The 126540-nt window shown below is 37.2% G+C and overlaps 3 protein-coding genes across 3 annotated transcripts in view; 1 reads left to right on the forward strand and 2 right to left on the reverse strand.

Annotated features, from left to right (window-relative positions):
- EPHX4 (epoxide hydrolase 4) overlaps positions 1-27484 on the reverse strand; it is a 42746-nt gene extending 15262 nt beyond the window's left edge. Inside the window, exons 1-6 of the mRNA XM_035020140.1 lie at positions 27175-27484; positions 24902-24987; positions 14700-14857; positions 12607-12735; positions 8502-8605; positions 4409-4557 (exon numbers count right to left, since the gene is read on the reverse strand). Coding sequence (XP_034876031.1) covers positions 4409-4557; positions 8502-8605; positions 12607-12735; positions 14700-14857; positions 24902-24987; positions 27175-27405 — 857 coding nt within the window. The 5' untranslated portion in view covers positions 27406-27484. The remainder of the gene's footprint in view (positions 1-4408; positions 4558-8501; positions 8606-12606; positions 12736-14699; positions 14858-24901; positions 24988-27174) is intronic.
- A 25289-nt stretch (positions 27485-52773) lies between these two features.
- Positions 52774-121330, reverse strand: BRDT (bromodomain testis associated). The gene is made up of 19 exons (XM_035020141.1): positions 121142-121330; positions 120079-120216; positions 118345-118459; positions 102531-102703; positions 101629-101982; positions 97430-97558; positions 96329-96517; positions 95337-95506; positions 94966-95258; positions 94771-94884; positions 94512-94661; positions 86658-86720; positions 85786-85815; positions 84245-84258; positions 83954-84125; positions 77334-77434; positions 60078-60283; positions 59112-59286; positions 52774-52842 (listed from the first exon to the last, which is right to left on the reverse strand). The coding sequence occupies exons 1-19, from the start codon at positions 121328-121330 to the stop codon at positions 52774-52776; spliced, it is 2844 nt and encodes a 947-aa protein (XP_034876032.1).
- LOC118020275 (protein S100-A11-like) lies at positions 78987-79290 on the forward strand. Its single transcript, XM_035020199.1, is given in 2 exon segments — positions 78987-79078; positions 79080-79290. Coding segments are annotated over 2 exon segments (303 nt in total).
- Positions 121331-126540: the final 5210 nt, after the last annotated feature.

Here is a 126540-nt window from a genome sequence, read left to right on the forward strand (position 1 = left end):
TGTTACAGGTTTAGACTTGTTTATCTTTTTTGCAGGTTAGATCCTATAGTTAATCCAATTCCGAGCTCATTCTAGTTCCTTGGCTCCAAATTTTTGAGAGTCCTTAAATGAGGCTATGGTCCTGAGGAATCTTAGGGTGATAAATGAGAGTGATTTTCCTGCCTAAGTATAATGTACCATACTTCATTTGTAGTCATTATATATTGCATAACCATTTTTAATTATGTACTTGGCCTTAATTACCCTAATGTAAAGAATCATCAGAAGAGGTCAGTTGAGCTTCTAGAAGGTTTGATGTGGCCTTGACCCAGCCAGATTTAACCTATAGCAATCTAGTTTAAAACTGTCTTTCACCTTTATATAAAATTGTAAGTTTTGACCTTCACAGGCCTGCTTTTTTTCACTCTTTCTCTCTCCATGCCAATTAGTAGGAATCTAGAGCTTACTCTTGGGAATGCAGGTCCTCCTAATGAACAATTGTTAGTAAAAGAACCTCAGAAAGATCAGAATATTTTCCCTCTTTCCTTATAGCTACTTGCTTTGTATCACAAAGCTAACTTTGATAAAGGGATAAATCAAGAACATTTAAAAACTATTATTTTTATCTCTTGTTAAAAATTTAGACTTGTATGAAAATGTCATTCTATTTTCTCTTAGAACTCTCCTTACAAATATTATTTGTAAAAACAAACAAATGACAAAACATGGACTTGAGACAATGTTGCTACTATATCCTACGAGATAAACCTGTAGCCTCTGCAATGTCAGTCTGCCTTTCTAATCATTGCCTTGCTTAATAAATGGGTACCTACAAATACTTTTTAAATTAACATCTCTGTTTTGCCAAAAATTTTTACATTTATCTTTGTAAATTTTGTTGTTGTTAGTCAAAAAAGAAGGTATGGGTTTGCTTCTTCTCCCCTCAATTCATATAATCTCATAACTCCCCTTGGATTCCCTATTCAAAGAGTTTGAGAGATTTTGTTTTATTTAAAATAACACCCACTATAGGGGCGCCTGGCTGGCTCAGTTGGTGAAGCATGCAACTCTTGATCTCAGGGTTTAAGTTCAAGCCCCTTGTTGGGTGTAGAGATTACCTAAAAATAAAATCTTTAAATAAAATAAAATACACCCACTATAACTTTTTTCCATCCTCCTACTTTCAACCCTTTTGTGTCCTTATGCTTTGTGACTTAATCCAATCTGATATTTAGTTTTTTTGTTTTTTGTTTTTTTAAACTATTTATTTATTTGACAGAGAGAGAGAGGGAGAGCGCACACAAGCAGGGAGAGTAGCAGAGGGAGAAGCAGGCTCCCCGCTGAGTAAGGAGCCCAATGTGGGGCTCAATCCCAGGACCCTGGGATCATGACCTGAGCTGAAGGCAGACGCTTAACAACTGAGCCACCCAGGCACCCCTGATATTTAGTTTTTTAACAGGCAAGTATAATACATTCATATTTATTGTGCTTACTGACATATTTAAATTGCTTTTGACATCTTATTTTGTGCATTCCATTTACTTTGCTTCCTTTTTCTCCTTTCCTGCCTTCTTTTGAGTTGCTAGTTTTCTTGTCATGCTCTACTGGTTTGAAAATAATACATTCTATTTCTAATTTATTTTACCAGAAAAAAATTCTTGGCATGTATATGTGTGTGTGTGTCTCTATCTAATTCTATCATCTATCTATATAATTTCTAATTTCATCCTCTAAGTCAAATATAACCTGTCTTTTATATTTTCAATTCTTTAAGCAAGATTCTAGGTAATTTTTTCAGAGCTGTCTTCCAATACATAATTCTCTTTAGCTTGTCTGATCTGCTATTTAACTCATTTATGGAATTTTAAATTTCAATAACAATATTTTTCTTTTCAAGAAGTTCTTTTGTTCTTTTTCAGCTCTTTCCAGCCTGTCTTGATATTTTCTTATTCTTTCTCATAGTTTTTTCTTTCATATATTTAATGATTTAAACACACTTTATAATCTGTTAGTTCTAGTATTTGAAATGTGTTAAGAGTTCTGCTGCAGTTGTTTTCTCACTCATTAATGGTAGCTTCATATTTTTCATAATTTGGATTATGAACTCATCTTCAGAGGACTTTATCTGTGGGAATATTGTAAGTCTGAGTTGAAATGTATCCTCCAGAGAAATTCTGTCTTTGTTTCTGCCAGGAAAGTGTACCAGCCTAGGATGATATTGAAATATAATGTTTTCACTGATAGTTCTAGTGCTATGGAGGTAGCATAAATTCAAGTCTCTAAACCCTTTTCAAGGCAGGCTGTGGGTTGCTAATTATTAAGAGAAATCTTTTTCTCCTATCTAGAGTCCAAACCCAAACAGACAAATCTCCATATCTTGTCTTTCATTCTATACTTTCTCCCTAGACAATATCTTCTGAACAAAAGCCTCATTTGTCTCTGTCAGTGACACCAAGATTTTACATATCTTCATCACGGATTCTCTCCTTTGAATTCTAAACCCTTGTATCTATCTACCTATTTGAATATTTAAGGTACCACCTCAAACTCAACTAGTTTAAGATCAATAAAGTTTATGACTTTCCCCTCAAAACCAGTTCTCTTCTAGTGTTTTCTCTCAGTGAATGGCATGACTATCCATATAGCTGTTCAAGCCAGGAATTCAGGAGCCATCCTTGACATCCCTCTTCCCGCCCCCCCCCACCCCCAACACATCACTAACCCCTGTCACTTTTCCTCTTAAATATCTCTTAAATCTATCCATTCTCCCCATTTCCATTGCCTTCAGACTATTTCAGGCTACCATGATCTTTAGCCTGGACCACTGTAATTTCCTTACATTGAATGAATTTATCCAAATACAGATTGGATTTTTTCTCTTTTCTGCTTGAAACACTCATTTACTAGCTTCACATTCATAGCTCTTAAGTACTTAATATGGTCTATGTGGCTCTGCATGACCAGCCACTGCTTACTCTTGGACCCATTCTCATTTCATTGTCTTTTTCTGTGTGCTAGCCATACTAGCCTTCAGTGTATTACTTAAAACCACAATTCTCTATCTTCCCACACAGCTTTGGTACATGCTGTTTCCTTTTTCTGGAATGCCAATCCCTCTATCCCCAGCTTTATCTAGTCAATATGTAACTCATTATTTATTTCTCTATTCAAACATTATTTGTTCAGTTCTCATCCCTTTCTCTCAATGTCTTTATTTATAACCATATATTCATTGCTGTGGTTATATGCTTGATGTCCGTTTTCCCCACTTGGTTAGTGAGATCAGGGACCTTTGTCTAGTTTTGCTTATTACTATATCTTGAGTGTTGACATAGACTAGAACATAGAAAGTGCTTAATAAATACTTCTTGAGTGAATAATTATCATTTAAAATATGATTACAAATATACATCTATTCACTATAATACAAAGGTAAAGAAGTGGATAGAGTTATGGATAAAATAAGTGACAACTACATGGGAGATCCATTATACTATTCTCTCTACTCTTCCATATTTAAAGTTTCCTTAAGAAAAGATTAGGCAACTTACAAAATCAGAACACTTTATTTGAGTCTTTGGATAAACAGTGAACTTAATCTTAAAAATAAAATATTAGCTATTGTTGAGAATGCTGCTATAAACATTAGGGTGCATGTATGTCTTTGAATTCGTACTTTTGTATCCTTTGGGGTAAATACCTAGTGGTGTAATTGCTGGATCATAGGGTAGCTCTATTTTTAGCTTTCTGAGGAATCTCCATACTGTTTTCCAAAGTGGCTGCACCAGTTTGCATTCCCACCAACAGTATAAGAGGGTTCCCCTTTCTCTGCATCCTTACAACACCTGTTGTTTCCTGTTGTCAATTTCCAAATTATGGAAAGAGCCCAAATGTCCACTGGCTCATGAATGGATAAAGAATATATGGTATACATATACATACATATGTATACACACACACACACACTGGAATATTACTCAGCCATAAAAAATAATGAAATCTTGCCATTTGCAATTACATGGATGGAGCTAGAGAGTATTATGCTAAGTGAAATAAGTCAGTCAGAGAAAGACAAAAAACCGTATGATTTCACTCATATGTGGGATTTAAGAAACAAAACAAATGAACGTGGTGGGGGCAGAAAGAAAGGTAAACCAAGAAACAGACTCTTAAGTATAGAGAACAAACTGAGGATTACTGGAGGGGAGGTGGTGGGGGAATGGGTTAAACAGGTGATGGGTATTAAGGAGGGCACTTGTGATGAGCACTGGGTGTTGCATGTAAGTGATGAATCACTAAATTCTATACCTGAAACTAATATTGCACTGTATGTTAATTAGCTAGAATTTAAATAAAACTTGGAAAAAAATAAAATATTGGCTCTTCAGGGAATGAATATTTTATTTAACTAAAAAGAAATTATACTGACCTGAAAATATTTCGGTAATGGTTAATTGGGCCACTTAATGCTCCAGGCTGAGAGAAGACATAAATATAAGCTTCAAGATCTTCTGTTGTTAATCGACATCCTTTTCTTCCAATGCCAGTGCTTTGACTGGTAAACAGATGTTTCAAAGCCTAATTTAAGTGAAAAGAAAATAATTAAAACTTTTTAGTTACCTAACCATAAACTAAACTTTTGGCTTTTGAAGGGGAATAATGGTCAGTGTCAGTAACAACTCCCCCTTTCTGCTCTAGCCAGGTAGAAGACCTCATTGTTTACAGACACATTAGACACATTTTTGCTTTCCTGGATTGATGTTTGATATTCTTCCCTTCAAATCCCCCATGTACACTTCACCCTTAGGAAAAGCCACCTGTCTTTCTTGGTGCCTATTCACATTCTACAAGGCTAAGCTCAGATACTATCACCACCCTAAAGTCTTCCCTAATATCCTAACAGTAGTTGATCTGTTTACTAACAACCAATCTACTCTCCTCCCCCCACAATTGTTTGAACTTTTTTTGACCACAATCCAGAGTAACACATTTTTTATCATGATCCAGTTCATACTCCTACAACGTTTCTGAAACAAATGTTTAAAGAAATATCCCTTACTCTTATTATAGTATGTAGTGATATTTTCATTTCACTTCTGTTCTACTTTATTTTTAAAAATTCAAATTGCAAGCCACGAAACTGATCTCATGACTCACTAATGGGCCCCCTCCCACAATTTGAAAAACACTGCTCTATACCAGCATTTCTCAAAGTGTAGACCTAAATCACCTGCATTAGAATGATTGGGATTCTTGTTTAAAATGCAAATCCCTCGGGGCACCTGGGTGGCTCAGTCGGTAAAGCGTCAGTCTCTTGATTTCAGCTCAGGTCATGATCTCAGGGTCCTGGGATGAGCCCCATGTCTGGCTCCATGCTCAGTGGGGAGTCTGCTTAAGGATTTTTCTCCCTCCCCCTCTACCCCTCCCCCTGCTCACCCTCTCTCTCTCTCCAAAATAAATAAATCGATCTTTAAAAAATAAAATAAAATGAAGATCCCTCAACCCCAAAACACACCTGCAAAACTATGAAATGATTTATACAGGAGGTGATTAATTGAAACATTATTTGTAATAGCAAAAGACTGGAAACAAAAAATGTCCATCAGTTGGGGGTTGGTTGAATAAACTATGGTGTAGCCACATGATGGTGTATTATGTGTTCTGAATACTCCAAGAGAAGATGGAGATGAGGGACACCTGGGTGGCTCAGTCATTAAGCATCTGCCTTTGGCTCAGGTCATGATCCCAGGGTCCTGGGATCAAGCCCCGCATCTGGGCTCCCTGCTCCAGGGAAGCCTGCTTCTCCCTCTCCCACTCCCCCTGCTTGTGTTCCCTCTCTCACTGTGTCTCTCTCTGTCAAATAAATAAATAAAATCTTAAAAAAAAAAAAGAAGATGGAGATGATTACATACTATGGAGTAGCTGATCCCCAGGACATATTTTTAAGTGGGGGAAAAAAAGAAAGGGTGGAAAATAGTGTTTATAGTATGTTATCTTTTGTGTAAGGAGGAGTAGACAAATACATTCACATATGCTTATATTTTTAAAAAGAAACAATAAAAAAATGAAACAAAAACTAACCAAAATGGTTTCCCTATGGAGAGGGGGATAGAGACACAGAAACAGGAAACAGAGACCTAAGTGAGACCTCTCTGTACCTTGTATTAGAATTTTGACTAGAACCACATAAATGTTTTTTATAAAATATAAAAGTTAAGCAAAACTTTGTAGTCTTAATTTTGCTTTGGAAATATGAATAAGAACTCATGATTTTTTTTACTCTAAAAATATGTATGGACAATATCTATCCAATGGAAAGATCTAGAAGCAATAAAAACCCAGTAACAATGATCACCTTGACACCCAGACTGTGGTTTCTAAGTACAATTTCCTACTAATAGGAGCCTGAGTTCCTTCAATAAATGACTGACTCCAGATCTACAGCAGGAAATAAAAAGTGAACCTAGGACATTAAGGAAGCAAGCTATTACTGACTGAAGATTTATGTCAAAAGGACACAGGAGCCAACCTGAAGAAGTTTCCACTTGCCTAATGTGAGACAATCTGAGCATCAAAAAGAACGACTATAATTGATTGATACATGTCAAATATATTTTTAAAATTCATGAGCTCATAATAATATGGAAAAAAAACTTCATTGGTTATCATTGGAGATTTCTAGGGCACCAAGTCATTACTTTGGAAATTGTTTATAAAGGTAAAGAACGAAGCATTTATCCTGCCATTCTTGTGTGAACTGTATTTCAGAATAGCCAAACAGTAGAAGTGGACAATTCTAGTTAATAAAAGGAAGAATTCCAGTTAATAAAAGCAGAAAAAAATGATAGAATTAGGAAATCACCATTTTGCAAATCCTAATGAAATAATGGACCTAGGCAGTGATGATCAAGGTATGCTAAAATTATCTGGTGAAAGGTTGTTAGGAAATTTAGATAGGCTGACAACTCGTGAGCCCACTGGTCAGTGTTAGTGTTAGTAAAACTGTGAGAACTAGACCTTAGGTGCTTCCCTGATGTGATGCATTAGGAAATACACAGCCCCACCTGCCTGTATTCTTGTCAAATTAAAAATCAACCGAACCAAGCCTCTAGATTAATAGCAACCATGAAGTAGGAGAAATAAGGGTTAGCAGAACAAGTTAAATAACACCATGATGAAGTAGTTAGCCAAATCCAAGATGTGGATCATTCCTCAGGACAAATGAACAAATTTGAAATTTCTTCAATAAAAAAATGGTGTTAAAAAAAAAGAAGAAGGAACTGTTATAGCCTGAAAAAACTGTAACAATCAAATACAATGTATGGACCTTGTTTGGTTCCTGATTCAAACAAATAAAGTGTTAAGGAAATTTGAATGGAAATTCAATGGAATGGAAATTTGAATATTAAATGATAGTAGGAAGTATTCATTCTGTTAGGTTTGATAATGGTATTGGAGATATTTGTTAAGAAAATGTCCTTATCTGTCAGAGATATATACAGAAGTATTTCCAAGTAAAATAATATTCTCTTTTAAAGCTTCCCTAAATATCTAACACGACGTTAGATATACAAGAAGCATTCGAAAAACTTCCAAGAAACAGAGACAACACATGATTCCTGGTTGTCCGTGTATATGGTACACCAATTCCCGCACACTTACTTTGTTTCAGGGTTTTGTTTACACCCAAAGGCCTCCACTTCTGTTATGTCAAACTCTCTCACCTGGCATTCATATTCCCTTGTCTCTCCATGGAATGTTCTCTGAAAAGAGGTATGCCTACAGGGGCACAGACTCTCACAAAAAAATTGAACAATAACCAGGCACTTAAATCATACAGAGAGTGTAAAAATAAGTAAGCCTATAGATGAGGTCTTAGAAGTTATTAAATTTTAGCATTTGCCTATTTTTCTTTCTGAAGGATGCACTTTAATGTTTTCCATTAATATTAATACATTATTTGCTTGATTTAACCTTTTTTTTCTTACTTAGGAGGAAATGCCTAGCAGTGGGCATCACATCACAATAATCAATAAATGATTATTTTAAACAAATCAGATAACATAAGCAGGACCAGTTCTTTCTTTTTTAATTTTCTTTCTTTCTTTTTTTAGTGCATCTGTCTACCTTTTATTTATTTATTTGTTTTGAGATTTTATTTATTTGACAGAGAGAGACACAGCGAGAGAGGGAACACAAGCAGGGGGAGTGGGAGAGGGAGAAGCAAGCTTCCCGCTGAGCAGGGAGCCCGATGCAGAGCTCGATCCCAGGACCCTGGGATCATGACCTGAGCCGAAGGCAGACGCTTAATGACTGAGCCACCCAGGTGCCCCTATCTTTTATTTTTAACTTCCTAATTTTGTCTTCTTGGGCTCCCGTTTTTCAATTTTATTCTTGGGGTATAATTGACATATAACATTATATTAGTTTCAGGTATACAACATAATGATACAATATTTGTATACATTGCAAAATGATCACCAAATAAATCTAGTTAACACCCATCACCATATTTGACTTACCTTGAAATCATTTATTGAGAACATGAATTCTGGGAACCATGGAATTTGGAAGAAGTAATAATGGCTGGATTTGAACAGCTGGGCAGGGTGTCGTAAAATATATTCTGAAATTAAAATGCCATGTTAGACCTTATCCAAGGGGTATAAATTACTTACTATTGAAAGAACTTCATTTTAAGGCAATTTCACCCTTGAGATGAAAAAAGAATCCACAAGTAAGTCTTCTGTATATTTCTCTTTGGAACAATTTCTATGTTCTTATATTTTATTATGGATATTTCAAATATTTAGAAAATTTATAGCACTTTAAATAAAAAAGTTTCATTTTATGAAGTCTTGACTGAGAAAGGAACAGGGAACACAAACAACACAGCCTTTTCTCCAAGGTTATTATCAGTGACCTCACACTTTTCCTAGGGATTTATGGGGAGGTAATTTTCTGTTGTTTAAAAGACTTTCTTTTCAGGCAGATTTGAATACCTTATTCACTTGACCTCAACAGAAACTAAAGTGTTTCCTATAAGTTCATTCATGTATCTAAGAAATTCATTCATTCAAGGAATATTTGAATATCTACTGTGTGTGAGGGGAGTTAGCAGTCAACAAGACAGAAGAGGTTCCCATTAATAAGGAACTTAGACAATAATAATTGATACTTTAAAAGATCATTTTAGATAGCAACAATACCATAAAGAAAATTAAAACAGGGTAATCTGATTGAGAGTGATGATTGGGTGATATGGAGGGACTATTATTTAGCAGAGGTGATCAAAATAGGCTTCTCTGGGGATGTGATATGTGGACTGAGTCCTGAATGGTAAGAGGGAGTTGGCTATGCAAAGATCTAGGAAGAAAATCCAGGAACAGAAAGTAGGTCCTGGGCTTGGCACATTTAAGAAGCAGAAAGAACGTCAGTGTGACTGTTGTATAGTGAATGACGTGTGAGAGGTGGCATGAGATGAGTCAGAGAGCAAAGCAGAAGCCTGGTCAGGGAGGGCCAGAGGAGATGGATTTTTAAGGACTTTGGAAAGACACTGAAGCTTTAAACTAGAGAGTAGTGTAATCACACATATTAAGTGAACATACTTGTTGTTTCTTGTGCACTATATTTTTATTTTCTTTGCTATAGAAGTCACTTTTTTTCTTATTTCTAATTTTGTAACTAACATGGTTAGTGTTAACATAGTTGGAATTTTTAGAACTATAATTCTCAGGTAAGTTATGCTATACTTTTTTAAAAGTCATCATTGAACAAAATTTATTCAGCCCCACATTAAGAGATATTAATATAATTAAGGGTTAAATAAAGGCATATTACTTGAAGACCTTATATTAACCTGACTAGGGTTGAACCTAGTCTGGATAAAACAATTCTAAAAATATTTCAAGAATCTTCTTGCTGAAATGACCAACTACAATTTTTTCCTTTTAGCAACATCACAAAAATAACATTTACTCAAGGGTCCCAATCAATGGAACAAGCATGTAGCACAACTTTTCCTACTTAATGCAACTGAGAAAAATATAGTGAATTTCAGTTTGATATTTGAATCCTAAGCATTCATGCTATCACGTCAATAGAAATAGTACAATTGGATATATCTCTAAAATTCAACTCTTGGGGCACCTGGGTGGCTCAGTTGGTTAAGCATCTGCCTTCGGCGCAGGTCATGAGCCCAGGGTCCTGGGATCGAGTCTGCATCACATTGGGCTCCCTGCTCAGCGGGGAGCCTGTTTCTCCTCCCTCTGCCACTCTCCCTGCTTGTGCCCTCTCGCTCTCTCTCAAATAAATAAATAAATAAATAAATAAATAAAATCTTTTAAAAAATAAAAAATAAAATAAAATTCAACTCTTACACTTATAATGTATGATATTTATGTAGTCATGTTCCCTTTATCCCTTTTATGTAGTCGTATTCCCAACATAGAATTTTTTGTTCCCTAGAGGGCTGCTGTGAGTCATAGCAGTACCTGAAACTCAGAAAACTTGACAAGGGAAGTTAAAGAGGACACGATGATAGTTTTTGCCAAAACCAAATAAAAATGTGCCTAGTCATGGTTCACTGGTCTTTAAACACTGAGGATTTTAAGAGTTCCCTTTATTCTAGCAGGGGTTCTCAAACTATAGCCCACGTGAACCCTGGGGATCCCTAAGACCTTTTTAAACAATCCAGACAGTCAAAACTATTTCATTACAATACTAAGACATTATTAGCTTTTCTCATGTGTTGACCTTTGTGCTCATGGTACAAAAGCAATAGTAGATAAAGCCATTGCTGCCTGAGCACAAATCAAGGCAGGGACGCTAAACAATACCAGCAGTTATTATATGCTTCACCACCACACACTTGCAGCAAACAAATACATAGATACATAAGATTAAGTGCCAGTTTCACTTAGGAATGCCCTAGATAAAATAGCGAAAATTATTAATTTTATTAAATTTCAACCTTTGTGTACATGTCCTTTGAACATTGAGATGAAACAGAAAGTACACACAAAGCAGTTCTGTTGAACACCCAAGTACAATGGTTGTCTGAAGGAACAGCACTTCTGCAATTCTTTGAGTTGATTAGTTGAGTTAGTTGCATTTCTTATGGAATACCATTTTTTACTTGAAAGGATGACTAACAAATTATCACCAGTCAGACTTGAGTATTTGACAGTCTCTTGAAAATGAACAGTGAGCCTGTCACTTGGGGGAAAACAACAGTATTTGTTGCCAACAACGAAATTCAAGCTTTCAAATGAAAATTATAAATTTGGAGATGTGTATTTGCTACGGTGAGCATGACAGCTTTGCAATACTCAACAACTTTTTGATGAAATTGGGGCAGTATTAATGTGATTCTTTGATATAATATAATAAAATGTGTCAAAGTATGGAAGATCTGAATAACTCAATGGACCAATATCTTCCAATGCATGATGATGCAAAATCACGCATGGGTAAAAAATCCATTCAAGGTGCTAGAGAGACTAATGGATTTTAATGTAACAGAGTACAAAAAGTTCATTAATATGACATCAGATTCTACATTGTTACTAACCTTTAAGAAACCACCAATTTTTTAGTTTGGTGTAGTATTAAAGAAGAAAATCCACAGTTATCTGAAAAGGCTATTGAAATACTCTTCCCGGGGTGCCTGGGTGGCTCAGTTGGTTAAGCAACTGCCTTCGGCTCAGGTCATGATCCTGGAGTCCTGGGATCGAATCCCGCATTGGGCTCCCTGCTCAGCAGGGAGTCTGCTTCTCCCTCTGACCCTCTCATGCTCTCTCTATCTCATTCTCTCTCTCAAATAAATAAAATTTAAAAAAATACTCTTCCCTTTTCCAATTACAAATCTGTGTGAGGCCAGATTTCTTCATACACTTCAATTCAAACAACATTGTAACAGATTGAATGCAGAAGCAGATCTGAGAATCCAGCTGTCTTCTATTAAGCCAAAAATTAAAGAGGTTTGCAAAAATGTAAAACAATGACATTCTTCTCACTAAAATTTTGTTTGGGAAGATGTAGCTAGTTTTCATTAAGATGTTAATCGTGTTAACAGGTACTAGATTTATTTTTTAATGAATTAATATATAATTTTAAATTTTTCTCATTTTAAATTTCTAATACAGTAAATATTTTTATATATGTCCTATATTATCAAAAGCTCAATGGGTCTTTAGTAATTTTTAAGAGTATAAAGGAGTCCTGAAACTCAAAATTTGAGAACTGTGGCTTTAAAGAATGCTGTCATTCCTGATAGCCCAAGCAGTCAGGCAAGAGGAGAATTTATTTCTAGGTTGTCAAGATTCATTACTGTCAAAGTAATGTTACTGCATTTTTTCCCCTTTATCCCTCTCCAAGTTAGCAGTAAAATATTCTCTAAAAAAAAAATAGAATTATGCAAGCAAGTATGAAGCTATGGTTTCTCAGACTCTTGTGGAATATTTAAAGTCAACATATCTGACATTGTTATATGCTAATATCATATTTTAGTCATTTAATTTAAAAAATACTATGTTATTCAAATTTTGCTGTTTTTAATCCAAAGTGTCAGTGACAATGGTGAATTGTTACATTAGCAAAGATGTTTTAATTAAAATTTAAACTCACCTGTAAATACATTTGGGTGAGGGAAGTTAATAACGATAAGCTTCATCACCATTTCAGGATAACAGATGGCAATTAGCCAAGCAATCATTCCCCCCCAGTCATGGCCAATAAGAACACATTTGCTATACCCTGTAATGGAGAAAAAAAAAAAAGTTGATGTCATTGAAGGTGGATGCATCATTACCTTACATAAAATGAGTATACTTCTGAAACTAATCTTCCCATAATCTGACTCTAATTATGCACTTTATGCAGATACTGAGTTTGGTGTTTCCAAAACCTATATGTCTGAATCACCTAAATAGCTTTTTAGAAAATTTAGATGTCCAACCTCCATTCTAGACCTACAGATTCAGAATCTCTCCCAGGAATCTGTATTTTTTTTAAAACCTGAAATAGCTAGCTCAGCTCTAGTCCCACGAACCTGAGTTTGGGAAACCATGGTAAAGATTACACATAATTAGGTCATAAGCAAGATTATATTATCGATTTGCCTAGAATATTGCATGAAGACAAATTTAGGCCAAGTCTGACTGAATTACCACAGAAGAGGAATGAAATATGGCTATCGGAAATCAATGTCTTTGAGTCTATTTTATTGTAATCAGACTAAATGACAACACTGCATTGATACCCCCAGACCTCATCCATTTTTTTCTCCTCTTGGAATTTTGGCTAGATCCATGTTCTTTTTAAATTATTGTAGAAAAGGCTTTTAGTTTGATTTCATGGTTTTTAAAATAATATTAGCTCCGTTAACATACCATGGTAGCAGCTGGGTTTTAGTCAAAAAAGATGTAGTGGATTCAATTATTGTTAAAAAGTATTACTCCTCCCCTCTCCCCACTGCCATAAAAGGAGTATACGTTGCTACCCCTTTGCTATTAAACTTAGTCATGTGATTTGCTTTGGTCATATGGTGGGAGTCTGACTTGACTTTGGACTCAGCCACATGACTTGCTTTGACCAATGTGCTGCAAGCAGAAACGTGAAATATGCTTCTGCATCTGGGCTCCCCCTCTTGCCATTTCTGCCATTGCCAGGAAAGAGGAAAAGCTGCCACTAGGTAGCTACTCCCCTTTAACTTGGGTTCCAGCCCAACTCAGAGGGAGAAGCCAGTCCCAGCAGGACCTGTAACCTGAGGCAAAGACCCAGTGGTCCAGCCTACACTTGACCTGCACACCCATGAGCATTGAATAAATGCCTATGACTATATGCCACTGAGTTTGGCATGTTTGTTACACAATAATATTGTAGCACTAGCTGATCAATATAAGAAAGATAGTGCAGAGGCACCTGGGTGACCTAGGTGGTTAAGCATCTGCCTTTGGCTCAGGTCATGATCTCAGGGTTCTGGGATCGAGTCCCACACTGGGCTCCCTGCTCAGTGGGGAGTCTGCTTCTCCCTCTGCTCCTCCTCCTACTTGTGTTCTCTCTCTCAAATAAATAAATAAAAATCTTAAAAAAAAAAGAAGAAAGATAGTGTAAGTGCTTCTGCATCTAAATGATTATTTAGATGTGGCTTCTGAAGAAATAAATTTTCTAAGTACAAGAATCAAATTTCCAATAATTAGTTCTGAAAATAATAAATTGCATACATTAGAAATACTTTTAAAAACAAATTTTCGAAATCGGTGGTGGAGACGAACCATGAGAGACTATGGACTCTGAGAAACAAACTGAGGGTTCTAGAGGGGAGGAGGTGAGGGGATGGGTTAGCCTGGTGATGGGTATTAAGGAGGGCACGTTCTGCATGGGTGTTATACATAAACAATGAATCATGGAACACTACATCAAAAACTAATGATGTATGGTGATTTACATAACATAATAAAATAAACAACAACAACAACAACAACAAATTTTCAAAGTCATTCTTGGCTGGTGGACTGAATTGTCATTCCACATGTATTATTTTCAATTTCCTCTATAAATATTTTCGCCTGTACACCCAAAACCATGGGGACAGGATCCAGACAACAGCTCAGATAAATGGAAAATGCCTCCTCCCAAGAAATGAGGTTACCAATTCACAATCTTTGGAATGTTAGTCTCTTAAAAGGGACTATACTATTTTTTTTAAACTGACCTACCTAAAGAGTCTAAAATATCCTTTATATCTGTAATTAGACAGTCCAATTTATAATTCTCTCGATGAATGGGAGCATCTGTTTCTCCATAGCCTCTCAGATCAAGCGCTACAACTCGATATTCACTTTTAAATTCCCTTAGTTGGTGACGCCAAGAATACCTGCAGGAAATAAGAAACATTAAAAATACCACAGTAGCAAATCCAGAGAGTAACATTACAGCTTTTCTAAGTGGACAACTGTAAGAAACTCTATTTTGAGAAAGGTTATATAGCCATCTGTGAGCCAGAGGAAGGGATGTGTTTTGGGAGGGAACACTGAAGTTCTTCATAAAAATTTATTGTTACTTTTTTTTACCAGCTCCAGAGGGGTGTAACAGAGGGCCAGTATTTATAGAAACTACAAAATATCTGATACTAAAACCAATATACTTCCATATGTACTTAAGAAATCAATTTTCTAGGTTTTCTGAAATAATGCTTACAGCTATCAGGGAATCTGTGCTTACAAATGCTTCTAAGGAGAAGATCCTGAATGAGTACTAGCAAGTGTGATATTAAAAACATTTAAGGGGCACCTGGGGGGCACAATCAGTTAAGCAACCAACTCTTGGTTTCAGTTCAGGTCATGATCTCAGGGTTGTGCGATCTTGCCCTGCATTGGGCTTGCGTTCAGCACAAAGTCTGCTTGAGATTCTCTCTCTCTCCTTCTCCCTAGGCCCCTCTGGCTTGTGCTCAATCTCTCTCAAATAAATAAATCTTAAAAACAAAACAAAAACAAAAAACCCCCACACACTTAACAGCCAAAATGGCACTGGCATGACCAATTAGAATGGCCAGTGCTGGGGCGCCTGGGTGGCTGGTGGGTTAGGTTTCTGACTTCGGCTCATGTCATGATCTCAGGGGCCTGGGATCAAGCCTGGCGTCGGGCTCCCCACTCAGCAGAGAATCTGCTTCTCCCTCTCCCTCTGCCCACCCCCCACTCCCGCTTGTGCTCTCTCTCTCTCTCAAATAAATAAAATCTTAAAAAAAAGAATGGCCAATATGCTACAGCCAAGTCCTGGGGGCCTCTGCAGGGCCAGGTGTTCCCCTGTGCTTGATCATGGAACTGCAGAATTAAATGAAATACCAAGATCCATGAGATTTTTTTCTTTTTTTTTTTCTTTTTTAATCTCTGCACCCAATGTGGGGCTCAGATTTACAACCCCGAGATCAAAAGTCTCATGCTCTACTGACTGAGCCAGTTAGGCACCCCGATCCATGAGATTTTCTTCTTCAAACAAGCAAAATCATTTTGGATAACAAAGAAGAAAAAAAAAGATGTAGATTTTCAAAGTGACTCACTATGTTGTGGAACTCCAAATATGCATTTAAAAAATGGATCTGCATGCACATCTGTTCATGGAAACAGTGTAGAATTATCTGACACAAGCCAAATAGGAGAAAATTGTCTGAAAAGATTTTTGGAGTGCAATAGGCAAGTGTACCAAGGGATCTGCTGTTATAAGCCAACAGTGAGAGAGACTGCAACGTGAAGTGTCACAAAGCAATAAGATCAATGAAACAAAGTATGCACTTTACATCAACAGGTCATCAGGAAGAGTGTCAGACACATATTTGTATTATGCATGGATTCAGAATCTTTGATCTATTATTAGGATATCTATGATTTGTGAAAATCTGCAAAAGCATTACCAATGAAGACAGATTTAAAAATGTTAATAAAAAGTATGTTTCTTAGTGAGGTCAGAGCAATCTTACTAATCTTGTCTTCAGGTTGTAACAAATAAGCAGTTTATTTCCTCAAAGATACTCATTTGTCAACACAGAAGATATTATTTTCTCATTAGCCTCACTTAAAATTTTCAATTGATTTTTTTATGTCTTTGTAACTGGAGCCTAATTCTTCCCTCTTCAGGGATTACCTCATGCCTAATCAATAGAGTTCTGCAGATTTAACCTTTTAAATATTTATTTAATCACTTTTCCTGTCCATCCCTACTATCATTACCTTAATTCAGGCCTCCATCAATGCAGCAACCTATCGATTGGTCTGTATGCATTTCATTCCCTTCAGCGCTATCTTCTACATAACCAGACTGAGGTCCCAGAAACATAAACTCTGTCATGTAATTTCGCTGCTTAACATCTTTTCTTGAATCCCTATTACGTGCATATCTCAGACATATTGCAGGTGGGGTTCCAGACCACCACAATAAAGCAAATATCATGATAAAGTAAGTATAAAAGTTATGTTTACATTATAGTCTATTAAGTGTGTAATAGCCTTATGTCTAAAAAAACAATGTATATATCTTAATTTAAAAAGTATTGCTTGTATAGAACTGTTGAATCACTATATTGTACACGTAAAACTAATATAACACTGTATGTTAACTACACTAGTATTACAATTAAAAACATAATAAAATCCAAAAAAGAAAAAAATACTTTATTGCTAAAAAAAGTGCTAACCATCATCTGAACTTCCAGCGAATTATAATCTTTTTGCTGGAGGGTCTTGCCTCCATGTTGATGGCTGCTGACTGACCAGGGCAGTGGCTGCTGGAGGCTGGGGGGGCTATGGCAGTTTCTTAAAATAAGACAACAATGACGTATGCCACATTGGTTGACACTTCCTTTCATGAATGATTTCTCTGTAGTGTGTGAAGTTGTTTGAAGCATTTTACCCACAGCAGAACTTCTTTCACACTTGGAGTCAGTCCTCTCAAGCCCTGTGCTGCTTATCAACTAAAGTGTATGTCATATTCTAAATCCTCTGTTGTCATTTCAACCATCTTCACAACATCTTCACCAGCAGTAGATTCCAGCTCAGGACACCACTGTCTTTGCTCATCCATGAGAAGCAGCAGCCGTCCAATCACATGTTCAGGCTCCCCTGCTGCTTCTAGTCCTCTCGCTCTTTCTACCGCCTCTGCAGTTCCTGCCTCCACTGGAGTCCCGAGCCCTCCAAGTCACCCATGAGGGCTGCAATCAACTTCCAGCCTCCTGTTCATGTTGATATTGTCACCTCATCCCTTGAATCATGGATGTTCTTAATGGCATCTAGAATGGTGAATCTTCTCCAGAAGGTTTTCAATTTACTTTGCCCCCAGATCCATCAGAGACATCACCATGGCAGCTATAGCCTTATGAAATGTATTTCTTCAATAATAAGGCTTAAGGAGTAGAAATCACTCCTTGATCCATGGGCTGCAGGATGGATGCTGTGTTAGCAGGCATGAAAACCAGCTCCATCACGGCTCCTGGGTGACCAGGTGCATTGTCAATGAGTGGTCATATTTTGAAAGAAATCTTTTTTTTTTTTTTTTCTGAGCAGTAGATCTCAACAGTGGGTTTAAAATATTCAGCAAATCATGTTGTAAACAGATGTGCTGTCATCCAGGCTTTGTTTTTCCATTTATAGAAAACAGGCAGAATGGATTTAGCATCATTTTCGGGGCTCTAGAATTTTCAGAATAATCAATGAGCATTGGCTTCAACTTCAAGTCACCGGCTGTATTAACCTCTAACAAGATTGTCAGCCTGTCCTTTGAAACTTTGAGGCCAGGCATTAACTTCTACCTAGCTAAGAAAGTCCTAGAAAGCATCTTCTTCCAATAGAAGGCTGTTTCATTTACATTGAAAATTTATTGTTTATTGTAGCCACCTTCATGAATGATCTGAGCTAGATCTTTGCATAACTTGCTGCAGCTTCTCCATTAGCACTTGCTGTTTCACCTTGCACTTTTCTGTTATGGAGATGACTTCTTTTCTTAAACCTCATGAACCAACCTCTGTTAGCTTCAAACTTTTGTCCTGCAGCTTCCTCACCTCTCTGAGCCTTCACAGAATTGAAGAGAGTTAGGGCCTGGCTCTGGATTAGGCTTTGGCTTAGGGAATGTTGTGGCTGGTTTGATCTTCCATCCAGACCACTGACACTTTCTCCATATCAAAAATGAGGTTGTTTCACTTTCTTATCATTTGTGTGTTCACTGGAGTAGCACTTCCAATTTCCTTCATGAAATTTTTCGTAGCATTCACAAGTTGGCTAACTGGTGGGAGAGGCCTAGCTTTTAGCCTGTCTCAGCTTTTGACATGCTTCCTCACTAAACTTAATCATTTCTGGCTTTTGATTTAAAGTGAGAGATATGGGACTCCTCATTTCACTTGAATATTTAGAGGCCACTGTAAGATTATTAACTGGCCTAATTTCAATATTGTGTGTCTCAGGGAACAGGGAGAGCCAAGGAGAGGGAGCAAGATGGGGGAAAGGGTTATTGGTGGAGCAGGCAGAACATATACAACATGCGTCCTCAATTCACCATCTCATATAGGTGTGGTTTATGGCACCCCAAGACAATTACAGTAGGAACATCAAAGATCACTGATCACAGATCACCATAACAAATGTAATAATAATAATGAAAGAGTTTGAAATATGGCAAAAATTACCAAAAATTACCAAAATACAGAGACACAAAATGAGAAAACGCTGTTGGAAAAATGACTCCGACAGCCTTGCTCTACACAAGGTTGCCACAAACCTTCAATTTGTAAAAACAAACAAACAAACAAAAAAAAACCAACCCAAAAAACGCAGTATTTATGAAGCACAATAAAACAAGGTCTACCTATACTCATAATATGCAGCTCAAGCTCGTCATTGTGGCAGACCAAAACTCCAAGATTCGACTAAGGCCCAAACTTCCAGCGTGATTACTTTACACTTTTTGTCATTTGCCATATAATAAAAAGAGCTGGCAGTTATATCATTCTTAGTACATGCCATGCACAATTCTAAGTGTTTCACATATAGTAATGTTGATCTGCAAAACAAAACTATGAAGTAGGTATTATTATTATTATTATCTACTATTATAGTAGAGTCTACTTCAGGGGTACAAAAAGGTTAATTGCCTTGCCAAAGGTCACAGAATTAGCAAAGAGCAGACCTAGGATTCAAACCCAGGTAGTCTGTCCTGAGTCCATGGCACATTGCCCCCACAGTGGGAAGCCCCCTGTAGTGATCCAACGGCAGTATTGCTTTTTGCTTTTGACTTTGTTCTTCTGATGTCCTTTGTCTGCAACATCATCCCTCTCAGCCATTTCCCTACTCCCCATAATCCCTGCCCTTTCCCCATTCACTGAACTCCTCACGCTGAGCATCTCCACTTCCAGGAGACCTCACAGGCCCCCACCTTTATCGGTGGGTTGGGTGGGACCCTTGCACTTGTACATACACTCTTCAGGTGCCTGGGCATGTGCTTTTTAACAATCTGTTGTGTCTGGGGCTTCCACCTGAATGGGAGCTCCCTCAACTGCCTGGTAGAATATTTAGACTGTGTAGGTGCTCAGTAAAGATATGTTGCAGGGCGCCTGGGTGGCTCAGATGGTTAAGCGTCTGCCTTTGGCTCAGGTCGTGGTCCCAGGGTCCTGGGATCGAGTCCTGCATCGGGCTCTCTGCTCCTTGGGAGCCTGCTTCTCCCTCTGCCTCTCTCTCTCTGTCTCTCATGAATAAATAAATAAAATCTTTAAAAAAAAAAAAAAGATATGTTGCATAAGTGAAACAAACGAGTGGAAGGACTGAGTGTTGATAGTGCTAGAAGGACCAGCTGCTCAATAAAACTCAGTCCCAGTTCAAACCGTGAGGCAAGGACGACTGAAGTTCCCAAGTTCCTGTTGGGGAATTTACAGTCAATGTCTGTGAAAAAATGCATTGTTCTAGTATCTTAAGTATGTCTTCATTTAGAACTCATTTAGTGAGAGATTTCAAGGTAGAAATCTCACATTTCTACACGCTACTTTGAGTAGCATGTAGAATCCTGCAATATTTTACATTTAAAATTGCATTAGAGATTATGCAAACATAATACCTGCATATTTCATTCTCTTATTAATAATTTAAATTGCCTTGCAAATAAATTCAACTATTGCTGCCATCCATGACAGGAGCCAAACAATATCTTCAACATTTCTAAGAAATAGGGCAGCTGCTATCTTAATAAATTGCAAAAAGATCTTAAATGTAACCTTCCCAGAATTCACAAATAAAGCATATTTGATTCACACTTTAAGCTGAAAAAGAAATCACCCCAGAGATAGACTGATGGGCATTTCATTCATATGATAGTAAACAAAATTGAACCCCTTAACACAGAAGTTAAACATATTATAAAATCAGTAATTCAGGGGCACCTGGCTGGCTCAGTCCGTAGAGTGTGCAACGCTTGATCTCAGGGTCACGGGTTCAAACCCCATGTTGGGCATGGAGCCTACTTAAAAAAAAAAAATCAGTAACTCCTAAAAATACTACAAAGAAACAAAGCTAGCTATTTTCATCCACTTTTTTTTTTTTTCTGGTACGTTTGGTAATAGCAGAAGACACTTCTAAAAAAGCAACCCCCTTCCTAGTGATTACCCTTGACATAAGAGGGCTTCTGGTTTACCAGGATAGCCACATTCAGATGTAGAATATCCTTTTCCCCTTCACAAAAGAGAAAAGGCCATAGTCATCAGCCTCTGTGCTCAGCTGTGTGTACCAAGAGCCCTCCCTTGCCTCAGCACTTGAGTAATGACGAATGCATTCCATACAGCTGGTGATGAAGACAACTCAAAGAAACTGCCTGCATCAGCTTCAAATATTTTTAAAAGCGATGCAAATTGAGGTGGAGAGAGAGTGGGAGAAAAACCATCTCCCGACAAACAACTTTATTTTGGGATAATTTAGCTAACAGTCTCAGAGATGCAGATCTTGTTTGATGTTTCCTTTAGATTTAAGAAAGACGACCCAGAATTTTTATTGTTTCCATGTAATATCTAATATTAAATGTCACCAATTCTCAACAGCTATTCTTAGGTAATGATGGTAAGTGCAGATAATATATTGCATGTGTATAGTGCTTTTCTGTTTAAAATCATTTTTACACACATTGCCAATTTATGATTATTTTGTTTTCACAGTATCAAATATCCTGACCTACTTGATCTACAAATAAGCTTAGAATTCCATATGTACTTAGGCAAAACTTGATTAATAGAGGAATAATATTTATACTTATAATGTAAATTTAAATTGGTTTGAAATGTCAGACAAGAGTTTCTTGCTTTGTTGTTTTTGGCTTTTAAAGAAGATAGAAATGCAAGAGAAGGGGCTTTTGAAAAAAGAGGAAAGCAAGAGAGAGACTTGAAGTGGCTTAAAACAGCTTTGTCCTAAACTCTGAATTTATTTGACCTTTTCCTGAATGGAGCACCTGAATGGAATTGACTAGACTCCTAATAGTTAATAGTGGCAGTTTGAATGGAAGGAAAGACAAAGGCTCAACACTGAGGTCTTGGTTTAGGGTATGACAGTCAAACAGGTTTCTGCTTATCAGCAATCTCCACGTAGTTGCTTTTGGATTTACCCTAAACACATGGGTAGCTTTCAGATTAAGGGCCAGCAAAGCTTAGTAAATTCAATATGCTGTTTGAGTAACTGAGCTATGAGGGGTTCATTGTTTTGTTTTTTTTTTAAGTCATGGCAAGGGTGTTCCTGGAGACATCCAAGACTTGACTTTGCCAGAGCAAATGGGACTGATGTCCAAGGACCAGTGCTGGGCCTCTCCCAGGCTGTCCCATCCCCTGGAGATTACACGTACAAGAACCACCAGGCATTTCTATTTTGCCAAAGGGCTCTTATGAAGAGTAAATAAAGGGACAATGCTGTGAAAAATGTACAAAGGTATCATTCTTAAATATGACAGAGAGCATCAACTGTCCTCTATCAAAAGGGCATCATTGTTATTTGCTGTTTCTTCAAAACAATTACCAGGTGGCTGAAGAGGTTGTAGGTTTATGTTTATCTTCCTGGTAGACTGTTCCACATGTAAAGAAGTGAAGTTTCAGGAGAGAAAAGAGCATGGACAAGTACTGGGGTTGATATGAGGTGGAGTGACAGAATAACTTTTAAATCTTTTCTTTCTAAAAAGTTAAATATCAACCCCTCACACCCCCACCCCCCGCTGCAACAGATCACGAATTTTATTTAGAATGATGATCCAAAATGTTAGAGTGAGGTGTTCTTGCATGGTTAGCTAACTTTTAACACCCTCTTGAATGTTTCTATAAGGTGTGAAATTTGAAGGGTGAAAAGCACTGCTTGATATCAGATGATTATCATTCCTATATACTGAGGACAAGCAGGAGAGGGCAGCTCTGAAGCTCAAAAGTGAGGTGTGCCTTACTTTCTGACCCTGCCAATTTCAGAAGGGCAGCTGTGAGGTTTACATGAGATGTAAGTAAAACACTGAGAAGAGAGCCTGGCACACAGTAGATGGTCTGTAAATGTTAACTAGCACCAGTTGCAGCAGTCAGACAATTCGTTTTTCACCAATCTGGGACAACGGCCTGCCTCCAAACGTCTCCGTTACTCCCACTCTTCAAACTAGAATTCCACTATTGCATACTCTTCACCTCCTTTAGAGTTTTAAAGATTTTGTATTATCCAAAGTCCTGATTTAAAACGCAGCTAGCTCTCAAAGAGGTATGATCCCAGTGCACTTTAGTTAATAGTCAGGGAAAGGGACTTTATTAATAAACGCGTGGCGGAGGCTAGCGCTGGCGCAGGGCTCTCCCCACTGAGTGCATGGGAGTGAAGAAAATGAACATTTACTGCGTATTCACTGGGGCTATGTGAAAGGCCTTCTGCATATTTTGACTCTCTTTATCGTCACAACAACTCTGCAAGATTATTGCAGATGATTGTGCAGGATCCTGCAGAGTAAGTGATTAAGCCAGAATTCACCGCCTATGTTACTTTATGCAGATTTGACTAATGCTTCAGACTTAGATTTTATTGTGAGCCAATCATGTCAAGCACTCCACTAAACGAGTCTACATACATATGCTTGAATTGTACTGGGCTGTTTACCGCCTAATTAAGTTGTCTCCAGATGGAAGAACAGATAAAAGTTTAACATGAAAACGACTTATGTTTATTCATGTAGGCAAATACAGGGGGAGAAAAATCTTCATGAGGAGAAAAATCTCAGAAAAAGACATCTATAGACTTTTTGCTCTGGAAAAATGATGAGGTACATGGGGTTTTGCCACACTCCATTCTTTTCTTCAATACCTAATACTTCCCCATGCACTAGCATTCTCAATGTATTTATTAAAGAAGTCTCTTTCACTGATAACGTATTAACTAAGGTGTATTAGGGTCAGATCTCTTTGAGAGCTAGATGCATTTTAAGTCAGGACTTGGGATAACACAAAATCTTTAAAACTGTGAAGGAGGTGCAGAATACGTAATGGTGAAATTCCCAGGTGTTAAGAGTGATAATATGGGAGAAATTTGGGGACGGGGCATCATCCCAGACCTTTCAAAAGATACAACATATTCTGCCTTTCAGTCAGCTCAGAGGATATGATTATTTTTCATCTATTTCTTTGCATTTAGTTCGTGGACTGTCTCAAGATCATAGCCTTGTGTTATCAAAAGCCTGGTTGTCTTTCACCACCATATGTAGCATCTTTTAAAAAGATATTCATTTTTTAAAAGTTTAATCATATGTTGCTTTCATCTGTACTTATTTGGCTCTGTGAGGTTCAAAGGAGAACAGAACATTTTCTCCTAGGTAACTAGCAACTGTATATTTTTGGTTATAGGTTTCTTCCTAATGTGAAATATTTAGGTCCTTAATTTATCCTGCATTCATATGAGCCTGTTGCTACATGCATAGGAAATAGTTCATCCTCAGTTTCCAAGAGTCCTCTTCTTTCTCCACTTTCCCCTCACCTGAGGCTTCTCCCAGACCTTCCAGATACTAGGCACTCTATACCTTTGGTTTCTTTTCAATCTCCTTTCCCTGCCCGATGTGGCATATTGTCCACAGTAGATGCTATAAAAACTGTTTTGTAGCTAGTTCAGAAATTTGAAACACTAAACAATACTTCTTTTAATTTTTCACAAAGAAAGAAAGAGAGAAAGAGGAAGGAAGGAAAGAAGGAAGGGAGGGAGGGAGGGAGGGAAGGAAATTAGGCTGGTATCATGCACATTTCTTTAGAATAGCGGGAAAACCATCCCTGTGATTCAGGAGCATTCAGGAAGGATAACTGGGTAAGAGACCATAAAGTAAGGTCGATTAAAAGTCTTAACAAGAAAATGACACTGTGATTAGCCAAGTCCTTACTGCAAAAGAAAAAGTTGGTTGGTAAGTTTACCAGAATTCTGGAAATCCGTGAAGCAGCAGCATAAGTGGTTTGCCTCTTTCACCAGCAGCAACATAATGAAATCTTAACCCCGAATCCTGCAGTACAAAATAGAGGGCATGGAATTTTAGTGATATTTTGCCAAAAGTAGTGCATTTAGTATTTCCATTTCATTAAAGAAAAAGCTCACTTGCATTATTTTTAATATCAAGAAATAAAATATTAAATTTCAAAAAGAAAAAAGCTCCATGATTTATTAATAGAGTAAATTAGATTTACTTTTGTTGACATTCCCTTTATAGTACCTTCCCTTCTTGTTCTACCTACAAGGTCAATTTATACATTACAAGCTTCTGAAACAATGTCACAATTTGTGACTTTCATCTTACTGATGTGTCACATTTCATCTCATTCAAATTCCACAGGACATGTAAATAATTCTGATCTGAATTTATATTCTTGCCATGTTTACCTCCTAGTCATGTACTTTTCTCAGCTTGCCCGTCAAGAGCTGTGCCATCGTTATATAATTCACACCTCCTTTCCTTATTTTTAGTTCTCTCCTTCCCACATTATTATTTTAAGTCGAGAGTTGCATGTACAGCTCCCCTTGCTTCCTGCTCCTCATGTCATGTCAATGTATTTCTAACAGCAGAATTCTCTGAGTGCTCAAGACTTCTCTCTGCATGTGGGAGACAAGACTGCCCAAGGAAAATAAAAGGCATGGGAGTGAGACAGGAATACAGCAAATAAAAAGCAAACTGAAAAGAAGAAAATGGAGAAAAAAGGCAAGAAAGGAAAACAAAAATTCAGAAAGAAGTGAAGAAAGAAACCAAGAACCAAAAGATGAGCACAGAGACTGAGTTTTATATCAGGTAACCCAAGCAAGAGGGTTTCCAGATGTGAAAAAAAAAAAATCTTACAAGGTCATTTAATTCAACCCTATCATTTTTACAGATTTGGAAACTAAAGTTCAACATGGGTCATAAAGGTGGTTGGGAGCAGGGCTGTGACCAGAACCCCATTCTGTCCTACCTTACAGGACAATGTTCTTTCCACTCCTTGGTTCTGTCTCTGGGGAAACTCTTTAGGTAGCCAGATTAAGAGGAAATGCATTATGAGAAATTCCAGATGACTCTTTTTCACTGCTTCTCCTCCTCAGGTTGGACTAAGATAACAAATTTGACTTTGCCCTCAACTGCAGAATGCCTTTCTAGAAGTTCAATAACTTTTTATTGGTGATGAGTCTTGGCCACTTGACTGGACTTAGTGAACAAATAATTAATTCACTTACTATATACTAGGCACTGTTCTAAGTTTTTGTTTATTTGGGTTTGTCTGTTTGTTTTACAAATATCAATTCATTTCATTCTCATACCAACCCCAGGCTGAATAAGGGTAAGAAAAATGTGCCCTTGCTCTTTTGAACTCTAGCAGTTGGACCATCTAGCTCCTAATAGGAATCCTGCACTTCGGTGACATAAATATCCCCTCAAAAAAAGGCTAGTTTTGAAAGGCCTGTGAGTCAGACTGCAGGGTGCCTCCTGAAGGGCCATATCCCTTCACCACCTGGAGCCTCAGGAAATGGAATATCTGTGGGCTGCCAGGAGGCTTGGGATAAGCATGAACAGCTCCAGTCTGAATGCATGGTTGACATTTACTTTTTATTCCATTCCTTTGGTCTCTGACTTCATAAGTCTGCTTCCTTGCTCACAAACATACACCATTTATTTATTGTTTCATGCTGGTTAGGTCATCTCTGCGTGTTCCATTCTGCTACTCTGAATAAAGTCCTATTTCCAATGACTTATTCTATTTACTCTTCCAATCTCTAAAATTTAGGCAAGGACAGCCTCATGAGACAGTAGGGCACGACCAGGAACAATTCCCTACAGCTGATCTGAGCTCTAAAGGGCAAAAGGGTGACAGGAGACAGCCTTCCCTTAGAGAGAGCAGAATTATTCTGGGTTGTTGCGGTGGAGCAGGAGGGGACAGTAATAGATATATAGGACCCTGATGAGAGAACCTCCTCATAACCTATTCTCATTCTCTCTGTCTCTCTCTCTCACACACACACACAGACACGGTCCCGACCCCTCTCCCGCCACACCTCGCCCCCCTTGCCTTGCCTCCCCCTGGCATCTGCCCGGTCCCCGCCGCGCGCTCTTGCGAGCCCCAGGAACACTAGGGGACGCTGGGCGTCATGGAAGGAGCAGCCCAGCGCTCTCTGCCCTCATGGCCGTCACGTTCCCTCCCGATACCGCCGGGCCCGCGCCGGCCTTCACCTTGATCCGCACGTAGCAGTGGGTACCCAAAGAGGGGTCGTTCAAACACGCGGGAGGGTGTTCCCGGGCGGCCCTCCGGAAGGTCTGCGCGGGTCCCTTGCCGATGCTCCACAAAAGTTTGAGCAGGTAGACGGAGGCGCAGAGCCCGCAGTAGCAGTAGACCAGGGACCAGAAGAGCAGGGACCGGATCGTGGCCGTCAGGCGGAGCAGGCAATCCCGCAGCCTCGCCATCGGGCGGGGCCGGCGGCCGGGCCCGCTGCCCTTCGGGGACGCGGGAGCAGCGGCGCTCGCTCGGGCTCCGGAGCGAGACAGCCCGCGCGGCGGCGCGCCAGGCCCGCCAGCCGCTCCGCGGGAGCCGGCTCCGCGCGCGCCTCCCCGCGGGCCCCCGGGGCGGCTGCGCTCGGCCGGCGTCCCGTGGCCCGGCCGCGGGCTCCCGCACTCACGGTGCGCGCTCCGGGGCGCGGCGCCCTGCCCGGGAGCGCCGCTGGGCAGACCCCCTGCGCTGCGGGTTCCGCCCCGGCCTGGGCGAGGCTGGGACCGGCCTTCCTCCGCAGAGTGTGATCCCAGTTCTAAAGCGCTCACCTGTGGGGAAGATGAAGGGGAGACTTTCCCAAATCATCCTGGGAAGCGCAGAAGGAAGCGCCGCTCTTACTTTGACCAGTGTTCAAGTCCTCTCATTGCCCAGTCAACTGGTGCAATTTCATTAGGCCTTTTTCTGGATCATAGAATTATGGGGCGCGGGGAAGAGAGGCAGTGAAGGACGATTTTCATACTGTATGACGGATATTATTACTTTATTCATTCCTAACATTCTTCTGACGGTGTTGATACTCTCCAACAAGGTTCAGAGTGGTTATCAGCCCAGCCAGGCCTCTCTGGTTCTAAAGGCAAGCCTCTGGAAAGCCCTGGTCTGTTTTCTATCCCTGTAAGTCTTTCCTTTGCAAGACTCTTATATAAATGGAATCAAATAATATGTAACCTTTTATTTTTGGCTTCTTTTCATTTAGCGTAATGCATCTGAGATTCAGCTATGCTGTTACATAGTTTCTTTTTTTATTGCTTGTTAGTTTTCATTGAATGAATGTGTCATATTGTTTATCCATTTCCGAGTTAAAGGACGTTTGAGTTTTTTCCACTTTGTGATTATGAATAAAGCCACTATAAACACTCGTGTGAAGTTTTTGTGTGAACATGTTTTCCTTTCACCTGGGTAAGTACTTAGAAGTGAGATTGCTAGGTCAGGTGGTAAGTTGCATTTAATTTTATGAGAAACTGCCAAACTGGCTTCCAAAGTGGCTGTACAATTTCGAATACATACCAGCTATGTGTAAGAATTATGGTAGGGCTATATTCTTGCAAGAACTTGGTATTGTCAAAAAAATCTTTTTAATTTTGGCAATTCTAAGAGGTGTGTAGTATCTCGTTGAGATTTTAATTTACATTTCCCTAGTGACTAATAATGTGTGGGCATCTTTATGTACTTGAATGCCATCAAATATATTCTTTGACAAAGTGTCTGTTAAAATCTTTTATGCATTTTTAAAAATTGTGTTGTTTGTTTTCCTACTGTTGAATTCAAGAGTTCTCTATATATTTTGGATACAAATCCTTTATCATACATCATGAGATTTGCAAACATCTTCCCAGACTGTGTCTTTTCATTCCTATAACAGAGACTTTTGAAGAGGAGAATTTCTTAATTTTTTTTAAAAAAAATTATTTATTTTATTTATTTATTTATTTATTTATTTATTTATTTATTTATTTATTTATTCTTTTTAAGTAGGCTCCACGCCCAATGTGGGGTTTGAACTCACAACCCCTAGATCAAGAGTCACATGTTCTATGCATTGAACCAGCCAGGTCCCCCCTCACCCCCCCGAGTTTCTTAATTTTGATGCCATCTCATGTATCACTTTTTTTCTTTTATGGATGGTACTTTTGGCCTTTAATGTAAGAAATCTTTTCATAACTCAAGGTCAGCAGGATTTCTTTCCCTTATGTTTTCTTGTAGAAGTTTTATGTTTTTATTTTTTATATTTAGATCTATGAACCATTTTTCTTCAACTTTCCCCAAGTTTTATTTTATTATTTTTAAAATTTTAATTCCAGTATAGTTAACATACAGTTTTATATTAGTTTCAGGTGTACAATATAGTGATTCAACAATTCTATATATTACTCAGTGCTCATCAGGATAGGTGTACTCTTAATTCCCATCATCTATTTCACCCATCCCCCACCTACCTCCCCTCTGGTAACCATCAGTTTGTTCTCTATAGCTAAGAGTCTCTTTTTTGGTGTGTCTCTTTTTTTATTTGTTCATTTGTTTTGTTTCTTAAATTCCACATGTGAGTGGAATCATATGGTATCTGTCTTTCTCTAACTTACTTGCTTAGCATTATACCCCCTAGATCCATCCATGTTGTTGCAAATGGTAAGATTTCGTTCTTTTTTATGGCTGAGTAATATTCCTGTGTGTGTGTGTGTGTGTATCACATATTTATCCATTCATCTACAGATGGACATTTGGACTGTTTCCATAATTTGGCTATTGTAAATAATGTTGCAATAAGCATAGGGGTACATATTTGAATTAGTATTTTTGTATTCTTTGGGTAAATACCTGGTAAGTGCAATTACTGGATCATATGGTAATTCTATTTTTAATTTTTCAAGGAACCAAGTCTATGATCCATTTTGAGTTAATTTTTGTATAGGGTACAAAGTATGGATTAACATTTATGTTTTGCATGTGGATATGTAATTGTTTTGGCACCCTTTGTTGAAAAGAATGTTCTTTCTCTGTTGAATTGCTTTTGCACCTTTGCTGAAAATCACTTGACGTATGGGACTATTTCTAAGCCTCTAGTCTGTTTCATTGATCCATATGGCTATATTTTCTTCAATACCACACTTGTCATGACTTTTGAAAGTAGTATAGTAGGTCTAGAATTCAGGTAGAATGAGTCCTTAGACTTTGTTCTTCTTTATAAAAATTGTTTTGCCTATTCTGCTTACTTACCTTTTCAAAAAAAGTTTTAGTATTAGTTTGTCATTTTAGGCAAAAATTAATCATTTTGGAGAAAACTGATATTTTAACAATATTATGCTCAATCCATGAACATGATATATCACTTCATTTATTTAGATCTTCTTTGATATCTTTCACTGTTTAAAACATACAAATATTGCATATATTTTGTAATATTTAGACCTAAGTATTTCTTTTTTTATATATTATTGTCAATACTACTTTTTTCAATTTCCAGTTGCTTATTACTAGTATAAAGAAACATGATTTTTGTGTTTTTGTTTTTTTTTTTTTTTGTCTTGGATTCTGAGACCTTGTTAAACTCACTTACTAGTTCTAGTAACTTTTTTAAAGAGTCTTTGGAATTTTTTGTGGATAACCATGTCATCTGTGAATAGAGACAGTTTTATTTCTTCCTTCCTACATATTTGTCTTTTATTTCTTCTTCTCGCCATATTGCACTGGCTAGGACCTCCAATACAATAAATAATGAATAGGAGTAGTGAGAATGGATATCTTTACCTTATTCCTGATCTTCAGGGGAAAACATTCATCTTTCACTATTAAACATAATATTAGCTAAAGACACCATTTATCATGTTGAGGAAGTTCTTTTCTTTTTTTTTTTTTTAAAGATTTTATTTATTTATTTGAGAGAGAGAGAATGAGAGACAGAGAGCATGAGAGGGAGGAGGGTCAGAGGGAGAAGCAGACTCCCTGCTGAGCAGGGAGCCCGATGCGGGACTCGATCCCGGGACTCCAGGATCATGACCTGAACCGAAGGCAGTCGCCTAACCAACTGAGCCACCCAGGCGCCCGAGGAAGTTCTTTTCTATTTCTAGTTTCTGAGAGGTTTTTTTTCATAAATGGAGGTTGAATTTTGTCAAAGGGCATTTGTTTCTCTTGAGATAATCAAAGTTTTTCCTCTTTAATCTTTTAATATAGTTAATTACATATAAAATTTTTACATTTTGGGGGCACCTGGGTGGCTCAGTCGTTAAGCATATGCCTTTGGCTCAGGTTATGATCCCAGGGTCCTGGGATTGAGCACCGCATTGGGTTCCCTGCTCAGCGGGAAGCGTGCTTCTCCCTCTCCCACTCGCTCTGCTTGTGTTCCCTCTCTCACTGTCTCTCTCTCGCTGTCAAATAAACAAATAAAATCTTTAAAAAAATTTAAATTTTTAATTTAAATTCAATTTAATTAACCTATAGTGTATTATTAGTTTAGAGGTAGAATTTAGTGATTCATCAGTTGCATATAACATCCAGTGCTCATTACATCAAGTGCCCTCCTTAATGCCCATCACCCAGTTACCCCATCCCCCTACCAAACTCCCCTCCAGCAACCCTCAGTTTGTTTCCCATAGTTAAGAGTCTCTACATATAACATTTTTAAAAAAGATTTTATTTATTTACTTATTTAAGAGAGAGAATGAGATAGAGAGAGCATGAGACGCGGGAGGGCCAGAGGGAGAAGCAGTCTCCCCACCGAGCAGGGAGCCCGATGCAGGACTCAATCCCGGGACTCCAGGATCATGACCTGAGCCGAAGGCAGTCGCTTAACCAACTGAGCCACCCAGGCGCCCCTACATATAACATTTTTTGAATGTTGAACCAGACTTTCGTTCCCAGATTAAACCCTACTTGGTCATGAAGTACTATATTTTTTTATATATTGCTGAAATCAACTTGTTAATATTTGGTTGATGATTTTTGTATCTATATTTCTTATTTATCTTTTTATATATTCTGGAAGAATTTATATAAAATTGATATAATTTCTTCCTTAAATGTTTGGTAGAATTCTCCAAAAAAGCCATCTAGGTCTCAAGTTGTTTTTTTAATTTTTTTTTTTTTTTTAAGGTTTTAAAATGTAATTCAATCGGTGATAAAGCCTGGGTGGCTTAGCCAGCTAAGCGTCTGCCTTTGGCTCAGGTCATGATCCCAGGGTTGTGGAATCGAGTCCCATGTCAGGCTCCTTGCTCAGCAGGGAGCCTGCTTCTCCCTCTGCCTGCCACTCCCCCTGCTTGTGTGTGCTCTCTTTCTCTCTCTCTCTGACAAATAAAGAAATAAATAAAATCTTAAAATAAAATACAATGCAATCTATTTAAAAGTTATAGGACTATTCAGGTGATCTGCTTTTTCTTTGCCAGTTTGTGTCTCTTAAGAATTTTATGTATTTCACTTAAGTCGTTGAATTTATGGCTTAATTTCCAAATATTTTGGACAATTTTGCAGATGATCTTTTTGTTGTTAATTTCTAGTTTAAATATGGTATATTCCAAGAGTTTACCTTCAAAACTACCTGTTCTTTTAAATTTGTCAAGGTTTGCTTTATGTCTCTGAATATGGTCTATTTTGGTGAATGTTCCAACTGTATTTGAAAAGTTGTTACCTGGAGTGCAGCATAAATGTTAATTAGGTAAATTGGTTGGCAATGCTGTTCAGGACTATCAGGAACCTTACTGATTATCTGTCTATTTGTTCTATCAATTGCTGAGAGAAGAATGTTAAAATCTATCTGTAATGATGGATTTCTTTTTTCTTTCTTTCTTTCTTTCTTTCTTTCTTTCTTTCTTTCTTTCTTTCTTTCTTTCAGATCTATCAATGCTACTATTTCTACTTTAGACAGTTATATTTTGGGGCATTTATAAATAAGATAAAATGAATTTTATAATTACTTCCAGTTATGCTATTCTCAGTGTTCTTCATTCATTATATAGATATATAAGTTTCTGTCTGGTGTCATATTCCTTCTACCAGAGAACTTCCTTTAGGCTTTCTTGTAGAATAGGTCTGCTGACAATAAATTCTTTCAGCTTTTGTTTGTTTTGCTACATGCTCATCTTTAAGTCTTTATTTATGCTTAGTGATAAGTAATACAGAGATGGTCTCTCTCCATGCTTTTACCTCTCTGATAGCAGTAGACTGCTTTCATTACTGAATGCTTATTACTGTGGTGGTAGGAAGGGCAGGGGGTAGAGGGGCATTCTCTGCTGTCCTAATTTAGCCTCACAGGCAGGCACGATGGATATCAGGATATCAGGGTATCTTGGATATGAGGGTGGGATCTTCTCAATGATTCTTTCCTGTCCCCAGTGACAGGGACTCTCTAATGGTCTGGACCCATGATGTATTTCCTGCCCTTGTCCTACATTAGAGGATTTATTTCTGTTTTCCTCCCCCCTAGCTGCAATAGGTCTTCATCAGTGCCCTAGTTAGGCGACAGGGTTTGCTCTTCTTCAACCAGAAGCTTAAGGCTTATATTCCTTAAGGAAGACAGAGAAGAAGGATCTGGAGAAGTCTTTGTGCTTTTCCTATGTCTGGTGCTATTCTCTTCCAGGCCTGTATCAGGAGGATCACTTTCTCAGAACCTCATCCTGCCCCCCAAAACCTTCTTGTAAGTACTGATGAGGTCTGCAGAGAAGAAGAATCAGCGAGTTGTTGCAGATTTCTCTTGTGCTGTCAGGGGTTCTATATTCTGAACTAGCCTACACCCAGCCTTTAGGAATTTGTTACTTTTAGATTATTTTGTTTGCTTGTTTGTTTTTGTTACCAGATTATATAGCATTTGGTGACATCTGCCTCAGGTAAGTCAGTACTTATGTCCTCTCTCTCCTTTGATGCATTTGTCTTTTCTTAGATTTCAGGTTATTGTTACCCTGCAATCTCAGCCCTCAGATTAATTTAAGAAATGTTGTGAATTTGGAGGAGGAGCAAGATGGCGGAGGAGTAGGGACCTAAATTTCGTCTGGTCCCAGGAATTCAGCTAGATGGGGTTCAAACCATTCTGAACACCTACAAACTCAACAGGAGATCGAAGAAAAGAATAGCAGCAACTCTGAACAGAAAAGCGACCACTTTCTGGAAGGTAGGATGTGCGGAGAAGTGAATCTGAGGTGATATTCGGGAGGACAGACAGTGGGGGAGGGGGCCTCCGTCGGCCGCTTCTGGCAAGTGATAGAACCACGGAGCACAAAATCGGAACTTTTAAAAGTCTGCTCCGCTGAGGGACATCACTCCTGTGGCTAAGTGGGGGGTGGAACCCTCCGGGACAGTGTGGTCTCAGGACCCTTGGGGTCACAGAAAGACCGGGGGTGCCTGAGTGCGCCAGAGCTCCCAGGTAACAGAGTAGGGAAGCCGGCTGCAGAGGTGGAGCCCAGGCGCCGGCTCTCAGCTCGGGGTGGCCATAAACCGTGATCCGTGGCACAGTTGGGCCACTGCTCCTCCAGCAGGGACCCAACAAGCGGCAGATCCGGGGAGGCTCACCTTCTTCCCCTGGGAGGAGTGGCGCGGGAGCGCACCGCAAGGATCTGCTGGGTTTGGAGACTCCACATGGGTTCGGGTGCCAGAGACAGAAACATACGGTCACAAGCCGGGTGAGCATGGACTGCAGCTGGAGACCAGGGAGTCGGGAGTGACTGACTGCTTTTCTTTGGGGGTGCACTGAGGAGCGGGGCCCGAGTTCTCGACTCCTCTGGGGCGGAGATTGGGAGGCTGCCATTTCACTCTCGGCCTCCAAAGCTGTACGGAAAGCTCACAGGGAACAAAAGCCCCTGAGAGCAAACCCGAGCAGATTACTTAGCCGGGAGGGGGCAAGGGCGGGGCAATTCCGCCTCCGGCAAAGACATTTGGGAACCATGGCAACAGGCCCCTCCCCCAGAAGATCAGCTAGAACAGCCAGACAAGACCAACTTTACCGATCAATGAGAACGGCAGAACTCCCGCACCAGGGGAATACTGCACAGAGAATCCATGGCTTTTTCCCCATGATTCTTTAGTCTTCCAAAGTTAATTTTTTTAATTTCTTTTTTTCTTTTTCTACTTCTTTTGAATTTTTCTTTTTCCCTTTTTCAACCAACATCTTATCAATTCCTTTTTTAAAAATCTTTTTTATTTTTCATTTTTAGAGTCATATTCTATCCCTTTATTGTAGTTAACCTTATTTTTGGTGTATATATAAGTTGCTCTCTCTTTAAAATTTTGGGATACAGTTTCTTCACAGACCAAAATATACCCTAAATCTCTAGTGTATGGCTTTGTTCTAGTCTCCTGCCTGATCACATTCTCTCCCTTTTTTTTTTTAAATTTCTCTTCTTTCTTTTTTCAACCAACTTCTTATCTTATCAATTCCTTCTATAAAATCTTTTATAATTTTCATCTTCACAGTCATATTCCATCCCTTCATTGTATTTACCCTTATTTTTGTACATATAGAAGTTTTTCTTTCTTTAAAATTTTGGGAGGCAGTTTCTTCTAACAGACCAAAATACGCCCCAAATCTAGTGTGTGGCACTGATCTATTTACCAGCCTGATCATATTTGATCATATTCTTTTTTCTTTTTCTTTTTTCTTTCTTTCCCTTTCTTTTCCCCTGGTTTCAGGTCTCTTCCGATTTGTTTAGTGTATATTTTTCTGGGGTTGTTGTTACCCTGTTACCATTTTGTTCTCTCATTCATCTATTCTCCTCTGGACAAAATGACAAGATGGAAAAACTCACCTCAAAAAAAAAAAAAAAAAAAAAACAAGAGGCAGTACTGACTGCCAGGGACCTAATCAATACAGACATTAGTAAGATGTCGGAACTAGAGTTCAGAATGACGATTATAAAGATACTAGCTGGGCTTGAAAAAAGCATGGAAGATACTAGAGAAACCTTTTCTGGAGAAATAAAAGAACTAAAATCTAACCAAGTCGAAACCAAAAAGGCTATTAGTGAGGTGCAATAAAAAATGGAGGCTCTAATTTCTAGGACAAATGAGGCAGAAGAGAGAATTAGTGATATAGAAAACCAAATGATGGAGAATAAAGAAGCTGAGAAAAAAGAGAGATAAATAACTACTGGATCATGAGGGCAGAATTCGAGAGATAAGCGATACCATAAGACAAAACAATATTAGAATAATTGTGATCCCAGAAAAAGAAGAAAGACAGAGAGTGGCAGAAGGTATATTGGAGGAAATTATAGCAGAGAACTTCCCTCATTTGGGGAAGGAAACAGGCATCAAAATCCAGGAGGCACAGAGAACCCCCCTCAAAATCAATAAAAATAGGTCAACACCTCAACATCTAATAGTAGAACTTACAAGTCTCAGAGACAAAGAGAAAATCCTGAACGCAGCTTGGGACAAGAGATCTGTAACCTACAATAGTAGAAACATTAGACTGGCAACAGAACTATCCAACAGAGACCTGGCAGGCCAGAAAGGACTGGCAGGATATATTCAGAGCACTAAATGAGAAAAATATGCAGCCAAGAATACTATATCCAGCTCGGCTGTCACTGAAAATAGAAGGAGAGATAAAAAGCTTCCAGGACAAACAAAAACTAAAGGAATTTGCAAACACAAAACCAGACCTACAAGAAATATTGAAAGAGGTCTTCTAAGCAAAGAGAGAGCCTAAAAGTAACATAGACCAGAAAGGAACACAGACAATACACAGTAACAGTCACCTTACAGGCAATACAATGGCACTAAATTCATATCTTCAATAGTTACCCTGAATGTAAATGGGTTAAATACCTCAATCAAAAGACACAGGGTATCAGATTGGATTAAAAAAAACAAGACCCATCGATATGCTGTCTGCAAGAGACTCATTTTAGACCCAAAGACACCCCCAGATTGAAAGTGGCGGTGTGGAAAACCATTTACCATGCTAATGGACACCAAAAGAAAGCTGGGGTGGCAATCCTTATATCAGACAAATTAGATTTTAAACCAAAGACTTTAATAAGAGATGAGGAAGTTCACTATATCCTACTTAAAGGGTCCATCTAACAAGAAGATCTAACAATTGTAAATATCTATGCCCCTAATATGGGAGCAGCCAATTATATAAGCCAATTAATAACAAAAGCAAAGAACCATATTGACAACAATACAATAATAGTAAGGGACTTTAACACCCCCCTCACTGAAATGGACAGATCATCTAAGCAAAAGATCAACAAGGAAATAAAGGCTTTAAATGACACACTGGACCAAATGGTCTTCACAGATATATTCAGAACATTCCATCCCAAAGCAACAGAATACACATTCTTCTCTAGTACCCATGGAACATTCTCCAGAATAGATCACATCCTAGGAACCAAATCAGGTCTCAACTGGTACCAAAAGATTGGGATCATTCCCTGCATATTTTCGGACCACAATGCTTTGAAACTAGAACTCAATCACAAGAGGAAAGTTGGAAAGAACTCAAATACATGGAGGCTAAAGAGCAACCTACTAAAGAATGAATGGGTCAACCAGGAAATTAAAGAAGAATTCAAAAAATTCATGGAAATCAATGAAAATGAAAACACAACTGTTCAAAATCTTTGGGATGCAGCAAAGGCAGTCCTAAGAGGAAAGTATATAGCAATACAAGCCTTTCTCAAGAAACAAGAACGGTCTCAAGTACACAACCTAACCCTACACCTAAAGGAGCTGGAGAAAGAACAGCAAATAAAGCCTAAACCCAGCAGGAGAAGAGAATAAAGATCAGAGCAGAAACCAATGAAACAGAAACCAAAAGAACAGTTGAACAGATCAACGAAACTAGGAGCTGGTTCTTTGAAAGAATTAATAAGATTGATAAACCCCTGGCCAGACTTAGCAAAAAGAAAAGAGAAAGGACCCAAATAAATAAAATCATGAATGAAAGAGGAAAGATCACAACCAACACCAAAGAAATACCAACAATTATAAGAACATATTGGGAGCAATTATGTGCCAGCAAATTAGATAATCTGGAAGAAATGGATGCATTCCTAGAGATGTATAAACTACCAAAACTGAACTAGGAAGAAATAGAAAACCTGAACAGACCCATAACCACTAAGGAAATTGAAGCTATAATCAAAAATCTCCCAACAAACAAGAGCCCAGGGCCAGATGGCTTCTCAGGGGAATTCTACCAAACATTTAAAGAAGAATTAATACCTATTCTTCTAAAACTGTTCCAAAAAATAGAAATGGAAGGAAAACTTCCAAACTCATTTTATGAGGCCAGCATTACATTGATCCCAAAAGCAGACAAAGACCCCATCAAAAAGGAGAATTACAGACCAGTATCCCTGATGAACATGGATTCAAAAATTCTCACCAAAATACTAGCCAATAGAATCCAACAGTACATTAAAAGGATTATTCACCACGACCAAGTGGGATTTATCCCTGGGCTGCAAGTTTGGTTCAACATCCGCAAATCAATCAATGTGATACAATACATTAATAAAAGAAAGGACAAGAACCACACGATCCTCTCAATAGATGCAGGAAAAGCATTTGACAAAGTACAGCATCCTTTCTTGATCAAAACTCTTCATACTATAGGGATAGAGGGTACATACCTCAATATCATAAAAGCCATCTATGAAAAACCCACAGCAAATATCATTCTCAATGGGAAAAAACTGAGAGCTTTTCCCCTAAGGTCAGGAACACAGCAGGAATGTCCACTATCACCACTGCTATTCAACATAGTATTAGAAGTCCTAGCCACAGCAATCAGACAACAAAAAGAAATAAAAGGCATCCAAATCAGCAAAGAAGAAGTCAAACTCTCACTCTTTGCAGATGTTATGATACTTTATGTGGAAAACCCAAAAGACTCCACCCCAAAACTGCTAGAACTCATACAGGAATTAGTAAACTGGCAGGATATAAAATCAATGCACAGAAATCAGTGGCATTCCTATACACCAACAACAAGACAGAAGAAAGAGAAATTAAGGAGTCGATCCCATTTACAGTTGCACCCAAAACCATAAGATACCCAGGAGTAAATCTAACCAAAGAGGCAAAGAATCTGTACTCAGAAAACTATAGAATACTCATGAAAGAAATTGAGGAAGACACAAAGGAATGGAAAAACCTGCCATGCTCATGGACTGAAAGAACAGATATTGTGAAGATGTCAATGCTACCAAGACCAATCTACACATTTAATGCAATCCCTATCAAGATACTATCAACTTTTTTCAAAGAAATGGAACAAATAATCCTAAAATTTGTATGGAACCAGAAAAGTCCCCGAATAGCCAGAGGAATGTTGAAAAAGAAAAGCAAAGCTGGTGGCATCACAATTCCGGACTTCCAGCTCTATTACAAAGCTATAATCATCAAGACAGTATGGTTCTGGCACAAAAACAGACACATAGATCAATGGAACAGAATAGAGAGCCCAGAAATGGACTCTCAACTCTATGATCAACTAATCTTCAACAAAGCAGGAAAGAATGTCCAATGGAAAAAGGTCTCTTCAACAAATGGTGTTGGGAAAATTGGACAGCCACATACAGAAGAATGAAACTGGACCATTTCCTTGCACCACACACAAAAATAGACTCAAAATGGTTGAAAGACCTAAATGTGAGACAAGAGTCCATCAAAATCCTAGAGGAGAACACAGGCAGCAACCTCTTCGACCTTAGGCACAGCAGCTTCTTCCTAGAAACATCGCCAAAGGCAAGGGAAGCAAGGGCAAAAATGAACTACTGGAACTTCATCAAGATAAAAAGCTTTTGCACAGCAAAAGAAACAGTCAACAAAACCAAAAGACAACTGACAGAATGGGAGAAGATATTTGCAAATGATATATCAGATAAACGGCTAATATCCAAAATCTATAAAGAACTTATCAAACTCAACACCCAAAGAACAAATGATCCAATCAAGAAATGGGCAGAAGACATGAACAGACATTTTTCCAAAGAAGACATCCAAATGGCCAACAGACACATGAAAAAGTGCTCAACATCACTCGGCATCAGGGAAATCCAAATCAAAACCTCAATGAGATAACCACCTCACACCAGTCAGTAGGGCTAAAATTAACAAGTCAGGAAACGACAGATGTTGGCGAGGATGCGGAGAAAGGGGAACCCTCCTACACTGTTTGTGGGAATGCAAGCTGGTGTAGCCACTCTGGAAAACAGTATGGAGGTTCCTCAAAAAGTTGAAAATGGAGCTACCGTATGACCCAGCAATTGCACTACTGGGTATTTACCTCAAAGATACAAATGTAGTGATCCGAAGGGTTACGTACACCCCAATATTTATAGCAGCAATGTCCACAATAGCCAAACTATGGAAAGAGCCAAGATGTCCATCGACAGATGAATGAATAAAGAAGATGTGGTGTATATATATATATACATACACACACACACAATGGAATATTATGCAGCCATCAAAAAACCCTGAAATCTTGCCATTTGCAACATCATGGATGGAACTAGAGGGTATTATGCTGAGCGAAATAAGTGAATCAGAGAAAGACATGTATCATATGATCTCATGATATGAGGAATTCTTAATCTCAGGAGACAAACTGAGGGTTCCTGGAGTGGTGGGGGGTGGGAGGGATGGGGTGGCTGGGTGATAGACATTGGGGAGGGTATGTGCTATGGTGAGCGCTGTGAATTGTGTAGGACTGATGAATCACAGACCTGTACCTCTGAAACAAATAATACATTATATGTTAAAAAAAAGAAGATAGTAGGAAGGGAAAAATGAAGGGGGGGAAATCGGAGGAGGAGACAAACCATGAGAGACTATGGACTCTGAAAAACAAACTGAGGGTTCTAGAGGGGAGGGGGGTGGAGGGATGGGTTAGCCTGGTGATGGGTATTAAGGAGGGCATGTACTGAATGGAGCACTGGGTGTTACACGCAAACAATGAATCATGGAACGCTACATCAAAAACTAATGATGTATGGTGATTAACATAACATAATAAAATAAAATTTTAAAAAATTGAGTTATAATTGACATATATCATTGTGTTAGTTTTAGGTAGATGACATAATGATTTGATATATGTATATATATTGGGAAATGGTTACCACAATAAATTTTATACATTTTTTAAAAATTTTTGAGTATTCACCTTTTAAATTGAAATTTTAAATGAGATGATTGGAAATTTATATGCAGGCATGAGAAATAGAGAAACTGTGTACACTTTAAACAGTATACTTTACATTTTATAATTTTGTTATATATGTAGCTTTGTGTACCCACCACCAAAGTCAAATATACAGAACAGTTCTATAACCACAGGGATGTCATATGTTGTCCTTGTATAACCACACTCACACCTTGTCCCTCACCCCTGTACCACTAATGTGTTCTCCATTTCCAAAATTCTGTCATTTCAAAAATGTTATATAAATGAAACCATGAAGTAGGTAACCTTTTGGGATTAGTTTTTTTCACACAGCATAATTCCCTAAAAATTCAAGTTATTGCAAGTATCAACAGCTCATTCTTTTTTGCTGATAAGTATTTCAAATTATGTATATACTACAATTTGTTAACCATTCACCTATTGAATGACATTTAGGTTGTTTCCAGTTTTGGGCTATTACAAATAAAGCTGCTATGAACACTTGTGTACAGGTTTTTGTGTGATCATAAGTTTTCATTTATCTGGGATAAATGTCCAATAGTGCAATTACTGGGTCATATGGCTTTGTTTTTATTTTTTAATTTTAATTTTTTAAAAGATTTTATTTGAGAGAGCGAGAGCAAGAGAGAGAGAACACAATTTGAGGGGGAGTAGCAGAGGGAGAGGGACAAGCAGACTCCTTGTTGAGTAGGGAGCCCAATGTAGGGCTCTATCCCCGGACCCTGGGATCATAACCTGAGCCCAAGGCAGACGTTTAATCCACTGAGCCACCCAGGCACGCCTGGGTCATGTGGCTTTGTATGTTTTGTTTATAAGAAGTGACAACTGATTTCTGGTGTGGCTGTATAGCATTTTACATTCCCACCAGAAATGTATGAATGATCCAGTTTCTCTGCATCCTTGTCAGCATTTTGTGTGGTCACTATTTTTTATTTTAAACCTTCCTGATAAGTGTGTATTGATATCTCATTGTGGTTTAAATTTATGTGTTACGGATGGCTACTAGTAATGGTGAACATGCTTTCTATATGTGTGTTTGCCATATGTATATCCTCTTTGGTAAAATTTTGTTCATATCTTTTGCCCATTCTAATTAAATTGTTTGTAAATTAAATTTTTACTGTTGAGTTTTGAGAGTTTTTAATATATTCTTTTTTTTGAAGATTTTATTTTATTTTTTTTTAAGATTTTATTTATTTATTTGACAGAGAGAGACAGCGAGAGAGGGAACACAAGCAGGGGGAGTGGGAGAGGGAGAAGCAGACTTCCCGCTGAGCAGGGAGCCCGATGTGGGGCTCGATCCCAGGACCCCAGGATCATGACCTGAGCCGAAGGCAGACACTTAACGACTGAGCCACCCAGGTGCCCGTTGTATGCTCTTTCTTGTCAGATATGTGGTTTGCATATATTTTCCTAATCTGTAGCTTATCTTTCACAGAGCAAAAGTCTTAATTTTGATGAAAGATCCAACTTACCAGTCTTTTCATTTATGGATCATAATTTTGGTATCAAGTCTAAAACCTTTTTGCCTAATCACAGAGCCTAAAGATTTTTTATTTTTTTCTAAAAGTTTATAGTTTTATATTTTACTTCTAAACCCATGACCCATTTTGATTTAATTTTTGGATAAGATGTAAGTTTTAAGTTGCAATTTTTTCTTTTTTGCTTATGGATATTCAATTACTCCAGCATCATTTGTTGAAAAGACTGTCCTTTCCACTGAATTACACCTTTGTCAAAAATCACTTCAGCATATTTGTGAAGGTTTATTTCCGAGTTCTTTATTCTGGGGTCTACTGCTTTGTGAATACGACATTTTCTTGATTATTGTAGCTTTATATTAAGTCTTAATATCATACAGAATGATTCTTTTCACCTTTTTTTTGTCAGTATTGTTTATTCTAGTGCCTTTGCCATTCAGTCTAAGTTTTAGAATAAGCCTGTCTATGTCTACGAAAAATTTTGCTGGGATTTTGATAGGATGTGCGTTAAACCAGATCAATTTGAGGAGAACTGAATCTTTCCTATGTTGAGTCCTCCAGTCTATGCCTACAATATGTCTGACTATTTAAGTCTTTCTTCTTTGACTTCTTCCATAAGCATTTTGTAATTTTCAGCATATAGATCTTGTACATTTTGTTCAACATATACCTAAGTATTTCATATTCTTTGTAATGATTATAAATGTTAATGTTTTTAAGTCACCATATGCTCATTAGTAATAGAGATCAGATTGATTTTTGTATGTTGATGCTGTATCCTGTGACCTTGCTTAATTCATTTATTAGTTGTAAGATTTTTTTTTGTAGATTCCTTGGGATATTCTATGTAGAAAATCATGTGCAAATTTCAGCAGCTATTCCTTAAAGCTAAGTTGATTCAAAAATTGCTTAAATATTAGTTAAAAAAAAAGGTCATAGCTTATGGTGAAATCCTGTAGCCATTTACTTTATTTTTAATTTTATTTATTTATTAAATATTTTATTTATTTGGCAGAGAGAGAGAGAGAGAGAGTGCACAAGAGAGCACAAGCAGGGGGAGTGGCAGAGGGAGAGGGAGAAGCAGGTTCCCCGCTGAGCAGGGAACCCGATGCAGGACTCGATACCAGGACCCTGGGATCATGACCTGAGCCGAAGGCAGACACTTAACCAACTGAGCTACCCAGGTGCCCCCCCCGACTTTTTTTTTTAGAGAGGGAGAGAGAGAGGTGGGGGGAGGAGTGTGGAGAGAATCTTAAGCAGGCTCCATGCCCAGCACAGAGCCCAATCCAGAGCTTGATCTCATGACCTGAGCCAAAGTCAAGAGTCAAATACTTAACCGACTGAGCCACCCAAGAGCATTGGGTGGAATTTCTAGTATTATGTTGAGTAAGAAAGGTGAGAGTGGATATCCTTGCCATGTTCCCAAAGGTAGGGGGAAAGCATCAACTCTTTCACCATGAAGTGTAACATTAGCAGGTGCCTAGGTTGCTCAGTCAGTTAAGCATCTGCCTTCAGCTCAGGTCATGATCCCAGGGTCCTGGGATGAGTCCTGCATTGAGCTCTGTATTCAGCAGGGAGCCTATGTCTCCCTCTACCCCTTCCCCCTGCTTGTGTTCATGCCCCCCCACCAAATAAATAAAATCTTTAAAAAAAAAGTATAACATTGGGTGCAGACTTTTTGTGGAAATTGAAGTAATTTCCCTGAAAAACTACTGAGTTGGTTTTTTTTTGTTGTTTTTATCATGAATGTGAGTTGGATTTTGAATTACACTGTTTAATTTTCAAATGTTGAAACAACTTTGCATACCTGGAATAAATCAGTCATGGTATATAATTATTTTCATACATTGTGGGATTTAGTTTGCTACTATTTTGTTGTACATTTTTGTGTCTAAGTTCATTAGAGATGATGGCCTGCAGTTTTTTTTTTTTTTTTTTGTATTGTCTTTGGTTCTAGTTATCAGGGTAATACTGGCCTTATAAAATGAGTTGGGAAGTGTTCCTTCTTCCTATTGATAAAATTTGTCCTGTTGTGGGTGCCTGGCCAGCTCAGTCGGTAAAGCATGCGACTCTTGATCTTGAGGTTGTAAGTTCAAGCCCTATATTGGGTGTAGAGATTACTTGAAAGTAAAATCTTTAAAAAAATGTCCTGTTGACAAAAATTACATAATAGACCGATTTCTGGAAGACGCATTTTCTGGAATAGATTTTCTGGAAGAGACTGTCTTAAATTAGTGTTAATCCTTTAAATGTTTGGTATTATCCTCATGTGAAATCATAGGGGCTTGGATTTTTCAGGAGCTTCTAAATTATGATAGGGCTGTTCAGATTATTTCATATTGAGTTTTAGTAGTTTGTAGTTTTTTAATGATAATGATAGGGCTGTTCAGATTACTTCATATTGAGTTTTAGTAGTTTGTAGTTTTTGAGCAATTGGTCCACTTATTCAAATTTATGAATGTGAAGTTTATATTCCTTTTTATCTTTTTAATGGTTGTAGGATCTACAGTGATATTCACTATTTCATTCCTATTGGTGATTTGTGCCTTTTTGTTAGCCTTGCTGTTTAAGAACTTTACTTTTTGGGGGTGCCTGGCTGGCTCAGTCAGAAGAGCATGTGACTCTTGATCTCAGGGTCATGAGTTCAAGCCCCACACTGGATGTAGAGATTATTTAAATAAAACTTAAAAACAAAAAAACAAAAACAAAAAACCTTTTGGGGTTTTGGGACTACCTTTTCTCCCTCAACCACCAGCTTTTTGTTTCATTGATTTTCTCTTTTTCAATTTGATTAATCTCTGCTCTGGTCCTATTTTGGATGTGCTTTTTTAGGTTGTTGAGTTAGGAACTAAGATTATTGATTTGACTTTTCCTTGTTTCTAATGCAAGCACTTGACACTTCTAAGAATTTCTTTCAGTACTCTTTTAACAGCATTCCATACATTTCAGTATGTTGTATGGTGATAATCATTTGTTTTTTTAATTTTCTTATAAGATTTCCTCTTTGATCCATCAATTATTTGTAAGTATATTAATTTTGTTTAGTGATTTTCCTATTGTGTATTATTGATTTGTGATCCGATACTATTATGGTTAAAAAACATACTCTATATAATTTCAATTCTTTTAAGTTTCATGACCCAGGATATATGGTGTCTTGATGAATGTTCCATGGGTGCTTAAAAAAAAGTGCATTCTATTGTTGGTTATAAACTGGTAATATCTATTCACACTCCCCCATAGCAGCATATGAGTTCCCACTGATCCTCTCCAAATTGGATAATGCTAGAGACATCATTTGTGCTAATTTGTTGGGTAAAAATTGGTATTTTCTATGGCCTCAAATTTTCATTTGTCACACAAGGTTGAGCATCTTTTCATGTTTATTATATGAATTTCCTCTTAAGTGAAATGTCTGTGTATGGCAGAGAATTACCAATATTTATGTGTTGCTCTGAATTTTCTAGACCTGCAGTCAGGTGTATGGCCACGTGGGTTCTGGCCAGAGGGATATGAGTGCAAGAAGTCTAACTCTCTACCAAGTCTGGCCCTTAACAACACCCATGTGATCCTATCTTACTCTGCTGCATCAATTTTAGAGACCATATGTTCCAGGTGGCATAATTACAAGAAGGAATAGGGCCTCTCAAATGACTGTACTTTCCATGAAAATGGAATATCTCTTATACATTTCTTTTAGGGGAGAACATTTTGTGGTAAACCTTCATTTATTTCATCCTTATTTTAATAGTTTTACTGGGTACAGAATTCCAACCTGATAATTTTTTTATTTAATCAAAGACTAGTGGATAAACATAAATTCAGCACAATTACATCAGATCACTCTTCATATTGTATACACACAAACCAATGAATATAATCTGAAAGAAACCTGCAATCAGCAGTGAAATGTATAGCTTTTCCTTCCCTCACAAAAGAAAAAATCTAACCAAATTTAGAATTTCATCAACACACACTCTCCTGTGACAAACAGTTCAGACATAAGAGAATGCAAAAAACTAGATGCTTTGTTAAAGAAAATAGAAGCAGCCGTACATTGTTATTGAAAACTATGCCCGAAGGGGATGTGCTACAGAAAAAAGCTATATATACATACATATAAAAAAGCTATATATACATACACAGTAAGAAAATAAACTTCACGATTAACACATGAATGTTTAATACTGGAGAAATCATAGTTCTCCAAAATTTCTCCACACTTCAAGCTGACAGTTATTTTTCTGTCAAAATTTTGAAGATCTAATTCCACTCTTCCTGGTGGTCACTGTTGCTGGTAACTCATTTGGTGATAACTCCATTTCTCTGACTTCAAAATCTTCTTTGCTTATGGTATTGTTCAAGCCACTGAAAAATGTCTCAGGTGTGGATTTCTTTTTATCTTACTTAATAAGTTGTACTTAAGGTCAGGGATTGACATACTCTTAGTAAGAGATCAGATAGTAGATAGATAATTTTAGGCTTTGAGGGCTGCATAGACTCTGTTGTACCTACTGAACTCTGCCATCATAGCACGTAAGCAGCCATACAGTGTATAAAAGCTCACAATAAAACTTAAAAACAAGCAAGCTGGATTTGCCCTGTGGGCTGTATTCTGTCAATTCCTGCTCTAGGTCTCTTTTCCTTCTTGTCTGTGCTGTGTCCTGGTGGTTATTTGTACATATTTTCTAGCTCACTGATTTTCTCTTTATCTGTGTTTGTTTTAATCGAGTTTTTTTAGTTTAACACTTTCCTTCCTGGAAGTCTCACTTTTTCCAAATCTGCTCATTTTCCTCCAAAAGTCTTATTTCCTTAAACATTTTACAATAGGTAGTCTACTTCAGTCCTGGGAAGAGGGTGATGAAGTATTATTTTCTGTGTGTTGTTCATTGTTTATGCTAATCTCACTCATTGTGGCTTGATTTTTTTGTATCATCCATCTTTGATAGCTAATTTCCTGACCTTAATTTGTGGTGATCCTGCTTATGCCTCTAGCCAACCTGGGACCACTTCAGCCTCTTGAAGACCTTCAACACTGGCCCATGGCACAATTAGCAATAACACTGCTAGCATCTGAGCTCAAGAAAGCCCCACCATCTGTTGCTTACTGCTCTCCTCCCAACTACGTGTGTGTGTGTGTGTGCGTGCATGTGTGTGAGGTGTTCCCAAGAGAGCTTCTTCTGCCTTGGAGACTGGCAATGCCTTAAAAAATGGGTCCCATGCAGGATTTATTTGTAATACTAGAAACAAAATTGGTAGGTCTCTAAATTTAATTCTAATCTAATCCCAATCAAAATTCTAATGTTCAATTTCACTCAACTTCTAAAAATTGGATAAAGTGATTATGAATTTCGGGTGCCTGGGTGGCTCAATTGGTTGAGCGACTGCCTTCGGCTCAGGTCATGATCCTGGAGTTCCAGGATCAAGTCCCACATCGGGCTCCCTGCTCGGCAGGGAGTCTGCTTCTCCCTCTGACCCTCCCCCCTCTCATGTGCTCTCTCTCATTCTCTCTCACACAAATAAATAAATAAAATCTTTAAAAAAAAAAGTGATTATGAATTTCTTACAGAGTGACAACTACTGCAATTCAGAGGTTCAATAAGTAAATTGTGGCAGTATAACTGAGAATTCATTTAGAAAAAAAGAAATCTGGTTCCCTATCTCTTATAAAAATGTCTTTAATCCATCTGGAATCTTAGTATAAAAATTAATTATCTGGATTTTAAGTGCAAAATAAAGACTGTTTTACCATCTTAATGTGGGGAATACAATCCAAAACAAGGTAGAATAGCCAGACACTATAAAGGAAAATCCAGACATACAACTACATAAAATTTAAAATTTTAATGGAAAAAAGGCAATAAATCTCAAAAGACAAACAGTAGATTGTGAAAAAGTGTTTCTGAACCATCTAAAAAAAGGGGGGGGGGACTTTGTACAAACTTATAAACCAAAAGAATTTCCAAAGGATATTGGTTACTAGGCAAGTCACACGGCTAACAGATATAAGATCAACCCCACTTGAAGTCCAGGAGAGAAAAAGTAAAGAAACGGATTATAATCTTTTCACTCAGATTAGCAAAGAAAATGAGGGCAGTAATATCCAATGCTGGTGAGGATAATGGTAAAGTGGTACTTTCAGACTCCTAGGAATGTGACCTGCTCTCAAGTTTTTTGGAAAAGTCATTTGGTACCTCCTATTAAAATAAAAATTACTCCCTTTGACTGTAACTTCTGACCCAGCAACCCTATTTTAGAAGCTCTACTCTTTAGAAATAGCAGCACAATTATGTAAGGCTATATACACAGTATATTTACTGCAGCTTTGTTCAGTAGAGAAAGACTGGAATTAACTGAATCAATAGGGGATTATATAAATCATGATACGTCTGTTCTAAGGAATGTTGTGCAGCCTTTTAAAGAAGAAATGAATCATGTAATGAGCACTGGGTATTACGTAAGACTAACGAATCACTGACCTCTACCTCTGAAACCAATAATACGTTATATACTAATTGAATTTAAATTAAAAAAATACAAAAAATGAATCCATCTATATCCATCTAAAGACCTAGACAGATGGTCCTGATGTATTAAGAAAAAGTCAATTGCCAGGGCGCCTGAGTGGCTCAGTTGGTTAAGCGACTGCCTTCGGCTCAGGTCATGATCCTGGAATCCCTGGATTGAGTCCCACATCGGGCTCCCTGCTCGGCGGGGAGTCTGCTTGTCCCTCTGACCCTCCTCCCTCTCATGTGCTCTCTCTCAAAAAAAAAAAAAAAAAATCATAAAAAAAACTCAATCGCCAAGTAACATGTATAAAGGATCATGTTTTTGTAAAAACAACCCCCTCAAAGTCCTGAAATGCCAATATGTGGATGAGCATAAAAAGACTGAAAAATAGGGGCACCTGGGTGGCTCAGTCAGTTAAGCATCTGCCTTTGGCTCAGGTCATGATCCCAGAGTCCTGGGATCTAGCCCATATTGGGCTCTCTGCTCAGCTGGGAGACTGCTTCTCCTTCTGCCTCTCTCTCATGAATAAATAAATAAAATCCTTTAAAAAGAAGATTGAAAAATATACAAGTTTTGATCTCTCAATAGTTGGGATAGGGAGGAGAGATTTTTCTTACTATACATTGGTAGTAAGATTTCTGGGCAGCATTACGGCTAACTTGAGTTTATGCTCATGAATTTGAAGTGAGACTGGTTATCCTGGTTGCATGTGTTTCTGCAACCACAAACAGCTTCATGGGTGCAGAGCAGGCAGTCAGATTTAATAAGGATTTGAGTTTTGTCAAGTGAATACAACAAAGAAAGGAGCAATGGAATTGAGGGTATATGCAAGGGAGTGGTTATAAATAATAATGCACAACAAACTTGCATAAGGAAAGAGGCCATTAAGGGGAGAGGTACTATGAAGAGCACTAGGATTAATGGATTGTAAGGTTGTGGTGAGGCCTAATGATTGCTGGAGTCAAGGGCCTATCTGGAGAAAGCTAGAGAAAGATATGAGGAAGTAGTAAGAGCTTGCTTGAAATTGAGACTAAGGAAAGATTTTAGTTATTGGCAATGACAAGGAATGGCTAAAGTTGATTAGCTATTAAGATCATTAGCAGAGAGTTCAACTGACATTGACAAGTGTCAATTAGAAATAGTGAGAGACTAAAATCTCTGGGGAAGAAGGAGTGATCCAGGGATGGTAAATGAATAAGGGTGGTATAGTCTTATGATCATGAAAAACCTAAAGCTGGGGGTATTTAGGGAAGAAGTTGGGGGGTAGAGGGGAGGATAGCCTGCAAATGGCACCCCAAAGTTAAGAAAAACACTAGTGAAAAGAAAGAGGCACTAAATGAGAGCCTACAGCAGAGAGCCCAGGTTCAGTTAGTGATTCTCAAATTCTCAAGCTGGTATTAGAATCACCTGGAAGGAGTGTTCAACTAAAGATTGCTAAACCCTACATCAGAGTTTCTGATTCAGTAATTCTGAAGTCTGAGAATTTCCATTTCTAAAACCTTCTCAGATGATGCTGATGAAGCTGGTCCAGGGACCACACTTCCAGAACAACTCAAGAACAAAAAAAGGGAAAAAACAAACAATAAGTTTGATCACATAGGGAATGTTTTTGATGACCAATTAAGAATCCCAGAAAACACTATGAAAAAGTTTTAGAAGTTGGAGAGTAGTGAGAGATGTGGACAGAAAAGGGGTCCTCACAAAACCAGGCTTGAGTTGAAGGCAAATAAGTTACATGCAGTATTTCATGCATAAAATTAACAGAAGTAAACTCCACAAGAAGAAAAGCCAAAAAATCTTTTACCAAAAAAGAAAGCATAATATAGGAAGGATCACTTATAAATAGATATTTTCTCTGCTAAACTGACTTCAGCCAACCTACCAAAAAGTTTGTTGACTGAGCAAAGTTTAAATGTTAAGCTGGTTAAACAAAACATTGATAATCATAACACAGCTCTCTATCAGGGCTCCTCCAAATGTTAATAGGAAAACCTCAAGTAAGACATTATTCCTTAATATAAAAAGATGTTAATAAAGCTGAATTTTCTTTTTTCAGATGTAGCCAAAGCTCATTGATTCATCAATTTTATTAGTTGTTTAAAGGCAGCTGTTGAAAGATTTAATGTGTATTTGACAGAAGTAAATCCTTACTATTTTCATTCTCTCTTCAAAATGGAAAGTTTCCCACAGATCTTAAAAGTATTACATAATATTAAAAAGAACCAGAAAATATGAAATGTCTTAAATGAAAAACACAAACACCCTGTAATGCCATCACCTAGAACTAACCACTATGTGCATCTGATGTATCATCCTAAAAATATATATATGCTAAAATATAGAGATAAATCTAATCTATGATGATCTTTTAGGAAAATAACAATGCAAACTACTTAGTATATACATACTAATTCCTTTCTTAAAAATAGCCATAGTTGAAGGGCGCCTGGGTGGCTCAGTCCGTTAATCATCTGCCTTCTGGTCAGGTCATGCTCCCAGGGTCCTGGGATCAAGCCCCATATCAAGCCCCATATCGAGCCCCATATCAGGCTCCCTGCTCAGTGGGGAGCCTACTTCTCCCTCTGCCTCTTCCCTCTGGCTTGTGCTCTCTCTCTCAAATAAATAAATAAAATCTAAAAAAAAAAAAAAAGAGCTATAGTTGAATGGGTATGACTACCACTTTAATTCTAGCTATGTTTCATGAAGGTTTCACCACCATTTTAGCCACTAGTTGATCATATTTTTAAAATGGCTGTCATGTAGCTATTTCAAAAAAATTATATTGATTATAAAAACAAATGAAGTCAAGAAAACTTTTTCTCTTTCTCTCTATAATACACACTCACTTTGAATTTTTACTTTAGATGGTATTATAAAGGGGCCTGAATCATGTTACACTTCAAGAGTCCAAAATGTTAAAATATATGAAATGGATACACATGATTTAGACATAATTGCAACTTGAGAATAATGAAACAAAAATAATTTACAGATTTAAAGACTACATAGTTAAATAAAAATGTAAACATTCAATGCTATCACATATGCATCTAAGAACTGTATAAGTTCCTATAGAAACTTACATCATAATATTTACTATTATTTTGCTCAAATTTAACATCATCCAAACCATAGGTAACATTCTCTTTAAACTAAATTTCAATATAAATTTTGCAAACAGAATCAGCAGAGAATCTTACATAACCTGACAGAAAAAAACAAGTATTATTTGTTAGAGATTCTAAATATTTTAAGGCAGATAGGTATTTGTTTTAAAAGTTAAAAACTCAACAGGGGCTGTTTTTGATACACTTTTATATATATTTCATTTTTAAACAAGAAGGGGCTATCTCTTGGATTTTCACTGCTTAGACAGGGCCTATAATACATAGCAGACAATTATTTATAAAATGAATAGCATCTGGGAATTTATTCAATTCACATGAACATTTAGAGAAGACTTCAGATCCAAAATTATAAAATTTCCTGTAAATTATACCATTTAGAAAATGAACATATAGCTATTAAAAATATATGTGAAAATTGTTTAATCATTTTAGAGCAGTCAAAATACAATATAAGATTGGTATCTTGGTGTTTGAAAGCAATCATTTTACCATATGCATTTTAATCTTTTAGATCACTCATTTTAAGTTGATGGTTAATAAGTTTTAATCAAAGTTGTTTTCAAACATTGTCATAATGTCACTTTGAAGAGTCATATCAATGGTACCAGCCATCTGTAGAAAGAAGGAAAAAAAATTCAATGTTACTTTAAAAAAATTTATGCCTTCATTAGAACTGTATAAAAATGATCACAACATTTGGAACAGATTATATAACATGAACACAATTTATTTAACATAACGAGTTTATGTAATTTTCTATTTCTCTTCAAATACTGATTTTTGTTAAATTATTGTTCATGTGATAAATAAAACTTAAAACTTACAAGAACACTAAGAACAAGTTTAACTTCTCCAAATAAGAGAGAAAACTCTCAGTGTTGACAGAATATTAATACGGACATGAACTGAGATTATATTGTTTCATTTATCTCTACAACCAACATAACACTAGACACATAAAATTATTTTCTGAATGGTCCAGTATCTCTAACTATTTGAGGAAACTATAATATGTAACATTAAAGCTACAGGCTTTCCTGGATTCTGCCACTTACTGTGTAACCTAGGGCAAATTATTTAACCAAGTTTATTTTATATATAGGTATTTATGAAAATCAAACCAAATTGCATGTATAACACTCAGTACAACATTGTTCATTAAATGCTAAAAAGGCATTAAAAATAAGCTAAAGTAAACAAAAGTCTAATTAAGACAAAGGAAATAGGGGTGCCTGGGTGTCTCAGTTGGTTAAGCGTCTGCCTTCGGCTCAGGTCATGATCTCAGGGTCCTGGGATCAAGCCCCAAGTCGGGCTCCCTGCTCGGTGAGGAGTCTGCTTCTCCCTCTCCCTCTCTCTCTGCCCCTCCCGCCCCCCTGCTCACTCTCTTACCCTCTCAGATAAATAAATAAAATCTAAAATAAATAAATAAGGCAAAGGAAATAAATGTTTCTTATATTCTGAAGCCTTCTCTAAATGTTCATGTGATGGCATCCAAAATGACCCCAGCTATAATTTTTAAAAATGTTTTTTGCGGTACCTCAGTGGTGCACAGTTGGTTAAGCATCCGACTCTTGGTTTAGCCTCAGGTCATGATCTCAGTGTTGTGAGATTGAACCCTACTTTGGGTTCCGCGCTGAGTGTGGAGTTGGCTTGGAATTCCCTCTCCTTCTCCCTCTGCTCCCCTCCTTGCTAAAATAAGTAAATCTTTAAAAATTGTTCATTTTTTTAAATCAGTAAATAGTAACAGCCCAGAGCTGTAGGTAAATGTGCCAATCTGCAACCAATTAGTTCACTTCCTGGATGAGAATCAGTATTCCCATTGGCTATGTGGGAGATGATTTGAAATTATGACTTATCTACCAAAAGGATATTAAAAAGTTAAGTGTGACTCTTGTAAGCTACAAATATTGCTTTAAATATGCCACAGAAATAAAAGGATAAATTCTTAAATCATAACCCAGGCTACTTTCCTAATGCCAACTCAGGATGCCAAATGTCTAGCCCAGAGAATTCCCCAAAGTTCTATTTTAACCCTCCAATATGAGAGTTGGATACACTGTCCTCATGTAAATATCATGTGATATATTCCTGTAAGTATCCAGACATACTGCAAAATCCTAATAATATGTAATGAAACTTGTTTTTATTTTAAAAGTACTTTATTTCAGACTGTCTTCCATCTTGACTAAAATCTGTATGTGTGGGATAATTATTGATATGGAACTGTTATTCTCTACACCAACTAACCTTTGATACCATGATTTACATAACTAACACTCCCTGCAGCTATCATCATAACCTAATATATATACCTCAACCATTCAAATTTAGGATTGAATACTTGGTCAAGGGAACTGGCATGAGGTGAATTCATGGAAGCTCTGCTAGGTGTCAAGTTATTATCTTTTTCGAGAATAGATCTATAAATTAGCAGCAACATAAGAGTTTGTGTTGTCAAAAATGATAGTAGGCAGATCCAAGATCAGGTTGTTTATTATCAAAGCTGCTAGATACAGTGTTAGTTACATTTCAGTGGATTCCAGGTCTAGACAAGTTCCAGAAAAGTGCTTAGGATATTAGAAATTATATTGGGTTACCTCACTGGGTTGTTAGGTAGCAAGTAAGTTGCTGAGAAATCACTTATGGGTGCCTGAAGTGAGGCCCTTGTGAGAACCAACAGGAAAAATTCCTAAGTCACTAGAGAAAATACTTCTAGCTAAGTACTAATGAAAAATTATGAGCTCCTAAAAAAATACAAGAAATATATAAAAAAGTTAAATTAAAATGTTTAAGTTTAGTTATTTAAACCTTTAGAAATTTCTGTAAGACCACATTGTTGTAAACTCTACCACATGTTACAACACTGCCAAATGCAGTTTATTTCTACCTTAGTATTACAAAATAAGAAGCTGACAAAACTTTTGTACATTATTCCTTAGTAAATTCATTTGTATTATAATCAATATACAGCCAAAGTCAATGGCTTTTTTCTTCTCAAACTACATTCCTGAATGTCCCATGAATTCCTGCATCTTTCCCAGGATCACAAAAATATCCAGGACCCAAGAAGGTAAAACTCAACATCTGGCATCAATGATTACCATATAAAGAAGCAGAAAAACATTTCCATAAAGAGACCAATCAATCAACTGAAACAACCTGGAGCTGACAGAGATCACAGAATTAGCAGAAGCCCACTGAAATAGGTTATAATTGTATTTCATTTGTTCAAAAACTTAATAGAAATACAAAAAACATTTTTAAAAGACTCAAATTGAACTTTTAAAGATGGCAGCTACAATGTCTTAGATGAAAAATACACTGGATGGAATTAACAGCAGATTAGACATTGAAGATTAGTGAATTGAAGTAAAATGAAAAGAAGAAAAAATTGTTTTGTTATTTTATTTATTTATTTGAGAGAGAGAGCGAACATGAGCGAGCAGAGGGAGCAGAAGGAGAATGACAATCCCAAGCAGACTCCCTGCTGATTGCAGAGCCTAACACAGGGCTTGATCCCACAATCTGTGAGATCATGACCTTAGCCAAAATCACGAGGTTGGACACCTAACCAAGTGGGTCACCCAGGCACCCTGAGAAAAAAAATTTGTTTAAATTAAGAGCATCAGTGTGGGACAACTTCAAGTGACCTAATAAGTGATTGCTCAAAGGAGGAAAAGAGGAAAAAGAAAAAATATGAAGAAATAATGGCCAAAAATTTTCCAAGCTTGATGGAAACTATAAACACACATTTCCAATAATAAGCCCGACAAAGTACAAAAACAACAGACAAAAACCCAGTGATGAATAAAACTTAAAAGCAGCCAGACGAAAGGCATGTTTTATACAAAACAAAGATACCAAATTTCTTACTGTAAACAAAGCAAGCAAGAAGCTAGTGAAGAACATCTTTAAAGTACTGAAAGAAAAAACACTAACAATCTAGAATTCTACATCCAGTAAAAAGTATATTTAAAAAAATAAAGGCAAGGGCGCCTGGGTGGCTCAGTTGGTTAAGCGACTGCCTTCGGCTCAGGTCATGATCCTGGAGTCCCGGGATCGAGTCCCGCATCGGGCTCCCTGCTCGGCGGGGAGCCTGCTTCTCCCTCTGACCCTCCCCCCTCTCATGTGCTCTCTGTCTCTCTCATTCTCTCTGTCTCAGATAAATAAATAAAATCTTTAAAAAAAAAAAAAATAAAGGCAAGTTTAAAACACAAAAACCTGCACACAAGTGTTTACTGTAATTGCTGTAAGCTGGAAGCAACCAAGATGTCTATCAATAGGTGAATGGATAAACAGTCATACATCCATATACTGGGAGTATTTATTCAGACAAAAAGAAATGAGCTATCAAACTACAAAAAGACACAGAGGAACCTTAAATGCATATTACTAAAGTGAAAGAAACCAATCTGAAACAGCTATATATTGTATGATTCCAACTATATGACATTCTGGAAAAGGCAAAACTATGGAGATAATAAACAGACGAGTGGTTAGAAGGGATTAATAGGAGGTATACAGGGGACTTTTAAGAAAGGGAAATTATTCTGATGGCATTGTAATTGATTGATCTATGTCATTACATATTTGTCAAACCCATAAAAAGCACAACACAAAGAGTGAACCCTAAAGTAAACTATGGATTTTGCTTGATAGAAACTAAGGTTGACAGTGATGTTATCAATGTGGTGTCAATACTGGTTCATGGATCGTGGGATGCTGATAGTGTATAAGGTTATTCGTTGATGGGGGCATGGGAGGAGTATGTGGAACTCTTTGTATTTCGGGCTCAATTTTGCTGTGAATCTAAAATGTTCTAAAAGATAAAGTCTATTACTGATATATAAAATAAAGTTATTTTCAGATATACAAAAGCTGAAAGAATTCATCATCAACTGACCCACACTACAAGAAATGTTAAAAGTCCTTTAGGAGAAAGGAAAATTAATACCATTTGGAAATCTGGATCTAAATGAATGAAGAGTACTGGAAATGGTAACTACATAGGTAAATATAAAATTTTAATTTATTTAGAACTTTTTAAAAAAGATTTTATTTATTTGAGGGTGGGGGGAGTGAGAGCACAAGTAGGGGGGAAGGGCAGAGGGAGTGGGAGAAGACTCCCCACTGAGCAGGGTGCCTAATGCAGGGCTTGATCCCAGGACCCCGGGATCATGACCTGAAGGCAGATGCTTAACCATCTGAGCCACCCAGGTGCCCCTAAAATTTTTAAAAAGATAATTTGACTACTTAAACATTAGCATGTAAGCTGGGAGGGGAGAAATGGAAGTACACCGCTGTAAGGTTATTCTACCAAATGCAAAGTGGTATAGCATTACTCACAGGAACACTGTGTTAAGCTAAAGTGTATATTACAAACCCTAAAGCAACCATCAAATAACAAAGTGTTACTGATAATAAGCCAATGAAGCAAATAAAATAGAATCATAAAAATACATGATTAGAAGAATGTAGGAAAAAAAGAGCTAACAAGAACAAACAGAAAAGAAATAAGATGTTGCACTTAAACTTAACCTATCAATAATCATATTGAATGTAGTCAGTCTAAAGACTTGTATAAAAGGCAGAGATTGGATTTAAAAAAACAAAAAAAGCAAGACCTCACCACATGTTGCCTATATGAAACTCACTTTAAATATCAAAATGCAGATAGGTTAAAAGTAAAAGGAGGAAAACATTTTTTACACCATGCCAATATAAGTCATACAAAAGGTGAAACGGATATGTTTCTGAGTAAATTTCAGAGTAAATAATATCATCAAGAATCAAGAAGATCATTTTGTAATGAAAAGGGGATTAATCAAGAGGACATAAAAATCCTAAATGTTTAGATATCTAACAATACACTTTCAAAATAGATGAAATAAAACTGACAGAATTACAAGGATAAAAAGACAAATTTACAACTATATAATCATAGATGGCAATGCCCCCTCTCAATATTTGATAGAATAAGCAGGCAGAACATCAGCAAGAATATAGATAGGAGTCTTGAACAACACTATCAACCAACTTGGCCTGTTTTTACTCAACAGCAGAATACACATTCTTCTCACGTGCACACAGAATATTTACCAATGTAGACCATAATGTGGACCATTAAAAAAGTCTTAATGAATTTAAGATGTTATATAGTTTTGACTACACTGGAATTCAATTAGAAATCACTAACAGAAATTACTAGCCAGAAAATTCCCAAATATTTGGAAACTAATATACTTCTAAATAATCCATGGATGAAAGAATCAATTCTAGTTTTTAAACATTATTTTCTGTATATCAAGACTCTTAAACATGTCAGTTTTTTTTCCTTTCCAATTTAAGATATAATTGACTTATAATACAAGTCAACTTCTTTACCTAGTGTTCAACTAAAACACCGACCTGGGATAGATGGCATAACTTTTGGCCACAATTTATCAATAGTTTATGGATTTTTCAAGAGTTAATAACAGTACGTGATAAACCACTCTACTTACGTGCCAATAATGTTCCTTTGTGTTTATTACTACGTGTAAATTCATTCCATCTTCACAACAGGTATTATTATTCCCACTTTACAGACAAGGAAATTGAGGCACAGAGAGGTTAAATAAATTGCCCAAGCCCAAAAGTCTAGTAAATGGCAGAACTAGGATTTGAACCTACATAGTCTAGTAGCTCCATGACCATACATTATGATTACACTCTGTGTCTCTAACTTATAAAATATTTTAGGCTCTGATTTTAGAATTCAATACTCACTAAAGATGTAAATCCACAGTCACTGAAAACTACCCTGAATGTATCTTTGAACCTGTAGAAGATACTGCTCTGTTAAATCTTTCCTTAGATTTAGTAAACTAATATTTACTTACTGCTTCTCTCCTCCTCCGCTCTTGCTCTTTCTCCCTCGCTAAATTACGGCCTTTGAGAAGCCAGAGTTTGTATTTATCTTGAGCTTCCGAAGACTGCTGATGTTCTTTCTGTTCTTCTCCAAGGTACTGGTTTTGTGTCTTATTTGAAAAAGATTCTTGAGTAAAGCCAAGGTCCCTTAAAGAAACAGTATAGCTCACAGTAGGTTTCAAGTTCCTTAAAAGTTTTCATTACAAAGATATGTTAAATTACAAATATAAAGCAATGTTTTAGACCCCCTTTTTCATAGGTTATGATGTCAAATTTTGCAAAGGCAATCTATATTAACAAAGAGAATGTTATGGAAACTAACCAGGGTGTACTACTATATTCTTTCACACAGAATGGAAACAAGACATTTCTGGAAAATAATGATATCATTACGATTTAGTTATATTAGTATCTTTAATAGCTTAATCACTTGATAATTTCTATTCTCTTCAAAGTAGATGTTACTTGTCAGTTAAAAAATCAATAAAAATGTACTTTTTGCAATTGTAATTGGCTTTGTGTTCTACTAAATGGCTAAATCATGATCACTTGACAAAAAAGAAATATATTTAAAATTACATGTCTACCATAGGGAATGGAGATTGCTACACATAATCAATGCAAGCAGACATGAATGAATATTTGAATAAATAAAAGGAAGCTGAGGGGTGCCTAGCTCAGTCGGTTAAGCATCTGCCTTTAGCTTAGGTCATGATCCCAGGGTCCTGGGATCGAGCCCCGTATTGGGCTCCCTGCTCAGTGGGGAGTCTGCTTCTCCCTATGCCCCTCACCCTGTTCTTGTGTGTGCGTTCTCTCTCTCAAATAAATAAATAAAAATCTTTAAAAATAAAATAGAAATAAATAAAAGGAAATTGATAAATGAAAAAAAAAAAAAAAAAAAGACTATCTCCCAGCCTCTAATCCAGTAAATTACAGACCTCTGATTTTCTTGACATATTTTTGGTTCCTTTGTATTCTGTTCCAGATGTTTCCGTATTAGTTCCTGTGTTCGAGCTTTTACTTCTTTTTCTATTGCTGCTTTTCTAAATTGGTTGAAGAGCTCATCTGAGGATTTCAGTACACCAGATGTTTTGACTGGTTTGCCTAAACTTTTCCAAGAGTCTGCATTCTTGATCTTTATATCCTAAAAAAATATTTGATTTAGTTTGTGTCTACAGATGTCAACCACATTTTGGAAGGAAAACAGTATTTTTTGATACAGTAATAGATCAAATTAAGATTCTAAGGCCTTCATATAATTTTATTAAATTATGAAAAATATGAAAATATGATAACAGATAAACTAAACTCATTAATCATCTAAGACCAAATTAAAATAGAATGCTTACCAATTATTTCAATTTAATGTACATATACAGTTGACCATTGAACAACATGGGGATTAGGGGTGCTGACACCTGCATAGTCAAAAGTCCATGTATAACTTCTGACTCCCTGAAAAAACTACTAACAGCCTACTGTTGACTGGAGGCCTTAACCAGTAACACTAGCAGTCGATTAACACATATTTTCTGTTATATGTATTATATACTGTATTCTTATAATAAAGTAAGCTAGAGAAGAGAAAACGTTCCTGAGAAAATTGTAATGAAGAGAAAATATATTTACAATACTGTATTGTATCGAAAAAGCTGACTTATTATAAGTGGACCCAACAGTTCAAACCTGTGTTGTTCAAGGGTCAACTCTAACACAGAGTATGAGAATCTGCAAGGAATATAAAACTAAGTAAACCAGTCATGTAAGAAAAGATATTTATGGTCCCATACGAAAAATAAACCAAATATACAAATCATTAATAAGAGGCAAAGAAAGATAATGTCATAAGAATGGCACAGTATTTGTTGGGAACCCTCTGACATACCTTTGTCTTTCCTTTCTTAAAAAATTAACTGACTGTGACCACTCTTCTTAAATGAGTTCTATCATGATCTAGATCCATGCAACCCAATAGAAATATATGTAGTTTAAAATTTTCCAGTACAGAGGTGACTGGGTGGCTTGGTTGGTTGAGTGTTCAACTCTTGGGTTTCAGCTCAGGTCATGATCTCAGGGTCGTGGGATCGAGCCCTGAGTCAGGCTCTGTGCTCCCTGAGTCTGCTTGAGAGTCTCTCTCTCCCTGTGCCCCACCTCCCCTCCCCTGCACTCATGCGCACACACTCGCATGCACTCTCTCTCAAGTGAATAAATAAATCTTTAAAAAATAAAAAATAAAATTTTCCAGTACAGGGATTATATCTGGAAGAAGGCAGAGTAGGAGGATCCTAAGCTCACCTTGCCACATGGATACAAATAGATAACATACACATCAGTGTAAATAACCCAGAAAATGACCTCAAAGACTGGCAGAACAGACTCTACCCAGCTAAATATAGAGAAGAGGCCACAGTAGGGTAGGAAGGGCCAAGAGATGGTGGGGAACTAAACAGACCCATTGGACTCTCTGTGGGACTGTCTGTGGGAGGGAGGAATGCTGAGCATGGGCAGGGGAAAGAAATAGACACCCTAGGCACCAGGAAGATGAACCACAATATTTGGCTTTCAAAACCAGAGAGGCAGAATCTCATAAGTTCTTATAATCAGCAGGTCTTTAACACTTGGAACATTAAAACTCAGAGGTCTCTGTGGGAGAACTGGGAGAGTACAGTCCAAGTCCTTAAAGATGAGTACAACAAACAGCACTGTGGAGATACAGCAATAGAAGCACCAGTTTGAACACCTGGTGTGTGTATATATATATATATATATATGGGAGGGAGATTTGTTTACTCATCACAGAGTGTGTGCTTGAGATGAGTTAGAGGGGCAGGAATCAATGACAGACTTTCCCAGGAACAAAGGAGTTGGTCTGTACCATTTCCCCTCCCCTCACCCCCAGCTTATTCACCGGAACCAGCATGACCACAACATTCTCCACATAACTTGCTAACACCCCTCGCTCTGCCCCCATTCTTCTGCAAAGCTGCACCCTAAAACCCAGCTTGCCTTGATCCCAGTCCAGTGAACTTATGTGGCTCTTGGTGGCACCATGCCCTGCCTTGCATTCTCCTGTGTACCTGCCCCCTCCAATATGCCCTTGGCAGAAGACAATACAAAGTGATGCCACAAGCCTGGCAGGGTGCAAGCAGCCCTGACAGAGACCAGTACCACTCCAAAGTGACCACTACCCTGGGGAGAGGGGAAAATAAACACACACACACACCAGTCCAACTGCAGCCCCAGCCATGGGCTGGGGCCAGACATCTAGTCTGGCTGCAGGACCCAACCACCAATGAAAGCTGGGCAAAACAAGAGAAATCACCCAGCAGTTCTATGCTACTGCCTCTATGGCAAATGCCTGGTCTGACTAAACTCAAACCTGAGGCAACCGAAGACTCGCTCACTAACAAACTGGAACCAAATCCTGCCTACAACAGGCAAAGTGAGCCATTGCAGATAACTGGACTGAAGGCAAATGTCACTTAGCCATAACTGTAGGCCCTATATAATGCATATAGGAGGCACCCCTGAAATGCCAGTTTCTGGTGAACAGGGGACACTGCACTGCAGAGCACTACAGGACCTCTTTTTCAAAAGCCCATTACTTTCAAGTGAAGGAGATGTAGCTGACTTTCATAATACAAAGAAACAGACAGAATTAGACAAAATGAGAAGAAAGAGGAATATGTCCCAAATGAAAGAACAGGACATAGGAAGAGACCTAAAATGAAACAGGTAAGTAATATGATTGATTGAGCATTTAAAGTATTGGTCATAAAGATACTCACTGGATTTCAGACAAGAGTGAAAGACCTCAGTGAAACCATTAAGAAAGAGAGAGAAAACTTAAAAAAAGGAACCAACCAGAGAAGAGGAACTCAGTAAGTGAAATTAAAAATAAACTAGAAGGAAGAAATAGTAGGCTAGGGGAATCAAAAGAACAGATCAGCAACCTGGAGGATAGAGTGATGGAAAACAATCAAGCTGAAAAGGAGAGAGACAAAAGAAAAAAAAAATAGTAATAATAAAAGATGAAACGAGACTTAAGGAACTCAGCAATACCACCAAGCATAATAAAGAATAATAAAGAGACAGAGAAGTGGGGAGAAAATTTATTTGAAGAAATATAATTGAAGAAATAATAACTGAAAACTTCCCAAATATGGGGAAGGAACCAGAAATCCAGATCCAGGAGGCACAGGGAGCCCCCAACAAAATCAATCCAATGAGGTCCATACCAAGACACACAGTAATTAAAATTGCTTTTAAAAGCTTCAGGAGAAAAGAAAACATGCAAGAGAAAACCCCATAAGGATATCAGCTAATTTTTCAGCAGAAACTATATAGTCAAGAAGAAAGTGGCATGATATATTTGACATGCTGAAAGAAAAAAAAATCTGCAATCAAGAATACTCTATCCAGCAAGCCTATCATTCAGAAAAAGGAGAGTTTCCCAAAGAAAAGTTAAAGGAATTCATCACCACTAAACCAGCCCTGTGAGAAATATTAAAAGGGACTCTTTTAGTGGAAGGAAGACTGTAAGTAGGAGTAAAAAAAAATAGGAAGCACAAAAGCAGTCAAATTAAGTATAGCTATAAAAATCAGTCAAGGGATTCACAAAATAAAAGGATATAAGGTATGACACCATATACCTAAAACTTAGTGTTGTGGGGGGGGGGTGGAGAGGAGTAAAGAACAGGTTCAGCCTAAAGGACCATCAACTTAATATACACTGCTATATGTATAAGATGTTATATACAAACCTCATAGTAATGAAAAGTTAAAAACCAGTGATAGATATGCAAAAAAATAAAGAGAAGAGAATCCAAGTCTATCCCTAAAGAAAGCCAGCAACCATGTGAGAAGAGAACAAGAAAAATCAGGAACAGGGAAGACCTACAAAAATAACCATAAGACAAGCAACAAAATGGCATTAAGGCCATACCTATCAATAATTACTTTGAATGAAAATGGACTAAATGCTCCAATCAAAAGACAAAGGGTGATGGAATGGATAAAGGAGCAAGACTCACCAATACGCTGTCTCCAAGAGATTAATTTCATACTAAAGACACATGCAGATTGAAAGTGAAAGGATGGAAAATCATTTATCATGGAAATGGAAGAGAAAGGAAAGTCAGGGGATCAATACTTGTATTGGACAAAACAAACTTTATTTTTTTTAATTTTTTAAAATTTAGTGTGGTATATTTCTTGCAATAGATTCCTATACAGCAGTGGTTCTCAAAATGTGATCCATGGAGCTCATGTTCTCTCTCTCTCTGTGTCTCAAATGAATAAATAAAATCTTTAAAAAAAAAAAAATGTGATCCATGGATCCTTAAAGGTCCTGAGACATTTTTAGGGGGTCCACAAGATCAAAACTGTTTCCATAATAATACTGAGACATTATTCACACCGTTTTCACTGTGTTGACATTTGCCCTCATGGTACAAAAGTAATGGTGGGTAAAACTGCTGGTCATGAAAACATCGCAATTAGTTACCTCAAACTGTACAAATAGTCATTAGTCATCGTATTCTTTACTGCCACACATTTTCAGTGTGAAAAAAAATCCACTGTACTTAATATTCCTGTTGAAGCTATAGTTATTTCATTAAATGTCTATGCTGTAATGCCCCTCTTTTATTTTTTAATTTTTAATTTAAAATTTTTTAATTAACAAATAATGTATTATTTGTTTCAGGGGTACTGGTCTGGGATTCATCACTCCTACACAATACACAGCACTCACCACAACACATACCCCCCAAAATCCATCATCCAGCCCCCCTATCCCTCCCACCCGCCCTCCACTCCCGCAACCCTCTGTTTCCTGAGACCAAGAGTCTCTTATGGTTTATCTTCCCCCTCTGGTTTCATCTTGTTTTATTTTTTCCTCTCTTCCCCTTTGATCCTGTTTTGTTTCTTAAATTCCACATAGGAGTGAGATCATACGATAATTGTCTTTCTCTGACTTATTTCACTTAGTATAATACCCTCTAGTTCCATCCACATCATTGCAAATGGCAAGATTTCTTTTTTTTTTTTTTGATGGCTGAGTAATATTCCATGGTATACATATACCACACCTTCTGAATCCATTCATCTGTTGATGGACATCTGGGCTTTTTCCATAGTTTGGCTATTGTGGACATTGCTGTTATAAACATTGGGGTGCAGGTGCACCTTTGGATTACCACATTTGTATCTTTGGGGTAAATACCCAGTAGTGCAATTGCTAGGCCATAGGGTAGCTCTATTTTCAACTTTTTGAGGAACCTCCATACTGTTTTCCAGACTGGCTGCACCAGTTTGCATTCCCACCAACAGTGTAAGAGGGTTCCCCTTTCTCTGCATCCTTACCAACATCTGTCATTTCCTGACTTGTTAATTTTAGCCATTCTGACTGGTGTGAGGGGGTATCTCATTGTGGTTTTGATTTGTATTTCCCTGATGCCGAGTGATGTTGAGCACCTTTTCATGTGACTGTTGGTCATTTGGATGTCTTATTTGCAGAAATGTCTGTTCATGTCTTCTGTCCATTTCTTGATTGGATTATTTGTTCTTTGGGTATTGAGCTAAAGTTCTTTATAAATTTTGGATACTAGCTCTTTATCTGATATGCCATTTGCACATATCTTCTCCCATTCCGTAGGTTTCCTTTTAGTTTTGTTGACTGTTACCTTTGCTGTGCAGAAGCTTTTTATCTTCATGAAGTCCCAATAGCCCAACAGTTCATTTTTGCCTTTGCTTCCCTTGCCTTTGGTGATGTTTCCAGGAAGAAGTTACTGTGACTGAGGTCGAACAGGTTGCTGCCTGTGTTCTCCTCAAGGACTTTGATGGATTCCTGTCTCACATTTAAGTGTTTCATCCATTTTGAGTCTATTTTTGTGTATGGTGTCAGGAAATGGTCCAGTTTCATTCTTCTGCATGTGGCTGTCCAATTTTCCCAATATCATTTGTTGAAGAGACTTTTTCCAGTGGATATTCTTTCCTGCCTTGTCGAAGATGAGCTGACCATAGAGTTGAGGGGCCATTTCTGAGGTTCTCTATTCTGTTCCACTGATGTGTCTGTTTTTATGCCAGTGCCATGTTGACTTGATGATTACAGCTTTGTAATAGAGCTTGAAGTCCAGAATTGTGATGCCACCGGCTGTGGTTTTCTTTTTCACCATTCCTTTGGCTATTTGGGATCTTTTCTGGTTCCATACAAATCTTAGGATTATTTGTTCCAGCTCTGTGAAAAGAATTGATGGTATTTTGATAGGGATTGACTGAATGAATAGATTGCTCTAGGTAGCATAGACATTTTTGTGTGTGTGTGTAATTTTCAAAATATTTTTTATTATAATCTTTTTTTATTATGTTCAGTTAGCCAACATATAGTACATCATTAGTACTGTGTTGAACAGCAGTGGTGATAGTGGACATCCCTGCTGTGTTCCTGACCTTAGGGGAAAAGCTGTCGGTTTTTCCCCATTGACAAGAATATTTGCTGTGGGTTTTTCATAGATGGCTTTTAAGAAAGGATGCTGTACTTTGTCAAATGCTTTTTCTGCACCTATTGAGAGGATGATATGGTTCTTGTCCTTTCTTTTATTAATGTAGTGTATCACATTGATTGATTTGCAGATGTTGACCCAACCTTGCAGCCCAGGAATAAATCGCACTTGGTCGTGGTGAATAATCCTTATAATGTACTATTGGATCCTACTGGCTAGTATTTTGGTGAGAATTTTTGCATCCATGTTCATCAGGGATATTGGTCTATAATTCTCCTTTTTGGTGGGGCCTTTGTCTGGTTTGGGGATCAAGGTAATGCTGGCCTTATAAAATGAGTTTGGAAGTTTTCTTTCCATTTCTATTTTTTGAAACAGTATCAGAAGAAAAGGTATTATTAATTCTTCTTTAAATGTTTGGTAGAATTCCCCTGGGAAGCCATCTGGCCCTGGGCTCTTGTTTGTTGGGAGATTTTTGATTACTGCTTCAGTATCCTTGCTGGTTACTGGTGGACAAAACAGACTTTAAAACAAAGACTGAAACAAGAGACAAAGGACACTATATAATCATAAAGGGAACAATTCAACAAGAAGATATAACAATTGTACATATTTATGCACCCAACATGGGAGCACCCAAATACATACAGCAGCTAATAACAAAATAATCAATAGCAATACAACATAGTAGGGGACTTTAACACCCCACTTACATCAAGGATAGATCATCCAAACACAAAATCAACAAGGAAACAATGGCTTTGAATTACACATTGGATCAGATGGAGCCAACAAGATATATTCAAACATTCCATCTTAAACCAGCAGAATATACATTCTTTTCAAGTGCAAACACAGCACTCTCCAGTACAGATCACATGTTAGGCCACAGAATAAATCTCAACAAATTCAAAAAGATCAAAGTCATGTCCTACATCTTTCCTGACCAAAACATTATGAAACTAGCAGTCAACCACAAGAAAAAATCTGGAAAGAACACAAATACATGGAGGTTAAACATCATGCTACTAAACAATCAACGTGTCTACCAAGAAATCAGAGGAAATCAAAAAATGTGTAGAGACAAATGAAAATGAAAACACAATGGTCCAAAATCTTTGGGATGCTAAGAGGGAAGTTTTTAGCAATACAGGCCTACTTCCAGATGCACAAGAAATCTCAGACAACCTAACCTTACACCTAAAGAAGCTAGAAAAATAACGACAAACAAAGCCTAAAGTCAGCAGAAGGAAGGAAATGATAAAGATTAGAGGAGAAATAAATGAAATAGAAACTTTTCCCCTAAGATCAGGAAAAAGACAAGGATGTCCACTCTCACCACTTGTATTCAACATAGTTGGAAAGTCCTAGTTGTAACAATCAGACGAGAGAAAGAAATAAAAGGCATCGCCATTGGTAAGGAAGTAAAACATTCACTATTTGCAGATGACATGATACTATATTTAGAAAACCCCAAATACTTCACAAAAAAACCCTACTAGAACCGATAAATGAATTCAGTAAAGTCACAGGGTACAATAAAATCAATATACAAATAAAACTCAATATACAGAAATCCATTGCATTTCTATACACTAATAATGAAGTAGCAGAAAGAGAAACTAAGAAAACAATCCCATTTACAATTGCACCAAAAATAGTAAGACATATTAGGAATAAACTTAACCAAGGAGGTGAAAGACGTGTACTCTAAGAAGTATAAAATACTGATAAAAGAAACTGAAGATGACACAAACAAATAGAAAGGTAGTTCATGCTCATGAATTGGAAGGAAATATATTGTTAAAATGTCCACACTACCCAAAGCAATCTATAGATTTAATGCAATCCCTATGAAATATTAACAGCATTTTCCACAGAGCTAGAAAAATAATCCTAAAATTTGTATGGAACCAGGGGTGCCTGGGTGGCTCAGTCGGTTAAGCACCTGCCTTCAGCTCAGGTCACAATCCTGGAGTCCCAGAATCGAGCCCCTCATTGAGCTCCCTGCTCAGCAGGAAGTCGGCTTCTCCCTCTGCCCCTCACTCCACTCCTGCTCTCTCTCTCTTTCCCTCTCTTGCTCTCAAATAAATAAAATCTTTATAAAAAAAATTTGTAGGGAACCAAAAAGATCCCAAATACCCAAAGCAATCTTGGACAAGAAGAACGAAACTGAGAGTATCACAATCCCAGGTTTCAAGATATACCATTAAGCTACAGCAATTATTAAAACAGTATGGTGCTGGCACAAAAACAGACACAATGATCAATAGAACAGAATATAGAGCCCAGAAATAAACCAATGATTAATCTTTGACAAAGGAGGCAAGAACATGCAATGGGAGAAAGACAGTCTCTTCAACAAATGGTGTTGGGAGAACTGGACCACTTTCTTACACTATACACAAAAAATAAACTCCCAAAATGGATTAAAGACCTAAATGTGAAACCTGAAACCATAAAAATCCTTGGCAAGAGCATAGGCAGTGATTTCTCTAACATCAGCCGCAGAAACATTTTTCTAGAGATGTCTCCTGAGGCAAGGGAAACTAAAGCAAAAATAAACTATTGGAACTATACAAAAAATAAAAAGCTTCTGCACAGTAAAGGAAACAGTCAACAAAACTAAAAGACAACCTACTGAATAGAAGATATTTGAAAATGACATATCCAGTAAAGGGTCAGTATCCAAAATATATAAAGAACTTACACAACTCAAATCCAAAAAACCCCTAAAAGGGACAGAAGATATGAACAGACATTTCTCCAAAGAAGACATCCAGATGGCCAACAGACACATGAAAAGATCCTCAACAGCACTCATCATCAGTAACATGCAAATCAAAACCACAATGAGATATCACCTCATATCTGTCAGAAGTGCTAAAATCAAAAACACCAGAAACAACAAATGCTGGTGAGGAATAGAGAAAAAGGGATCCTTGTGTACTATTTTTGGCAGAGATGCAAACTGGTACAGCCACTGTGTAAAACAGTATGAAGGGTCCTCGAAAAAATAAAAAACAGAACTACTCTATATTCCAGCAATTCCATTACTGGGTATTTGCCCAAAGAGTATGAAACACTGATTCCAAAAGATGAATGTACCCCTGTTTTTACTGCAGCATTATTTACAATAGCCAAGTAGTGAAAGCAACCCAAATGTCCACTGATAAATGGATGGATAAAGAGGTGATATATATATTATATATAATATTCCATTATAGATATGTTATATATATCTATTATATATATATATATATATCATATGTGAAATCACTCATATGTGGAATTTAAGAAACAAAACAAAGAAAAAAAGAGACAAACCATAAAAACAGACTCAACTATTGAGAACAAGCAGATGATTACTAGAAGGGAGGTGGATGGGGGGATGGGTAAAATACCTGAGGGAGATTAAGAGTACACTTATCATGATGAACACTGAATAATGTGAATTGTTGAATCACTACATTGTACACCTGAAACTAATAGCAACATGTATGTTAACTATACTGGAATTAAAAGTAAAAAAAAAAAAAAAATCTGCCAGTACATTAAAAAGTTAAAAAAAAGTGTAACATTTTATGTATTTGCCCAAATATACCCGAAGCATTATTATTTCAATATGAACTAAGTGTAAAGTTTGAAGATAATTTTATATTTTTTATAAATCTTCCAAATTGGTGTTTATTTTATATTTATAGCACATCTCAATTTGAAAGCTAAATTGATTAGAAACAATTGATTTACAATCACATTTCATAAAATGTAAGTTGAAAAAGTAGATATGCACAATCAAGCTATTATTCCAAACATACTTAAGTTTTCCAGTAACTCAACTGAGTATCAGTTTTGAAAGTTGATTTAAAAATAAGGTTTAAAACTCAGTTCCTCAGTTGCACAAGCCGCATTTCAAGGGCTCCATAACCATATGTGGTTAGTGGCTACCATATTGGACATTGGACAATGCAAAGTCTAGAAGGTCCTTCTAAGAGTTAAACTGCCACATTCTCCAGTACAGATCATGTGTTATACCATAAAACAAGTCTGAATAAATGTAAGAGATCTGAAATTATATCAAGCATTATTCCTGACCACAATAATAGGAAACTAGAAATCAATTACAAGATTAAAACTGGAAAATTCACAAATATGGACATTAAACAACATGCTACTACTGAACAACCAATGGCTCAAGGAAGAAATAAAAAAACTAAGTATCTTGAGACAAATGAAAATGGAAATACTACATACCAAAATATATGAGATAGCAAAAGCAGTTCAAGAGGGAACTTTACAGTGATAAATGCATACATCATGAAACAAGAAAGATCTCACATAACCTAACTTTATACCTCAAGGAACTAGAAAAAGAAGAACAAAGCCCAAAGTTAGTAAAAGGAAGAAAATAACAAAGATCAGGGCAGAAATAGTTATCTAAGACAACAGAAAAGATCAATGAAACTAAAAGCTGATTTTTTGAAAAGATAAAAAAAAAAATAGACAAACCTTTAGCTAGACTCACCAAGAGAAAGAGGATTCAAATAAGTAGAATCATCAATGAAAGAGATATTACAACTGATACCACAGAAATACAAAGATAAGAGACTAATATGAACCATTATATGTCAATGAAATGAACCTGGAAGAAATGGATCAATTCCTAGAAACATACAATCTCCCAAGACTGAATGATGATGAAACAGAAAATCTGAACAGACTGATTACTAGTGAGGACACTAAGTCAGTAATCAAAAGCCTCCAAAACACCAAAAATCCAAGAACAGATGGCTTCACATTTAAAGACTATCAATCCTTCTCAAACTCTCCCCAAAAAGAGGACAGGAACTCTTCCAAATCCATTTTATAGCCAGCATTACCCTGATACCAAAACCAGGTAAGGACACAAGAAAATTATAGGCCAATATCCCTGATGAACATAGATATAAAAGTCCTCAATAAAACATTAGCAAACCCAATTCAACAATACATTAAAGGGATCATACACTACAATCAAATAGGATTTACTCCAGGGATGCAAGGATGGTTCAACATCCACCAATCAACACAATATACCACATTAATAAAATGAAGAATAAGAATCATATGATTATCTCAATTGATACAGAAAATGCATGTGACAAAATTTATTTATTTGAAAGAGGGGGGAAGGGCAGAGGGAGAGAGAAACCAAGCAGACTCCGTGCCAAGCACAGAGCCCAATGTGGGGCTTGATCCCATGACCCTGAGATCACAACCTGAGCCAAACCCAAGAGTCAGACGCTTAACCAACTGTGCCGCCCAGGTGCCTCAACAGCTGTTTTTATATGATAAAAACTCCCAGTAAAGTGGGCATAGAGGTAAGGTATCTCACATAATAAAAGCTATATATGACAAGACTCACAGCTAATAACATACTCAACAGTGAAAAGATGAAAGCTTTTCCTCTAAGATCACGAACAAAATAAGGATGCCCACTCTTGCCAATTCTATTCAACACAGTATTTTAAGTCCTAATAAGAGCAATTTGGCAGGAAAAATAAATAAAAAGGACTCAAATCAGAAAGAAGTAAAACTGTGAGTATTTACAGATTACATGATAGTATATATAGAACCTTATAGGCAGGCTCAACAACAATAATAAAACCCTATTAGAACTATTAAGTTCAGTAGAGTACAGTAATAACAATAGTATGGTATTGATCTAAAAATAGATACATAGTTCACTAGAACAGAATAGAGCCCAGAAATAAAATCACACAAATTTGGTCCATTAATGTACAACAAAGGAGTGAGGAGTATAGAATGGGCAAAGGACAGTCTCTTCAAAAAATGGTGTTGGGAAAACTGGACAGCCACATGCTTCTGTATAACAAAGGAAAACAACATAAAGGTCGCCTCCTGGAGAAAATATTTGCAAATCATGTATCTGATAATAGGTTAATATCCAAAATACAATCTTGCATAAAGAACTCATACAACTACAACTCAATAGCTAAACAAACAAACAAACAAACAAACAAACAAAACCAATCTGTTTAAAAAATAGGCAGAGGATCTGAACATTTTTCCAAAGAAAATATACAAATGGACAACAGGTCCATGAAAAGGTGCTCAACATCACTAGTCACCAGAAAAATACATAACAAAACCACAATGAGGTATCACCTCACACCTGTCAGAATGGCTATCATCAAGAAGACAAGAGATAACAAGTGTTGGTAAGGACGTAGAGAAAAGGGAATCCTTGCATACTATTGATGGGAGTATAAACTGGTATGTCTACTACTGAAAACAGTATGGAAGTTCCTCAAAAAGTTAAATTAAAAATAGCATAAAAAAGAAGGAAATCTTGCCACTTGTAACAACATGGGTTGACTTTGAAGGCATTATGCTAAGTGAAATAAATCAAACAGAAAGATAAATAACGTGTGATTTCCACTTATATGTGGAATCTAAACAAACAAACGAAACCAAACTCAGAACAGATTCGTGGCTGCCAGAGGAGGGTGGTGAGGAGTGGGGAAATTGGGTGAAGTGCGTCAAAAGGTACAAACTTCAGTTATAAAATAAGTAAGTCCCGCAGGGGTAATGTATAGCATGGTGACTATAGTTAATAATACTGAATTATATTTGAAAGTTGCTAACAGAATAGACCTTAAGTCTGCATTGCAAGAAAGACAATTTGTAACTGTTTGGCACTAGACTTATCGTGGTGATCATTTCACAATACAAATATTGAATCATTATATATAGATACTGAATCATTATGTTGTACATATGAAAACTAACATGTTGTATGTTAATTATATCTCAATTAAAAAAAAAGTTAACCTGCCTATCTGTGTAAGGAAAGAAGAGGATTATACAATACCTAAACATCCTCTGTTGAAATTTTTTTTTGATAATTTTCTCCTTAATAAGTATGCTTAATTGCTCTTTTCATATATTTCCATGAAATACTAGGGAAAAATTTGTCAAGGGTCCCAGATAAAGCATAAGAAAATTTATGACTAGATACACTCATGGGTCTTTAACTTCTGTCCCGAAGTATTAAAAGGAGTCAGACATCACCTAGTGGTCAGCTAATATATTACCAATAAAACCTATTTTGTTCTTACTCATGGAATAGGCTAAATACCAGTTGCAGAATTCATATGACTACTCAGCCATTTAAAGCATCTCATCTTCAGATAGAGGTCTGAAACAACCATGGTAATACCTGACAGTATATTAAATGGGGAATAAAGGAAGGATGAAAACTGGTCACTAGCTTTGTGCCTAAAATTTCTACTTAATTGCAGTGAAATTTTGGCAGATTCTAAGATAGTAAACTTCATATGTGGGTTTGGAGTATAGGACAGTTTTTCAGGTATCACAAAGAATAAGAAGACTAGAAAGGTGGAGATGAGAATGGCAAGTATTCCTCATTGAAGAATGAATATAATTAAAGGTATTACTAGTGTATCTGGGGAGAAATGAATAGTTCAGTTGCAATTAGTTACAAGGCATCTAGTTAAGACTGAAAAGCTAGTTTGGGGTCATATAATATAAAGGTGTTTAATGTTCATTCTGTAGTCAAATTTAGAAACCAGTGGCGGTTTCATACAGATGAGTAAAATCATCAGAGGAACACATCAAGAGGAACATAAGAATGCTTAAAGTGGAATGGATCAGAATAAGGAGGGTCTCGGGGTGCCTGGGTGGCTCAGTCATTAAGCGTCTGCCTTCTGCTCAGGTCATGATCCCAGGGTCCTCGGACTGAGCCCCACACTGGGCTCCCTTCTCCACGGGAAGCCTGCTTCTCCCTCTCCCACACCCCCTGCTTGTGTTCCCTCTCTCACTGTGTCTATCTCTGTGAAAAAATAAATAAAATCTTTTTTTTTTTTAAAGATTTTATTTATTTATTTGAGAGAGAGAATGAGATAGAGAGAGAGCATGAGAAGGGGGAGGGTCAGAAGGAGAAGCAGACTCCCTGCTGAGCAGGGAGCCCAATGTGGGACTCGATCCTGGGACTCCAGGATCATGACCTGAGCCGAAGGCAGTCGCTTAACCAACTGAGCCACCCAGGAGCCCAAAATAAATAAAATCTTAAAAAAAAAAAAAAAAAAAAGAATAGGAGGGTCTCAAGTCGGACCAGTTAAATGTTAAAAAGAGCTCAGATTAAAGGCAGTAAGTACTGGTTTATGAGGTGGAAATAGAGAAGGAGACATATTGGAAGTAAAACTCAAAGAACATAGCAACTCCTTGGCTGCAGGACACGGAGAAGTCATCAAAAATATTTAAGAATTATAGGAGGCCAGGACTAGACATACATATTTGAGTCATTTGCAGAGAGACCAAAACTGAAATCACCATAGTGAATGTTCAGTCAGATAAAGAAGTAGTAGAACATCCTGGTTTCTCCCCCATCAAGACTTTGGGAAGGATGCAACCATTTTAGCGGTCATTGGTTCCTCTGACAGGGCCAACAACAGAGATAGAGGAGAAGCTAGATGCTAGGCACAACTGAGGCACTGGTTCTCCCCTGGGGGTGATTCCCCTAGGCCCAGGGAAGACATACCTAGATGCTTTTGGTTGTCACATGGGGGTGGGAGAAAGGGTGCTACTAGCATCCAGTGGTGCAGAGGTTAAGGGTCCTGTTCAGCAGTTTACAATGCGCAGCCCTACCCCTGACACAGACTTATCCAAGCCCAAAATGTTAATAGTGCTAAACCAGAGAAACCCTGGTTTAAGATGTAAATGGGTAGTGGGAAATTAAGACAGAAAGGAATAACAGAGACCACAGAGATGGCAGGAGACCTCCACAATAAATCTGCTGAATACAAGAGAACTAAGAACAGAGATGAGTTTGTTTTGGTAATAAGAGAGATCTTTTCCTGAGGCTGAAGAGAAGAATGGCAAAGCCAGGGTTTCTTAGTAAAAAGACAAGGCGTTGAATGTTTGTTCAAATTTTTTGTTTTAGTCCCAGCTCTTATTTGGGCAAGATACTTGAACCACCTGAGCTCTAGTTTATGCACATAGACTAATACTCAAAAATCTCTTCTAGCACTGATATTCCATAACCTCTCTTCTCAATAGGAGGTAACACTGCTGATAGTGAGGGAGCAATGGTGGGAAATATTAAGAATGGAAACTGTTGTGAAGAGAACAAGCCACACAGTCCTACTCCTTCTTAAGCTTTCATTTCAACATTTTAGTTTCTGCTACATGCTAGGCATTAGAAATAAACAAAGTAGACATGTCACTTTTACCTATGGCACAAACTGCAACAGTATGACATATACTAGATGTTTTGCTGCTTATTTTACCCTTTTGGAAATTTTCTTATTCTTTTCAAACTTTATTTTGGGTCAGTCAAAATTATAAAGAGTTTTGATAAGTTAGAAACAAAGATTATAGTTAAAGCCAAATATTTAAGAAATTCTGTGGCACTATTCTTTCCATCGTAAAGGAGATGGGCAACACTTTTGTTATTAAAGCAAAAACCGGTAAAATAAAAAATTAATGTTGGATATCAGAAAAAAACACTTTTTAAAAAGATTTTATTTATTTGAAAGAGAAACAGAGAAAAGTGCACACAAGAGCACAAGTGGGGGAACAGAGGCAGAGGGAGAAGCAGACTCCCCGCTGAGCAGGGAGCCCGACGCGGGACTTAATCCCAGGATGCTGGGATCATGACCTGAGTCCTAGGCAGATGCTTAACCGACTGAGCCACCCAGGTGCCCCAGAAAAGGCACTTTTTAATATGATTCTTATGAATAACAAAATACCCAAATTCAACATAATTTTTTTTTTTTAAGATTTTATTTATTTATTTGAGAGAGAGAAGGAGAGACAGAGAGCACAAGAGGGAAGAGGGTCAGAGGGAGAAGCAGACACCCCGCTGAGCAGGGAGCCCGATACGGGACTCGATCCCGGGACTCCAGGATCTTGACCTGAGCCGAAGGCAGTCGCTTAACCAACTGAGCCACCCAGGCGCCCCAACATAATTTTTGATGACAATAATTATTAGTACATTATCTAAGAAAATTAAAAATTCTAAGAAAACACAAGGACCAAATCAGTATGCTCCTTATGGTGAAAATGGTACATATTCCTAAGTGTGCCCAAACACTTTGGAATAGTAAAAGTTGTCCTCTGAAGTACTTCCAAGGAAAAAAGAAAGGAAGGAAGGAAGAGAGGGAAGATGGAAGAGAGGAAGGGAGGGAGAGAAAAGGGAAGGATATATAAACATCTCTTCACAGTAAGTTTCTGAGAATGACTCAAATGCCTAGAAGAATGCCTGATATATCTAGCGCATCCCAAACATCTATAATATTTGTTGAAAGAATGATCAATGTGTAGTTTGAGAGTAAGTGCACAAAAGACTCCATTAGGAAATCCCCCATAACAAATTCTAGAAGACAGCTTTATGACATGCTTTAAAATCAGGATAGCTGGCACATACCAGCATTACAGAACTTACAATTAAACATAAGCATGGGAACTGATGGTAGAAGGGAGAGGGAAGATGTTGCTCACAAGTAACATTTTTTTTTAAAATAGGCCAAAAAAAATATTTCTTTATTAAATAGGCTTAGAGATCCAAAATCTCATTTAGGTTAAGCCTTAAAATACCCCTTGTGCCACCTCCATATTCAATTTTAAATCCCTTCAAGATCTGTGAGGAAAAAATAACATCACTCTTACCTTCTGCACAGGTACTTGACATTCAGATTCTAACACCACTGTGTCATTATCACCAGACTGATGCGTCACAGTTAGGCCGTTCAAATGTTGTTCAGAATCACCTAGATGCACACATTTTTAGAACAGTATAATCAATATATTCATATTGTTTGTCCATAATTTGACCTTTTCTCCCATCCTGCCCCCGCCCCCAGGTCAGAAACTATGAAAACAAAATGATTAATTTTTTTATGTTGTTTTAACTTTGGAATATTCTTAGTTGAAGAACTGTTATACTGTAAAATAAACATTTTTCACTTGAAATTTATGTCCTCTTGTTTTGTCTACATTAAGGATAGTTCACACTGTGGTTCACCCATCAAAATCTGTTTCATCTGTCCCCATGGTATAGCAGTCCTCTACTGTGCAAACTGACCTCAGCTCCAGAGATGGGTTTTCATTAGGCTACCCCAACACCAGTGAGTCATTTAGGAAAGAGCAGGCCTAAGCCAATGCAGGGCTCTTAGGGAAAGATACTTTTTGGTGAAACTGAAAACAAAATACAAAGAATGGAAGAACTAAGACATTAAATATCTACAATAGCTAGTGAGGAGAAAAGAGCATAAAATGTAAAAGGTTGGCTTGACTCGGGGGTGAAGAGAACAAACTATGCAATCCTATTAGCTGTTAAACTTTCATACCAATATTTCATTTATTATTGGTAAAGATAACTACAGAAAAAGAGCTTAAGCCTTGGTCAAACCATGCCTAAATGACTGACCTACCTTTGGACTAGTGATTGTATATGCTAACAAAATAACTTATATCGTTCAAGCCATCTTGAACTGACTTTTCTGTCATACACAACCATGAACATCCTGATACATGAACTTACTTGGCTCATTTCTCTTTCAATTCTAATTCTTTTCTACAGGCCCTAACAAGTAGCAAAAGGACAGAGGAGACAAATGAAAACTAAGCTACTATCTTTATTAACTGATTCAAGCTCACAGAAATCTAGCCACTTACATATTGTAGGAACTTAGATTTAAACTTCTACTACCCATCAATCCCTTGACTGATTCTCTGGTCAAATCCTACTAGTTGAAGTTGAAGCTTGAAGAAGAGAGGAACATTAAGGGATGGGAGTGAGCGTAGAAGGGCGAGAGAAAAGCTATAATGGAGGCATGAATGAAAGAACAAAGATTAAATTTGTATGTCCCTACATAGCCCAATGTACTTATGTTTTCTCAGTTCAACAAGGAATGGAAAAATAGGGAGTTAAGCTTTAAGTTTAGAACTACATCCCTTTTGGGACGCCTGGGTGGCTCAGTCGGTTAAGCGTCTGCCTTCGGCTCAGGTCATGATCCCAGGGTCCTGGGATCGAGTCCCGCATCGGGCTCCCTGCTCCACGGGGAGCCTGCTTCTCCCTCTGCCTCTCTCTCTCTGTCTCTCATGAATAAATAAATAAAAATCTTAAAAAAAAGAACTACATCCCTTTTGTGCTTCAGGCCAGATATTATCTAAGAAGTAGAAACAGTATGTATGTAAAGAGAAGTAAATTCTAAATGACTCTGTTTGCTGAGCTAAGTGGTGCAGTGCTATTATCAAGAGTTAAAGAGGAATAGCATGGCCGTCACCCGGTCACAGCCTCCATGCCTGCTCCATGCAGACATGGCAAAAATGTCCAGCCCTACTGAGACTGAGCAGTGCATCGACTTTCTGATTACTGTTTTCCAGAAGTGTGCTGGATAGGAGGGTAATAACTGCATTCTCCAAGACAGAGTTCCTAATCTTCATGAACACAGAACTGGCTGCCCTCACAGAGAACCAGAAGGACCCTGGCATCCTTCACTGCATGATGGAAAAACTGGACCTCAACTCTGATGGCCAGCTAGATTTCCAGGAATTTCTTAATCTTACTGGTGGCATGGCCACAGCTTGCCATGACTCCTTTACAAGGTCTACCCATTCCTAGAAGTGAATCTGAGGGGCTCTTGAGCCTGGCCTCCAAGACAACCCCTTTCCTTCAAAGCAGCCTCCCAGTCATCATCTCCTCCTCACATCCTACACATACCAAGCCCAGTGTCCACTGCCACATGCAGGCCAGTCCTGCTGGTAGTTAATAAAGGAACAGTGTTTTCTAAAGCAAAAGAGAATTAAAGAGGAAAGATTAAAATGTGGGGATTAAAATAGGGAAATTCAGTTTTGGCATGCTGTGTTTGACATGCCTATGTGATGTTTAAGAAAAGATGTTCAGTAGAGTTGTATGAATATGCATGGGGCCTGGATGCTTGATTTGTAAAAATGAGACTAGGAGTCACAGACACCAAGATCACTCAGGCAGAATGTACAGATCCAACCTTTATAATAAGTAGAAAATAATCAATGTATGGCAGACCTGGGTAAATGGGAAGGCTGTTCCAAGCCTACAAGCCTACTGCTATAAAGTTGAGGGGATCACTACTAGCTTAGTAAACCTAGGCTTTGGAACATGGCTAGAATACCATAAAGTAAAAAGAGAAAGGCTTAAGGATGCAACTTAGATTATTTTCAGCATTTAAAGACAGGCAGATACAGAGATATCTGTAAGGAACATTCAAAGAGATGGGATGGTGAAGAAAAGAGTGTCACAGAAGCCTAAGTATGTCAAGGGTCCAGCTCTCTGAAAACATTTTTATGGGGATGACCCTCTGGTACCGCAAAACACTACAAAACTTCTTTCCTCAGACTTCTGTTTTTCGACCTGCACTAGTATCTAGCCCATATTCTCTGAGCCACTGAAGCTTATAATCCTTTGTTATTAAAATCTAGCATATATTCATCTTTTGCAGACCCTCTCATTCTACCCTTGTCATTTTTTTTAACCTTTCGCTTTTCTTTTTTTCCATTACTTCATTTTTTTTCCCTACTACTGGAAAAGCCCAGTTGGTCTCTTCTTTCTCCGGTCCTTACAGCCCATTCTTCCAACTGGCCTGTATAATATTGGCAGATTAATTACCTTGAAGCATACCCTTTGCTCAAAAAAAACCTTCACTGGCTCCCCAGTGACTATACCATCATCATTAAGTCCAAAGTCTATAGATATCAAGGTTCTTTTTTTTTTTTTTTAAAGATTTTATTTATTTATTTGAGAGAGAGAGAGTGAGAGAGAGCACATGAGAGGGGGGACGGTCAGAGGGAGAAGCAGACTCCCTGCCGAGCAGGGAGCCCGATGCGGGACTCGATCCAGGGACTCCAGGATCATGACCTGAGCCGAAGGCAGTCGCTTAACCAACTGAGCCACCCAGGCGCCCGATATCAAGGTTCTTTATGGTCTGAACCTGGTCTACCTTTCCAAATTCATTCCCCCATATTCCTATTTATCCAACCAAAGCTTTAATCACATCCAATTAGTGATTGCCTAAATACCTTCATGCATGTTGTTTCCTCCATCCAAAATGCCTTTCAGTCCTAGATATACATAGATAAGTCTTACTTCTTCCTCCAATATCCAGCTCAAATGATACTTAATCTGTAAAATACACATCTGCCAAAGAGATCAGGTAATTTTGCCTTCCTCACCTCTTTAAATTTTGATTTAATTCTTTTAGGGAACATTATTTTTATTTTGTATACCAGTTGTTTATTTCTCCTACTAGATGGCAAACTCTTTGATTTATCTTTTCATTTGCCATGTTAATTCACAATCATATGATAGCATAAGCATTTGTTTTTTAAAAATCCTTAATATAACTGAGGGAAGATTTATAATCTGGGAAATGAATTTGGGAAATGGCTAAGTTATAAGGATAAGGCTAGTAATCCTTTGTAACTTAAAACTTCAACTTATTTTAAGGAAAAAATTTGGCATTTTCCAGTTCATGCGGAGATGATGGCAATAGTTTTGAAAAAACTGTTAACACTCAATTCAATTTCTTAAAGCTTTTATGTACTAACATTTTGTCAAACGTTTTTGTATTAAGAAACGTAAGTGAAAAAATCTTTCATTGTTTGAAAGATTTAACTAAACGTTTATTTCCATCAAGATTAAACTCCAGAAAAGTAAACTTCTATATACATGTTAGTTTACACACATTTGCAGTCTCCCTTGGGCACAGTGCCACCTACAGTTGGCAAACGCAAACCACTTGGTTCTGGAAAATTTGGTAAGTGCAATAGAATAGCCACTCTGGCATCATCCAAGCATTCTTTTTATACAATATTCACACAAATTCCTTTTACTCACAATCACATATAAACCAAAATTTAATACAATAAACTTACCGCAACCGAAGACTTAGATATTGAAGCCTGACTTTTCACAGATAGGATGTTTTTTTAAAATAGGAACAAAAGACCATCTTGACTGCATTCTTTGTTTTCTACTGTCTAGTTCTTCAGGGCTATCCCTACCAATCTTCTATGAATTTACTATAATGAAAATAACACCTTTCTCAACTCTGGCTCTTTCTGAGCAACCTTTAAAAATGTCCATATCTCTCTGATTCAAAAACTCCAACATAATGAAATAATGTCTCCCCCTCTTACCAAAAAACCCCCACCAGCCCCCCTCAAGAAAACTATCTTCCTGTTAAAGCCACAGCTATCTTCTTCACCAATAAACTTCTTGAAAAACTGGTTTTACATTCAGATTCCATTACTTCTCAACTTACAAAAATCTGGCATCTAGCCCAATCACAGTGGCCACTAAAAACCTTTTGCAAAAGCAAAAAATCTCATACTGCCAATTTTAATCCTCTCTCCTCACTCCTCATCTTACTTTAATGCATTGCAATATACTCTTGTGGTACTTGTATACCCTTGTGATTTGATGACATCATCTTTTAACTTAATTTTTTCTATTTTTACTGAGGATTTTGCTTCCTAGAATTTTGTCCTTGACCTTTCTCTTCCTGCTGTATACATTTTCCTGGGTGTTTTCATTCATTCTCTGTTTCAAGTAGCTTCTATATACTGGTAATTCCTAAATTATAGTTCTCATTATACCCTCTCAGTTCTAGAAACCTATTTATAGTTTTCTATTGTTGTCTATTTCCAATTAGATACTCCAGTACCTCACACATGTCCAAAGTGAGCACTGCCTCTTAATGGCAGTCCAACTATTGGATGATACCTTGATGAGACATTCATTCTAACAAAGCCTAACAAATGCACCACAAAAATATTTTTCTAATTTAGCCACATCCTTTCCATACTTACTGCCTTAGTTATGGTCCTTATAATTTCTTTCCTAGACTACAGCACTCAGCTTCCTTACTTGGTCCCAACTGTACCAGAGCATCTTCATCTTAATCTGCCCCCTTTACAGTTAAGCAGTAATCACTTCCTAACATAAAATCTGATTTTGTTATGCTCCTCTTTGAAGCTACTTGTATACAAAATTAAAGACCTAAATGGAACACTTGTAGTCAAGGTAATTCATGACCTAGAATTACTAGATCTTCAGTTATGCTCCTGCATAATTTGAAAACCTTTTTCCACAAAAGGACAGATGTAAATATTTCATACTTTGGATCTTTATTTTTATTCTTGGGATGCCCTCCAGTGTTGCTTTGGGAAGAGCTAAGACTTGAGTTAAATACAGTATGAAATACTCAAACACAGAATAATAGGGAGCTATCACCGGAAGCAATAAAGGAGGCCCAAAACTTCTCTGTTCTTCCTAATCTGTGCTGTAGTAAAACAATTTAGAAATTTCTTCTGCTTTGGAGAAACCCCTGCCATTGGAAGGCCAAATACAAACCAGTGAGCAGCCTAGAGGGAAGGAGAAATGGGTAAGGAATATTCACACCTGCCTCTAGGCTAGACCTGAATAGTATCGCAAGGTTCAGGTACCCCTAGGCTGGGCTCATCAGTATCAGAGAATTATCCTTTGTGCCATGCACCAGCAGGAGAATCAGGATGAGACAGACTTCTGACAAGACTAACAGACAGGATATTTAGTCAAATGAATCTAACAATATAAAAATTTAGCCAGATTTGGAAGATGTTTTGGTAAGTGGGAACCACTGCCAGGCAAGTATTTCTAGCCCAAGTTTCCTTAGCTGTAAACTATTTCTCATGTATATAATTTAATTTCTCTACCTATAAAATCTCTATCTTTTCCATATTCCATCCTAGCTTTCCAACTCTAATAGGCATCATGGAAATTAGAGCAACATTTCCCAAATCTGCTCAGAACTGAGTATGGACTCTGGCAGTGAAAGGTTTTAATATATGGTTTATGTCAATGTATATAATCTACCTGAAAGTAAGTTGCATGTGAACCCCACATATAATTTTCTTATTCAAATGCAATGAATGGGAAGTAATCAGAGGGAGACAAACCATGAGCGCTTCTTAACTACAGGAAACAAACTGAGGGTTGCTGGAGGGGAGGTGGGTGGGGGATGAGGTAATTGGGTGATGGACATTAGGGAGGGCACGTGATGTGATGAGTACTGGGTGTTATACGCAACTGATGAATTATCTGAAACTAATGATGTATTATATGTTGGCTAACTGAATTCTAATAAAATTTAAAAAAAAACAAATGTAATGAGTACCTTTAGGTATAAAGCAGATAATTTCTAACAATGTGCTTCAGTGATTATTTCTAACCTGGAATTTACTAGTTATTTACCAGTCATTTTTTTTACCTGAGGAAGGCAGAATTTGTAAAGGTGAAATGTTTTTCACACTCTGTAAATGTTCTACTGCTTGATGATTAAATGGTAACTGGTGGTGATTTGGTGGTGTTTCACATGAATATGAAGTCTGACAAACAAGGGTGGTTTTTGCAGATGCTTTATCTTGCACAGAAGACTGTATCTATTAAGACAAAGATAAATAAAATTGCGTTTCAGAGTTTTAACCACACAAGAGGTTTAACTAAAAAAATAGAAACATCAGAGGAAAAACATAATACTATCTTCAAAAAATGGTATTACTTGAGTCATATAAACTTAAAAGGTATAATTATCCCATTCTTACAGATGAGAAAACCAAGATGTGGAAAGATTAAGTGACTTGGCCATCCTATAGTTTTAAGTAGAGTTAGCCAAAGCCTATAATCTTAGTCAATAATACATACAGACTTACGCATGTTATCAAATAGTGCTGCTTATTTTCAAATGTTTTCCTGTGAGCTATGGAAAATAAAAACTGAGCTTTTATACCAAATCTAGGGACTGATCCACTTTCTTTTACCCCCTTTTCATTACTGAATTATGGGTATAATGGGAAGGGTGGGTAAAAAAAATCATATGATAGTTGACCTGTGAGACTATCAACAAATTCTGATTAGTTTATTAAGTAAAAACTGTATTATAATAGCTAACATTTATTTAATGCTTATCATGTGTGAGGCACCAGGCTAAACCCTTTATATAGTTCTTCAATTCTCACAATAATCTCATGAGTTTGGTATAACTATCATCCCCATATGAAGTGTGCAACAGGACTTAGATATAATAAAAGCAACTTACCTAGAATCTTACATCTATTCAGTTGTAAGCTAAGTTATAGTACCAAAGCCCAGGTACCTTACCTACTAAGCTTTAAGTTGTAGATAGTACAGAGATGAGTAAGATAGTCTTTCTCCTCCATCTAACAAAGGAGTTAGAGTGAATGAGTAGATCAGGCAAGTGTAATGAATACCTATCTATGCTAGCTTGAATAAAACTAATGCCATAAGAATGTTTATCCCAACAATAATACAGACCCAAGCTCAAAACTTAAAGTCAAATGCTGAGGTTTAAATCAGCAAAAAATCACTTTTTGAAACACAAATACATGCATTTATTCATATTCCTAAAAGATTTCTCTCTTTGATTATCAAAGGGCATTTTGTTCCTCAGCGAGGGACACTGAAAAAATTCTCACCACAAACAGATTATTATGAAAGCATTCTATATGCCATGTATGGAGTATGCTTTCAAAATTCATTGATATATTTTGATTCCTCTAATACCTATGGCAACAGACTATCTGTATTTTGTTCTTACTCAAAGCCTTCAAGAACTCACTCTTGCCTACCATATTAGTTACCACTTCACCTAAGTGTTCAAAGCCCTCCCTATTATATTTCCCAAGCCAACTAATCTCTTACAAATACCCTATGTTGCCATATTTCCTGGAACACCTCCTGTGCTTTTTTGCTTCTCTTCGTGCTACTACCTCTGTTTTAAAAAAGTAAGTCCTCAGGCGCCTGGGTGGCTCAGTTGGTTAAGCAACTGCCTTCAGCTCACGTCATGATCCTAGGGTCCTGGAATGGAGTCCCACATCAGGCTCCCCCTGCTCTGCGGGGAGCCTGCTTCTCCCTCTGCCTCTGCCTGCCACTCCCCCTGCTTGTGCTCTCTCTCTCTGTCAAATAAATAAATATTAAAAAAATAATAAATAAAAATAAAAATAAAAAAATAAGTCCTTAATCTGTGTCAATGTACTAACCATTTCTTCCTTTTCCCTGTAGTTTAAAACCTGTTGTAAGCACTCCCTCCTTCAGGCAGTATGTATGTTCCTTCTTTATTTTCTCAATAAATTATGAATATAGATTATAGCACTAATCATGCAACCCCTTAATCATATGATTTTATTTCTTCTCACAACTGAGAGCTCCCTCAAGACAGGTATTTATGTTGTACACCACTAATCTAGTTACATGATGTTAAATAGTTTGTAATTTAATAAAGGTATATACCTATAATTCTGTATTTGAGAAGGGTACAGAGGATTAAAAATTTAATGAGAATGACAACCTGAATTAGTAACAACAGGTAAAATTACTTCTATCCTTTTCAAAGCATGTCAACTACAAATCATAGATGTGCTAAAATTAATAGCTGGTAATTAAAAGCTTTATCTTAAACCCTAACTACCATTTTCCTAGTACCTTTAGAAATTCCACCTTACTGTACATAGCCTACATCCTACTGTGTGCATATAAGAAAAGCAAGGCCTTCTCTCTGTATTTAGACTCTCAAGACTAATTCCAAACTTCTATAATTTGTTCTACTAATCTGTATGATTTATAGAACAGTTATACCTTATTAGAAAAATGTAGCCAACTAGTTCCTGTTCTATTTCCTTTAGGAAGAAATATATATATTTTTAAAGATTTTATTTATTTGAGAGAGTGAGTGAGAGAGCACGAGCAGGGAGAGGGAGAAGCAGATTCTCTGATGAGCCGGGGGGTGGAGGGGTTCGATCCTGGGACTCTGGGGTCATGACCTGATCTGAAGGCAGATGCCCAACCAACTAAGCCACCCAGGTGCCCAAATCAAAACAAATTTTAAAGAATTTATTATTATACCAGTGAGTCATAGCATACATTTTAAAATTCTAAGGAGAAAATGAAGAATTAACTTACTTTTACTTGTTCTTTAGGAGAATCATTCTGTTTTACTCCAGTAAATTTAGGAAACATTTCTGCAAATGTATATAAAGAAATATTTCATTATTTGCCAGCTTAAAAATTTACCGTTTAAATTATAAATGATTTTCATATTAGAAATAAAATGGTCATTTCAAGAAAATACCTTTAATACCAACCTCTTAAATCAAGAAATTCTTATAGTTACCAGGTTTTTCACCTTTGAATCAGTCAAAATCCTAAAGGGATACTTGCTTTTTAAAAGGGGTATTTTCTTTTCTACATAATGGAATAAATATCCACTCACAACTTTCAATTTGGATTATTTAGGCAAAAAGAACAGCATAGTAAAGAGTTTGAATAATAGTTTAAAAAGGACCAAGTTACAACACAGATAAGATTTTAAACAAATAGGATGAATTATACTAAAATCTTTTATCAAGAAGCCATAAATATAGCCATAAGGGACTTAATTAAATAATTAAGAATTTACTGTGAGAAGGGTATGTCATTTATCTGAGTCTTTTATGAAAAGTGAAGCTATCTGATTTCATGGCAAAGTCTGCTCTGCTTACTAAGCATTATAGGAAAGACCCCAAATAATCCTTTACTTTCTAGCTATTTGGCAGCCTCAACTATGTAGCAAGAGATGGTTTTTATACTACCTTCTTTACCTTTAGAAATACCTTTACAGCGGACACTGGTGGTAGGATATAAAAAGAGATCTCTGACATGGTGCTCATAGGCTCCTCTTTCTTTATCTTACAACGGATTCTGGTGCTATCCTCCCCAGTCATAAGCCTAGGTCAATGTGGTAAAGCACCAAACTGGCAGTTAATGCCTTGACCCATCTTTCCAGGTCAGTGTTCATGAGCCACCTGAGCATTATTTGCTTCAGGCTCCAGGGCACCATAGCTGGTTAACATCAAATCTTATTCAAACTTAAAACATTCTAATTTTAATAATTACCTTCTGCCTCCTGAAATGCCATCAGTTTCCACTGGATGTGTTACTGTTCTTTCCTCTCCTAAAATGTTTGATGCTGGACATTGTTAAAACTGCTAAATGCCACTCAATTAAGTGCTTTAATTTAAAGAATTCAAGTATTTGAAATGACACAAACCATCTTAATGTCACTCCACTAAGTATTATTTAAGTGTTGGGGGTTAGGTGGAAAGGAAGAATACAGAGAGCAAAGACTGAGGCTATAGATCTAAGGAGCTTTCACATTTAGGGGATAAATTATGGTTTCGGCTTTGAACAAAAAAAAACAGACTTCATTAATATGATCATATACTATATGAACATCTACACATCTATCTTAACTATTCAAATATGCAGCTAAACTACATTATTCTATGATTTATATAAACTCTTAAGTATAATAAAATATGACATACCACATAAGTGCTCTACCAAAAAAATTCAAGGGCATTATTTAGTTTTCTAATATATAAAAATAAAGCTCAGAATTTTAAAATTTAGCATCTCCAAGTCTGAAGACACTAGCAAAAGGCATCAAAGAATTTTTAATTGAAAAAGCCAGAATGGTAACTAGACTTATTGTAGTCATTATTTTGCAATGTATACAAATGCTGAATACTATGTTATACACCTGAAACTATTAGACTATCGTATGTCAATTATACTGCAATAAAAAAAAAAGTCAAAACCACCCAACACAGTATGTTTCATAAAAGTCTTACAGGCTATGGATAGAAGAATAATGACAGACTAAAACTCAGCATTTTGGTTCTCATTCTACTCTTACATAGTTGACTTTCCAGGAATGTAGTACAGTAAAACTGTTTATTTATGAGTTCCTGGACTTTGCAATTAAAAGACCAACATACACATTTTCACTATCAAGCTTAAGATCTCATTTCAATTAGTGAAGAAGCCCCAGATCTCGCAAATATTAATGGAATTGAGCAGTATAATGGTAACATTATACTAATGTCAACTAATTCTCCAGGGAACTGTGATAATATGCATACCTACCTTAAGAGGCTCAAATCGGATAACTTATGTGAACTACTAAATCCAAATGCATAATATATGTGAACTACTAAACAAATGCAAACAAAAGACTTACGCATGTTATGTAATAAGTTCTATTTTCACATCTTTCCCAAAACCTCAATATAAAACTTTGGAAAGTTTTCATTTTAGACTAAGGCAAAAAATTTAATCATAGAATAAAAAAGAGAGAGCTGGAATCAAATATTTGATTCAAGAATGTTTAATACCCATCACCTAGCAAAGCATTGAGATAAATGCTCCAGAGATAGCAAATATTATCAGCAAGACAGTATGGACTAAAAAACTTAATAAGCTGAATATGAATACCATAGTGCAAAACCAGAATGTTATACCATATAAGCAGAAAAAATTACTGAAAAATTTTAAATTAGAAAAATAAATCACACTTCTCTTACATAGTACAGGGTTTAGAAAGGTAAATGGAAGTCACTCCTGGGTTCTGCTACCTTATTTTATAAGAAAGAAAGAATGTCCAGAAATGTTAAATGATTTGCCCAAACTTATCACCAAAGACATGTTCTATTGATTAAAAAAAAAAATCAAGCAATTTGTTTTTGAACTAAAAAAATTTAATTTCTTTAAAGACTGCTTGGCAATTTTCATTGAAGTATTTGGTACTTATTTTAATATAGAAGACCACCCAATTATTATTTTTTAAGATTTTATTTATTTATTTATTTGAGAGAGAGAGCAGAGTGAGAGAGAGAGAGAGCACGAGTGGGGGCGGGGGCAGAAAGGGGTGCAGGGAGAGGGAGAAGCAGACCCCTTGCTGAGCAGGCAGCCCAATGCTGTGGGGCTCGATCCCAGGACCCTGGGATCATGACCTGAACCCAAGGCAGAACACTTAACCAAATGAGCCACCCAGGTACCCCAGAACAACCCAATTATAAACTGCTGTTCCTTTTACCAAAATCATAATAACTAGAGTTAAAAAGTGGAAACAAAAGGAAAAAACCCTAGACCAGCGGTTCTCAAATGTGGCAGCACATTAATGTACTGAGAAAACACTATTCTAGAGAGATGGCTTATTCAGGAAGACCCATTTTGAACAGAAAAAGAACTTTTTTTAAAAGATTTTATTTATTTATTTGAGAGAGAGAATGAGATAGAGAGAGCATGGGAGGGGGGAGGGTCAGAGGGCAAAGCAGACTCCCTGCTGAGCAGGGAGCCCGATGCGGGACTTGATCCCGGGACTCCAGGATCATGACCTGAGCCAAAGGCAGTCGTTTAACCAACTGAGCCACCCAGGTGCCCAAACAGAAAATTTTTAAATGCACAAGACAAAATTCATCAATAATTTCGAAGACTCAAAGGCTCAAGTATGGACCTCAATATATGTAAGTTTTTAATCAAGCCTGGGTCTTTGAATTTATCTTTCTGGTGCTTTTGCTCTGAAAACGCTTTAGTTGATGAGGAAGTCATAAAGTTTAAAAAATCTGAATGATAAACTCTGATCATTTCTCTTAAATGGCAAAGATTATCCCCAACTGTCATTTCATACTTCCTACATTCACTAACCCATCCTCCTCCTAAAGAGTTAAAACAAAATCCAGACCTCAACCGGGTCCTTTTTGTCCTTTTTCCCTTGCATGAAAAAAATCACATCCTGTCACTTTTACAGAAAACCTGTGTTGTAGAACTAAAATGAGAAATTGTTTTATTCCTGTTTGTAAGTCACCCATGAATAAGTAAGTTTTTTAAAAAAGAAACTGTTAAAGAACTTCATAAATTTCATTCTCTGAAACTACACTGAAGCCAATAAGAGCAAAAAGTCTAACAAATGAAGTGACAAATTAACTTTGTCTTAATCAGGTAAAGAATTGATGTCATAACCACTGAGTTTCTTTGTGTGTAAGTATTAAACAATTGAAACTATAAACGGGGGGCGCCTGGGTGGCTCAGTCGTTACGCGTCTGCCTTCGGCTCAGGTCATGGTCCCAGGGTCCTGGGATGGAGCCCCGCACTGGGCTCCCTGCTCAGCGGGAAGCCTGCTTCTCCCTCTCCCACTCCCCCTGCTTGCGTTCCCTCTCTCGCTGTGTCTCTCTCTGTCAAATAAATAAATAAAATCTTTAAAAAAACAAACTATAAACGTTCCTGAAAAATATTCTATTCTACACTAATCAAGTATTTGAGCTTACATTTAGACAGTTCCTAAAGTTATTTCCTACAAGATTTCTATCAAAAGCACTACTACCAATGAGCTGTTCCCATTTGTTTCTCAGTAATACTGACCACACGATTGAATCTATTAATTATATTCCTCCTATTATAACACTCAAGATAGCCATAGTTGTTGAACATTAGAAAACTCTCAACAGGTTATGTGCATGTAACTAGGCAGAGCCCAGCTAACAGCATATAAGACGCATCTGGAATTCATTTTATTGTTAAACCTCATTAACATCTTTGATCTGACATTTGGTGATATTTTGATAGTTATGAAAAATAATTTAGGAAAGCTTTGTATTTATACCAATGTTTAATAAATGTTCTTGACTAATCTACACATGACAATTTCCATATACTGTTGTCAGTCAAGAAAGTTATTTATTTATTCATTTTTTTAAAGATTTTATTTATTCATAAGAGACAGAGAGAGAGAGAGGCAGAGGGAGAAGCAGGCTCCCTGCTGAGCAGGGAACCCAATGCGGGACTCGATCCCAGGACCCTGGGATCATGACCTGAGCCAAAGGCAGACGCTTAACCATCTGAGCCACCCAGGCACCCAAGAAAATAATTTAAATGATAAAGCCAAATTACAACACATCTGCAATCAAGTACTGCTTCTACCCCAGATAGCTCATTTATATTTTTCAAAGATTTGAGATTTCATTCCAACTCTATTTTGGAACTAATTTAATACCTTGTTTGAAATGTTAAAGAATTTTTAAGTCAAACTTTCCCTGGAAATCATAGCTCTGCCATTTTATTAATCCTATTTGATAAAGGAGAATTAAGTCTGTATTTTTCAAAAGTGCATAAAATAAGGTTTGAGAATACAGAGAAGATAATCATTTAAATAATGTAGAATGAACAACTGTAACACAATTTACAACACTTAAATGTTTTTCACAGATGTTACCTTTCAAACATTTTGCACACCCATTTCACACATCTGAACAGAATGCTACTGCAGTAAAGACAGACCAACTCATAATATAGGATAACTGAAGAACCATATGACTCAATAATACTAGGGAATTAAGAAAAGTTAATATAGAGCTTTATCCTTGATAACCAAAATTACAAAAGATTATGACTTGCTTAGAAAACTGCATACAATCAAACTGCTATAAAAAATTCCAAAAGGCAGGTATTAAAAAAACAGATTAAGAAAAAATTGCTAAAGGTCAATATCCTTCTATCAGGAAAGAATTTCTCACAAAAGCTTTCAGAGAAGCTTCCTCTATTAACATTTTGAAGAAATGAACTTATATTCTTATCTCCTATCTTGAATAATCAAAAGCCTCATTAACCAGAGTTATGGTAATGAAGATTTTCCAACCGTAAGTTTCAGTTCTGGGCAAATCATAATAAACTTTAAAGCTACAAAATTTTATGTATATTTTCAGTTAATTTTTACTTATATAACAGATAAAGTTTTTGCTAATATTCCTAATTTTCACAAATTGTATTTTCTCAGTAATTCCATTTCCCTCCACCCTGAGACTTATACATACTTGGGATTCGTCATCTGCTCCTTGAGAATGTCATGTACATACTTAAGGATGGTATTATTTTTACTTAAGTGCCGCTACTGATATGGTCTGACAATTATTTTCATAATTTACAATCCTTTTATTTAGGGTTTTTGTTGTTCAAGTGAGAAATGTTCTTAGATTACACACTAAAAATTAAAAGCCTTACATTATTTTAATGCATACAATTAAAGTTAATATTTAGGACAAAGGTCCTATTGCTTCACTAATTTATTTTGTTAAACAAGTAAAATAAACAAAAAAATCCAAACAGAACTTAATGCTCATTTAAGGTAGCCATTGTGTTTGCAATTTATAACTGCACATTGTACATATAGTGTTTCTTGAATCAAGTACATAGTTTCAAAGTTTATAAAACAAAATTTTCAAAGAAAAATGCTAACCCATACTATCATGTTAGAAGACAAACTGACCTTAGCACCACAAACCTATACACTATCCATAAGGTAAGTTGAAATATAAAAATGTGTTGCTTTGATTTTTTAACAGTGTTTTCAAAAACAGTCCCTGTTATTGAAAAAGATGACATTAAACAAGAACGCCAGTCATAAAATAAAAATTCAACACAAATGTGTTAAAAAAATTATATTTCTGAGGCCAAGTTATTCCACTAGAAAGTCAGGAAAACATATATTACGCCACTTTAAGAACACATAGTAGATGATAAACATCTTTCCTTCAAGCAATGTATTGGAAGAATCTATCAGAAATTGATAATTCAAATTAAAATTAAGGTATTTTTGAATACCTCTATTGAAGCACTCTGTATAGAGTACTTTTCCACTAATGCTCAAGGCATTTATTGATCAGTAGCCAATACATAATTGGATAACTCAGTTTTATCCTACAAATAAAAGACAAAGTGCTCTAACTTATTAGGCCACAAATGCTTTATTAGATGAAATTACAAATGCTAATTACAATTTAAAATACTTTTCCAGCATTGTTTTATGCTTTAAAGTCAAATATAAGGAAATAATGTATAATCAGAGCCCAAAAATAATTTAAAAATTTACTATGACAAATTCCAACAAAAGTAAAAATTTTTTATTATAACAAAAATTTTACTTTAGAAATGTAAAAACAAAATGCAACAATCAGCACCACATAAATGCAAACTAAACAGAACCAAAAGTGAACCAGAATGTACTGCAAGCCAGCAGACCCTTACTACCAGACTGAAATAAGAGGGATATTCTTACAAATGGTAAGAATCACTGATTTGACAATATTCTGTGCAGGATATTTTTTTAAAAGAGAACTAAATTTCATGACAAACAGAAAACATCTAATTTAAAATAAAGCAAAATTTTAGGCACAAAAGTGCCTGATATTCTGAATGTGCCTTTTGGTGGACAATAGTGGGATGCCACTGCCAAGTCAGTATCCTTGGGGCAGTGATTACTTGTTAACTACATAACCATCAATGAAAGAGCACAAAGAAAACATGACTGAATTAAGCTTGATACAGCTGATGCTAAACCACCCAAGGTAATATGGTACTTCAGCATAACTGAAAATCTCAATTTGAAGTACATTTTTCTAGAAATGGAAAATAATATTCTATAATGAAGAAAACAAAAGTGAATAAAATTCTGCTTTAAACATTTTCTGGGATGACTGGTTTCTTAATTCCAAGTGATTATTCAATTTAGAATGTATCGTCGCAATAGGACATACTTTGCAACATTAGAGTTGGTCTGACAGATCATGGAGAGTAAAGTGAAGGATGTCCTCAAATATTTTTTAAATTTTATAAAAAGAAGTGAAGATCGGAATTTTATTATTTGTTATTTTCTCGTATTAAGATGTGGTATTATATATTAAGAAACGATCTCCCACCTTTAGTAAACTTCTCAACATTACAAACCTGTAAGTCTTATACATATAATATGAAGTTTCATTTTACACAGTATCTCTTTTAAAGAAAACAGTAAGATTGTCAACACGCAATTAAATAATAAGCATGGCATCCAAACCATAGGTTCTGGGTGAGGGACAAACATTTCTTACAAAACAGAAGTCTCAATACTACAAGGAAAAAATGTTCCCGCCGACAGAAGTAGACTTAAGGGGACAGCTAACCTGATTCGGAATCACTGCTGCCGGACGAGCCTGACTCGCTGCTACGGCTCTCGGTCTCCGAGGAGCTGCTGCTGCCGCCCCCGCTGCTGCTGCTGCTCTCGCTCAGCCGGGAACCACTGCCAACAGCCGGGGGGGGCTGCGCTTTCTCAGCTACAAAACGGGGAAGCACATTACACTGCCCGTCGAATTCAGTAGCACAGGAACATCAAAAAACAAAACAAAACCGAACAAACAAAACACATAAGAAACTGCCACCTACGTTTTGTTTGACATTTTCTAGAATTTAATTGATTATTGACATCCAGCAACCGCTTTTCCAACTCCTGTTTTTTCTGTGAATGAAATTCTTCTTTGGACTTTGTTATTTTCTTACCTATGTGATTTAAGAGGGAAAGAAGTATTACCAAAAACTAACGCAAATAGCAGACTGATTTCTACTGTGAGAAATACGTACCATGAGGTTTTAGCGGTCTTTTTCGCAGACATGCGGCAACATACTTTTCCAGTTCTCTCAGTGTTGATGCTTTCAGTGTTTCAAAGTCTATCTCTATCTCGTCAGGGTTGGAATTTCTCAGAGATGGCTCTCTTGAATGTATTATATGAACGACTCGCCCAAGTTTTTCTCCAGGGAGTTTGTTTATATCCAAGCTTAGCTGCCTTTTCTCATCATAGTTCATAGGCTTAGCATTACCCTCAACTTCAGGTTTCAGAGCAAACACCTGTTGTTTCCTCCTCTTCTTTGGCTGACTGAACAAAAATTAAATTTAGTCAAATTTATGTTAGATAATATTATTATATGAATAAGGTATTATAAAAGATACTTACTTGTTTTTGGACTTTCCCTTTAATTTCACTTGCTTAAACTTTTTTCTTGGATTTTCATCTCTGTTATTAGCCTTTTCTTTCTTCTTTTCCCTTTTAGACTTACTCTTTTTCTTTAGCTTATGGAGAGGGACTTGGGAGAGAACCTGCAGCTGTTGATGAACAGCTTTCAGCTAATAAAGAAAAAAATTCTTTGAACATTCATGGCTCTAAATAATTAAACACATTAGGAAAAAAATGAAGGCACTCAAGTCAAGCCTATCCTTCTGAAATTCATTTCATATTACATTTCCTTTAAGTTCTTATTTCATTCCATAAATTCATTATTTTGAAGGGCATACATTAAATCAGAAATACTATCATGTGCTCAACTCATAAACTTAGATATTCAACTAAAAACAGACCATGAAAATTAACATTTCCAGGTAATCTCAACTTTTTTTTTTTTTTTTAAAGATTTTATTTATTTGACAGAGGGAGAGACAGCGAGAGAGGGAACACAAGCAGGGGGAGTGGGAGAGGGAGAAGCAGGCCTCCCGCTGAGCAGGGAGCCCAATGTGGGACTCAATCCCAGGACCCTGGGATCATGACCTGAGCCGAAGGCAGACGCTTAATGACTGAGCCACCCAGGGGCCCTAATCTCAACTTTCTAATTGTTTTTTTTCAGGCTTGAGCTAGGAGCAGCTTAACATTTTATCATAAAAGGTAACAATGTTGAACAAAAACTCATCCATAAAATATCTTGGATTATGTCATATAATTCATTTCAACGAGAATAAACTCATTGTGGTTAGAATGATAACAGGATTTTAAGAAACATAGATCTTTGGGTAAGAAAGACTATTAAACATTACAAATGTGCCAAGAAGTAAATAAAGCCACAGTTGTAAAGTGATCTAAATGTAACAGCTTTTAATCTACAAAAACGATTTTATAATAGATCTGCAGCAACAACTCATGAAAATACAAAAACTTTTATCAATACAATCAACTACCTGCTCCTGAAGCTTTGCAAGACGTTGAACTCGTTCATCTTCAGAATCACCAGAAGAGTTTTCTTCAGACGAAGCTTCACTATTGCTTTCTCTACCAAGGATTTTTGTGGTATCTGTTTTGATGTAGCAGACGGGCATACTCTCAACAGGTTCATCTGGGATTTTCGCAAAATGCATTTCAAAAACATCCTATAATGGAAGATTAGACTATAAAAGATTTTCTGTATTTCCAACTTAATATAGCAATAACACCCTTCGACAAAAGTGTCATATTTTGATAACTCTATTTTTCATTGGGATAATCATTACAGAATATATACATCAAATCATTATGTTAATATCCTTAAACTTACACAATGTTTTATGTCCATTTTATCTCTATAAAATGGGGGGGGGGCGGATTTACCAAAGAAGAAACATAAGATTCATGCTTCCTTGCCTGCCAACCTTAGAACTTTTCTCCTCTCTTCCACGTAAGATAGACCTCTCAAGTTGTATAGAGGACCTTCTTTCAAGGATCTCCTGCCCTATGATGCATCATTTCACTACCTCCCACTCCATTACATTCCACTCCACCTCTCTACTACATTCCACTCAAAAGTCCTAGAACTTAACCTTCAGGGGCATATGGGCTCTAGTCAATCATATCTCAGCTATCTACTATCCCCTCTTCACTAATATTTCCCCAATATCCTCTACGTGTAAGGCAGCCTCCTTAGAAGATTTGCTACTAATGTGTGCTCTACCTCAAAAACAACCCCTACATTTTAAGAGTCAATTTACTTAATAAATTGTGCTTTATATTTGGGAAGTGGGCATTCTTTATCTTTTGAGTTGTGGTTCTAAAATTTCCAAACTAGGGGTGCCTGGGTGGCTCAGTCAGTTAAGCATCTGCCTTCAGCTCAGGTCAGGATCTCAGGGTCCTGGGATTAAGCCCTGCATCGGGCTCTCTGCTTTGTGGTGGGTCTGCTTCTCCCTCTCCCTCTGTGATCTCTCTCATTTTCATTCTCTCAAATAAATAAAATCTTTTAAAAAAATAAAATAAAATTTCCAAATTATGTTCAGAGAAAACTCACTTTCAGAGCACACCTATCAAGTTACCTGGAGCATTCTTGCCATTGTCACTACTTCATGATCTGGAGGATTGTATTTGTAGCAATTCATGAACATTAATCTAACATCTGCAGCAAATTCATATGCATCTTTATATTCTTGGTTGTCCATTTTTCCCTAAATTAAGGAAAAATTATAGGATTCACAAACAACATAGTTTAATAATCATTTGAGCATTTATATTATTTATATTATGAAATAGTTGAAACATACAGAAGAACACAGGTAATACCAAAACCAGATACCCACCCTCCAAATTTGATAATTGTTAAAATTCTGCTATATTTGTTTTGTATTTTTTGACTTTGAAAATATCCAATGAATTTTGACAAGTAGAGATAAGGAGGATATTCCAAGAGTAAAAAAAAAAAAAAAAAAGAACAGGAACAAAATCACAAAAGCAGGAAAACAGTGCATTTCCAGATAATCTTAGACAAGTATGATTCTAGGAAAGCAATGAAAAGATAAAGTCCTTAAACCAACCTTGATTTAAATAAAGGTTTTTATTAAAATTTTCCTCAAAATGAAAAGACATTTAAAATTGAACAGAATTGGTAAAAGGAAGGAAATAATAAAGATCAGAGCTGAAATAAAGAGTCTAAAAAAAAAAACAATAGAAAAGACCAATGAAACCGAGAGCCAATCCTTTGAAATAAAACAAAACTGATAAACCTTGAACCAGACACATCAAAAAAAGAGAGGACTCAAAATCAGAAATGAAAGAGAAGTAACAACTGAACCACAGAAATACAAAGGATAAGAGACTATTACAAAAAAATAATAGGAGGGTGCCTGGGTGGCTCAGTCGGTGAAGCGTCTGCCTTCGGCTCAGGTCATGATCCCAGGGTCCTGGGACCGAGCCCCGCATCAGGCTCCCTGCTCAGCGGGAAGCCTGCTTCTCCCTCTCCTACTCCCCCTGCTTGTGTTCCGTCTCTCTCTGACAAATAAATAAATAAAATCTTTAAAAAAAATAAATAATAGGACAACAAATTAAGATAACCTAGAAGAAATGGATAAATTCCCAGAAACATACAATTTTCGAAGACTAAGTCATGATGAAATAGAAAATCTGAACAGACCAATTACTAGTAATGGAATTAAATAAGTAATCAAAAACTCCCAAGAAACAGAAGTTGAGGACCACATGGCTTCACAAGTGAATCCTACCAAACATTTAAAGAGTTAATACCTAACTTCCTCAAACTATTAAAAAAAAAAATTGAAAAGGAAGAAAAACTTCCAAATTCCTTCTATGAGGCCAGCATCACCCTGATACCAAAACAACAAAGACACTACAAAAATTAAAAAAAATTACAGGTCAATATCCCTGATGAACATAGATGTAAAAATCCTCAACAAAATATAAGCAGAATTCATTCACCATAATCAAGTGGGATTTATCCCAGGAATGCAAGGATGATTCAATATCTGCAAATCAATCAATGGGATACAACACATGAACAAAATGAAGGATAAAAGCCATACAGTCATCTCAATAAATGCAGAAAAAAATCTGACAGAATTCAAATCTGTTCATGATAAAACTCTCAACAGTGTATTTTGAAGGGAATATACCTCAGTATAATAAATGCCATATATGAAAAACCCAGCTAACATCATACTCAATGGTGAAAAACTGAAAGCTTTTCTTCTAAGACCAAGAACAAGGATGTCCATGCTCACCACTTTTACTCAACATAGTACTAAAAATTCTAGCTGCAGCAATCAGACAAGAAGCAGCAGCAAAAACAAAAATAAACCTAGGAATGAATCTAACCAAGAGAATAAAAGACCTGTAACTCTGAAAATTATAAGACACTGATGAAAAACAAGTGAAGACATAAACGGAAAGATAAACCATGCTCATGAACTGGAAGAACAGTTAAAATGTCCATGCCACCCAAAGCAATCTACAGATTTAATGCAATCCCTATGAAAATACCAATAGTAGTTCTTATAGACCTAGGACAAATAATCCTAAAATTGTTAAGGAACCACAAAGACCTTGAATCACCAAAGCAATCTTAAGAACATAACTAGAGGTACTGCAATCCCAGATTTCAAGATATACATTACAAATCTACAGTAATCAAAACAGTGTGGTACTGGCATAAAAACAGACTGATACATCAGCAGAACAGGACAGAGAGCCCAGAAATAAATCAACACTTATATGGTCAGTTAACCTATGACAAAGGAGGCAAAAATACAATGGGGACTAGACAGTCTCTTCAAATGGTGCTGCAAAACTAGACAGTTAATGTGCAGAAGAAGGAAAACTGAGCCACCTTCTTAAACTATATATAAAAATAAATTCAAAATGGATTAAAGACCTAAATGAAACATAAAAACCATAAAACTAGAAGAAAACACAGGTAGTAATCTCCTGAACATGGGCCTTAGCAACATTTCCCCCTCAGGCCAGGGAAACAAAAGCAAAAATAAAGTACATCAGACAAAAAAGCTTTTGCACAGTGAAGAATATCAGAAAACAAAAAGGCAACCAACTGGGGGCGCCTGGGTGGCTCAGTTGGTTAAGCGACTGCCTTCGGCTCAGGTCATGATCCTGGAGTCCCGGGATCGAGTCCCGCATCGGGCTCCCTGCTCAGCAGGGAGTCTGCCTCTCTCTCTGACCCTCCCCCCTCTCATGCTCTCTATCTCATTCTCTCTCTCAAATAAATAAATAAAATCTTTAAAAAAAAAAAAAAAGGCAACCAACTGAATGGGACAAAAGATGCACAAATTATATATCTGATACAGGGTTAATATCCAAGATACATAAATAGTTCATATAAGAAAACAAAAACACTAATTCAAAAAAAATATATGTAAGTATATTGCAGTATTACTTACAACAGCCAAGGTATGGAAGCAACCTCAGAGTCCATCAATAGATGAATGGATAAAGATGTCACACACACACACACACACACACACACACACACACACACCCAAGTGAAATATTACTCAGCCATAAAAAAGGATGAGATCTTGTCACCTGCAACAACATGGTTTGACCTAGAGGGTATTATGCTAAGTGAAATAAGACAGAAGAAGACAAATACTATATCATCTCCCTTGTATATGGAATCTAAAAAACAAAACAAACACACATACACACAGAAACTGTCTAATAAGTACTGAGAACAAACTGATGGTTGCAAGGGAGGGAGAGGGAGATGAAAGAAATAGGTAAAGGGGATTAAGAGGTACAAACTTCTACTTACAAAATAAATAAGCCATGGGGATGAAAATTATAGAACAGGGAATATATAATCAATAATATTGTAATAACATTGTATGGTGACAGATGGTAACTACACTTTCATGGTGAGTACTGCATAAAATATAGAACTGTCAATCATTGTGTTGTACACCTTAATCATATAAACATTGTATGTCAACTATACTTCGATTAAAAATTAAGGGCTGCCTGGCTGGTTCAGTTGGTAGAGCATTTGAATCTTGATCTTAGGGGTCATGAGTTCGAGTCCCACACTGGGGGTAGGGTTTACTTGGAAAAAAATTTAAAAAATAATAATTTAAAAGACCTGACCACGCCAGCAGAAGACCCCCCCCAAAAAAAAGTGTAGAGAGGTTTGGAAACTATATAAATACCTTATCCCCCCCAAAAAATTGCATCAGAATTATGCATTAAAAATATAATCTTGAGGGCGCCTGGGTGGCTCAGTCGTTAAGCGTCTGCCTTTGGCTCAGGTCATGATCCCAGGGTCCTGGGATCGAGTCCCACATCGGGCTCTCTGCTCGGCGGAAAGCCTGCTTCTCCCTCTCCCACTCCCCCTGCTTGTGTTCCTGCTCTTGCTGTCTCTCTCTCTGTCAAATAAATAAATAAAATCTAAAAAAAAAAAAATATATATATATATATATATATAAAATCTTGACTATATAATGAGAAAAATGTTTACAACATAGTAAGTGAAAATTCAGGGTACAGAGTTATATTACATACTGTCACTCAAACATTGTGGGAAAGAACAATGGGTATGTTTGAATAGAAGAAAAAGAAAGATGTTTAAAAATTTTCCCATGATTCATTCCAGGTGATACGACTTACTAATGATTTTAAACTTCTTCATTATCTTTTTCTGAATTAAAACAATTTTTACAATGACAAGATTACTTTTATAATCAAGAAAAGGACTTTCTCTTATTAGGACAACATTTACCTTAATAGTACCAAGATCCATTGGATTTTTCACAATATCATAGTAGTTATGGAGCCCCAAAGCATTAACATCAACAGGATTATAAAAGGGCCACGCATAGGATAAGTGTTTCTTTGCAAGCATTTCTTTAAGAATCTCACTACAGTGCCGTAACTGTTCAGTCACTTTAACATTCTTTACAACTTTACATTGTTGCTGAGAATCTGGCAAAACAGTCTTCAGCACATTTTCTTTTATAGGTGGCATTTTCACTGATTGTTTTTCTGCAAGCATTGGGGAAGATTCACCACTTGCTTTAACTACTGAAGTTGTAGGAGTTGTGGTATCTGCTTTCCTCTTCACACCCCTTGTAACCTGAAACAATTCAACAACAACAAAAACTATAATTAAGGGGACATTCAGAGCAAGTTTTCAAACTTAGCAGCACCAAGTCTTCCTTTTATTAAATATTAGTAAAGGTTAATTTCTCTTTTATAGGTAAAATAAATAGTTCAAGTATTTTCTTCCTAATATCCAAAGAATTGTTTTGTGTAAACCTTTGAGATAAATAAAGATATATGGGAAAATAAGTCATAGTTATACAATCACAAGTTTCTGAATATCCGAAATCAGCTATGGTATACAATTTTAATTATCAACCCAAAAGAAGTTATATAACACACAGAATGGATAGTTGGGCAACTGATATTAACACTAAAAATACAGTAAACCAGTTCAAATTCTACCAAGAAGTCTCTAAAATTTGGTTCACATCCTAGGTCTCTGTTACAAAATGTACACAGACAAAAAGATTAACTGTGGTAAGCTGAAGCCCAATTGTTTTTCATATCAACTTAAAAAAAAGGTTTAGTCATCACAACAACTCCTTGCATTGAAACATTTTAAAGCTACAGTGAACTTACTTGGGCCACTGTTTGTGAGGCAGAGTTGAGTGGAGTATCTTGTGCCATGTTTGAAGGAGAAACTGATGTCTCAGGAAATACAGAGGGAATCACTTGTGGCTTAAATACTTTTTCTAGTGCTTTGGGGGATTGTTTTTCTTTAACAGAAGGAACTGCTACATTATGTTGAATGCCTAGTAATGTGTGAACCAGAGTCAATATGTGAGTAAAATATAAACTATTTTTCTTAATATTCTATTTTAATTCATTTAGTTCAGCTTTTTAGCAATATAAGCACAATATACTCCCATTCCCCTTTGAAACCCTCCCCCACACACTTGCTAACAGTTGTCAGAGCAGTTTAGATATAATATTGGAGACTTCAAACCTACAATGCTTTGTAAGGACCTGCATGACCTCTCTATGTGCCCTCCACCCTCCCACCACCCTCCTTCAACCTTACTTCCTATCATTGCCCCCTTCACTTATTTCACTTCAGCCTACTGGCCTGCCACAAATCCTCAAATTTGGTAAGCAGAAGCAGACTATTCTCTCTGCCTGGAAGGAGATATCCTCATGGCTCACTCCAAATTCCCTTCATACCTTTACTGAAATGTTACCTTCTCAGGCCATCCTATGTAAAACAACTGTCTTTCAACCCCACTCCTTTGTTCTCTTATTCTTACTTTTTTCCTGCCATTATCACATTTGACATGCAGCATATAGGTATCCCCGACTCTCCGAATTCTTGCTTAACAAACTCAGGAACCAAAAAGGTTTGAATATATTTTAAGACAGGGTTGGGGCGCCTGGATGGCTCAATCGGTTAAGCATCTGCCTTTGGCTCAGGTCATGGTCCCAGGGTCCTGGGATTGAGCCCCACATCAGGCTCAGCGGGAGCCTGCTTCTCCCTCTCCCTCTGCCTGCCACTCCCCCTGCTTGTGCTCTCTTTCTCACTCTATGTGTCAAATAAATAAATAAATAAAATCTTAAAAAAAAAGGGGGGGGCTTGTATTCCTCAATCTCTGAGTTCTCATTATCCACAAATTAAAACTTAGGAACCAAATAGATTGAGATAACCTCGTATCTTTTGATATCCCAACTGTGGCTCTTTGAACTCAGGAGCTAAACACGGCTAAGTATAATGAGGAATACTCACATTTACTTAATTTTACTAATTTCCTGAACTAGAACAAAAAGCTCTGAGAGGGGGGCGCCTGGGTGGCTCAGTCGGTTAAGCGACTGCCTTTGGCTCAGGTCATGATCCCAGGGTCCTGGGATCGAGTCCCGCATCGGGCTCCCTGCTCTGCGTGGAGCCTGCTTCTCCCTCTTCCACTCCCCCTGCTTGTATTCCCTCTCTCGCTGTGTCTCTCTCTGTCAAATAAATAAATAAAATCTTAAAAAAAAAAAAAAAAAAAAGCTCTGAGAGGGGAAGGGAACTTTTTGTTTCAATCTCTACAATATCTCTTGTGCCTAATACATAACTTGGAATGTAAGAGGACCCCATGAACATCTATTGCATGCCATTATGTATCAAGCCACCTTTCTAGGTGCTAGAGCACAATAATGAACAAGATAGACACAGTTTCTGTCCTTGGTGAGCACACTGTCTAGTGTAAGAAATAGAAAAAAAAAAACAATCAAATTGATTACAAGTGATGTTGACTGCTAGAATGGAAATAAATAGGGTGCTGACTAAATTAAGGCAGAGACCTACTATAAAGAAGATAAGCCAAGTAGGCCTCTCTGAAGAGGTACCAATTAAGATGTTACCATAAAGATAAGAAGTAGCCAGTCAGAGAATGGGGTGGCAGTAAAAATGTATTTCGAGACAATCAGTAGGGAAAACCAGGGAATGAGAAGAAAGTAGCTCAAGATGAGAATGGAGAATTGGGCAAATACCAGATCACAAAGAGCCACAGTAGGAATTCAGACTTCATTTTAACAGGGGAAGCTAAAGAGAGGCTTTAAGTAGGCTAATGATGTATTCTAGTTTATTTTTAAAATACTGCCTTTGCTATTATATAGACAATAGACCACACAGAATAATCAGGATCACAGGGAATAAGAAGATGGTAGCCTGACCTAGGATAATTGCAAAAACAAATTGAGGGTTGAATACAAATGACTTACTATGGAACAGAATGTGAGAAAGAATCAGAGGAAGGAAGGAATCAAGGACAACTTCTACTATTCTGGCTTGAATAACTGTGTATTAGTAGCATTTTCTGTTACACGGAATAATCTGAGGAATATCAGTATTTAACTGTGAGCCAGTTAAATGATAAGATGTGTATAAGACATCCAAGTGGAAATGTCCAGTGGCCATATTAGAGACATAATTTGGGGATTAATAGCATACAGATGGAATTTAGAAAAAGAATATCTAATATCAAGCCCTGAAAAGAAAACTCCAATATTTTAGAGGTTTAATAGAAAAGGATAAGTAAGAGTACTACACAATGGAAAGTAAACTCACAAAATTAGAGTGTGCACCAAGAATAAAGGCATTTCAAGAAAGAGTACATTAAAAGGATTATTCATCACGACCAAATGGGATTTATTCCTGGGCTGGAAGGGTGGTTTAACATCTGCAAAATCAATGTGGATACAATACATCAATAAAATAAAGGACAAGAACCACACGATCCTCTCAATAGATGCAGGAAAAGCATTTGACAAAGTACAGCATACTTTCTTGATTAAAACTCCCATAGTAGGGATAGAGGGGACATACCTCATCATCATAAAAGCCATATATAAAAAGCCCACAGCAAATAGCATTCTCAGTGGGCAAAAACTGACAGCTTTCCCCCAAGGTCAGGAATATGGCAGGGATGTCCACTATTACCACTGATGTTCAACATACTACTCGAAGTCCTAGCCTCAGCAATCAGCCAACAAAGAGAAATAAAAGGCATCCCAATTGGCAAAGAAGTAGTCAAACTCTCATTCTTTGCAGATGACATGATTCTCTATGTGGAAAACCCAAAAGACCCCACCCCAAAATTGCTAGAATTCATACAGGCATTCAGCAAAGTGGCAGGATATAAAATCAATGCACAGAGATCAGTTGCATCTCTATACACTGAGACAGAACAAAGAGAAATTAAGGAGTCGATCCCATTTACAATTGCACCAAAAACCATGAGATACCTAAGGAATAAATCTAACCAAAGAGGTAAAGGATCTGTACTCAGAAAACTATAAAAGACTCATGAAAAAAACTGAGGAAGACACAAAGAAATGGAAAAACCTGCCATGCTCATGGACTGAAAGAACAAATACTATTAAAGTGTCTATGCTACCTAGAGCAATCGACACATTCAGTGCAATCCCTATCAAAATACCATCAATTTTTTTTTTTACAGAGCTGGAACAAATAATCCTAAAATGTGTATGGAACCAGAAAAGACCCCAAATAGCCAAAGGAACGTTGAAAAATAAAACTAAAACTGATGGTATCACAATTCCAGAGTTCAAGCTCTATTACAAAGCTATAATCATCAAGACAGTATGGTATTGGCACAAAAACAAATAGATCAATGGAACAGAATAGAAAACCCAGAAATGGCCCCTCAACTCTATGGTCAACTAATCTTTGACAAAGCAGGAAAGAATATCCAATGGAAAAAAGATAGCCTCTTCAACAAATGGTGTTGGGAAAATTGGACAGCCACATGCAAAGGAATGAAACTGGACCACTTTCTTACATCACACACAAAAATAGACTCGAAATGGATGAAAAACTGAAATATGAGACAGGAATCCATCAAAATCCTTGAGGAGAATACAGGCTGCAACCTCTTCGACCTCAGCTGCAGCAACTTCTTGCTAGACACATCGCAAAAGGCAAGGGAAACAAAAGCAAAAATGAACTATTGGGACGTCATGAAGATAAAAAGCTTCTGCACAGCAAGGGAAAAAGTCAACAAACTAAAAGGAAACCTATGGAATGGGAGAAGATATGTGCAAATGGCATATCAGATAAAGGGCTAGTATCCAAAATTTATAAAGAACTTAAACTTAATACCCAAAGAACAAATGATCCAATCAAGAAATGGGCAGAAGACATGAACAGACATTTCTGCAAAGAAGACATCCAAATGACCAAAAGACACATGAAAAAGTGCTCAACATCACTCGGCATCAGGGAAATACAAATCAAAACCACAATGAGATACCACCTCACACCAGTCAGAATGGCTAAAATTAACAAGTCAGGAAATGACAGATGTTGGTGAGGATGTGGAGAAAGGGGAACCCTCCTACACTGTGGGTGGGAATGCAAGCTGGTGCAGCCAGTCTGGAAAACAGTATGGAGGTTCCTCAAAAAGTTGAAAATAGAGCTACCCTATGGCCCAGCAATTGCACTACTGGGTATTTACCCCAAAGATACAAATGTGGTAATCCGAAGGCGCACCTGCACCTGCACCCCAATGTTGATAGCAGCAACGTCCACAATAGCCAAACTATGGAAAGAGCCCAGATGTCCATCAACAGATGAATGGATTCAGAAGGTGTGGTATATGTATACCATGGAATATTACTCAGCCATCAAAAAAAAAAAATGAAATCTTGCCATTTGCAATGATGTGGATGGAACTAGAGGGTATTATACTAAGTGAAATAAGTCAGAGAAAGACAATTATCGTATGATCTCACTCCTATGTGGAATTTAACAAACAAAACAGGATCAAAGGGGAAGAAAGGAAAAAATAAAACAAGACAAAATCAGAGAGGGAGACAAACCATAAGAGACTCTTAATCATAGGAAACAAATTGAGGTTGCTGGAGGGGTGGGGGTGGGTGGGTTAACTGGGTGATGGACAGTGGGTAAGGCATGTGATGTGATGAGCACTGGGTATTATATAAGACTGATGAATCATTGAACTCTACCTCTGAAACTAATAGTGCACTATATGTTATTAATTGAATTTAAATTAAAGAGGGTGAACATAGTAAACTTTTCTACAACCAACTGTTACGATAAATACCTATCTACTTACCAGTGTCTGCCTTGATGGAATAAAATTTGATTTGGTGAGAAAAAAAAATCAAAACTGTAATAAGGTAACAGATATTCTATTTTTGGACTTAAGAATAATAAAATGTGCATTCTTTAATCAATGAAAAGAAAAGAAAGAGATAGTAGCCTTCTAATGCAAATACTGACAGAGGTCAAGTAAAATGAGAATAGAAAAATATTACTTAAATTTGCCACATCAAGACTGTAAGAGACCATGACTGACAAGAACTTTTTAGGTGGTGTGGTAAGAATCTTCTTGGTGATGTAGTGAGGCTAAAACCTATACTGAAGTGAGTTCATGAATGTATAAGAGAAAAACAAAAAAATGGGACAGTAGCTGCAAAGAGACAAGTAAAAGATGAACTTTAAAGACAAGATATTAGAGCCTGTTTATGGAGTAATGAGACTAAGTCTACAAAGGAGAGATTAATGATATACGAAACAAAGGGGATAACCAAAGGAATAAAATCCTTGACAAGGTGAAGAGGTTAGAGGGAAGATCCAGGTCATGAAGGCAATGGCCCAAAGTGACAGAAGAGGAAAGGATCCTGTTACAGACCTTTGCTCTAGCTGATCCCTCTGCCTGGAATGTTCTTCTTTGTTCAAATCTTAACTTCTCAATTAGGCCCACTCAGAACCCATCAGGTTTGTTTGCCTCTCTTTTTTGACTAGAATATAAACTCCAAGATGGCAAAAGTTTTTGTTTCAGGAGGAGGGGGGAAAGATGGCGGAGGAGTAGGGGACCCTATTTCAACTGGTCCCTGGAATTGAGCTGGATATCCACCAGACCACTCTGAGCACCCACGAAACCAGCCTGAGATGTAAGAAGATCTGGATCTCTACAAACAGAATATTGTAGGTGGTTGGTTTTGAGGTACGAAGCAGGGAGCCGTGATTCCGCAGGCAGATATCGGAGGATAAACGGCAGCGGGAGGGTGCCTGGCCGTGGGGATCCTACACCGCCGGTGAGTGACAGCCTCGTGTGCTGCATACAGGGCACAGACTCGCAGACCAGTAGCGGCAGGGAAAGGACTCTAGGGCAGCCCCCGGGGCGGAAACCCGGAGCGGTGGGGTCGCACCTGCGAACTGCAGCCCCCGACGGAAACCCGGAGCGGCGGGGTTGAACCTGTGCAACTGCAGCCCCTGGGGCGGAAACCCGGAGTAGCGGGGTCACACGTGTGCACGAACTGGGAGCGGCTGGTGGTTTTAGAAGCACAAAGGGCAGAGACAGGCCCGACCTGGAGGCAGGACTGGGAGCCCTGCGGAGGGGTGCACTACCCAGGATGCTGCAGTTTATAGCAGCACGGACAGAAATGGAGACAGTGTGACCTGGAGAGTTCACTGAAGAACAGACTGCGATCTCTCTGCTCTGAGGCAGAGGGTTGGAAACGGTCTCTTCTGCTCTGACTCGCGGAAGAGACGCGGAAAGCCGCCAGAGAACAAAAGCCCCCAAAACTGATTCCCGCTGAGCCCATCCCCCGCCACAGGGGGGCAGGGCAACTCCGCCCAAACAGGGTTGCCTGAGTCACAGCGCGGCAGGCCCCTCCCGCAGAAGACAGGCTGGGAAAACAAGAGGCCAGCAACCCTAAGGTCCCAAGAAAACAGGTGCATCTTGCTTGGGTTCTGGTCAATAATTTGGACTCTATACATTCCCTCAAACACCCATCAACAAAATGACTAGGAGGAGGAGCCCCCAAAATAGAAAAGACTCAGAGATTATGACTTATGCTGCAGATTTACAAATGGATGCAGATATAACCAAGATGTTGGAGATGGAATTCAGGCTAGCAATTGTGAAGACAATGGCTAGAATGGAGAAATCAATTAATGGCAAAATAGAGTCTCTAAGGGCAAAAAAGGTGAATTGGCAGAACTTAAAAATGCTATCAATGAGATCCAATCCAATCTAGATAATCTAACAGCTAGGGTAACTGAGGCAGAAGAGAGAATAAGCGACCTGGAAGACAATATAATAGATAAAAAGGGAAAAGAGGAGGCCAGGGAAAAACAACTCAGAATCCATGAAAATAGAATCAGAGAAATAAGTGACACCATGAAGCGTTCCAATGTCAGAATAATTGGAATCCCAGAGGGAGTGGAGAGAGAGAGAGGACTAGATGTATTTGAGCAAACTGTAGCTGAGAACTTCCCTAATCTAGGGAATGAAACAAACATTCGAGTCCTAGAGGAAGAGAGGACCCCTCCCAATATCAAGGAAAACAGGCCAACACCCCAGCATGTAATAGTAAAACTTGCAAATCTTAGAACCAAGGAAACCATCTTAAGGGCAGTAAGGGGGAAGAGATTCCTTACGTACAGAGGGAGGAACATCAGAATAACGTCAGACCTATCCACAGGGACTTGGCAAGACAGAAAGGCCTGGCAAGACATAATCAGGGTACTAAATGAGAAGAACATGCAGCCAAGAACACTTTATCTGGCAAGGCTTTCATTTAGAATGGATGGAGAGATGCAGAGCTTCCACGACCAGCAGAAGCTGAAAGAATATGTGACCACTAAGCCGGCCCTGCAAGAAATATTAAGGGGGGTTCTATAAAAGGAGAAAGACCCCAAGAGTGATATACAACAGAAATTTACAGGACAATCTATAAAAACAACATCTTCACAGGCAACATGATGACAATTAATTCATATCTTTCAATAATCATTCTCAACGTGAATGGCCTAAATGCTCCCATAAAACGGCACAGGGTTGCAGATTGGATAAAAAGACAGGACCCATCCATATGCTGTCTACAAGAGACTCATTTTGAACCTAAAGAAACATCCAGACTGAAAGTGAAGGGATGGAGATCCACCTTCCATGCCAGCGGACCTCAAAAGAAAGCTGGGGTAGCAATTCTTATGTCAGACAAATTAGATTTTAAACTAAAGTCTGTAATAAGAGACACAGAAGGACACTATATCATTCTTAAAGGGTCTATCCAACAAGAAGATCTAACAATTGTAAATGGTCTATCCAACAAGAAGATCTAACAATTGTAAATATCTATGCCCCCAACATGGGAGCAGTCATCTACATAAGCCAACTGTTAACTAAAATAAAGAGTCATATTGATAACAATACGTTAATTGTAGGAGACCTCAATACTCTACTCTCAGCAATGGACAGATCATCAAAGCAGAAAATCAACAAGGAAACAAGAGCTTTGAATGATACATTGGACCAGATGGACCTCTTAGATATTTACAGAACATTCCACCCTAAAACAACAGAATACTCATTCTTCTCGAGTGCACATGGAACTTTCTCCAGAATAGACCATATACTGGGTCACAAATCAGGTCTCAACCAATACCAAAAGACTGAGATTATTCCCTGCATGTTCACAGACCACAATGCTCTAAAACTGGAACTCAATCACAAGAAAAAATTTGGCAGAAATTCAAACACTTGGAAGCTAAAGACCACTCTGCTCAAGAATGTTTGGGTCAACCAGGAAATCAAAGAAAAACAATTCATGGAAATCAATGAGAACGAAAACACATCAGTCCAAAACCTACAGGATACGCAAAGGTGGTCCTAAGGGGAAAATACATAGCCATCCAAGCCTCACTCAAAAAAACAGAAAAATCCCGAATTCACCAACTAACTCTACACCTTAAAGAACTAGAGAAAAAGCAACCAACGATGCCTAAGCCACGCACTAGAAGACAAATAATTAAAATTAGAACAGAAATCAATGAATTAGAAACCAGAAACACAGTAGATCAGATCAATGAAACTAGAAGTTGGTTCTCTGAAAGAATTAATAAGATCAATAAACCACTGGCCAGACTTATCCAAAAGAAAAGAGAAAGGACCCAAATTAAAAAAATTATGAATGAAAGGGAAGAGATCACGACTAACACCAAGGAAATAGAAACAGTTATTAGAAATTATTATCAACAACTATATGCCAATAAACTGAGCAATCTGGATGAAATGGAGGCCTTCTTAGAAACCTATAAGCTGCCAAGACTGGAACAGGAAGAAATTGACAATCTGAATAGGCCAATAACCAGGAACGAGATTGAAGCAGTGATCAAAAACCTCCCAAAAAACAAGAGTCCAGGGCCTGATGGATTCCCTGGGGAATTCTACCAAACATTCAAAGAAGAAATAATACCTATTCTCCTGAAGCTGTTTCAAAAAACAGAAACAGAAGGAAAACTTCCAGACTCATTCTATGAGGCCAGTATTACCTTAATCCCCAAACCAGGCAAAGACCCCATAAAAAAGGAGAATTTCAGATCGATATCCCTGATGAATTTGGATTCCAAAACCCTCAACAAAATCCTAGCTAATAGGATCCAACAATACATTAAAAGGATCATCCACTACGACCAAGTGGGATTTATCCCCAGGATGCCAAGGGTGGTTCAACATTCGCAAATCAATCAATGTGATAGAACACATTAATAAGAGGAGGGAGAAGAACCATATGGTCCTCTCAATTGATGCAGAAAAAGCATTTGACAAAATACAACATCCTTTCCTGATTAAAACTCTCCAGAGTATAGGGAGAGAGGGAACATTCCTCAAGTTCATAAAATCCATCTACGAAAAATCCACAGCGAATATCACCCTCAATGGGGAAAAGCTGAGAGCCTTTCCCTTAAGATCAGGAACACGTCAAGGATGCCCACTCTCGCCACTATTGTTCAACATAGTACTAGAAGTCCTAGCAACAGCAATCAGACAACAAAAAGAAATAAAAGGTATTCATATTGGCAAAGAAGAAGTCAAACTCTCTCTTTTCACAGACGACATGATACTTTATGTGGAAAACCCAAAAGACTCCACCCCCAAATTGCTAGAACTCATACAGCAATTCAGTAATGTGGCAGGATACAAAATCAATGCACAGAAATCAGTTGCTTTCTTATACACTAACAACGCAACTGTAGAAAGAGAAATTAGAGAAACGATTCCATTTACAATAGCACCAAAAACCATATGATACCCCAGAATAAACCTAACCAAAGAGGTAAAGGATCTATACTCTAGGAACTACAAAACATTCATGAAAGAAATTGAAGAAGACACAAAAAGATGGAAAAATATTCTATGCTCATGGATCGGAAGAATAAACATTGTTAAAATGTCTATGCTACCCAGAGCAATCTATACCTTCAATGCCATCCCGATCAAAATTCCAATGACATTTTTTAAAGTGCTGGAACAAACAATCCTAAAATTTGTATGGAATCAGAAAAGACCCCGAATTGCCAAGAAAATGTTGAAAAAGAAAAACAAAGCTGGGGGCATCACATTGCCCGATTTCAAGCTATATTACAAAGCTGTGATCACCAAGACAGCATGGTACTGGCACTGGCACAAAAACAGACACATAGACCAATGGAACAGAATAGAGAACCCAGGTATGGACCCTCAACTCTATGGTCAAATAATCTTTGACAAAGCAGGAAAAAACATGCAATGGAAAAAAGACAGTCTCTTCAATAAATGGTGCTGGGAAAATTGGACAGCCACATGCAGAATGAAACTCGACCATTCTCTAACACCATTCACAAAGATAAACTCAAAGTGGATGAAAGACCTCAATGTGAGACAGGAATCCATCAAAATCCTAGAGGAGAACAAGGCAGTAACCTCTTTGACAAAGGATACATCTCCAAAAGCCAGTGAAACAAAAGCAAAAATGAACTTTTGGGACTTCATCAAGAAAAGCTTCCGCACAGCAAAGGAAACAGTCAACAAAACAGAGAGGCAACCCACAGAATGGGAGAAGATTTTTGCAAATGACACTACAGATAAAGGGCTGGTATCCAAGATCTATAAAGAACTTCTCAAACTCAACGCCCAAAAAACAAATAATCAAGTCAAAAAGTGGGCAGAAGATATGAAAAGACACTTCTCTGAAGAAGATATGCAAGTGGCTAACAGACACATGAAAAAATGTTCATCATGCTTAGCCATTATGGAAATGCAAATCAAAACCACATTGAGATACCACCTTACACCAGTTAGAACGGCAAAAATGGACAGGGAAAGAAACAAAAAATGTTGGAGAGGTTGTGGAGAAAGGGGAACCCTCTTACACTATTGGTGGGAATGCAAGTTGGTACAGCCACTTTGGAAAACCGTGTGAAGGTGCCTCAAAAATTTAAAAATAGAGCTACCCTATGACCCAGCAATTGCACTACTGGGTATTTACCCCAAAGACACAGATGTAGTGAAAAGAAGGGCCATATACACCCCAATGTTCATAGCAGCAATGTCCCCAATAGCCAAACTGTGGAAAGAACCGAGATGCCCTTCAACAGTCGAATGGATAAAGAAGATGTGGTCCATATATACAATGGAATATTACTCAGCCATCAGAAAAGATGAATACCCAACCTTTACATTAACATGGATGGGACTGGAGGAGATTATGCTAAGTGAAATAAGTCAAGCAGAGAAAGTCAATTATCATATGGTTTCACTTATTTGTGGAACATAAGGAATAACATGGAGGACATTAGGAGAAGGAAGGGAAAAATGGGGAGAGGGAATTGGAGGGAGAGATGAACCATGAGAGACAATGGACTCTGAGAAACAAACTGGGTTTTAGAGGGCAGGGGGGAGGGGGGGTTGGTTAGCCCAGTGATGGGTATTAAGGAGGGCACGTACTGCATGGAGCACTGGGTGTTATATGAAAACAATGGATCGTGGATCACCACATCAAAAATCAATGATGTATTGTATGGTGACTAACATAATAAAATTTAAAAAAAAAAAGAAGTTTTTGTTTCATTCATTGATATGTCCCAAGAACTAGAACTGTGTTGTAGCACCTAAAAGTTACTCAAGTATTTCATCAATCAATAAATCAACATCAATTCTAAAAAATAAAATAAAAAACATATAAATCAACACCAATTCAATTTAATGTACTAAATTGAAATTTTTTCTTTGCCATTATTTGGACTAGCTATTGTCATATGACAGTTTCCCTACCACGGTGCATAAAAATGACATGACTCTGGCAGCAGAATGTTCCTAGAAAAAGTTATTTGGAAACCTAGATCTTTACTCCAAAGCCAAATCCTACCAATCCCTCAAGGCCAGACTCAAGTTCTATCACCAGTAACGCTTTCCCCAGCTTTACCAGTGCGAATCAACTTCTTATTCTCTTGAACCATAGCATGTACTATGCGTAATTTCATCTGACATTTATTATAATGCATTGTCTTATTGTTTTTTAAAGTTTTATTTATTTATTTTTTAAAGATCCATTCATTTTAGAGGGAGAGACAGAGCAAGAAAGCGAGGGTCAAGGACGGGGTGAGTAGAGAGGGAAACCTGAAGCAGACTCCCCACTGAGCGCAAAGCCTGACACGGGGCTTGATCCCAGGACTTTGAGATCATGACCTGAGCCCAAATTAAGAGTCAGCCGCTCAACTGAATGAGCCACCTTAGCAGCCCCTGAAGTTTTATTTCTAACTAAAATATAAATTGAACTTGAGAGTTAGGGTGGTTATACATCTTTGTAACCCCATAATATGTACATTGTAAGTGACAAACATCCAATTACATATTGACAGAGAAACAAAGTCAAAGAATTTTTGTCTGAGGGAAACTTATGCTCTTAGCAGTAATTTGAGCATCTGAAACAAGCAGCTAAAACTTACACATTAAGAATGTTATTAAAGTGTTTTTTCTAAGGGAAGCATTCTAAAAAAAGCATTTTTACCTTGCTAGAGATAATATTTTAAGTTGGCAATAATTATCACTTTGCTTTAGCAATTTAAATAGCATACTGATCTATATATTATCTACCTTATAAGGGCTTATTTTATTTATTTAAATTTTTATTTTATTATGTTATGTTAATCATCATAATTACATCATTGGTTTTCGATGTAGTGTTCCATGATTCATTGTTTGCATATAACACCCAGTGCTCCATTCAGTACATGCCCTCTTTAATAGCCATCACCAGGCTAACTCATCCCCCCACCCCCCTCCCCTCTAAATCTCCGTTTATTTCTCAGAGTCCACAGTCTCTCATGGTTCGTCTCCCCCTCCGATTCCCCCCCTTCATTTTTCCCTTCCTGCTATCTTCTTCCTTTTTTTAAACATATAATGTATTATTTGTTTCAGAGGTACAGGTCTGTGATTCAACAGTCTTGCACAATTCACAGAGCTCACCATAGCACATACCCTCCCCAATGTCTATCACCCAGCCACCCCAACTCCCACCCCCACCACTAAAGCAACCCTCAGTTTGTTTCCTGAGATTAAGAATTCTTCATATCAGAGAGATCATATGATACATGTCTTTCTCTGATTGACTTATTTCGCTCAGCATAATACCCTCCAGTTCCATCCACGTCGTTGCAAATGGCAAGATTTCATTCCTTTTGATGGCTGCATAATATTCCTGTGTGTGTGTGTGTGTGTGTGTGTGTGTGTGTGTGTGTACACCACATCTTCTTTATCCATTCATCTGTCGATGGACATCTGGGCTCTTTCCATAGTTTGGCTATTGTGGACATTGCTGCTATCAACATTGGGGTGCACGTACCCCTTTGGATCACTACATTTGTATCTTTGGGGTAAATACCCAGTAGTGCAATTGCTGGGTTATAGGGTAGCTCTATTTTCAACTTTCTGAGGAACCTCCATACTGTTTCCAGATTGGCTGCACCAGCTTGCATTCCCACCAACAGTGTAGGAGGGTTCCCCTTTCTCTGCATCCTCGCCAACATCTGTCATTTCCTGACTTGTTAATTTTAGCCATTCTGACTGGTGTGAGGTGGTATCTCATTGAGGTTTTGATTTGTATTTCCCTGATGCCGAGCAATGTTAAGCACTTCTTCATGTGTCTGTTGGTCATTTAGATGTCTTCTTTGGAGAAATGTCTGTTCATGTCTTCTGCCCATTTCTTGATTGGATTCTTTGTTCTTTGGGTGTTGAGTTTGATAAGTTCTTTACAGATTTTGGATACTAGCCCTTTATCTGATATATCATTTGTAAATATCTTTTCCCATTCTGTCAGTTGTCTTTTGGTTTTGTTTTTATCTTTATGAAGTCCCAATAGTTCATTTTTGCCCTTGCTCCCCTTGCCTTTGGCGATGTTTCTAGGAAGAAGTTGCTGCGCCTGAGGTCGAAGAAGTTGCTGCCTGTGTTCTCCTTTAGGATTTTGATGGACTCCTTCTCACATTTAGGTCTTTCAACCATTTTGAGTCTACTTTTGTGTGTGGTGTAAGGAAATGGTCCAGTTTCATTCTTCTTCATGCAGCTGTCCAATTTTCCCAACACCATTTGTTGAAAAGACTGTCTTTTTTCCATTGGGCATTCCTTCCTGCTTTGTCGAAGATTAGTTGACCATAGAGTTGAGGGTCCATTTCTGGGCTCTCTATTCTGTTCCATTGATCTATGTGTCTGTTTTTGTGCCAGTACCATACTGTCTTGATTATAGCTTTGTAATAGAGCTGGAAGTCCGGAATTGTGATGCCACCAGCTTTGCTTTTCTTTTTCAACATTCCTCTGGCTATTCGGGGTCTTTTCTGATTCCATACAAATTTTAGGATAATTTGTTCCATTTCTTTGAAAAAAAGTTGATGGTATTTTGATAGGGATTGCATTAAATATGTAGCAATCTACACATTTAATGTAAGGGCTTATTTTAATCCTCTTTCAGAACCCTAGGCCTTATATTGTCAGGCTTAAGATCAACCTTTTCCAAAGGTGAGAATAAAATAAGAACTTTAATAAAAAAGAGTGTGTGTAACTCACAGGATTGAGTAAAGCTTTAAGTCATGACCCATCTTAAAGATCTACCAACAAGGAAAAATAGTACAATAAAAACCACCTTTGTAGTAGTGTAAGTCTCCTATACCCCAGCCACTTAACTGTATGCTTTATAAATATTTCAACCACGAAAGTGAAATATTTTCCTGACATTATACATGAGGAAACTAACATGGAATGATTAAGCTTATCTAAAATGTACAACATCAGTGATCCAAAAATAAACCAACATTTCATCTATGACAACCTTGGTTAACCTCTACAATAAATCCATCTGAATACTTAAGATAGTTTTTTAACTTCATATTTAAATATTCTAATTATTAGCTGTAAAATGTTTCCCTCAAAGGTTTTTTTTTTTTTTTTTTTTTTTAATTAAGAAAGAGTTAGAAAAAAGGAGAATCTTCAGACCCAACAGTAACATTTCATTCTTACCTATGGGATCTTTTGGTACAAGGAACATTGCCAATTTTGGCCATCTTATTATTATAGCACAGATACAAGATCCACTAAAAATACTAATAACTTTACTGGGTGCCTACTATGTGAATGGCACTATACTATAGGAAATCTCAGGTTCCAAGGCTATAATCAATACAATTCTCCCTAATCTTGCACGATAGCCATCTTTGCTTTCAAAATTTGCCTTACTGTTGAAATGGACATTTTATACCAATACAATAGGATTTAGAAGGACTTTAAAAAAAAAAAGATTCATTTATTTTGAGAGAGAAAGAGAGAGCACGTGTATGTGGGGCAGAGGAAGAGGGAGAGACATTCCCAAGCAGACTCCATGCAGAGCCTGGTGCAGGGCTCGATCCCACAACCCTGAGATCACGACCTGACCCAAAACCAAGTCAGACACTTAACTGACTGTGCCACACAGGCGCCCGGATATAGAAGGACTCTGAATGTCTACCTCCTTTGAGGGATTTATTATTTAGTTCTAGTCATTATATTTATACACACACACATACACACATTCATATATAATTCACAAGATAGAGAAAGTAAGAAAACATAAACCTTTTCTGTCTTACCTTTCTTTATTCTTTCTTTACCACCCACAATTTGTTCTTCTTGCGGCATGTGAGATAATCTCTGCCTAAACAACTTCTCTAGAGCTTGTGCCATAAGAACAATGTCATCTCCAGGCTAGAAAATATATAAACATAAGGTTATGCAATATGGTCACTGTACCAAATTTCAACAATTCAGGCTACCTTAGAGAAGGCAGTGACACAGTACTCTTAGATAATATTAAACAGTATTTATCGCTTCTAAATTAAGTACAGAAAATGGTGTATCAGCTCATATTTTAAATTCTAACATTCTACCCTTTTAACTTCTAAAAATAACCCAGGTAGCCCTTCTGAGTACTAAAGGGTTACAATCCAACCAGTCCTACTAATACAAAAAGGTTTTAGAAATTAAAATTTCTACCTCACTAATAAGTTAAAATATGTTCACGGCTGTGGGAAGGACATGATTTGACTTGATGTGATGTAGTTTTCAATTAACTAAGTGATATAATGACACTGCAGAGCTAACTCAGTTTTTAAACCTTTTTTTTTTTCTTCCAGTTTTTAAATCTTAACTATCTGCGTAGAAGTCTTTGGCTTGCTTTATTCACTACTGATAAAAAACTAAGTAGATTACAAAGCAAAAGGCTAAAGCAGAGAACACTTACTTTGAAGTTAGGTATGTTAGGAAAATTACTGAACTTCATTTTAAAATGTTAAATGTTAAAGTACACTTGGAATTGTTAAATTAAAATGAAGTTGCCGATGGTACTTTCAGAATGGCATTAGTTCTCATTAAAAAAAAAATCATATTGGCTAAGAGTCTTAAATTTAAGATGGCACTGATAGTTTGAGAACCAAAATTTTTTTTTTTAATTTTTTTTTTTTTTTAAGATTTTATTTATTTGTGAGAGAGAGAATGAGAGACAGAGAACATGAGAGGGAGGAGGGTCAGAGGGAGAAGCAGACTCCCTGCTGAGCAGGGAGCCTGATGTGGGACTCGATCCCGGGACTCCAGGATCATGACCTGAGCCGAAGGCAGTCGCTTAACCAACTGAGCCACCCAGGCGCCCGAGAACCAAAATTTCTATTACATACCAGCATCACCAGTGATTCTGAATAAATGGGATATAAGTTTTAAAATTTTTAGATATAGAACAGCTTAAAAAGAATGCAATACTCTGGGAAAGAGGAATACTATATGGAGAAAAAATTAATATACACAAATCCAGCTTTATAGGATGAAAGCAAAAGTAAAGATTAAGGTCAAATGTCCACATATATTATCAGACAAGCCAGTGCATTAATGAAAATACAAATAGTACTATTGGAATATAACAGAGAATGTGTCTCATCTTTAAGTTAACTGGTCATGAAGTTTAGATGTATGTAATTTGTCTGAATTCATGCCATGAACATTTAACCAAGATCAGTATATAATAAAGTTTAACATTTATAATTAAAATGGCAGAAGTATGGTAGGGAACATTAATACTTACAGAAACCAACTATCATTGGTATTTCACTTTTTAAAACATAAGAAACCATCACAGCTATTCAGGCAAAATTATGGCAAATAGATTAAATAAATAGATACATAAAAATTATGAAATCCAGTAAAAAATAAACATTATCCTTAAAAATATGTAAAATCCCCCCAAATCAAGACTTGAAATCTGAAATCAGCACACTTTTTATACACATCTTCTATAAAAGCAAAGAATTATCAAGTATAACATAAGACTTACATACCTTGTTGTATAAATAACAATTTGAGAACATTATGTTGAAGTCTGCTATACATTCTGAAGCCTTCACATAATACTTATGTTCTAAGCGCTTCTTAATTGTATTTAAATCCATTGGGGTCTTTATAATGGTATAATAATCCTACAGTTTTTAAGAAGAAATTCTAAACATTAGTAGTAAGAACAAATTCACTGCAACTATTGGTACACAAAGAAATTTAAGAAGCTATATACTTTAACTAGATTACCTTTAAAAAGCCATAATTTGGAAACTGAAACTTTTGTACTGAGAAACAAAGCTGACTGCCATGGCATTTTTTTCAGAGAAAAAATAACAAAGAATAACAAAAACAAGAATGTAAGGGTAGAACTATCCTGGAAAATAAAAAGTGAAGGGCATGAAGAAGAAAAACCTAAAATTTATGGAGTCTGACAGATACAGAGTATAATCCCAGCATCATGGTTTGCTAACTATGCAACAAATTACTTAACCATTATGTTGTCAGATGGCTGAAAATACCTAAGAGAAGACCTAAAGTTGAATTCTGTGTATGATGCATCTATGGCTACCAAGAAGTGTCAAGATCAACTTCATGAAGAAGGTGACATTCATGACAACCTTGCACCAAAAGGTCAAGTGAAGGGCGCCTGGGTGGCTCAGTTGGTTGGGCATCTGACTCTTGGTTTTGGTTCAGGTCATGATCTTGGGTTCATGGGATGGAACCCCACATCAGACTCCAGGCTCAGGACAGAGCCTGCTGGAGATTCTCTCCCTCTGCCCCTTCCCCTGCTCACTCACACACACACATTCTCTCTCTCTAAAGTAAATAAATCATTAAAAAAAAAAAAAAGTCAGGTAACACATTGTATAACAAAAAAACATGTACTATAATGTAACAAACTGTTAAAATAAGAATTTCAATGCTCAGAAAAATGAACTTTGTTGTTTAGGAAAAATACTCATGGGAAAACTCTTCAGTGGTACAGAATAAATTAGAGGTCTTTATTAAATTAAGTGTATTTCATAATATTAAAGGCTAGTCTATTTCTTTGAGAGATATACTTACTGGCAACTTTAGTTTCACAGCATCCACAGGCTGCTGAAAAGGCCAGGAAAAACTATGCTTCCATAAAGCCTTCAGGACAACTTTTTGTAGATACTGCAGTTGATTTGTCAATCGCCCATTCTTCTTAGTATTTATATATTCTGGTGGTGGAGGGTTAACAATAGCTGTTTGTCGACTTGACAGAGACATTGTCAACGGGGTCAAATCCTGATATTATAATGTTGCCTATAAGTACATGTCCTTAAAATACAAAAATAAAACTGAGTTATCTTCAAAGCACATTTAAAATGGTTTCTATAGGAACTAAAAAGTGTAATATTATATTTTACATCACATCATGATTAAGACAACAAAAAAGCCAAATGATTAATACATCTGTAAACAAATACGAACCTCTTTCTGTATAAGTACTAAGAGTTGTTTCATTATGTATGCCTTAGTTTTGGATGATTTAAGGTATTTCAAACTTTCACAGTATTTCCTCTGCTTTTCTAAAATACAAATTGAGTTGTTAAAGTCTATAAGTTTCTGGTAAAAAAGAAATAATAGGAAATGTTAAACATAACCGTGGTATGTAGTTACTCTAAAATTAATTCAATGAAAGAAGAAAATCAAAATAGAGGACTTTTCTGGCTAATTTAAATAAAATGATTTATTTATTTACTTAAGGAGGCTCCACCCACAATGTGGGGCTTGAATTCATGACCCTGAGATTAAGAGTCACATGCTTTACCGACTGAGCCAGCCAGGCACCCCTAAAGTGATTTATTTTAAAATCTAATTATTAGAAATAAGACACATATTAAAATGCTACTATTTAGTACATATTACTCATTTTTGAGCAACTAATCTCTGGAACTTTTTCATCTTGCAAAACTGAAACTCTATACCTATTATATAACTCCTCATTCCTGCCTCTCTCCAGCTCCTGGCAACCACCACTCTATCTCGTTTCTATGAATTTAACTACTCTGGGTATAAGTAGGATCATACAGTATTTGTCTTTTTGTGACTGGTTTATCTCAGCATAATGTCCTCAAGATTAATCTATATTGTAGCATATGTCAGAATTTCCTTCATTTTATAAGGTTCAATATTGCATTATATGTATATATGATATTTTGTGTATCCATCCATTCATCAATGGACACTTGGTTAACTTCCACCTCTTGGCTACTGTGAATACTGCTATAAACATGGATGTATAAATATCTCTTCAACACCCTACCTACAATTATTAAGGATACACCCCAGAAGTGCAGCATTGAGAACTGATGGATCATATGGTAATCTTTTTTTTTTTTTTTTCAGGAATCCTGTACTGTTTTCCACAGCACCTCCAACACTTTACATTCCCACCAACAGTCTACAGCGTTCCAGTTTCACCACATCCTCACAACACTTTTTATTTTCTGTTGTTTAACAACAGGCATTCTAATGGGTGTGAGGTACTGTGGATCATTTAAAAAATACCAAGCCCAGGCCCCAGTCTTTGGAGATAAGGCTTACAAATCTGTTTGCTTTTTAAATTTCCCTGGTGCTTGTGATGTGTAGCCAGGATTAAGAACCACACTAAAGGGGCGCCTGGGTGGCTCAGTCCTTAGGCGTCTGCCTTCAGCTTAGGTCATGATCCCAGGGTCCTGGGATTGAGCTCTGCATCGGGCTCCCTGCTCCGCGGGAAGCCTGCTTCTCCCTCTCCCACTCCCCCTGCTTGTGTTCCCTCTCTCGCGGTCTGTCAAATAAATAAATAAAAATCTTAAAAACTAAAAAAAAAGAACCACACTAAAATGAATTAACTTGGAGGTAATTATCAATCTTGTAATTTATTGCACTTCCTTACACTATTCTCATGTTATACAAACAACAACTAGAACTTTTAATGTCATTAAGAACAAAGGAGATATTCTAGTGTTGCAACTGAAACTGGTTCTTACTGTTTTGTATTTATTTAAAGTTAGTCTATCTTTGGAGTGTCCCAATCACTATACCCTCCCTCCTTCACAAAGATACCACTGATGAATTCTACCCCCTTAAATTGTGACTGTTTTTGACCTTTACATAAATATTATATTTAATATGTATTACACTCTGTCTGGCCTTGTATCAGTATTATGTTTGTGAGATTTAACTATGTTTTATTTGTTCATCTTCATTGCTGTACAGTATTCTATGATTGGAATTATAAGACAATCTATCCATTCCTCTTAGGACTTTTGGGATGTTTCCAGTGTTTGATCAAAAACGCTGCCATGAACATGCTTGTAGTGAATATGTGCACGCATCATGTTGAATATAAACCCAGAAGTGAAATTGTTGGGTCATAAGTTATATGTGTGTTCAACTTCAGTGGATACCAGTTTTCCAAAATATACCAATTTATATGCACAACAGAGCTTTGGGAATCCTACTTATTCCACATCCTTGTCAAAATTTGGTATTATCAGTGTGTTCCATTTTCAGCCATTCTGGTGAATGTATAATGGGATCTCATTGTGGTTTTAATTTGTATTTTACTGAGGATTCATGATATGAAACACCTTTTTAATATGTCTATTGGCCACATGAATATCTTCTTTGTCAATCACCTGTTAAAGAGTCCTACCCATTTTTCTATTGGGTTGTCTGCTATTACCTTATTTTTAGCTCTTTGTTGTGTGTTTCAAGTATCCTCTCTATGCTTTTCCTTCACAACCTCATTTTAAGTAGGCGTTCTTATCCCCTCCTCCCCAATGCTAATCCATCAGCTATTACTCTGCTTCACCACTACCATGTTTGTCTACTTCTTTACTGTCTCCCAATCCTCCCCCCCCGTTTCTCAGAATGTAAACTCAGTGTCAGCAGGGACCTTGTTTATACTGATCCAAGACAGATTGAGGTCCTATTTGACTAATGCCTATGACAGAGCTACACAGGCTGAATTAAAGTGTTCAGATTCAGTTTTATGGTAGAGATACAGCAGATGTCACTTTTTTTTATATAGGGAGAAATAGGGAGAGAAATCCAGAATGTTTTACTTTTAGGGACACCTGGGTGGCTCAGTCGTTAAGCATCTGCCTTCGGCTCAGGTCATGATCCCAGCATCCTGGGATCGGGCCCCTCATTGGGGTCCCTGCTCAGCAGGGAGCCTGCCTCTTCTTCTGCCTGTGGCTCCCCCTTCTTTGTTCTGACAAATAAATAAATAAAATCTTTAAAAAAAAAGAATTTTTTACTTTTAAATTAGGTCCCACTGCTCAGGAATTTGCCTTAAAAAAATTAATGAATTATGCAATGAATGCCTATCAATTAAAAAAATGCATTTTCTAAACCTCATCAAAACCTCAATTCCACTATATCCTTTTGCAGAGGATCTAAGCTTACAAGAGAAACCCTTTAAAAATTAACTTCTCTTAGCTTACTTCCTATTCTATATTTCTTAAGTGCCTCCCCTCTTTTCCATGAAGATCTTTCCCCTTTTCCAGAATCCTATTATTTCATTAATTATTCCTTTATTTCCATTATCATATGTTTCTTTTTTTTTTTAATTAGGTTTAGGAAGGCTTTCCTCTAAAGATCATACAATACATAATTATATTTCCTGTTCTTCCTAAGACTACATTTTCTACACTTAATTCTTTTTTTGTAATTAATTTCTGCTGATATCTCTATCTGTAGATATGCTCTAGTCATTTTCTTAAATTTTTTCCTTAAAAACACCTTTCCACACAAAAACCTGCACACAGATGTTTATAGCAGCTTTATTCAAAAATTGCCAACACTTGGAAGCAACCAAGATGTCCTTCAGGAGGAGGATGGATAAACTGGAACAACATCCAGACAATGGAATATTATTCAGTGCTAAAAAGAAATCAACCGTCAAGCCATGAAAAGACATGGAGGAATCTTAAATGCATACCAAGCAAAAGAAGCCAATATAGCCAAAGTCTTTATACTGTGTGTGTGTGTGTGTGTGTGTGTGTGTGTATATATATATATATATATATATATTATACTATATACTGTATGATTCCAACTATATGACATTCTGGAAAAGACAAAAGTAAGACGACCACAAAAAGGTCAATGGTTGCCAGGAGTCGGGGAGAGGGAAGAATAAAAAGATGGAACACAGAGGATTTTTAGGCCAGTGAAAAGATTTTGTATTAGTTCATAATGATGGATACATCCCATTATACATTTGCCCAAACCCTTAGAATGTACAACATCAAGAATGAACTCTAACACAAACTAAGGTCTTTGGGTGATAATGAGGTATCACTGTAGGTTCGTCTATTTTAACAAATGTACCACTCTGACGGGAGCTGTGGATAATGGGGGAGGGCAACATGTGTGGGAGTTGGTAGGTATATGGGGAATCTCTGTATCTTTCTCCCAATCTTGCAGTGAATGTAAAACTGCTCTAAAAATAAGGACTTAGGGGTGCCTGGGTGGTGCAGTCAGTTTGTCTGACTCTTGGTTTCGGCTCAGGTCCTAAGATCAAGCCCCGTGTCAGGCTCTGTGCTCAGCATAGAGTCTGCTTAAGATTCTCTCTCCCTCTGCCCCACTACGCCTCCCCTGAAAGAAAGAAAGAAAGAAAGAAAGAAAGAAAGAAAGAAAGAAAGAAAGAAAGAAAGGACGAACTTAAACACCTTTCCTGCTACATGCTTATTAACATAAAAAAACAACCAACCAACCAACCTTAGGTGCAAAAAATTTTTTAAAGGGCAAATACATCCATCTGGTTTCTCCAACCCCCTTGTGAAACTGCTTTTCCAAAGATCACAAACACCTTGAAATATTTCAAAGCCCTCACTTGTCTTCCTCAATTATCTTCCCAGACTTCTCTGTAGTATTTAAAATGGCTAACAACTCTTTTAAAATTGTTCTCCTCCTTTATAACCCATGTATCTTCAGCTATTCATGCAACTTCCTCATATGTCCCTTATATTTCAACCCCACTTGTGTCCTTGTTTTCTTGCTTTGGTACTTTGATCAAACATCTGCAAAAAATTAGTCAAATCCCAAATTAGATTTTTGTAAGATAACACTAACTAGTAAAAACTTAAAATAGTATGTATTGGGGGGCGCCTGGCTGGCTCAGCTGGTGGAATGTGCGACTCTTGACAGGTGTTGTGGGTTCAAGCCTCAGGTTGGGTATAGAGATTATTTAAAAATAAAATCTAAAGGGGCACCTGGGTGGCTCAGTCAGTTAAGAGTCTGCCTTTGGCTCAGGTCATGAACTCAGGATCCTGGGACTGAGCCCTGCATCAGGCTCCCTGCTAAGCAGGGAGTCCACTTCTCCCTCTCCCTCTGCTCCTACCCCTGCTTGTGCTCACTTGCTCTCTCTCGCAGATAAATAATAAATTTTAAAAATCTAAATAAATAAATAAATAAATAAATAAATAAATAAATAAATAAATAAA

Source organism: Mirounga leonina, unplaced genomic scaffold (genome assembly GCF_011800145.1).
Source record: "Mirounga leonina isolate KUSES-001 unplaced genomic scaffold, KU_Mleo_1.0 Mir_173, whole genome shotgun sequence".
NCBI lineage: Eukaryota > Metazoa > Chordata > Mammalia > Carnivora > Phocidae > Mirounga > Mirounga leonina.

Excerpts from the sequence above, each read along its gene's own strand:
- BRDT (XM_035020141.1), bottom strand. The coding sequence starts at position 121,330 with ATGTCTCTGTCAAGTCGACAAACAGCTATTGTTAACCCTCCACCACCA. Across the intron at positions 95,259-95,336 it reads AAGGGAAAGTCCAAAAACAA|TCAGCCAAAGAAGAGGAGGA; the intron begins GTAAGTATCTTT and ends ATTTTTGTTCAG. Across the intron at positions 60,284-77,333 it reads GTCAAGTACCTGTGCAGAAG|GATATAAAGATCAAGAATGC; the intron begins GTAAGAGTGATG and ends ATATTTTTTTAG.